Consider the following 130,713-nt stretch of genomic DNA (forward strand, 5'->3'; position numbering starts at 1 on the left):
GTGTGGGAAATTTTTATTTTATCACAAAGTTCCAGTGTTAGTAAATTAAAGGCTAGCATATAATTCACCTTTAGTGAACTTACATAAAAAATGACATTGGTCAAGATTTCTGTTCATGCACCATGTAATCATACACAGGCTAGAAAATCTATTCTTCCTTTTGGTGCTTTGCTCAAGATCCTCCACATAATCATATTATATCCCCCAAATGATTTGCTCTTCATTTTCTCCAAGTCCAACTTGACACTTGAGACTAAAGAAAAGCAGACCCATTTCTGTAACTTTTCAGAAAACAATGATATAAAGAAATGACTTACTTCCCAGAAACAATCATCTTTTCCATGGTATTCAACACTTCACTTTAGCCCGTTATCCTTCTGTTACTAACCCAACACCAGAGGGTGGTGAAATGGCTTCCCACAACCCACATTGGAACAAACTCCACGGCTGTCCTCTGGTGTGCCTAGGATAGTTTACAATGTAACAGAGTGACGTGGTGGGTGTGGGGGAGGACACCCACATTAAAAAAAGGGGGGGGGGGAAGCCCCCTCTTCCAGCAAATTCCAGTACTGCCCCGTAACTTATAAAGCACTGGCTAAGGGATGCAGACAGCTCAGCAGTTAAAGAGACACTCCTTTTGCAGGAGGACCTAAGTTCAGTCAGTTCTCAGGACCCACACCAGATGGGTTACAAGTGCCTGAAGCTCCAGCTCTAAGAATCAATCCTCTTTCAGCTTCAAAAGAAAGACTGCATGTGGATGCACCAGACACATAGATTAAAAAAATAATAACAAAAAAATTGTGCACCAGAAATTACACAGTGGTTCTCTCCCCTTTGCCACATTTTGCTTATTTTTAAATGGAAATGAAAAACAGAAGGTTTTAAGTAAACTCCAAGTCAATGTTGTATTGTTAGAATACATATAAGCAAACTGTCTTTAAGGTAATTACAATAGTCATGTATTGACACCTCAAGGAAAAGGTTTTAAACATAAAAGTAGCATCACTTAAATTTCTATATCAAAAAATAAAAACTACCACCAACAACAAAAAACACAAAAACAAACAAAAAGAAATCAGACAAATGAGTAATGTGTGTTTCAGTTTAATCATTTTGAGTACACATATTTGGAGCAAACATTAAATATACATATAAAGTTCCTAGACTGATTCAGGAATTTCTGTTCTCTTCTAATTGTCTTGGAGTACAGTTTGGCAACTCACCCTTACCACTACATGCATTTGAAGTTACATACTTACCAACTGTCAGTCTGCTTATCCATGCTAGGAAAGGACAGAGTTCCTTAGAAATTTATTTCACTTTAAATCTTAAAGACACAAATTCAGACTCAAGACTTTGTTGAGAGCTCATCTAGAATACATTACCATACACACCTACATCATGAATTCCAGATTTTAGAAAACTAATATTGTTTATACTAAAAGCAACAGGATCGACTTTATTGATTCACAAAGGTCATAGCAGAAACGGAATGTATATATAAATATACTGACATTATCTAGAATGTGGCCAAAAACAAGAGGGAAAGAAATCCTTCTGTCACAGGCTAATGACTAAACAAGACAGTAATAAATGGATTTGTGGGCTAATTTTCACAGGTAAACATATGCTAGAAATCAGTATTTGTACCCCAAGTTTTCCATGCAGGGTTAGAATGATTAAAACTGCTCAAGAACAGAACACAATTCTATTATTTCATTCACCTATGCAGTGAGAAACAAGATCACTGGGGAAAAAAAAAAGTACTGTGTTAAAAAAAAGGGAGTGGGATTTGTTTTTTTTTAAAAAGATGTATTTCTTAATTATGTGCATGTGTATGTGCTCATGAGCACGTATGTCCAAGATCCTCATGGAACTAAGTGGTTGTGAGTCACCTGATACGGATAATGGGAACTGAGCTTAGGTCCACTGCCAGCATGACATGTTTTTTCTTTTTCTTTTTTTAGAGAGAAGGTTTCTCTACACAGCCCTGGCTGTCCTTGAACTCCTGGAGATCCACTTGCCTCTCCCTTCTCAAGTGATAGGATTAAAGGTGTATACCACCACAAACTGGAGTTATGGCATGGCCTTAAACTGTTGAGCCATCTCTCCTGTCCCTAGATTTTAATCTATAATTTTAAGTAAAACAATCATTTCTCCTCAGCAAAGGAAATAATCTGTGTTCAACATTTTTGGGCATATGATCCTTTAGGAAAATGAGAGGGGTGGCTGAACCCAAATAGGGCACATAGGGAAATGTCAATGGTCTAAGGATCTGATCCAATTACTACCCAAGCTGTGAAAATTCTGACTGCTCTCTTCTTTGATCACTGTCATGTTTCAGTTAGGCTAAAAAAATAAAGCCATGATATGAAAATTATAAAGCAGTACTCACCAGAAAGGCGGCTCTAAAGAGATAAGGAAAACCATTTCCACTGTATCTACGCCATTCTTAGATTAAACTGTGAAAGGCAATCAAACTTAAGCCCTCAGGCATTTTACAATCAAATACAAAGTGGGAAAAAATTCACAATATATTTTTACTACTGGCTGTTTAAAATTTTAAACAAATCATATTGGTCCTGAATAAAATACTAATGATCCAACTGAAAAATGACTAATCACCATCCAACTTACTTTTACTTTCACTGGTTAAATCTTAAGTATATGGCTTCCTCATTAAACTCCAAGAATTACGTAAGAATTTGACTTTTATTTTAAGTCAGGGAATCATTACACAGCCCAGCCTGGCCTTAAAATCACGCCATTTCTACCTCAGCCTGCAGAGTTCTGGGATTAAAGCATACACAATTGTGCAGGGATCTGGGTGAGCAATGAGCTTCCATGTCAGTGATGAACCCACATGGTCCATTAATGTAATTTATAGCTTACAGAGACAAATTATTTATAAGTATTACTACATTTAAAACAGTATAAGTAAAACTCCCTAGCTTATAATTGTACACCATTTTTCCACTGCTATAGTTGAGGAAATCTGTCTTATGTTGATTCACACTGTAGAAAGTAAAGGTTGACTGAAAAACACCATGGAGTAGCTTAATCAAGGACCCTGGACATGAAGCCGTGGACTACATGGACTGTGTAAATAAAGTATTTCCCCTCTCCCTTCTGTCTAAAAGGCATCTACAAAGGTTCAAGAACCACCAGATAATAAAAGAGCAGCATTACACCTTTATTATAACTCGGGTCAGCAAGTCTAGAGCTACTCACTCCGGTCCAAGAACTGAGTGTTTGAGAATGTCCAATGGATCTATTATTTATACTCACATTTAAGAAACTGCACAGCAGTTTTTTTCCTCCTTATGTGCGTTAAATGAGTATGTTGGGGGTGGGGGTGGGGTAAAAAAAAAAAAAAGGAACATCAGGTACTTACAGATTAAACTAACCTGTACTGGCAGGGCTGTGGGATTTTTCTTCTCTACCAGTAAGTAGCAAATGCTGAAATTCTGCTGCTAGTTAACAAAAACACAAATTGTATTAAACTGAGGAGTTCAACCCATACTTTAAAAAGTCAATGTGCATTTAATTTCCTCAGAGCCTGATAGTACATTTTAAAAGTTTGCCTAAATCTAACAAAATTTACATTGGCTACTGAAATTGAGTGATAATGAACTAGAACACTGAAGTATCTCCTGGACATGCTTTAATGTCCAATCAATAATGTATTCTATGTGTGAAGTATGCTGGAAATTTTGGTTGCCCTAAAAGGGGGCATATATTTAAATGTGATAACCTTTAAATTTCAATTAGCATGTAGACAAATCTTACAGCAATTTCAGCTAACTTTTAATTTTCGTAAGACTTTTTTTTAAATCTCCAATTTTTAAAAAAGGGGACTATAAATTTTGTTACTTCTCCACGTGTATCAACCAGCTAGCAAATAAAGGGGAGTTCACTCTAAATAGATGCCTTGTTTCTGATTCAAATTGTAAGAACTGTAATCATTCTTCGCTCGGTCAACTTGGGCAATTAAACAACCCTAGAAAAGATAGTAGAAATGGTATTTTCCAACGGGATTAGCAGACTATCTTAATAAAGTGTCAATGATCTTCACCAAAATAAAAGGGTAAAATTTCAAAGTAACAAAAAGCAGCAGAAATAGTTATTGATAATACTATTTAAGGTTCTTAAATGTAAACCCACCATACAATGGTTTCTTTCCAACATAATCAGTATCAATTAATGAATATTATATTGGGGAAACAGGTCTTCATTCTTCTTTTTCATTTCTTTTTGGTGCTGGGGAATGAATCCAGGGCTTCATGCATGCTTAACACGCACTCTGCCACTGGGCTACCTCCAGCTTCATTCTTCATTTTTAGTCAAGTAGGGTAATCAACAAATTTCGTTACCAATCCCTCAAATTTAACAAATGGTGAAGACATAGATTTTTAAACATAATAAAAGTTCAAAAGATAACACACATTTACAAGTTCCCAGATACTGTAACAATGTCAGAGGACTTAGAAAATGCCACACAGTAAGTTACTAAAACTGCCCTATAATCTTAAAAATCATAGCAACATTAAAAATAATGGTTGGAGCCTAATTAATCCTTTAAGGCAGTGTACACACATTTATCCTCTCTGCAGTGACTCTATTCACAATGACAGCACACACAAAAACATATTGTCATATTCAGCCTCAAGAGCCTAATCAAAGTTAACACCCACGGAGTTTTACTTACACGGTATTCAATGTATCTAACTTACTTAAACAAAAATAGTTGAAATTGGCTTTAATGAAAACTAAATTTTAGGCTTTGTATCTTTATTCTGGTAGACTATATTTTTCTTACTAAAATATATTTTCCCCTGGAAATGAAAGTGAGCAGATTTTAGAGGAAATTAATTCATATCATTCAAACTAATTTCATTTTAAATCGTTGTCCAGAAGTGGAGGTCAAAGTATCTTTTGAATAGCAAATATTAAAGTGAGAATGAACAGCATTTAGGAGAAAAAATATTGCTTATTCAAAACAATTTTCTTAGCTTTACTGAAATAAAAAATTTTTAGGATACCATCTCATTATGTAGAACTGGATGGTCTGAAGTTACACACAGGCAGACCAGGCAGAAACTGAACTCAGACCCACCAGCTTCTACACTTCGTTTTAGAATAAAGGTGTGCAGTACCACACCCAGAGGAAAAAATTGTGACAGGGTCTTACTCTAACACTGGCTGGCCTCCAACTTGCAGAACTATCCCAGTCTCATCTCATCCCCCAAAATACCAAAATTATATATGTGCCACCACACCTGGCCTTTAAATAAAAATTTAAGAGTCTTTTATCTCCCAACAAAATTGTCAGGTAACATTAAAAGGAATAAACAAACAAAAAAACAAACAAAACCTTGAAAGTTCAACATAAGGAAACCACTCGGTAAGCGCTGGACTTCATTTTCTTGCCAGTTTAAATCCAACCTTTCTCTTTCCTATGACTTTACCTGAATAACACAACAGTGGTCTATTGAGAATGTCTAAGAGCTTAAGATACTGGTTTTGAAAATTCAGTATTATTCTAATTCAGACATCTACCATATGTGCCTCTATATACATTGTTAAAGCGCTCATTTATTTTACAAAGAATTACCACAGAGAAATGATAAGATACTATAAAAACAAGATTATTAAAATGACTTTATGACAAAAAAAACCAAAATATTAAGAAAGGTTAAAAAGAAACCCTCAATTTCATTCATGAAAAGCTAATATAGAGAACAGGGGAATATTTCCTCAATAAAGTTTTCTCATATATTCCAGTCACTTCACTCAATCTCCTTTGGGAGGAATTTCCCAAAAGTGACAAGAAAATTAGTTTCATTTTTTAATACACAATTTCAGTATTACATAGGTAAATATTACCTTTAAAAATGTCTATCTGATTTATTAAGGGTCCATACGTAGTAAATTCTAACCAATACAGATGTTGTACAAATCCCACATTCAGAAGCTTACTCAAACTGTATCTCACTAAAGTGAAGTCAGCATTATTCATCAAGTTTTACTAGTAGGCTCCATAGAGACCTAAAACTACTGGTTCTCTGGGTCACTAAACTACAAAGAGACACCAGAGGACATTATCAACCCCAATCCACCCTGACAGGGTCTACACTGTAGCCCAGGCTGACCTCACACTCACAGCAGTCTTCCTACCTCAAATTTCCAACTGTTAGGAATACAGGCCTAAACTACTATGCCAAGCTCAAAGAACATCTTTGATTAGGAATCTATTAAATCTCTCCACCAGTCCTATTATTGAAGTAAATAACATTTTAATTTTAACTTAGAACTGGGTCAGGTACTTTCAATTCAATATACTTGAGAGGGGTGGACACAAGATAAAACTATCTCCAATCACAGTTGTTAAATGGTGGTGGGAATGAAATCCAGGGCCTTTACCATATTAGATAAGCAAATACCCTATGATTAAATTATAGTGAAATCCCTATAATAAATCTGTCTGTAATTTACTAAAAGTTATAAAAGATTTCAGTGGAACATTGTCATGGAAAAACTAGTTCTTAAAAGTATTAAATCTAGCCAGGTGTGGTGGTGCAAGCAAGGACAGATCTGTGAGTTTGAAGCGAGCCTGGTAAACAGTGGAATTCTAGACAGCCAAGGCTACACAGAGAAACCCCATCCCCAAAACAACAATAACAGTAACAAACAAACAAAAAAAAACCCACAAAACAACAAAAAAGACTATAAAATCTGTTTCTAAGGGCTGGAGAGATAGCTCAGAGGTTAAGAGCACTGGCTGCTCATCCAGAGGTCCTGAGTTCAATTCCCATAAACCATATGGTGGCTCACAACCATCTATAAATGAGATCTGGTGTCCTCTTCTGGCATACAGACAGAACACTGTATATATAATAAGACATTTTAAAAAAAACTGTTTCTAGTCTAATGTAAGGAATAAACAAATTAGAAGTTACATTCTGCCATCCCCAACATACAATTTTTGAACACCATAATCAAAGCAAATTCTAATTGAAAACAAATTGGATATACTACTGGTGTGTGCATATTATACAAAGCACTGTTCAGTAAAAGCTGAAAATTATCTTCCAAAAAATCATTCCAAAACCAGTTCAATACTAAACATGACCCGATTTCAATTTGGCTGCCTGAAAATTAGTTATCTATCCATTGAGACATGAAATACCCAACCCCTTTTATAATACCACACCTGTAGTCTACACCCATACATACATACCACACAAACACAGACAAATCACCTTTCCACTCATTACAGGGCTCTACATTAACATTTGCTCTAGTGTGGTGAGATTTGAGAAAAGATCATAAGCATTTCTAGATGACCTAACCACCCTGATGTTCAATATAAGCTTGGGATTTAGAACAAACCAGTATCCTGTGGTATTTCAAATAATTAAGCTTATCCTTGAGGTTAAATTTAAGTTTGAGCAGAAAACAACCAGTATTATTTTCCTAGGGGTCAAAGTAAAAATTTGGAACATTTCATGCCTCCAAATCAAGAATGTAAAATGATCAATTTATTAAGGTTCATAAAGCTTTAGATATTAAATAACAAAACAATATTTATGTTGATTAACACCACAGTCAAACGTGAATATTAATATAGAGCCTTCTCTGCCAAAGGAATATAAAAATCCTAAGTTTAATTAAATTTAGGGGCCTTCACCAAACTTGCTGCAAGTTTGGGGACATAAATATCCAACAGCCATAAAGCTGTGAAAGCCCCTGTAAGTAATAAAATAAATCCCACTTGCCTCAGACTGAACAGGGCAACACTGAGACTCAGCCTCAGCCTGTCCTATGGCAGGGCTATAGGAAGAAGAAAATTTTAATTTTAGAAAAACATCACCCAATTAATTAAAAAGACATGCATCAAAATGTAGTCCCAATGATCAAGCAAGCAACAGAAAAAGCAGCTTTTTGTATACAATTGCATTCTGAGCCCAAAACTTATTTGAGATTTCTACAAGTAATTCATTAAACTGAGTTTAAATTCAATATGTAACCTGATCAGTAAAACAGGTATTCTCCCCCTAACAAATGGTATGAAATTACTACAATATTAAGGAGTCAAATTAAGTGGTAACTCCAGCAGACACTGAAAAGTGGGCCCTCATCTGTTGGTCTTTTCACTATCAGTGGCAAAATATAGAATAGAAACTAGTGCCAGACAGTTTTGTTTTAATTGATTCACAGTGGATGGAAGGCAGACCCAAAGCTGACAGGTGCTTCCTTAAATGTTCTTATCAGTGTTCACAGGAACATACCAAATAACTAAAAGCAGTCTTTTGTGAAGAGAGCTGAAATTCACTTTTAATGGCATTATTTAAAGGTAAATCATTTCAATTTGCTACACTTGTGGTTTAATGACACTATGGACCCCAGAAGCAATTAGGTAAAATGTATTTTTCTAGAAGCTTAATTATCCTTGATGCATGCGAAAATTACACTTTCAACAACATACTAAATGTATACCACTCCTGAGCCACATACAGCTAAAAACACAGGACAGATTATATGTAATTAAATGTTATGCATAACACAAAAATCTTCGTACGATTATTTTACTTAAGTTGTAGACTTCAGAGAACAATAAACCCTGATATATTGTTCTTCTTTGAATCAAATGCAAGTGTAAAAATTTGTATAAATTTTGTTGTTCTATCAATACTTCAGTTTTCTGATAATCCAATACATTAAATTCTTCCAAAGTATTTTGTTTTAGAAGAAAGTATTTTTTATTTAATCTAAATTTAACCTTGTCATCTTTTTTTAACCTTTAATATTCTCAATACAGTGTTTTCTCTGGCAGTATAAAATATATGCTGTCAAACCTAAGAAATATATAGAGGTTCCAAAACTTTAGACTCACGGGTATTCAGATGAAAGGACATATTATATAACTTAGCTGCTGACAGAATAATGCATCTCTGGTAATATATGGATTTTTTGTTACACACTGTAACTTTCTGCACCTCAACAGTAACTACAGGAAAGGCAGCAAAAAATGAATCAGTGCAGAAATATGAGACTGAAAATGGCATTTAACTTTCAAATAATTTGTAACATTTCGTTCCACAGAGTGACTTTTACCTGTTAACTTTCCTGTGTGATAAGTCAAATATTTTCAACATATTCCTACAAAATTATAACCATTTTTTGTCATCACATCTATATAATACCTTCACAGAAATTACTAATGACTATTAGCTTTTTCTCAGAAGTTTTAACAACATATTTAGAATAAATCAAATCAATTTGCATTCACTATATGGGTAATTACTCTGTGTAGATTCTTAAAACATTCCATAAACCCACCCAAGCACACACACACACCAAAAAGATGGGGGGAAAAGTCAACAAAATCAGTAAGAGCTACTATGAGACTCACAAGACAAAATCCCCAACAGCAGTCACCCCCTAAAATAAAATTACCTATATATAGGGACACAACAACATTCCAAATTTCCAAGGATCAGGCTCAATCACCTCGCTTTAGCAACAGAGGGCACCTCCCAAATCCCAAGTAACAAAACCTCCAAGGAGGATAATAAAAATTTGCTAAGCATTTGTTAACCATCCCAATACCATGATAGAGGCACATTTAAAGTTAACATATATCGATCCATTAACACAAGAAGCATGCACCTAAGCTTCTAGAAGTTTGGCCCTGGAAAGCTGCTGAGGTCCATAAAGTACTCAACTAAAGTCTTGTATCAATGAAAATGAATGGGTCTGGCACTAGGCTCTAAACAACCTTAGTGAGAAGTTTTGAAGTTTATATTTTAAATTTCAGGGACATCTGATACCAAAGGATGTGAAACAATGACACATAAAGACTTCATACCCATTATGTAATGATTCATGTGTCTTAAGAGTTTGTCAACGGAAACATTAACAAAAGCAATTCTATATATACTGTTAAAACATGCAGCTAAGATAAAAAATCTACAACTTAAAGAATCCAATCATGTATCAAAACCATATTGGTAATTGAATTTTATTATGTGGACATCTACTGTGGCATGCATCTGTACAAACCTTTCAGTCAGTGGTCCACAGCTGGGTTATGAATAAAAAGGCATAAATTTTTTCTTCATTTTATTACAATAAAGTTTAACAGTACAGAAAAGTCACATGACCTCAGTGGGCCAGATTTCTTAAACCCTGCAACAGAGGAACTCTCTAAATACATTAAATATTGTTACACATTCAGACTTCCAATGTACAAGTACTTGGAAACAGTTACAGCCCTCACCAAGCTAGGTTGGGGACATGAAGTCCAACAGCATTGAAAATGCTGTGAAGGCATAACTTTACAAATAGCAATGTAAGCTTACAGAACTTGCCTTTATTTAAGATGGTATGTTCATGTAATTCCAGCGCCTTCACAATTTAACGAATCAAATTTACTATACTTCACTTCTAAAAACCTAGATGAAACATGAAAAAGAAGCCATACAGTATAAATTGCAACTTCAGGAAAAGTTCCTGTTTTATTATTCCAAATAATTTCTCCCAAGTCAAATAATGTCCAATAGTTCCTGGTATGTGGGAAGATAATGTTTGTTAAAGTCACAATGAAGCCTTATAGACGGAAGCTTGTCTATATAAAGAGCACAAGTTGAGAAAAGGTTTAATCTCCAAACCTATTAGACTTGATGAAGTAAGATCAGTAACGGCCACCTTGCGACATAACAGGAGGTCTCATTCCCATTGGAGGACGAGGAGGCCCACCTTGGTAAGGGGGCACCATTGGTGGTCCCTGTCCATAAGGTGGCATAGCGCCAGGAAGGTAACCTGGCATGCCTTGATGATGACCACCATACTGACCTAAAAAACAACGAAAATATACATAAGGTTGGTCTGTGTATTGTACTTTTAAATCAGTAAGTACATTTTGCAGAAAGCTAACATTTTCATATGTATATCTAAAATTCACCCCCCGCCCCAAAAAAGAAAAGAAAAAGAAAAAGTACCATGAGGTGGCATTGGAGGTCTCATTCCTTGCTGCTGTGGGATACCTGGCTGTGGTGGCATCATGCCCCCAATTGGTCCAACTGGTGGATTACCAATTGGAGTCTGTCCTGGTCGAGGAAGATTACGTTGATATTTTGGTAACTGTGCCCTTCTTTCTTCCTGAGAATAAAAATAATGTAAAATGTAAGACTGCAGAAGGTTCCTCAAGTAAAAAGACAATTATCCAAAATCCTGGTAATTTTAAATGTACAGTTACTCCCGAATAATTACTTATGATCCAACAAATCAGTGTTACTACTTAAAATCTCCATGCCTTAAAAGCTTACCTATTTATTTTTATATTAAAGCATGGCTAGCTAAGATCACAAAATTACAAATCTAAATATTAACTTTCTGTCAAATAAAATTAATTTATATAGGCTTTAAAGAGTCCATAGACTCTGACAGGCAACTCTTGTCAATGAGTACAAGCAAATTTATGTCTAAAATATGAATTATCCTTCTTTCTTTTCTTACTATTTTATGGTTTCTTAAGACAAATAAATGAAAACCTTTTAAGTTTTAAAATCAGGTAAGTCCATCTAAGTACAAATTAAAACCTCTCCAATAGGTAGGTTGCTACAATGCTATTTGACCAAACAATATTAGTAAAAACCTATAAACAACTTACCAGTGATATATCCTCATCTGGATGGATCAACTTACTGGTTGCACTGGTGGTTGTAAGTGTAGCAGGCTTACTTGTAATTGAAGCTGCTGGTTTTGCTGCAGTACTGTTTGTTGTACTAGTGGTTGACGCTGTAGACTGTGTATAAGCAGGGAATGTAGGCTTTGGGGGTTCTGTAGTTGTTGCAGGAGTACTATTTAAGGGCTTGAAATCTGTACCAACAGGTCCTTGGACAGCTGCCTGAGCCTGTAAAATAATGATCCTTTATCAATAAATGTCAATACCCAAAGTTGAGTATAACAGAAAATTTACATAGGTGGGGGAAAGAATAACATCAAATAGAGAAAACTTCAAATGAAACCCAAAACAAGTTAATGTATGATAAATGTTCCACAAATTTCAATCTGTAAGACTATCAAAAGATACTGGGTTGAAATTACTATATATCTCAGATCTGTCTTATACCTCCTCTCCATAAACTTAATTTACAATTCTTTGTATTAATTCTAGTTTGCTATATAGAATCATGAAATAGTATTTAATGCAACTGTTTTTACTGTCCTAAACTCTTTAATTCATCTTTCAAACAGCTCAAAAAATTGAAACTACAGAATACAAGGGTTTAGATAATAAACCCATTAGTAAGCATAAAAATAAGGAAACAGTAATCAGTTGTGACTCATCAATGTTACCACCTCTGCAAGTATTCTATAGATAGCAACACACTACCCTCCAAATTAGTAATGGCTAGAATACACTATAGACAAAAGGGTTAATGGCGCAGGCTCTAAAGTTAATATGAACATACATTACTTTCATAATACAAATGTTTAAGATGTCTAGGTCAACTTTAGAACCAAATGCAGAGTGCGGATCTCCTAAAGATGTGATGCATTAAACAGCATAAATTAAAAATAGCTTAATCATGCATCAGGATAACCATTGGCCACTACAGTTCATTTACTGCTCACATGCTTTTAACCCTTTAGAACCACAGAAGTTCAGAGTATTTTGTTGAGCTCATTAGTATGAATTCAAATTTTCAAACACCATTTGAGTTTTAGTATTTGTTTTACTTCTAAAAAACTAAATATATTTGTAAGATTTAGCTTTTATAAAGGGTCCAAAGGGTTAAGTTGTAAAGCCATTTTTAAAAATTTTAAACTGCAACTTCCTGCGTACTTGTGCTGTGCTAGGAAACAGAGCTTTAGAAGATGCAGACAGACTTTCTGAATTGGATGAAGCTGTACTTGAGCTTGTTACAGGTGTCCCCATCTGTAGCATAAAAGAAAGGAAACAATGAACCGTCTCCGGAACAAATGGGTAAAAATATGCCATGTGGCACTTCTTAGTGTAGATTGCATTTTTTGTAAATACAGATTGTAATGCAATCAAATGTCACTTAAAGAGGCAGAGAGTTAATGCATTTTCAATAAACAGTAGAAGTACATGCCTCAAAAAAATGATCTCTATATCAATACAACTAGTTAAACATAAGCTTCTTTTCTAAACTTACTGTTTTACATTGCAGTATTCCAAGAATAACATAAAATGAAAATAATGATGCACTCAGTTCTCTATGCAGATGCTCTACACAATAAAAGGAGTCTATAGATTCTGATAAAAGTTCAACATCTAGATAAATAAAATCTCTATCCATCACAAAAATAAGTTAATATGCTTTAAAGGCACTTAGAATTTAGCACCCAGAAACAGTAAGAAATTGAGTAAACATCTTAGAGATGATCTTAAAAAACAAAACATCTTTCTTTTAAATATATCTACTTAATTCTAAACAAAATGCACAAAAAATGTGACTATTATGTATCTAGCCTACTCACCTTCTGGAAAACTTTTGATGGAAGCAAGGATACTAAGAAATATAACTAGATTAAAAAAGCCATTGAATGATACTCTTCTAACTCAAGAGCAGCACTGTGATTTACCATGGTTCTCTTAAAATGAGCAGACACACCCAACCAAAACAAAATGTTTTGTTTTGTTTTAATTTTTCAAGACTGTGTTCCTGTATTATAGTACTGACTCTCCTGGAACTTGTTCTATAAACCAGGCTAGCCTTGAATGTCTGCCTCTGCCTCCAGAGTGCTGGGATTAAAGGCGTGGAACTACCTACCACTGCCAGGCCTGCTCAAGTCTTTAAGAGATTTCATCATTGGCTCTGACCTAATTTTACTCCCTTCAACAAGGCAGAGGACCAGAAACATAGTCTACTTAAGTTCTTAGAAATTCAACTTTCATTTCTAGCTACAGCTAAGAATAAAGAATATACAACTATGAATAACATGATTCCTTTCTGCTGTGAATAGAGGAAATCAAACTATAAACATAGCACATGATAAGACTACATTTTAATGTTACATATTAAATGTTTTACTTAAGAAATTGATCTGTGACAATGTCAAAGATATCAATAAACAAGCCCACTTTATCTTTAAACATAAATGCACTCCTTTTCAAGAATTTGACCGTACCTGTCCAGCACTGGGGAAAAGAGGCTTAGTAACTGGAGGCTGTGGAGCAGGTACTGCTGCTGCTGGTGCAGGCGGTCTATTAAGAATACCTGGCGCTGACACAGCCTGTGCTTGAGTCATTGGAGGAATTCCAGGACGTGGAACAGGAGGGGGCATACCTACACAAAAAGTTTGCAAAGAACTCAATCAATGGAACAGTTCAAACAAAAATAACTATGATTATGGCCTTTGTTCCTCCCAACAACCACACCTCTCAAACTGTCTCTTCTTTTACAACTTTAAACCCCAACTATAAACTTACTGGTGTCACTGTTTTAGCCAACTAACTTTTTTTTTTTTTGAGCTTTTGAGACAGGGTTTCTCTGTGTAGTAGCCCAGGTAGTCCTGGAACTTTCTCTGTAGACCAAGCTGGCCTCTGCCTCCTGAATGCTGGGATTAAAGGTCTGTCTACCATCATCCCCTTACTCTACTCCACCCCCACTGAACTGGAGTTAACTATGTATAGGCTAGTCTGGAACTCTAGGAATCTATGTCTGCTGGAATTAAAGTGCCAGGGTTAAGGCTACATGTAACCACACCCACTCCACTTAGCAAACTTCTTTCAACATGTAAGAGAATTAGAAACTTATAGGAATAAATGCTACCAGACACATTACAAAGGAAACTGTTAACATTTCATACCTGGTGGCATACCAGGCATCAGAGGTGGTATTCCAGGTCCAGGTGGCATCATTCCACCCATTGGCATCATTCTATTAAAAAGCAAAATTTAAGAAAAAAGTGAAAACAAAAAACATTAACAGTATAAACTACAAAATGTATTTTGGCAATTAGAAAACACTAGATAAAAAACTTGAGTATCTCAAGAACTGAAATCAATCAAGCCACAAAGATCTACCATATACTACAATATTCCTATTATAATCAACATTCTAAAACCAGAAACTCTTCAGTTTACCCGTAAACGCGTTTTTAAAAACAAAAACAACAACAACAAAAAAAAAAAACCGAAAAAACAAAAAACACTGGCCAAACAAGGTCTCTGAGATCCAAAAGTATTCTAAGAACATATACAGGAGGCCCCATCTTAACAAATGTGCAACTGAACACTTTTGTTCCACCTGAAAAATATGCACACCAAATAAATAGAGATATTTCTATTTGAGTTGTCCAATGTGGAGTAAAAATTTCTGTCTGAGCCGGGCGGTGGTGGCACATGCCTTTAATCCCAGCACTGGGTGGCAGAGGCAAGCAGATCTCTGTGAGTTCGAGGCCAGCCTGGGCTACAAAGCAAGATCCAGGACAGGCACCCAAACTACAAAGAGCAACACTGTCTCGGGAAAAAGAAAAAAGAAAAAGAAAAAGAAAGAGAAAAAAAATATAAAAATCTGTCTGGGAGGGACAAAGAAAAATCATCACCAATATAAACATATAAGCTCAGATTACAAAGAATTTTCCTTCCTAACACTAAACCATGACTTAAAAACATAACCCATATTTGTAGTTTCCCCCCTTTAAAAAAACAAACCAAAACAAAGCTCACCTTCAAAGATCGGCCAGTGTCCAATTTACTTCAAAACATTATATTACAGGTATATGAACTTGACTTATGGTTTGGTTTTGGTGCTGGGGATAAACCCAAGTGCCTGGGGCATGTTACACATGCACTCTAACACTGAACTATATTAGTCCCGTACTTCTATAATGTAAGATTTTTTTATCAGAAATGTAACTTCTATATTTAACTCCTAATTAGATGAAAATCTGATTACCTTCTATAACAAAGCAGATGGCAGATAATAGATTTCTAAATAGTACCTCTTATCTTGGGTCTTACTACTTAATAATAGCTTGAGAAAGCACCTGCACTTTAGAAAACAATTCTTTCCCTTTTTTGAACAGAATCTATGTAGCCAAGGCTAACCACTATGTACCTGCCAGGGTGGCTTTATACTAAAAAAGGGATATGCCTGTTTCTGCCTCCCAAATTCTGAGATTAAAAGCGTGGGCTAACATGCCTGGGAAAAAAATTATTTTAATGTGTCTATTTGCTTCGAAATGTTTTAATTTTCTACTTTGAAGAGACGTGTCAATTAGCTGACAAACTTAAACAGTTTTAGTGAGGAAGATTAGAAATTTAAGTCAACTGAATAGATATCATTAAACACACACACAAATGACATTATGATTATATTATACCTCCTGAATTACATTATGAATGAGATGCTTACATGTTTTCACCGCAAAATGACTGGGTGTATTTTCTCTGATGATGCAATCTGTGAAAATGTATGACAAAATCAAAATCTAACTGTGATTTTCAGAATACAGCTGGAAAGTGTATTGTACACCTTTCACATCCAACTCTAAAAGTGATGGGCAACACACAACTCAACTTCATTTTAGTTTCTGATGCTTTGGTAAATCATTTACAGTTTCCTTTTCACCAACTACAGAGCATCCTTGATAGTTCCAAAACTAAGACACTCAAAATCAATAACCAACACTTTAATCACATCAAATGCAACTGAAGCAGAGGGTTGTCCTACATTCATCCTAAAACCCAAAAATCTACTTTCCTCAGAGGCAAATACATTACTCACCCCTAACTAGTAAAGGTTTAAGATTTATAGAGCCCATTATCTTTAAGAAGCAAAAAATAAAAAGTAACAATTCATAGCATCCAAGTCAAAAAAGGCCCAAGCCCACAAACCAACTGGAAGTTTGCTTACCCAGGTGGCATGCCTGGCATAACTGGAGGCATGCCTGGCATCAGGGGAGGAACACCTGGCATCAATGGAGGTATGCCTACAAAGTGTTTCAGTAACAAAATTAGTATTGAAAATTAAGCTAGAGGAAGTAACACTTACATCATTACAAAGTCCTCAAATGAATTTTTAAGGAATCCATTACCTGGAGGCATTCCTGGTGCCCCAGGGACTGGCGGCAGTCCTGGCTGGGCCATTGGTGGGATATAACCTTGCTGAGGTTGAACAGGCTGTGGCTGGAAGGAAGTTGAGGCTGCGGATTCATCATCATCATATTCATCAGAATCATCTTGTTGCTTCTTTTTTTGACTCTCTGCAAAGAAAAGGTTTTAATTCATTTCACACATAAAAGGGAAAAAAATAACCTAAACAACTCTTTTTTTTTTTGCTTTTTTTCGAGACAGTGTTTCTCTGTGTAGTTTTGGTGCCTGTCCTGGATCTTGCTCTGTAGACCAGTCTGGCCTCGAACTCACTGGCTCCCAAGTACTGGGATTAGAGGTGTGAGCCACCACTGCCCGGCTAACTCAAAAAAAAAAATTTAAAGTACTATTGCCCACAACTTTAAACCCAGCACACAAGGCAGCTCACAGCCACAGGTAACTCCAGTTTCTGGGGATCAGACACAATGGATCACAGATATATCTGCAAGCAAAGCACCCAAACACATATTTAAAAAATATTAGAATTAGAAGCGGAGTGCAGTGGTGTACAGTTGTTATCATATCTACTGAGAACAGTAAGATGACTCAGCAGGTATAAAGGTACAAGCCAGGCAGTGTTCAGACCCCAGAACAACCTGCACAGTTGCCCTCTTATCTTCCACAAATACCATGACACATACAATAATAAAATATAAATTTAAATTAATTGTTGAAAATAGCAATACTTTTGGGGCTGGAGAGATGGCTCAGAGGTTAAGAGCACTGACTGCTCCTCCAGAGGTCCTGAGTTCAATTCCCAGCAACCATAGGGTGGCTCACAACCATCTGTAATGAGATCTGGTGCCCTCTTCTGGCCTGCAGATATACATGCAGGCAGAACACTGTATACATAATAAATAAATCTTTAAAAAAAATTTAAAAAAGAAAAGAAAATAGCAATACTTTTGATGTGAAGCTGTATTCTAACACATTGCCAACTTTACCTTGAGTTTTCTGTTCAAGAAGTCGCCGTCTTTCATCCATATCTTTCTCTGGAATACCTTCCATGCCGTATATTTCCAACTCTATGTCTGTTCTCCCAGGTATTGCATTTGGTACAGCATCTATGGTTTCTTTATGCACCTAAAACAACAACAACAAAAAAAAAAAAACTGTTAGATAAAAGTAATTCATGAAGGTCTTTTTTGAACTACAAATTACTCAAGGAGGGTGAGTTGGGGTGGAAGGCACGGGGCCGGGAAGGAGGGAAGGAGGAAAGGGAGAATCTGTGATTGGTATGTAAACTGAATAGAAAAATTTCTTCGGGCGGTGGTGGCGCACGCCTTTAATCCCAGCAGAGGCAGGCGGATCTCTGTGAGTTCGAGGCAAGCCTGGGCTACAAAGTGAGTTCCAGGAAAGGCGCAAAGCTACACAGAGAAACCCTGTCTCGAAAAACAAACAAAAAAAGAAAAGAAAAAGAAACATTTCTTAATGAAATATATATAAAGAACAACAGGGGAAAAAAAGAAATTACTCAGCCGGGCGGTGGTGGCGCACCCTTTAATCCCAGCACTCGGGAGGCAGAGCCAGGTGGATCTCTGTGAGTTCGAGGCCAGCCTGGGCTACCAAGTGAGTTCCAGGAAAAGGTGCAAAGCTACACAGAGAAACCCTGTCTCGAAAAACCAAAAAAAAAAAAAAAAAAAAAAAAAAAAAAAAAGAAATTACTCAAAAGACTACTTAGTAAAATAACTGATCTACTTTAAGCTTTCTGTATTCAAGTCCTACTTTTACCACTGGTTTTAAACACCTGTCATTTGACCTCTAAGCCTGAATTTACCTCATCTGTATAACAAGTAACTTCTAGGGCTTAAAAAAAAAAAAAACACCTTGTGATCTTCCTTTTTATTATTTAGCTATCTTGGGGGGTTTGCAATGCCATGTCACGTATATGGAGGTCAGAGTACAACTTGTGTGAACAGATTCTCTCCTACCACATGAATTCCAGGGATCAAGCTCAGGTCTCAGTCCAGTTTTCAGGCTTGAATGCAAGCACCTTTACCCACTGAGCCATATCAGACTCCCTGATGTAAGTTTTCTTGCTGAGAATACCTTAAAATTTTTAACTCCTCACTTTTTCTCAGACTTCACATCAAATTACCAGCTAAGGCTGTTCTGAAAGCACAGCCTCTTTCCTTTAATCCTCTAAGTCTAACTGGTCTCACTGTACTCCAGTCTATTTTCATTTTTTTAAAATAATTTATTTAATTTTAAGTCCTTTGGTGTGAGGGTGTCACATTCCCTGGAGCAGGAGGTGCCATATGGATGCTGGTTATGGAACCTGGGTCCTCTTCAAGAGCAGTCAGTGCTCTTAACCACTGAACCAACTCTCCAGCCCCCTCCACAGTCTATTTTCAACCTTCCAGACAGAATGGTCCTTTCTTTTTTTTTTTTTTTTTTTAAATCTTTTTTTGTAAAGATTTATTTATTATGTATACAGTGTTCTGCCTACATGCCAGAAGAGGGCGCCAGATCTCATTACAGATGGCTGTGAGCCACCATGTGGTTGCTGGGAATTGAACTCAGGACCTCTGGAAGAACAGCCAGTGCTCTTAACCGCTGAGCCATCTCTCCAGCCCAGAATGGTCCTTTCTTAACAAGTATAAAATGGGCCAAAGCTGTTGCTTAGTAGTGGTAGAACATGCGAAAGGAAACCTAAGATGTTAAACGCTCAGGGTTAGACTGTCAGCACAGTGCTACAGGTACATATAAATATCAAAAGCATGCTTTCAGTATTTAAATCCCTTTCATTCAGAATTAACAAACAAGCCAGATATTGGTAGCACATGCCTTTAATTCCAGAGCCAGGCAGATCTGAGTTCGAGGCCAGCCTGGTCTACATAGTGAGTTCCACAACAGCCAGGATTATACAGTGAAACCCTATCTCTCAAAAAAATAAACAAAAACAACTACTGCCCTTTCATTCATATAATATAAACTGAACTCTATGAGGGCTGTGCACCCAAATTTTTTTTAAAAAGTGTATAATACAATGACCTTCATAGGAATTTTCTGTGATTAACGGGAAATGTTCTATCCCTCCCCATCAATAGTCATCGACACCACATGTAGCTACAGAGCACAGAAAAAACATATGTGGAAAACTATTCTTTAACTTAGTATTCATTAAACATCTACATGAAACTAGGAGCTATTATAGCATACAGCCATAGGTCTAAGGTTCTAAAAGCCTTTGTTTTGAGGCTTTGAAACAAAGTTTCACCGTAGCCCAGGTATCAAATTCAAGAGCCTATTTCCTTAAGATTCTAAAGCACTATAATTACAACATACTACTCAAGCAAAGCATTCTGAAATCTGAGTCCTAAACCAGGAGGTGATGGTGCAAGCCTTTAAATCTCAGCACTCGGGAGGCAGACACAGATGGATCTCTGAGTTCAAGGCCAGCCCGATCAAGAGTTCCTGGACAGCCAGAGCTATTACAGAGAAACGTGTCTCCAAAAAAAAAAGGGGGGGGGGGGAGATTCCTAGTTATCCCACAAACTCACACACAATAAATGAATGAGGCTTAAGATGGTTCAGTGGTTAAGGACATATACTGTTCTTGTAGAGGACCAGACTTTAGCTTGCAGTACCTACATCTGAAGGCTCACCACTATAACTCCAGGCCTAGGGGATGACACCCTCTTCTGGCCTCCAAGGCCAACTGTACTGACAGGCACATATCAGATACAAACACAATATTAAAAATTAGTATTTTTAAATAAATTAAATGTAAAGATAATAGGAAAAGGATCTTTTTGTAGCATCCAGAGCCTCAAGCATACTAGGCAAAAAAAAAAAAAACTACATTAAACTACAACTCCAATCTTTATGTAAACTTATGACATTAGGATGCAAAACTACCAATTCCAAAGCTTTCATGATTCCACTGTGAAAAAACTCGAGAGGCTGGAGAACTCAGAAGTTAACAGTGCTTGCTCACCCTCCAGAGGACCCAATTTCAAATTTTGACATCTAAATAGGAGCTCAAAGCTGCCTGAAAATCCAGCCTCTGCAAGAACCCACACCAAACAGCACAAATCCAGACTTAATTTAAAAAAAAAAAAAAAAATCCTCATGAAATCTGGACATTACACAAAACAGTGCTTCCAAGTAGAATATAATGGTACATTTTAGATCTCCCAAGAAACTGATGTCTAAAAGAAATAAAGTCTAATTATCTTAGTGGTCAGAGAACAGATGTGGATTCTAGGTAGGTAGTTCAATGACAGAGCTTTTGCTTAGCACATGATATCTATTATTACCACCACCACCCAAAAAAGACAGAGAACAAATTTGAATTTTTAAAGATTTGGCTATTTACATAGTGTGATAAACAATAAAGATACACTTCCCAAAGACAAATTAAAGATTCTTCGTTGTGCGATTACCGATCACAAGGTGACAAAAACTAAACAGAAGAGAAATCCTTACCTGCATGCAATGAATAGCTAATCCAGGTCCCGTGTACAATTTCTTATGGCATATATGACATTTAAAATGCTTTGCTTTTTGGTGCTGTATAAGAATCTTCTCATCATCAAAATCTCTGTTACAATACCTAGTAAATAAGCATTAAGGTACAAAATACTGCACAGAAATGACCCCGATGCCAACAAAAACATCTATCAAGCCTATCACAGTTGTGTGGATTCCACCAACTTGCAAGCTAAGGCAACAGGAAACTTGAGCCCAGGAGAGTGGAACAACCTATGGATATTCCATCTAATGAACTCCAAAACAAAACCAGAAAGCCAGAAATGGTGGTACTTGTCTTTAATACCAGCACTCAGGTAGACAGAGGCAGACAAACCTTTGAATTTGAGGCCATCCTGGTCCACAATAGTGAGTTTCCAGACCAGTCAAGGGATACATACGGAGATCCTGAGATCAAAATAAATGATAAAACAAAAAAGCCTTTCATATAACGTGAGAATAGGGGCAACTTTAAAATGAAGTAACGAAAGACAGGTGGTGGTGGCGCAAACCTTTAATCCAAGTGTTTGGGAGAGGCAGGTTGATTTCTGTGATTTCATGACCAGCCTACACAGAGGGACCGTCTTGAAAAACCAAAATAAATAAATAAATAATACAAAAAGAACCAAGATGTGGCTTAATCTCAGCACCCAAGAGGCAAAGGCAGGCTGATCTCTTTGAGTTTGAGGCCAGCCTGATCTACAAAGTGAGGACCAGGACAGCCAGAGCTGTTATATAAACTGTCTGGAAAAAGCAGTGAGTCTGAGGTTAGCCTGGTCTACAGAGTGAAAGTCCATCTCAAAACCAAAAACCAGGGGCTGCAGAAAGGGCTGAGGGGTTAAGAGTATTGCTGCTCTTTCAGAGTACCCAGGTTCTATCCCCAACACCCACAAGGCAGCTCACAACTGTAATTACAGTTACTGGGTAAACACTGTTCTGGCCTCCAACAGCACCAGGTGTACATGCGTGCATGCATACATGCATACACATACACACATACACACACACAAAGCTAATAATAAAGAAGGGGACTTAATATATATATATAATTTAGTTTTAGTACTTAGAGATTACATGTCATGTACTCCTGGTCTGAGACTATTAAAACTGAGTCAGGACAGGTGGCACAAATCTGTAGGCAGTCTGTGGCACGAATATATCCAAACCTGGCAAGCCTGGTATGCATACTGATTGAAACCTTATCGCAAAAATAAAAAAAAAAACTTTTAGCCTGGCAAACCCCACGCCTTTGATTTCAAGGCCCGAGATGCAAAAGCGGGCAGATCTCTATGTGGTTGGGTGCCAGGTCAGACAGTGAAACTGTGTAGAAAAAATTTGTCAATGGACAAAGCAATTTCAAACCGGGCAGTGCTGACCCACGCTTTTAATCACCAGCACTCAGGAGGCAGAGCCAGGAGGATCTCTGCAAGTTTCAGGACAGCCAGGGCTACACAGAGAAACCCTGTCTCGAAAACAAACAAACAAACAAAAAGCAATTTCAAATCGGGTTGTGGTGGCCCACACCTTTAATCTCAGCACTTGGGAGGCAGAGGCAGGCGGATCTACAGAGGCAGCCTGGTATCTATGGAGCAAGTTTCAGGACAGCCAGAGAAAACGCCGGCTCCCCACTGCAAAAACTGAAAGGGGGGTGAGGGTGGGGATTTCACGAGAATTCATCAGATACACATTAGAATCAAAATTGGGAATTCATCAATATTTATATTCTAAGATCAACTTCACGGCAAAGGGCACATTCAACTAAACAATCCATAAAATGCCTTCCACTCCATATTAATTTACTCCATCAGGGAATGTAAACTCACGTATGTTTAATCCATAATACTAGGAGTTCTGACCTCACAAGATTTTTTCCTATGAGCGTTATTACAAAATTTGTGACCGATTTTTACCTACTTGCCGACTATTTTAATACAAATTATTTACATGTAATAGATAAAAATCAAGCTGAATGTAAAATACACGTTAACGCTTCCAGAAAACATGAGAAAAATGGCTTCCTTTCCCAACAGCTTTTTTTCCCAGTCCTACAAAACTGGGTAACAGATACTAGAAACTCCACCCAGTTAAGCGAAAGCTTCCTGAAGATTAAGGCGCCAGAGAGGGACGCGGAAATCAGCCCTCTGCCATGGGACGGGGGGGGGGGGGGGGGGGGGGGGGGCCCGCTGGGAACATTCACAATCCAGTTCTCTAGGGAGTCAATTAGCATATAACCCCAAACTCAAGTCCCTCTGTGGGATCCTCAACGAAACAACGGAGTCCTTCGGGGCGACTGCACTTGAGGAGGGGCTCCAGGCCCATCACTCACACCCAACAAGCTCCCCCTGAGTCACCGAGTCTAGCTCCACCACACGCCGGAGCCTTCCCGCCGTGGGCACCCCAATTTACAAGAAACCAGCCCAAATCCTAGCCCAGCCACCAAAGCCCGCGGGCCCGGCCGTGCCCCGTCACAGGCCTAACGCAGGCCTCTCAGAGACCCGAGTCCTCAACAAGCGACACCCACGCTCGGCCTTCACGCCAAGCCCACAAAGGATACCAGCACCACGGCTTCAGCTGCTTCTTCTTCTTGCGACCCATAACCGCGACTCTACAGACCAGGCAGAAAGGAGGCGAAAAGCAGCGGGGAAAACCAGAAGAAAAATCGCCCACTTCTCTGAACCAACCGCCACCGCCGCGTCCCGCAGGAAACAGACACAAAATGGCCGACACCCTCGTTCTCTCTCCACCTCCCGTCAGCCACCGCGGCGAGAGCTGGGGCGGGACACGTGACGCGGGGCCCCGCCCTTATGTGGGTGGAGACGCGCTGCGGCCATCTTAGAGGGTAAAGTGGTGCGGGCTCTCCGACTGTGCACGCTTAACCCTTAGTGTTGATCTCCGTGTGTGGGTCCTTCCACACGTACTCAAATTGAAGGGACGAAAAGGTTACCAGATTGTAAAAGATTACCTTAATTATACAAAAGATTGTGTAATTAAGAATAAGTTACAGATAAATAAGGAATAATTGGGACATGACCAATTTGGGTTTTTTGGTTTGTATGTCTTTTCAAGACAGGGTTTCTCGGTGTAACCTTGGCTGCCCTGGAACTTGCTGTATAGACCAAGCTGACCTTGAACTCACAGAGCCCCGGCTTCCTCGGCCTCCCAAATGCTGGGATTAAACAATTTGCTTTGTTACTGTTGTTTGTATTTTTGAGGTAGGGTCTCTCTACATAGCCTTGCCTGTCAAGGAATTCACTATGTAGACCAGGCTGGCCTCTAACTCGCAGAGATGCTCCTGCTTCTGCCTCTGCCTCTGCCTCAGAGAGCTCGGATTAAAGGCGTGCACCCTCTTCTGATCCAACCAATTTGTAAATTTTGTTTCAGTTGCCAGTGGGGGTGGGGTGGTAGCGGGGCTTATATGGTCAAAGACGTCATCGTTTTAGTGACAGTCAAGGAGACAGAATGGGTCAGTTCGGCCATAAAGATGAGGGAAATGCAAAGTGCTGCAGAATCTCAGTGGCAAGCAATTCAGCTTTGAAGATCATAGGAATGTCTAGAAAAATCCAAGAAGGTTCAATGCGGACAAGAAAGGTGGTGACATATCATTAACTTGGGGCCTTGTGTCTGTTGTCCCAGCAGTGAGAAGGCTGAGATAGAGGACACTATGAGTCCAAGAGCTGGAGGCCATCCTGGGCAACAAAACCTTACCTTGTCTCTAGGGGTTTGTGTTTGTTTGTTTGTTTGTTTTTAAATGCAGTGAGCCAAGCATAGTGGTACACACTGTTAGTCCCAGCACTTGGGAGGCTGAGGCAGGCAGATCTCCGAGTTCCTGGCCTGCCTGGTCTACATAGCAAGTCCCAGGATGGACAGGGCTATGTAGAGAGAAAAATGCTGTGTTTGAGGCTTTGAACCTGAAAGTAATAGGACAGGAAAAGTGCTGGTAACAAAAGATAATCCTGGAAAGACTGGCTGGCGAAAGTAAGTGGTAGAGATAGCTAAGAAGAACATAAAAAGTAGAATGTCATGCTGAAGTCTTTGGAAAACACAGAAGAGTTCTAAGACAAAGAATGATGACGGGGCATGGCATATCTGGGAATTTCAGGAGACTGAGGCTGGAGGATGCAGAATTAGAGGCCAGCTTCAGTCTCATAGGGAGTTGGAGACAGCCTGGGCTACATGAAACTGTTCATTAGAAAGTAATAAAAGACTCCGGACGGTGGTGGCACATGCCTTTAATCCCAGCACTCAGGAGACAGAGCAGGTGGATCTCTGTGAGTTCAAGTTCAGCCTGGTCTACAAAGCCAGTTCCAGGACAGCCAGAGCTGTTACACAGAGAAAACCTGTCTCGAAAAACCAATAACAATAGTTTAAAAAATGAAAGAAAAGATTTGGTGTAGTGGCTCATGACTATAATCCCAGGATTTGTAGGCTAAGGCAGGAAAGCTGCCCTGAGCCATGGGCTAGGCCTGAGCTACAATAATGAATTCCAAGCCAGCTTGGGATATTATGATGTGAAGCCCTATTACAAACAAAAGAGAAAAGAGTAAAAAGTGGTTTAGAGTCCAGCACTTCTCTTTATACACTTTTTGCTTTGTTTTGTTCTGTTTTCCAAGTCAGAGTTTCTCGGGCCCTGGCTTTCTTGGGACTTCCTCTGTAGACCAGGTTCACCTTGAACTCAGAGATCTGCTTACCTCAGTCTCCTAAGTACTGAAAGTAAAAGTATGCACCACCACACCCGGCTATTTGTGTTTATATGCTAACTGTACATTGGCCTAATAATTATATATATTATTAATTATATGTGTGTGTATGTGGGGATGTGGTGGTTTGAAAGAAAATGTCTTCCAAGTAGAGTGGCACTATTAGGAAGTGTGGCTTTGTTGCAGTAGATATGGCCTTGTTGAAGGAAGTGTGTCACTGTGGGGGTGGGCTTTGGGGTTTTCAGTGCTCAGGATACCACTGCCCAGTATCTCAGTTCATTTCCTGTTGCCTGCAAGATGTAGGACTCTCAGCTACTTCTACAGCACCATGTCTCCCTGCACATCACCATGTCCCACCATTGTGGTGGTATTATGTTCCCCAAAATATTGTGCACCCTGATAAACTTATCTGGAGTCAGAGACAGAACAGCCACTAGATACAAAGGCTAGAAAATGGTGGTACTCACACCTTTAATCCTAGCATTCCAGAGGCAGAAATCCACGTGTTTAAGGATACAGCCAAGCATGGTGACTCACGCCTTTAATCTCAGAAAGCCAGCCTTTAATCTCAGGGAGTGGTGGTAGAAAGCAGAAAGGTATATAAGGTGTGAGGACCAGAAACTAGAAGCATTTGGCTGGTTAAACATTTGGCTGGTTAAGCTTTTAGGTTTTGAGCAGCACAGTTCAGCTGAGAGCCATTCGGATATGAGGACACAGAGGCTTCCAGTCTGAGGAAACAAGACCAGCTGAGAAGTTGGCCAGGTGAGGTTAGCTGTGGCTTGTTCTGTCTCTCTGATCTTCCAGTGTTCACCCCAATACCTGGCTCAGGTTTGATTTTATTAATAAGACTCTTTAAGATTCCTGCTACACACTATGATGAAAATGGACTGAACATCTGAAACTTTAAGTCACCCCAGTTAAATGTTTTCCTTTATAGGAGTTGCCATGGTCGTGGTGTCTCTTCACAGCAACAGAAACCTTAACTAAGGCAGAGGGTAAGTGTAGATGCTCAAGGAGGCCAGAGGCATCTGATCTCTAAGATGATAACAGGTAGAGCTAGAAATAACAGGTAGTTGTAGACTGTCTGACCTGGGTTTTAGGCACCAAACTTGGGTCTTTTGCAAGAGCAATACATGCTCTTAACTGCTGAGCATTCCATCCCTAAAAACAAATTTATTTTGAGACAGGATTGCTCTGTGTAGCCCTGGATGTCCTGGAACTCACTCTGTAGACCTGGTGGCCTCAAATTCAGAGATCTACCTGTCTCTGCCTCCCAAGAGCTGAGATTAAAGGTGTAGGCCACCACCATGCCCAGCACATAAAAATTCTTTTTATAACTATCCTTTGAAGAATATAAGAAACTACATAGGATGGGGGTCTGGATCTAAACATACCCACCGAAAGCCAGTGATAAAAATGCAAGCCAGCCTCAGCCCATGAGGACACAGCAAGAAGATGTTATTCCAAGAAGACAGAGGGTCCTTTCCTGACACTAAACCTGCCTGTGCCCTGATCTGTAACCTCCCATCTTCCATTCAATTTTTATTTGTTCTTGGGTTTGCTTGTTTGTTGAGATTATGTAGCCCTGGCTGGCCTGAAACTCACTGTGTAGACCAGGATGTCCTTGAACTCAGAGATCCGCCTTTTATTTCTGATTTCATAAATGATCCAGTTTGTGGTACTTTGTTATAAAAGCCCTGACAGACTGAGACAAATGTTTCTCGCTGTAGTTGCTTTCCCTATGGACCTCTTTGGCCTGACTCTTCATGAATGAGGATCTTCCAGATCCTGGGCTCTCATCACTCCACTTTCTCCTGCCTTCTTTCTCTGACTTACTCTATCAGTAAGAGCAGTTCCCAACAGTTGCTAGTCTCTCTGTTGCCTTTCTTCCATCTATCAGATTTGTTACAAGTCACTCATATTAAAATCCATCTAATAAACTGTCTTAGGTAAGCCGCACTCTGCAATCTTACTGTGAATGATAGGGTGTGCTAGAGCCGTTCATTTTCCCTTTCAAACAACAAGCACTATCTGTGGTTCAAAGGGGAGTGCACAGATTAGAATACTAATGATTCACTGTGTAGAACATGTCCTACAGGATTATTGAAACACAAGTGAGACACTGTCTGCAAACAAAGAATAAAACAAGGGTTGGGGGTGTAACTCAGTGGAGAAGGCTTGCCTAGTATACTCAAGGATCTGGGTTCAATCCACACTACAAGAAAAAAAAAAAAGAATAGATTAACATATCTAGGTATGCTGATGCAATGGATTTTATCTGGCCTTGAATGGAAACAAAGTGCCAGGCATGGTAGGACACATTTGTTTTGGTTTGGTCTGGGTTTTGGTTTTATGTGACAGGGTTTCTCTGTGTAACCTTGGCTGTCCTGTAACTCTCTCTGTGGATCAGGCTGGCCTGGAACTCAGAGATCCCCCTGCCTCTGCCTCTGCCTCCTGAGTGTGCTATGGGATGTCTTTCTATACGCTGTGAATATGTATTTCTCTGATTGGTTGATAAATAAAGCTGTATTGGCCTATGGCAGGGCAGGAATATATTAGGTGGTACGGTTAGACTGAAGAAGAGATGAAGAAGGGTAGAGTTGGAGGAGACACCAGCCTGCTGCCCAAGGAACAACAAGATGCCAGCAGACCAGTAATGTCACAACCATGTGGCAACATATAGATTAATAGAAATGGGTTGAGTTATGTTATAAGAGCTAGTGAGAAGCCTATGCCATTAGGCCATACAGTTTGTAAGTAATAGAAGCCTCTCTGTGTTTACTTGGGTCCAAGCAGCTGTGGGACTGGGTAGGACACATTTGTAACCTCAGCATTTGAGAGGTGGAAGCAGGAAGATGAAATGTTCAAGGTCATCCTCAGATAGCATAGACATTCAAGGCCAGCCTAGACTGTTCGAGTGAGACCCTGTCTCAAAATAAACAAAAAAAGTGGAGGGAGGGGAAAAAAGAAAATAAATGTTGCAGAATATTATTTTAAGATGTGTTACATTAGCATCTTAGATGCAAGCTTGTAAAACATCGATAGCGAACTTCTGCCCTCCAGTGTTCTCCCATTGTGCTGTAATCCTGTATTTAAGACTTCCTCCCAGCCGGGTGGTGGTGGCACACGCCTTTAATCCCAGCACTTGGGAGGCAGAGGCAGGTGGATCTCTGTGAGTTCGAGGCCAGCCTGGGCTACAGAGTGAGTTCCAGGAAAGGTGCAAAGCTACACAGCAAAACCCTGTCTCAAAATAAATAAATAAATAAATAAATAAATAAATAAATAAATAAATAGAAATTAAGAAAATAAATAAATAAATAAATAAATAATAAAGTAAAAAAAGATGTGTTACATTAATTTATGCTGTGAAATATTTGTTCAATGATGCAAAGATGTGTTGCACTCTAACCCCCCCACACACACACACCAGACAGGGTTTCTTAGTGTAGTTTTGGTGCCTGTCCTGGATCTTGCTCTGTAGACCAGGCTGGCCTCGAACTCACAGAGATCCGCCTGGCTCTGCCTCCTGAGTACTGGGATTAAAGGCGTGCGCCACCACCACCTGGCGTGTTGCATTCTTTTATGTCTCATTTGTTTAACTCTGTAAAGCTGTGTTAACTTGCCTGTAACTTTCCTTGCTCACGCCTTTAATCCCAGCACTCGGGAGACAGAGCCAGGTGGATCTTTGTGAGTTCGAGGCTCAACCTGGTCTACAGAATGAGATCCAGGAAAGGCGCAAAGCTACACAGAGAAACCCTGTCTCGGAAAAAAAACAAAAAAAAGAGTTGTTCTCTAACCTCCACATATATACCAGCCTGGTCTACATAGTATATCCCTAGTTAGCAGGGATACACAATGAGTCTTTGTCTCAAAAAATTTGTATATGCACACATACACACAAACATATATATATATATATATAATTACACATATATAATTAATATACATATAATTATATATATGCTATATATCAATTTTATATACATAACAAAAATAAACTAAAAATTTAACTGGGTGTATTTGGGAAAGACATTTGAGGAAGAAGGAATTGTTGTCAGTGGGGTATGATGGTACATGCCTTTAATCCCAGCACCCTGGAGGCACAGCCAGGTGGATTTCTGTGAGTTTAAGGGCACCTAGGCTACATACTGAGACCTTGACCCACAGCAAGAGAGGGGCCAGGGAGAGGGGGTTATGGCGAGCACACTGTCCTTTGGAGACCACACAGGTTTAAATAGAAATTCTCTACTCAAGGAGAACACACATCTCCAAACCTGAACTGTGGACATAATCACCTCAAATGGGGAAATCACCCAAATAATACAGTAAGGGACAGAGGGAAAAGTAACAACAATAAAGAAATGGACTTCCGCCAGGAGAACAAAGTCACTAAGGTATTGAGAACATGTATCCTTGACATTCCAGGAGGCTTGGTGGGTGCCAATTGTGGTCCTCCTCCCCCAAACTGACGACTGAAATCCACCCCCCTGAGATAAACAGCAGCCGTGATAGCGGGGCTGGATATGGTGGTGTACACTTGTAACCCCAGGACTCAGGATGCTGAGGCAAGAGGAAGAAAAAAAAAAATCAAACAATGGACGGGAATTCTACCAAACAGCTGATAGTACTTGTCAAGTCTGGCAAGGTTCTGAAAAGAAGTTTCAAGAGATGTGGCGGCAGGGAGATGTAACAGTATCTTTTTTTTTTTTGCTTTTTTGTGGAGTTGAGGACCAACCCAGGGCAAGCGTTCTACCACTGAGCTAAATGTCCAAGCCCAAATGTAACAGTATCTTAGGACACAAGTGATGCTACATGAAAAGTAAAGAAATGTGATTGAACTGTGGATTTTAGTAACAAAGTATCAATAGAGGTTCAGTGATTATAACAAATATATCTTGCTAGTGTGCCACACTACTAGGTAAGGCACTATATAGAAACCACATGGTATTCTTAATCCTCCTGTACATCTAAAATTGTTCTAAAAAGGCTGGAGAGATGGGTCAGTGGTTAAGAACACCTGCTGCTCTTCCAGAGGACCTGGGTTCGATTCTCAGCATTCACATGGTGGTTCACAACCATCTGTAACCTCAGTTCCGGGAAATCTAATGCCTTCTGACTTTCACAGACACCAGGAACTTATGTAGTACACATACATGCAGGCAAACAAAAACAAAAACAAAAACAAAAAAAACAAAAAAACTCCATACACATAAATAAATAAATATTTTTTAAAAGTCATTTATTTTTTGTAATTGCTACTTTTGTTTTTGTCTTTCAAATGAATATCATGTACCCTGGGTTGGCCCTTGGACTTGCTATGTAGCCTTTGATGACCTTGAACTCCTGATCATCCTGCTTCCACCTCCCAAGTACTGAGATTACAGGTATGAACCATACTCAGTGTTTGTGTGTGAGTATGTATGTGTGTGTGTGTGTATTTGTTGTTTAAGGAAGGGTCTCACTATGTAATCCTGACTGGCCATAGAAATCTGCCTGCTTCTGCCTCTCAAATGCTAGAGTTAAAGGAATGCCCTTCCACACTAGGCATGTCTATAATTTGTTTGTTTGTTTTGAGACAGGGTTTCTCTGTGTAGCCCTGGCTGCCCTGGAACTCACTCTGTAGACCAGCCTGGCCTTGAAATAAGAGATCCTCCTGCCTCTGCCTCTAGAAGTGCTGGGATCAAAGGTGTGTGCTACTATGTCCAACTGGCCTGTCTATACTTTTTAAGGAATATTCTTGCACTGGGTGGTGGTAGCATACCCTTTAATCCTAGCACTTGGGAGGCAGAGGCAGCAGATCTTAGTGAGTTGGAGGCCAGTCTTGTCTACAAAGTTAGTTCCAGGCCAGCCAGAGCTGAAACAAAGAGAAAGCCTGTCTCAAGAGGAAAAAAACAAACAAACAGAAATTTCTTTTCTTCCCATTCTGAAGATTTGAAGTTGAAATCAAGGTGTCAGTGGGGCCATACTTTCTTGATGGCCTGGGTAAGGATGTGTTTAAATGCCTTTCTTGCAAAGCTTCGGGCAATGACAACCATCTTTGGTGTGTAGATACATCACTCCAGTCTTCCCCCATGAATGTGGCAGATAGAGAAGCCAAAGTCATCTTGGTTTCTCTTTTAGGCCCTTGAGTAGCCATTACTGTTGACCTCTGTAAATGAGCTAGCATCTTGTGAATACCAGTAAAACTCTTGGAATGTAAATTTTTTGCAGCCCCAGGCTCCTCCCAATCTCAAAGCCAAGAATGATAATGTCGAAATATGTAAAACACGTCGTTGCCTGGTTAAAGAGGCCATCTTTGTCCTGTAGAAGAGCCTCCCTTACTTGATGATACTACCTGTTTTCTTTTGGGAGTATAAAAGTGTGTGCAATCTGCCTGGCAGTGGTGGTGCATGCCTTTAATCCCAGCCTGGTCTACAGAGTGAGATCTAGGACAGGCTCCAAAGCTACACAGAGAAACAGGGAAACCTTGTCTCAAAAAAACAAACAAACATAAAAACCAAAAAAAAATTTTGTGGAATAGTCTCCCTGCAAGCCACACGGGCGACCTACCCATTTAATTTTTATGTAAGCAGCTAAAAAAAAAAATGTTTCTATGTATGGCTTCTAAACGTTTTGTTGTGTTTAGAAAACATTCCTTAGATTCAATAATTTATTTGTTTGTTTGAGACAGGGTTTTGTCTGTGTAACAGCCCTGGCTGTCTTGGAACTAGCTCTGTAGACAAGGATGGCTTTGAACTCCACCTGCCTCTGCCTCCCTAGTGCTGGGATTAAAGGCATAAGCCACCACGCCCAGCTTAATTCAAGAATTTAAAACTCTCTCTCACACTCCATTTTAAATTAATGTCTTATTAGTATTAAATTAATGTATTATTATTATTATTATTATTAGTTTTTTGAGACAGGGTTTTTTCTGGCTGTTCTGTGACTTGCTCTGTAGATAAGGTTGGCCTCGATTTCAGAGATCTGCCAGCTTGTGCCTTCAGGGTGCTCAGTTTAAAGGAGTGCACCACCATCTTCTGGCATCTTGTCTTTATTTTATTTTATTTTTGAGGCAGGGTCTCACTGTGTAGCTCTGACTGGCCTAGAACGCGGTTTGTAAACCAGGGAGGCCTCGAGCTCACAGAAATCCTCCTGCCTCTGTCTCTAGAGTGCTAAGGATTAAAGGGGCGCTCCTCCAGGTCTGGCTAAATTCGTGTCTTTCATCAAACTGTTATATGCACGTCTTTTTTGCACACGGAAAGAAGGCAGTGGAGCAGCTGTATCATCTTCAGCACATACTGTCTCCTTGATACGTCAATTGGTGGAGGAAAGTCGGTTAAAAAGAAATAGTAAGGGGTTCTCAGAGAGCCCCCTCAGAGAAGTGCCGGTCTCTCCAAATGGGCTTTCTTGCCCGGGACTCAGAAAGCCAACGGAACTCAGATGTGCGAGGCCGGGGAGGAGGTCGAGCCAGCGCACAGAGGGCCGCCCAGCTGCGGGGGAATGGTTTGACTGGGACACAGGGCCGCGAGGAGGCTGCCGCGATGCTCCCGTCTTTGCAGGAATCGCTGGATGGGGATGAAAAGGAGCTGGAGAGCAGCGAGGAGGGTGGCTCTGCGGAGGAGCGGAGACTCGAGCCGCCACCCAGCAGACACTATTGCCTGTACAGCTACTGCGGAAGCAGGTGCCCGCATCCTGCCCGCTGCGCCCGCGGCCCCGCCGCCCCGCCGCCCAGCCTTGCGCCCCGAAGCCCCCACTCGCCATCTCCTCTCCCAGCCAAGGTCTCTGGCCCAATGGGCCCTCCTGGCCTCAGTCGGTTCTTCAAGGCTCGTCTGGGCTTTTATGCCCTGCACTCCCAAGCCTTCTGCCCTCTTTTAGCCTGTCACCGCAGCCCCTGACATTTATTCAGCGCATTCCTTCAGTGTCTGTCCTCTGCCCTCAGTGGCTGTTCCCAATTGCGTTCATTTCTACTACACACTTTCATCCCTGCCCTCTAGTTTTCTCCTTTCTTGCTGCCTTTCTCTCCCCTGCCCACCCACTGCTGACTTTCCAGGAGCCCTTGTGGCCCTGGAATTTTTAAGGTGTGTTTTATATTTTTAATTATGTGTCTCTGTGTCTGTGTGTGGGTATTCGCACATGCATGCAGGTGCCTACTGAGGCCAGAGGCATCAGATACACCTAGAACTTGAACTTGAGTTATAATTGATTGTAAGGTGCCCTAAGTGGGTAGTGGGAACTAAATTTGAATCCTTCCCCAAGAGTAGTTAGCGCTCTTAACCGCTGAAATATCTCGCCAGGCCTTTTTTTTTTTTTAAATTAACTAATTTTTCTTAATTAAAAAAACTATGTGCATTTGTATTTTGCCTGCATGTATGTCTGTGTGAGAGTGGTTGAGCCCCTGGAACGGGTTACAGACAACTGTGAGCTGCCATATGGGTGCTAGGAATTGAACTCAGGTCCTCTGGAAGAGCAGCCAGTGCTCTTAACGGCTGAGCCATCATCTCTCCAGCCCTTAATTGATTTTTTTTTGTTTGTTTTTGTTTTTCAAGACAGGGTTTCTCTGTAGCTTTGGAGCCTGTCCTGCACTAGCTCTGTAGACCACCTGCCTCTGCCTCCCGAGTGCTGGGATTACAGGCGTGCGCCACCACCGCCCGGCTCCTTAATTGATTTTTAAAGGGGAATTTCTTCAAACTTTCCAGACACTAGGTCTTTTCTCCACTTATTAAGTATGCTGGAGAGAAAGGGGGCTCTTGTCAGCACTCTTTCATGGGGCTTCTTTGTCTTGTAGCATTGTAGTTGATCCCTTGCTTTTGCCCAGCTTACAAGGGCTGGATACTCTGATTGACAGCACTGTTTGTTGTGTTGCATCTTGCAGACTGACACAGCATCGAGGGGATAGCGATGATGGACGTTCAAGTGGCCTAAATGCAGAAACTCCCTCTGGTGATGATTTCAGGTAAAAACAGCTAAGCATGATTCACTCATGGGCTTTCATGATCTGCGCTTATCTGTAGATATCCCTGGGTATCCTGTGGCTACGGAGCTTTCTCTGAGTCAATCATCAGCTCCTCCTATCCCCTAGGAACCTCTTCTGATTCCCTCCTCCTTGGCTCTTTCACTCAAGGCAGGGCAGATGCAAATACTGATAACGCCCCTGCAATTAGCCAGATAGAATTCTTTTGAATTTCTTGATTGGAACTCCAGTAAAAACTCAACGTAATATTTTTATCAAGATTTATATTTAAAAATAAAGTGGAGGGGGTAGGGGTAGGCCAGGAGCACATGCCTTGATCCCAGCACTCAGGAGGCAGAGGTAGATGGATCTCTGAGTTTGAGGATAGTCTGGTCTACAGAGCGAGTTCAAGAATAGTAAGGACTATACAGAGAAACTCTGTGTCAACAAAACAATTAAATAAAAACAACAGCCAAACGTGGTGGCATTCACCTGTAATTCTAGCACTTGGGAGGTGGAATGCAGGAAGATTAGGAGTTCGGTGTCAGGCTGGCGCGATCAGTGTCAGGCTTAGTCTATAAAGTGTATGAAGACCTAATTTCAATTCCCAGAATCCAGGTAAAAGCTGAATAGAGTGGTGTACTTGGAGTCCCAGCCCAGGGTAGACAGAGAGAGGAGGATCCCTGGATCTTCTTAGCTGGCCAGTCCAGTCTAAATCCACAAGCCCCAGATCCCAGTGAGAGACCCTGCCTCAAAAAAGGTAGACAGTGCTGGGCGGTGGTGGCGCATGCCTTTAATCCCAGCACTCGGGAGGCAGAGCCAGGCGGATCTCTGTGAGTTCGAGGCCAGCCTGGGCTACCAAGTGAGTTCAAGGAGAGGCGCAAAGCTACACAGAGAAACCCTGTCTCGAAAAACCAAAAAAACAAAAACAAAAAAAGGTAGACAGCATCTGAGGAACAGGTTGACTTCTAGCCCCTATAAGTATGCGCACATGCGTACACAAATGTCCCTGCACACACATGAATATGCATATCCATGTATACACACACACACACACACACACACACACACACACACACACACGAAAATAGTTGAAGGTCATCCTCAGTTACACTGTGAGTTTGAAACAGACTGAGCTACATGACACTCTTATCTTTAAAAAAAAAATGGGGTTGGAGAACTGGCTCAGTGGTTAAGGGAACTGGCTGCTCTTCCAAATGCAATGTGCAGCACCTACATGGTGGCTCACAATCTTATGTGATGCCCTCCTCTGGCCTCCACAGACACCAAGTACACATTTGGTGCACAAATGTGCAGACAAAACAGCCCTACACATAAAATAATAAAACTGGAAAAAAAAAAAAGAGAAAGAGGCAAGAGACGTGGCTCAGTGGTAAGAACACATACTACTTCAGAGGACGCAAGTTCAGTTCCCAGCACCCAGGTCAGGTGTCACGACCACCTCTAACTCCAGATCCAGATTATCTGACACTCTCTTTTGGACTCTGAGGACACCCAACCCCGTGTGGCATACACTCATACAGATACACAGACATACACACACATATACTTAAATAGAAATAGCAATAAATCTTTTTTTTTTTTTTTTTTTTTTTTTTTTGGTTTTTTGAGACAGGGTTTCTCTTCATAACTTTGCGCCTTTCCTGGATCTCGCTTTGTAGACCAGGCTAGCCTCAGACTCACAGAGATCCGCCTGGCTCTGCCTCCCGAGTGCTGGGATTAAAGGCGTTCGCCACCACCGCCCGGCTAGCAATCAATCTTTTAAAAAATTCTAAAACATCAATAATAAGCAAACAAAAACCCACCAAAATAGGTCCAGTGAAATGTCGCAGCAGGCGAAGGCACTTGCTGTCAGGCCTGATGAGTTGAATTTGATATGCCGAATTCATAAAGTGGAAGGAGATAACTCACATGGATCTGTCTGCCTCTGCCTCCCAGTTGCTGGGACTAAAGACTTATGCTGCTACACCTGGGGAGGTAATTATCTTTAAGGAAAATTTGGCTGAGTTTCAGAAGTTTCAGTCCGTGGTTTCTTGACCCTATTGCCTGTGAGCCTGTGGCAACACAGGAGTTCATGGCAGGAGCGTGTGGCAGAAGAGCTTGTGAACCCCATGGCAGCTAGGAAGAAAGGGAAAATGGGTGAGAGGCAGGCAAGCTTTCAGCCAGTTGGCCAACCAGTTAGGATTCTGATATGTTATTAAGGTCATACTTCAGTGACTTAGTGTCCTCCTAAAGGTTCGAATACTTCCAATACCAATATGGTCTGTGAGCCTTTTGGGGGACATTCCAAATCTAAACAATAACATTCACCAGCAGGGGTCCTCAAGTAGACAGCATTCCTAAGAGAGACCCTAAAATTGGTATGGCAATACACAGCTGTGATCCCAGCACTTAAGAGAGTGGAGCAAGTTTGAGGTTAACCTAGGCTATGGAACTAGTTCAAGACCAGCCTGGGCTACATAGGGACGCTGTTGAGGGAGAGCCTGAGGCCCTGGCTTTGGTGCGTTATGTGTGATTTATGGGTGTGTGTGTCCTACTGGTAAGGAACGTGTGTCTTTCATTTGTCAAGCCTCTCCTTGGTGGATACTAATCTACCATCGGAAGTGGAGCCAGAGCTGCGCGGTTTCATTGCTAAGCGTCTTTCCAAGGGAGCGTTCTTTGAAGGGCTGGGTAATGTTGCATCTGTAGAGCTGAGGTAAGTATAAAATGTGCTGTCTCCTGTGTTTTTGATTTCTGAGCTAAACATGAGAAGTGTGGAGAAACTCGGAAAGATCTAGACCTGCAGAAAACATCCTTGTTTTCTGTTTTCCAGCACCTCCTCCCCTTCTACTCCCAGCCAGAGTGATGAATCTCACACATCAACCTTGTGAAATTAGACTGAGTGAGATTCTGGCACGTGGATGTACTGTAGTCTGTTTTATACTTAGACAAAAGATTCCAGGGCTGGAGATGGAGCCCTGATGTAGAGCACTTACCTAGTGTGTGCAGAGCTCTCTGTCCCATACATAGCATCATTAAAAAAGTTAATTACTGCCGGGCAGTGGTGGTGCACTCCTTTAATCCCAGCACTTGGGAGGCAGAGGCAGGCGGATCTCTGTGAGTTCGAGGCCAGCCTGGTCTACAAAGTGAGTTCCAGGACAGGTTCCAAAAGCTACACAGAGAAACCCTGTTTGGGAAAAAAAAAAAAAGTTAATTACCAAAGTGGAAATTATATGCCTACAGTTTGTAATGTGCTTTTACAATTGCTGATGTAGTTCTTCTTACAAAGGGCAGTTATCTTACTTTCCAGTGAGGAAGGAAACAGAGAATTGGAAGCCCAAGGTCACAGGGAGGTCAGGTCACAGGTACCCTCAGCCTGATCCCAACTGTCTCGCTGTTACACTCCTTCAGACCACACATTTGTTCAAATATAGTTTCCCTTACAAGTATGCACCTGTGGCCCAAGGATAAAGCTACTGGATGTGCCTGGCACATCAGCATATAACAGCCATGACATGTGAAGGTTTAAAGGACGGGGAACATGCTTATTTTTATGAACGATTATTCTGTGAACAAAGCTGAACTTTGTGTGGATTTTTCTTTAAACAAGTTTTAAATTTTTTATTTTATGTGTATGGTTGGTTGTTTTGCTTGCATGAATGTCTGTGCACAAGGTGTGTGCCTGGTGCCTGCAGGGCCCAGAAGAAGGTGTCGGATCTCCTGGAACTGAAGGCACAGATGTTTGTGAGCCACCATGTGCTGGGAATCGAACCTGGGCCTTTTAGAAGAGTAGCCATTGCTTTCTTAACTGCCTAGCCATCCTCCAACTCCTAGATTTCTCACATGAGACAGCAGAATTCACTGACCCTCTGTTAGAGGCTGGTTTGTGTGTTGAGACAAGGTCTCACCATGGAACCTGACTGGTCTGGAACTCACCATGTAGACCAGGTTGTTCTCGAACACACAGAGATCTGCCTGCCTCTGCCTCCCAGTGCAGGGATTGGTGTGTTTAATTAAACCTCACCTGGGGTGAACAGTCATGCTTCTCCGCTAAGATGAGTAAGAGGAGGCTGGGAATCTCTGCATGAGTGGGAGATCCGAAAGTGTTACCAGGCCAAGACCAGGGTTCAGAGCCATCTACACAGCGAGGAGCGTGAGTACCAGGATATGCCACTTTCCTTTCTCTTTCTTTTCTAGAATTCCAGGTTACCGCGTTGGTTGTTATTACTGCCTTTTCCAACAGGAAAAACTGCTTCCTGAAATAGCAGCAGTGGAGCCTGAATATAACCCTTCCGAGTATGTGGTCTGCTTCTTAGGAGGGTCTGAGAAAGGACTGGAGCTATATCCTTTCTTTGGTATTTGAGGGTATCAGGAGGGAAAACATCGGGGGAAGGCACTGGTAGCTATCACCCTGCCCCCACCTTCTCCACCCTTAAGGGTGTGTCTGAACGTCGATTGCGGCCATTTGCCTAGGCTTGTTTCGATCCAGTTTGTAGTATTTGAGACACTTTGTCTTTCTCTCTCTCTTTTGTTTTCCCCCCCAGAAAGGATCTACTTTGTAGTCCTGACTAGCACGGAGCTCACTATGTAGACCAGGCTGGCTTTAAACTTAAAGAGATCCACCTGCCTCTGACACTGAGTGCTGGAATTAAAGGTGTATGCCACCGTGTCCAGCTGAGACCTTGTATTTTTTTTCCTTTTTTTTTTTTTTTTTTTTTTCTGAGCCAAGTTTCTCTATGTAGTCTGAAACTGGCTGTGCTGGCTGTCCTGAAACTCTCTCTGTAGACCAGGTTGGCCTTGATCTGCCTGCCTCTGACGCCCAAGTACTGGGATTAAAGGCCTGTGCCACTACCACCAGCTGGCAACCTTGTATTTCTTGCTGAGAGGTGAAATACTGATTGGTCATTCTATATCTCTTCCTTAAGAACATACTTTCAGGCTTGAGTTGGACAAGTATATCCAAGGGCTGAAAAACCCCATGGATTGTGAGGTAAGATGACCGACGTGGGTTTTCTAAGACACAGTGATGAGCACACCAGGACTGCTGTACTTGTCGGTCCCTCGGCAGCCACCCGACACTTCAGTTCTAAGTTCCTCCCCTTGTGGGCGTGGATGAGCGCTGTGGGATGCAAGCAGGGGTGCAGCTGTGTTATAGGTGCCGAAGGTTTCGTGGTTCTGCTTTTGATGTGTTGTGTTGATGAAAACTTCAGTGTTCAGTCGGATTGTGGAAATCCACCCCTGTCATCCCAGCATGTGGGAGGCAGAGCATGAGGCTGGCTTAGCTTACACAGTGAGTTCCGAGCCAGCCAGAGCTACATAGCGGACCCTGTCTCAAAAGGAAAACAAGGAACTAGAGGGATGGCTCAGTGGTTAAGAACACTGGCTACTCTTCCAGAGGACCCAGGTTCAATTCCCAGCACCTACATGGTGGCTCACAACTGTCTGTAGCTCTAGTTCCAGGGGATCTGACACCATCCTCTGGCCTCTGCAGTCACCATATACATGTGATACACAAACATACATGCAGGCAAAACCCCTGTACGTATAAAATAAAATAAATCAAAAACCAAGCACAGCTGGTGAGAAGGCTCAAAGGTAGATGTGCCTGCCACCAAGTGTGATACCCAGGACTTACAGTATGGACAGAGAACTGACTTACATGGCTTGTTCTCTGACCTCCACGTTTGTGTGGCACATGCATGAACACACACAAAAATAAATGTAAACCTATTTCTATGCACACAAGATCTATATTTTGGTTAGCCCTAGTGGTCCATGCAGCCTATGGGATCAGAGATATGCTATGTCGTAGTCTAAGATACCAAGTTTTAAAAACATCCCATTTTTATTACTCTTTTATGAATTAGACATGTCCATATTGACTAATTTATCCAAACCTGTCAAAACTGTGCTTTGAGGGAGTTTAGTGCCAGCCACAGCAACAGAGGGTTAGACAACCACCAGATTTCTGTGAGAGCCTGTCTGAAAAGACTACACCTTTAGCTTGCAGTAGCTGTTAGTCAAGATGTTCATATCACGTGTAGTGATAGTTCTTGTACTTACAAGCTACTGCAAGAGCAGAGGAAAGGACAGCAGAGCTGTGAGCCAACAATTTGAGGCTGGGGTTCTGGACTCCCAGACTGGAGCTCTTCCTGTGTGACAGTTGTCTAGAGAGCCAGACATACTCATGGGGTCATGTCTGATAACTCGTGGGCTTCCGTACTTTAATCAGTTCCTTGTATACCTTCTTTTTTTTTTTGTGTGTGTGTGTGTGTGTGTGTGTGTGTGTGTGTGTGTGTGTGTGTGTGTGTGTTTGAGAGAGGATTTCTCTGTGTAGCCTTGGTGCTGTCCTGGATCTCACTCTTAGACCAGGCTGGCCTCGAACTCACAGAGATCTGCCTGTCTCTGCTTCCGGAGTGCTGGGATTAAAGGCCTGCGCAATCATGGCCCTCATATCCCTTCTAATTCCCATTCTGAGTATGAACATGCTGACTACACTCTGTTTGTTCAAAGTCAAGGTGGAAAATGAGAGTATGTAGAGCAGTGGTTCTCTACCTGTGGATTGTGACCGCCCCCCCCCCCCCAACAAACCTCTATCTTCAAAAATACTTACTTTACAATTCATAACAGTAGCAAAATTACAGTTATGAAGTAACAACAAAAATGATTTCATGTCGGGGGTCACCACAATATGAGGAACTGGTTTAACGAGTCACAGCATTAGGAAGGTTGAGAACCACTGTCTTAAAGAATCTCTCCAATGAGGGTGAAGTACAGTGAACATTTACAAAGAACCTTGTTCCTTCAGTCATAATTCCTTTTTTTGAGACGGTATTGTTCTGTAGTCTGTCTCACAAACTCACTTTGTAGTCCAGGGTAGCCTTGAACTTGAGATACTCCTGTCTCAGTCTTCCAAGTGTTGAAGCTACAGGTCTGCACCAAGATGCATGGCTCATAACTCATTTTATTAAGTTTATTGTGAAAAAAAAAATGGCCAGGCAGTGGTGGCACACACCATTGATCCCATCACTCGGGAGGCAGAGACAGAAGAATCTCTTGAGTTCTAGGTCAGCTAGGGCTACACTGGTTTTTGTCTTGGAAAACCAAAAAAAAAAAAAAGGTGGTGGGGGAAGACAAAGAAAGGATGGCGGGCAGTATGTGGGAGGTTTAGGATTGCAAGTTCAAGTCTGGCCTGCACTACATGGCTAAACCATGTCTCAAAAACAAACAGAAAAGGTACCTGTCCTAGTTTTTGTTTTCCAGCTATCAGGAGTATATTGAAGCGGGGTCGGGGGTGGAGAGACGGCTCGCCAGTTAAGAGCACTTGCTACTCTTTCAGAAGGCCAGAGTACAGTTCTCAGCACCAAAGTCCAATTGTTCATCACCACCTATAACTCCACTTCCAGAAGATTCAACACCCTCTCCTGGACTCCGGGAGGCTTCCAATAGAACATACACACATATAAACAAAAAATAACAATTTAAAAATTGTACTGAAGAAGGGGCTAAGAAGATGGCTTTGAGGACCTGAGTTTGGACCCCCAGTGTCCACATCTAGAAATTCTGGGTGTGGTGACATGCACCTGAAATCCCAGTGCTGAAGTGGTGGACAGGCAGATCCCTGTACCTCATTAGCTAGCCATCCCAGCCAAATCAGTGAGCTCCAAATTCAGTGAAAGACCCTGTCTCAAGAAAATAAGAGGGCTGGAGAGATGGCTCAGCTCTTCCAGAGGTCCTGAGTTCAATTCCCAGCCTGGTGGCTCACAATAATGAGATCTGGCACCCTCTTCTGTCTTGCAGGCCATACATGCAGGCAGAATACAGTATACATAATAAATAAATATTTTTTAAAAAGAAAGAAAATAAGATGGGGAAGTTGGAGAGATGGTACCTGCCACCAAGACTGATGACTTGAGTTCATCTCCAGCACCCACATGGTTGAAGGTCAGAATTGACTTCTACAAGTTGTCCCCTGATCTAAACATAGACACCATGGTGCACACGTGTCCTCCACCACCACCTACCTCCAAAAATCTCATTTACAAAATGAAGGTGGAGAGCAGTTGAAGAAGACACCTGATGTCAACCCTGAGCTTACACATACACACAAATACATACACCACGCATACAGAGAAAGAGTATATTGAGAAAAAAGTCCACTAAGGTAGAGGCTTTTATGATATTAAAGCAAATGACATTCTCTCTCGATCTAGGAAAAGAGCCTGGGGAATGATGTAAAATCCTATCTGAACAGCTGGTATGAGGATGTGGTGTGTCCGATCCAAAGGGTAGTTCTTCTCTTTCAGGAGAAACTGACCTTTCTGCTACATGCCGTAAGTATTGCGCACCAAAGAGCATCCCCAATTAGAATCTCCTCAGCAGACCGTGAATCACTTAAAACATACTCATTTTCGCTAAACGTAACTTTGTCCTTCCTGAATATTCCTTCAGACTATGCTTGCTATTTAGACCACATCTTTTTTGTTTGTTTGTTTTCAAGACAGGGTTTCTCTGTAGCTTTGGAGCCTGTCCTGGAACTCACTCTATAGCCCAGGCTGGCCTCAAACTCACAGACATCCCCTGGCTCTGCCTTCCGAGTGCTGGGATTAAAGGCGTGCTCCACCCACACCTTATTGACTCCTATCTAGAAAGTTTTAATACTAAGGTGGGGTTGAATGTCAGCTGGATCTTTCCATTAGAAAGATGCTTCCCATCAGGTGTGCTGGTGCATGTCTATACTCACAGCACTGGGAAAACAGAAGCAGGAGGATAAGGTAAGGCTAGCCTCAGCTACAGAGAGAGTTTGACACCCACCTGATTTATGTGAGACCCTGTCCCATTAAAGATGCCAGCTGGGTCTTCACAGTAAAAAAAGTAGCCGGGCAGTGGTGGCGCACACCTTTAATCCCAGCACTCGGGAGGCAGAGCCAGGAGGATCTCTGTGAGTTCGAGGCCAGCCTGGTCTATAGAGCGAGATCCAGGACAGGCACCAAAACTACACCGAGAAACCCTGTCTCGAAAAACCAAAACAAAAAAACAAACACACACAAAAAAGTAATAATCTTTTCTTTCTAGCCACTTTTTAAAGACAGGACCTCCCTGGGCGGTGGTGGTTCACGCCTTTGATCCCAGCACTCAGGAGGCAGAGGCAAGCAGAGCTCTGAGTTTGAGGCCAGCCTGCTCTACACAGCAAGTTCCAGGACAGCCAAGGTTACACAGGGAAACTCTGTGTCAGGGAAAAAAAAAAAAATTAATAAAAAATAAAGAGAAGGCCTCACTGTTCAGCATAGCATGGCTTAACTTTTTTTTTTTTTTTTTAAGAAAAGATGTAAATTATTTAGTGTGTGTGTGTAGAGAACAGAGGACAGCTTTTGTGAGTTCTCTTCTTCCACCTTGTTTCTGTGTGGCGTACTAACAGGCTGGCTGGCCCTCGAGCTTTCTGCTGATTGTGTCTCTGCCTCCCATATCACCGTGAGTGCTGGGCTGGTGCATGCCCCAGATCTGGCTTTTTATGTGGATTCTGGGGATAGCACTCAGGCTGGCTGGCTGGAACAGCTAGCACTTTTACTCAACTGAGTCATTTCCAGCTGACTCCAAACTTTCAATCTTACCTGCCTCAGCTCCTCGAGATTACAGACCTGCCCAACCACACCTCCCTGAAATAATGACTGTTTGAAATGCTGGGAATCAGGCCATTTCCAGAATATCTGAAAAGAAAAGCAAAATGCAAAGTAATTTTAACTGTGTGACAGCGTTTGGTCCCCGCACAAGCCTGATGACTGAGACCAATCCCCAGATCCCACAAGGTGGCAGGAGAGAACTGTGCTGACTTCCACTTGTACTCCTTGACACTTTCATTCACACACACACACACACACACACACACACACACACACACACACACACACACGCGCGCAAGATAGATTTGGGGGGTGGTGTCATAGACCAGGGCACTTGCTGCCAAGCCTGAGAACCTGAGTTCCATCCCTGGATCCTTCAGGCTGGAAGGAGAGCACTGATTCCTGCAAGTTGACCTTTGACCTATAGAGTGAGTTCCAGGACAGCTCTAAAGCTGCACAGAGAAACCCTGTCTCTCAAAACCAATAAAATAAGTAAATAAACAAGGCATCACCGAGCAGGGCTTTAGCTTGTGTAGGGTGTAGGAGGTCCTGGTTTAATCTGCAGCAATGGGAAAATCAAGTTGGCCTTCAAATGTTGCAGGCAGCCACTGAGCAAAAGGTGTGATGGGCCGTGTTCATTAGTAACCATGTGTGATCACACGGTGGACCATGCATTGGGAGGGGAGTGGTGGGTCAGTGAGGAACAGAGGAGGCATGTATCAAACTGGTGCCCTCTCCCCCTCTCTCATAGGCTCTAAGCTATACTCCTGTTGAGCTTAAAGAATCCGATGAAAAAACAAAGACAGACATTAACAGGTAAAGAAAGCTCTTCCCCGGCGAGCCCAACAGCCCCGTTTGAAGCTCCCACCCCTAGGATAGAATGCGTTTGTTTTCTCCCGTTCTGCAATGCTGTTGGTGGAAGAGGACTGGTATGTGTGACAGGTTTCTGAGTGTGGCCAGTCTCCAGGGACTGATTCACGAAGGCACCATGACGTCTTTGTGCATGGCCATGACAGAGGAGCAGCATAAGTCTGTGATCATCGACTGTAGTGGCCCCCAGCCTCAGTTCCACAATGCAGGTGAGTCGGAAACAGAGGCAGTGTTGGTGGGACCCCTGCACTGAAAACACGTGACACAGACATGTCCTTCTCATGCTGAACTAAGCTTGCTGAAACCTTGATTCAAGAAACACGGGACTCGAGTCATGCCTCGTAGTCTACTTTGTGCATAAGAAAACTCACATGTGTGTACACAGGAATAAATACAAACATGCTCATAAAGGCATTTAAAATTTTTTTTATTTTAAGACAGGTTCTCACTGTATAGTCTAGGTTGGCCTTGAGCTGACAATATCCCTGCCTAGCTCTCCTAGGATTACAAGTGTGCTTCATATAAAGGCTTTTTTTGTTTGTTTGATTGTTTTTGAGAAAGGGTCTCATGTAGACTATATACTGGCCCTGAAATTCTAACCCTTCTACCTCTACCTCTCAAGTGCTGAGATTATAGACACTCAATCACTATGTCTGGTTTACAGGCATTTTCTCTTTGGGGGATTTTTTTGTTATTTTGTTTTTCCAGATTGTGTAGCCCTGACTGTCCTGGGGCTCACTCTGTAGACCAGGCTGGCCTCGAACTCAGAGATCTGCCTTGCTCTGCCTCCTAAGTGCTGAGATTAAAGGCATGTGCCACCACCGCCCAGCTTTTTTTGGTTTCTCTGTGTAACAGCCCTGGCTGTCCTGAAACTGACTTCGTAGACCATGCTGGCCTTGAACTCACAGAGATCCGTCTGCCTCTGCCTTCCAAGTGCTGGGATCAAAGGCATGCGCCACCATTGCCCAGTTAAAAAAATTTTTTTTTTGGCATTTTCTTTTTGTTGTTGTTGTTTTGTTGTTGTTGTTTTTGTTTTTGTTTTTTTGTTTTTCAAGACAGAGTTTCTCTGTGTAGCTTTGGAGCCTGTCCTGGAACTCACTCTGTAGACCAGGCTGACCTCCCAAATGCTGGGATTAAAGACATGTGCCACCACTGCCCAGCTTGGCATTTTCTTAAGAAAATCTTTTTTGTTTTGTTTTTTGGTTTTTGATTTTTTTGGTTGTTGTTGTTTTTCAAGACAGAGTTTCTCTATGTAACAGCCCTGGTTGTCCTGGAACTCACTTGTAGACCAGGCTGGTCCCAACTCAGAGATCCACCTGCCTCTGCCTCCCAAGTGCTGGGATTAAAGACGTGCACCATCACACCTGGCCAAGAAAATCTTTTGAGTGTGTGTCTGTGTGAGTGATTGCAGGTACATGTGTACCCTAGCACACATGTGGGGACTCACAGGACAACATTGGGGGTCAGTCCTCACCAAACAAGATAGTTTTTATTGGCTGCTCTATATGTCAGTCTAGCTGGCCCTCAAAGCTCTAGGGATTTTCCTCTCTATGCCTTTCATCTCAACATAGGAACAGCGGGATTTCATATTCACACTTCTGCATCTGGCTGTATGTGTGTGCTGGAGACCTGATCTCAGGACCTCATGCTGTCATGGAAAGTACTTTATCCACTGAGCCACCGTCCCAGCCCTAAAGGCATTTTTAAACATGTATTTATGTTGGTTTTTTTTCCAAGAGAGAGTCGTCGTCGTCCCCCCCCCCCAAGACAGGGTTTCTCTGTAGTTTTGCGCCTTTCCTGGAACTCACTTTGCTGGAACTCACTTTGTAGACCAGGCTGGCCGAGAGTTTTACTGTGTAGCCCCAGCAGCCCTGGAACTTGCTCTGTAGACTAGGCTGGCCTCAAATTCAGAGATCCACTTGCCTCTGTCTCCTGAGTGCTGGGATTAAAGGCGTGTACCAACACATCCTGCTTCTAAAGGCATTTTTTTGATATAACAAATTGGAAACAACTTAAATGTTTAACAACAAGAAATCAATAAACTGGACTGGAGAGATGGCTCAGGAGTTAAGAGCACTGGCAGTTCTTCCAGAGGACCTAGGTTCAGTTCCCAGCAACCACATGATGACTCACAACCATCTGTAATGAGATCTGGTGCCCTCTTCTGGCTTGCAGGCATACATGCAGGCAGAACACTGTATATGTAATAAATAAGTAAATCTTTAAAGAAAAGATTAAAAAAAATCAACAAATTGCTAATTCACACAATGGAATATCGAGCGGCTAAAATCAAGCTAGAATACATGTTAAAATGTCTCTGAAACATACTGTTTAGTGAAACAGCCACTAAGAAAAACACTCAAAGCCTTACCATATACAAAACATTCATCTATAAGGTAAAGGTAGCTAGCCAAAGCTTAAAGCATATACAGGAATGATGGTCCTTTCTGCTGGGATAGAGGGACAGGTGATGATGGGGCTTCAACTGCTTGGGCGTTTCTTACCATGTGGTAAGCTTAACTTATTTTTGAAGTCGCAAGGGAAGTTTTAAATAATTAATTATAAATGTTTTTATAAAGAAATTTATGGGGCTGGTGGCGGTGGCGCACGCCTTTAATCCCAGCACTCAGGAGGCAGAGGCAGGTAGATCATTATGAGTTCAAGGCCAGCTTGTTCTACAGAGTGAGTTCCAGGACAGTCAAGGCTTACATAGAGAAACCCTGTCTCAGAAAAGAAAAATTCATGTGCTACGACTGGATAGATGGTTCTGTGGTTAATAGCATGTGCTGTTCTTTCAGAGAAAGAGTTCAGCCAGGCAATGGTGGTACAAGCCTTTAATCCCAGCACTCAGGAGTCTGAGCCAGGCGGATCTCTGTGAGTTCAAGGCCAGCCTGTTCTACAGAGATCCAGGACAGGCACCAAAACTACATGGAAAAACTCTGTCTGGAACCACCCTGCCCCCCCTCCCCCCAAAAAAAAAGAAAGAAAGAAAGAAAGAAAAAGAGTTCAGTTCCCAGCACCCATGTTGAGGGATCTAACACTTCAGGCCTCCTAGGGCACCTGTACACACACACACACACACACACACACACACACACACACACACTCATAATTGAAAATCATAAAAGTAAAATCTTTTAAACTGACATACATGTGCTTTGTGGTACTTAATTTTGTTTATTTACTTTTGCTTAGGAAGCAACCGTTTCTGTGAAGACTGGATGCAGGCTTTCTTACATGGTGCTGAAGCGGGTAACCCTTTTCTTTTCAGACAAGTCCTGGAGAACTTTAAACTAAAGGTAAGCCATATACAGTGTATCTGTTCTGAATCTGATTACTGCAAGTGGTAGCATCAGTGATTGGCTTTTACAGTCACAGTGTTCTTTAAATGGAGCCCACAGCACTGGAGTCACAGAAGGCACCTGCCTGCCGTCCAGCAGCATTGCATGCATGCAATTTCATTTGCAATACTTGGTGGTGAATTGCTTGTTTATATTTAGGGGATACGAAGCTGATAATTTGTGATGCATATCAGTTACAATACACAAATGATTTCAAAGTCTGGTAGGTGAGTACTGTCACCTTAGGAGATTTTTAATTTAAAAATATTTTTTTTTTGATATTTCAAGATAGGGTTTCTCTGTGTAACAGCCTTGGCTATCCTAAAACTCGATTTATAGACCAGGTTGGCCTTGAACTCAGAGATCTACCTGCCTCTGCCTCCCAAGTGCTGGCATTAAAGGTGTGTGCCACCAAGGCTTGGTAGGAGACTTTGAAAATTCTTTTTAAATGTGAGATTCTGTTACACCAAAGGCAAAGCATACTAGCAATAGGAATAAAAAAACAGGGTGTTTTTAAAAAGCCCAACATTCGCCGGGTGTGTGGTTGCACACTTTTAATCCCAGCAATGGGAGGCAGAGACAGGCAAACCCTCTGTGAGTTTGAGGCCAGGGGCTACACAGTGAGACCCTATCTCACAACAAAATAAAACAAAAGCCAACCTTGTCAACATACCCTGAGTGTCAGCTTAAGGGGGCATTCTTCAAGCCTCGTCATTATCTCACTAAACAGATTAACTGGGTAATCTTTTCCTAGGCCATCCAAGACACAAACAATTTGAAGAGATTTATCCGACAGGCAGAGATGAATCATTATGCTTTGTTTAAATGTTACATGTTCCTTAAGAACTGTGGCAGTGGAGATATTCTTTTGAAGATTGTTAAAGTGGAACATGAAGAAATGCCCGAAGCCAAAAGTGTGGTGGCGGTCCTTGAAGAGTTCATGAGAGAAGCCCTGGACTGAGGTTTGGGTCATGACGTACTGAGGCTGCGTGTGTGTGTGGAACTAGCTGTCATCATTTGTAGGGTTGTGCTGCTCCTAAGATGGCTGGAAACACCCGGGTTCCTTCTTCCTTTTGTACTTTTTTGTTTAACGTAATTAAACACAAAAATCCACAGATTATCTTCAGAGTCCTAGGCAGATAGTATGTATTACAATTGTGGAGTTTTGCTACATTGCTAGTCTCATAAATTTTAAGCTTCAAACATGTGCTGCCTAAAAAGCTCTGGAGGTGATTTTTGGCTTCTCAGGACCTTCCTGGAATATTTAGCAGGTTTTTCTCTTCCAAAAAAAAAAAAAAAAAAAAGGACCTCTTTCTCAATAGACTGTAGAATTTTTTGAACTATATGATCCCAGTAAAATGTGATGACACATGCCTGTAATCCCAGCTACTTAGGAGATTGAGGCAAGAAGTTTCTGCAGCTAGAGTTTTCCTGGTCCTGCCTGGCCTAGGGCCAGGACAAATCTCTCTCACCCGCCAGTCCTGCAGCCGCTCAGACCCAACCAAGTAAACACACACACACAGAGACTTATATTGCTTACAAACTGTATGGCTGTGGCAGGCTTCTTGTTAACTAGTTCTTCTATCTTAAATTAACCCATTTCTATTAATCTATAAGTTGCCATGTGGCTCATGGCTTACCGGTATCTTAACATGTTGCTTCTCATCACGGCGGCTGGCAGCGTCTCTCTGCCTCAGCCTTCCACTTCCCAGAATTCTCCTCTCTCCTTGTCCCACCTATACTTCCTGCCTGGCTACTGGCCAATCAGTGTTTTATTTATTAACCAATCAGAGCAACACATTTAATACACAGAATATCCCACAGCAGGTTTCAAGTTCCAGGCCAGCCTGAGCTACAAAGTGAGTTTGTGTCCAGCTTGGACTACATAGCAGTCATTATCATATTGGTCTTACTAGCACTCCCATGCTGTGTCAAAGACAGATCTGTTTGTCCTGTGGGTGCCTGATACAGACTGATCGTTGGCATGAATGATGAAACCACTTTTTTAAAGCCAACATGAAAATAAATCATGAGTGTATAAGAGTTTAAAAATGAGCCGGGCGGTGATGGCACATGCCTTTTATCACAGCACTCAGGAGGCAGAGGCAGGTGGATCTCTGTAGCATCAGGCACACATGTAATTTACAGACCTACATGCAGGTAAAACACACACATAAAATTATCTAAAGACCAAAAAAATAAAAGAAAAATGGATGTACTAGCTTCAATATGAAAGTCTCTCGGATGAAAAGCTATTGCAGAAGTGGCCACATCTTTTACAGGTAGTTATTTGTCAGGAACCTGTATTTTCTTCCTTTTTTATTTATTTATTTTTTTAAAGATGAAAATGCTGGGGTTCTTAAACAGTATTAAGGAAAAACAAAACAAAACAAAACAGTAAACACAATAAATATCCTTTACAAGCAAATATAAGAATATAAACTGGCTGGGCGGTGGTGGCGCATGCCTTTAATCCCAGCACTTGGGAGGCAGAGCTAGGAGGATCTCTGTGAGTTTGAGGCTAGACTGGACCACAGAGTGAGTTCCAGGACAGGCACCAAAACTACACAGAGAAACCTGTCTCAAAAAACCAAAAAAAAAAAAAAAAAAAAAAGAATGAAAGAAAGTAACCTGGAAGCCAGAGGAGGTCGGAGCTCTGTGAGTTCAGGGCCAGCCTGATTTCCTGATTTAATAGCAAGTTTCAGGTCAGTCAGGGCTACATATTGAAACCCTGTCTCAATAAATAAGTAATATTTTAAAAATTTTAAAAATGCAAACAAATTCTTCCTATCACAATTGCTCATTGATTTTAGTTTGGACCTGTGTAACAAGCCTTGGATTGTTTTACCCTGAATCAATTGTAAGTGCCCTTGGGTGGCCCTTTCTAATTCCCATGGATGCCAGCTGCATCCACACCCATGGTTGTTCTGCATAGCTCTTTAATAAATCCATTTGATAATGACTTTGGTTTAGAAAATCAGAAGCCTTGTGTTCTCACTGCCTTCAGGATGCTCAGAGGAGCAGAAGCCTGTAAAACTGAGGAACTCTTAACTGCCAAGAGCTGAGTTCTAACTTTCAGAGTGACTGAGAGTGGCCTTCTGCCTTCTCTCCCTAAGTCAGTCCAGGAACATGACTCACCACGCCCTTTCTTTTCCTTTAATGAGAAATACAATTTAGGATCTTCATAAATGCTTTCATATGCTTTAAAGTTTAATAACTTGAATTATAGGCAGTATAGAAAAGAATCGAAGTAGCATTTTGATAGCCTCTGAGGATAGTCAGCAGCTCTGCAGCACTTTTCTGGAATCTTCCTAATGCACTTGGCCATGTTGACATCATTTTGTAATGAGCAACATTAGGACATCAACGTCTTGAATCTGTAAAACAAAAATTTCATTTTCAAATTCACAATCAAGAGTCTGTGGCAAATGGCCTTTAGAAAATAAATGTAGTGGCCAGGGCACTGTCTCAGCGTAAAGAACTTGCGATGCCAACATGAGGACCTGAGTTTGATCTTGAGAACCTCCATAGAACGTCCAGTGTGGTAGCATGTGCTTGTAACCCTAGCGCTGATGTGGCAGGGCAGTCCTGCCGGCCAGCCTAGCTGACTTGTGAGCTTCAGGCCACTTAGAGACCTTATTGGAAAACAAACAAAAAATGAGCTGGAGGGATAACTCAGTGGATAAAGGCCCTTGCCGCCAAGGCTCATGGCCTGAGAGCTATCTCCAGAATCCATGCACCGGTGGAAGGAGAGAACCCACTCCTGCAAACTGCTCTGATCTCTACACATGAATCCCTCAGAATGAACCAATTAACAAACAGGAAAACAAAAGGGTAGATAACTCCTGAGGATTGATGTCCCAGGATTGACCTCTGACCTCCATCAAAAACAATGAAAATAGAAGTGAATGTTTCACCCAAAATAATAATAAAAATAAAAGCAAAATGCATTAAATCACTTGTCGATATAGGCAAAGTATAACTCTGTTTATTTGTAGGTACTTTCTTTGCAATGTATATAGTAGTCTTATGTTTAAAAAGAAGTCTGTGATCAATTCTGTACCGCTATTAAAGACAAGGAGAAAGATGTCATGGAATTGATTATCTTGTTGGTCCTGAGAAGAAACAGCTCATGACCCGAAACCTGTACTGTATTCAAATTTTAATAAGTGAGTGTATTAAATTTTAAAGGTTTAAAAGTGATGTTCAGACATGTAATAAACTTGTGCTTGTGTGCAACACACAGGAAATATATGCTTGCCTTGTACCAAAAGTGTAACTATATTTGTTATAATAATAAAGCACAGCTTCTAATCAAGGCAGATATTTTTTATCCAATTGAGTTCAGTTCACACCTTCAGTAATTTCCAGTAAGTTTATGGGGAAATTATACCTTTTATATACACCCACACCACACCCACACACATATACGTAGACCTACACTGAGGCATGTGTGGAAAAATTCTAGTCACCTGTTGGAATGCACAAGGAAGGAGTAAACAATTTTTATCATGTTTTATTTGTGGTCTAAAACAGTTTCACCTGGGACTGGAGCGATGGCTCAGAGGTTAAGAGCACTGGCTGCTCTTCCAGAGGTCCTGAGTTCAATTCCCAGCAACCACATGATGACTCACAACCATCTGTAATGAGATCTGGTGCCCTCTTCTGGCCTGCTGGCATACACACAGACATTATACTGTATCCATAGTAAATAAATAAATCTTAAAAGAACAAAACCGTTTCACCTGTAGGACACAGGTCCTTTCCTCTCTCACACACATTAAGAGTGACAGAACTATGCTGGACTTGGGGGTGACAGGGAGGTGTGTGTGTGTGTGTGTGTGTGTGTGTGTGTGTGTGTGTGTGTGTGTGTTTGCATGTGTATGTGGAGACCAGAGGACCTTGGAGATGGCTTGTCAAGTAGGCTTGGCTGGCAGGCCAGCGAGTCCCAGGGATTTGCCTCCTCAGCACTGGGATGACAAGTGTGCACTACATCTGGATTTTCCATGGGTACCTGGGATTGAACTCAAATCCTTGAACTCACAGAGATCTACCTGCACAAACCATTACAGCCAGCCAGAAACTGCCTCTTAACATATGTATGAGATTAATTCCCTTTACATCCCATGCAAATATCCAGGGACCAAGAATACAAATTTTGGCCAGGCGGTGGTGGCGCATGCCTTTACTCCTGGCACTCAGGAGGCAGAGGCAGGTGGATCTCTGAGAGTTCATTCAAGGCCAGCCTGGGCTACAGAGTGAGTTCCAGAACAGCCAGGGATTCACAGAGAAACCCTGTTTCAAAAACACCAAACCACTACATACATACATATATATATATATATATATATATATATATAAACTTTGGAACCAGATGGCCTAAGTGTGGCTACAGCTGTACTATTTCCTATCAGCAAGTAACTAAAAAGTCTTCCATTGTTGTACAAATACGAGATTGTTTTGTTTATAAGCATTTCACATAAAGCAGCTATGAAAACGGCCACGTGCGGTGGCACACTCCTTTAATCCAAGCACTCAGAAGGCAGGAGCAGGTGAATCTGTGTGTTTAAAACCAGCCAGGCGCCGGGCGGTGGTGGCGCACGCCTTTAATCCCAGCACTCGGGAGGCAGAGCCAGGCGGATCTCTGTGAGTTCGAGGCCAGCCTGGGCTACCAAGTGAGTTCCAGGAAAGGCGCAAAGCTACACAGAGAAACCCTGTCTCGAAAAACCAAAAAAAAAAAAAAAACCAGCCAGGCAAGCCAGGGCTACACAGTGAGACCCTGTCTCAAAAGCAAAACAAGTGGGATGGTTGTGGCACACTCCTTTAATCTCAGCACTCAGGAGGTGGAGGCAGGTGGATCTCTGTGGGTTCAAGGCCAGACTGATCTACAGTGAGTTCCAGGGCAGCCAGGGCTACACAGAGAAACCCTGTCTTGAAAAAAAAAAAAAAAAACCAACACAAAACATTAGCTATGAAAAGGTCTACCTCACTGTTAGCATAAGTAGGGACTTAGTAAACTGTCCCTTCCCCCGGACAGGGTTTCTCTGTACAGCCCTGGCTGCCCTGGGGCTCAGGTCTGTTCTGTGTCTCTCGAATTGAAGATGTATGCCTGGCTAGTTTTCTTTCCTCCGTCCCTCCCTCCCTCCCTCCCTCCCTCCCTCCCTCCCTTCCTTCCTTGTTTTTTTCTAGACAGGATTTCTCAAGATTTTTTTGTGTAGCTCTAGCTGTTCTGGATCTCGCTCTGTAGACCAGGCTGGCCCTGAACTCACAGAGATCCACCTGTCTCTGCCTCCTGGGTGCTGGGATTAAAGTCGTATGCCACTACTGCCCGTTGTTTTTATTTTTTATTTTATTTTTTTATGTGTAGCCCAGGCTGGCCTCAAACTCGTGATCCTCCTGCCTCTGCCTCCTTCAGCAAATCCTACCAGTGTGCACCACCACAACCAGCTGTTTTCATTTTTTAAATTATCATTGGTAAGCATTTTAGTAAGTTACTTGATGAATGAGAATCTGACAGGAAGAAACAGAAAAGGGGAAATGGGAGGAGGCCAAAGGCAAACTTAATTAGTTTTGGGATGGCTCCCACATTGTTTGGGAACATTTTTCAGTAATACACAGGAAATTGATGTGAAGGGAAACGACCCCCATTCTACACTTTACAGGGCAATTTAACCTTCAAGCATTTGGTACATGTTAACTCGGACACAGTTGGCTCTTTCAGGCCTCATCCACGCAAAGCCAGCTCAGCTGTTAAACTTCCGAAGTCCCAGGCTTTGCCCTGAGCATAGATGCTACTTTCATGTCCCCTTCAGGCTATGAACTTGACCATGCCCTGTTCTTCAAGATTAAGTTGTTGATGACCCTAGGACCTAAAGACTAGGCTTACTGGGGTAGAGAAAGAGGTCTCCAAGGCATTTCAAAGACTTCTCTAATAATAGCAATCATATATTAATCATACACATGATTATATATATGTAGTGAGTGAAGTCCTGAGTGAATGTGTGTTGTTGACATGGGCAAGGCCATGTCAAGGACCCCAATGTGTCAGCCCCAAGGGAGTGGCAAAGCCTTCTCTGGGTGAGGCCCAGAGGGATGGCAAAGGTTTGCTCTGTGTGTGAATGTAGACAGTGTGTGCCGACAATGTCCACCACAGCTTTTGCTCCCCCCCCATGTCTATGGCCTGAAGACTGCACCCCTACTGAGACCATGCCTATCTGAGATTAGGTACCCCTGCCTCCTTGTTCAGCTGGATGCCATAACCTGGCTTCCCTGTTCAATGGTATATAGTAAGCACTCCGAGCTTGCGGGGCAAGGTTGCGGCTTCTCCATCCGGGACCATCCGATCTCAGCTTCTCTGTCCTGGAGTTCATGTGTTTGCTCTTTCTTCATTCCCTTGCCAACTGTCAATCCCTAGAGCAGTGCAGAGTGAGGCACTTATGAGAGCTGGAGGAGTGGAAGGGAAGCCAGGCCTGAGGGGACACCGGCACCGAGCTTGTCACTCGAGCTAAGTCCCCTAACTATTGGCATCCACCTCCAAAACTGTCCGGGAAGCTCCCTTCATGGGTGTAGTATGGGCAGAACAACTCACTCAGGGGAGTTTTCACCAACCACTTAGGGAAGACTAAGGAAGACAGTGCCAATCACCGGCACCAAAACCCATCAACCCACCATTACCAGTTTTCTCCACTCACCCACCATGAGCCAGGCCCAGACAAAACACTTCCATGGCAGCCCTTGTGGTCACTTCCTGAATAACCGATAGCTTAAAAAAAAAAAAATCTTTAATGGAATCTGTGCTCAAATAATATGTTACAACAAAAATATACAGAATGTACACAATACAAAAATATTTAGAAACCAACATTGCGGCCAGTGTTCTGTTTTTCACTTACTTAGTCCTTGGAGGGGCAGCTCACCGTCGGGCACTGTTTTTAAGGCAGAGGAGAGTCAACGCTTTGCAGCCAGCCCTGGGAAGCACCCAGCACTGGGCAATCCTCATTATCTGCAAACTGAATTGGACACTGGAGGAAGATCTGGGTTCGGTGAGCCATGCCTCCGCTAATGCTCTAGGCAAGAATGGCTCACATGGAAATTGAGAGTCAAAAGAGCCCCAGTAGGGAGCTTTTCCTAATTAAAAAAACGAGTGATGAATGGTGTCATTAAAGCGAAATCACTCTTTTTGGAGGGCCTGGTCTCCCTTCCCCGGTTTCCACGACTCCTCTCCCCTTTAAAAGCAAGCGAGCTTACATAGCTGCTGTTTGGGGATTCCCCAGGCCAACCTACAGCCACCAGCAGGAAGAGTGCTACTGCCCCCTGAATCCCAGCCCTGACTGGCCATACTGGAGAAGAAGGGGTGAGGGACTCAGGAGAGTGGAGACCAGGTGGGAACTGTTGCTGGAATGGGAGGGGACCCAGGAGCCAGGAGCAGCGCCCACCCTCCTGCTCTTGCTCCTGTGTGCTCGGCCCCTCACTTCCCAGGCCGTCGTTCCTCATGCTGGACCCTCAGGGGCTGGGAGTCCCAACGCCAATATAAAGGTCATTGGCCTCCCAGCCTCCGCTTAGGGGATCCCAGCATCTGCTAGTGCCAGCCTGAGTAGACTGTCTTGGAGGGGGACAGGCACTGGGTGCCTTGCCAAACTCCTGCTCTTGCAGCTCAGGCTGCCCGGAATGGGCAACACAAGGCCATTCTCTCAACCACACTTCCAACCCCCTTCCAGATCTAACCATCTCAGTCTACAGCTGCTCTCACACTGGACACTCACCCAAGCTCTTCTCTGGGGCAAAGCTTTTCACCAAAATATCTTTTACTACATACAGCTTCCTTGGAGAGATGGCCATAGCATCACTGTCCTGGGCTTTCTTTCATCCCAAAGACTCTCTTCTACAGGAGGCAGAACAGACACGAAGGCTACCCCAGAGGGAACCAGAATACAGCTGGGCAGTCCCAAAGGCCCTGGTGGGGCTCTGGTCTTCCCTCTAGCACGGACAATTTTTCTGCTGGTCGATGATGCTCAGGAAGTGTTTGGGAGGGCCAGATGGGAAAGAGGGGGTCAGTTATGCTAAAAGCAAGGCCACTGAGCAAGCACGCTGCAGTACACTGAGGATATCCATCATTCCAGCAATCCCTTACAGACACCCTCATGTGTACACTGTCCCCACTTCCTCCCTCTGCAGGTTCTGACTTGCCTGACAGTACACACACACTCGTACATGTACACACACACACACACACACACACACACACACACACACCCCAAAACCCTGTCTCCACACCCAAAAGAGAGGCACAAAGTAGGGTCAGGGCAGTAGAGAGGAAAGAAAAGACCCCAAAGTCCAGGTAGGGCATGGATGTAGGAGTGATGGTATGAGATGCCAGCATTCACAACTCCAGGCAGGAAGAGGGAAGATTGGTCCCGGGCCTTTCCCAAGGGGAACGTGGGATGAAGTTCTTTGCCTCAGGCATGGGGCCCTCTCACAGATCCCCCAGGGCAAGAATATAGCATCTTCCTGCCCTACCCAGTCCTCGGGGCCATGCTACTGCACCCATTGACAGGATGTGAGCCTGGGGTGCTCTGGGCTCCCCCAGATCAAAGCCAGCATGTCTACTGCCAGAGCACCAGACCTTGAGCTGCAGAGAGAACATGATCTAGCCTACAGTCACCTCTGGGCTGGGGAAGGCCTGCCTGGCTGTGGCTGCCCTCAGAACTTCTCTGTATGCCAGCGTCTCTCCAGGCGGAAGACCAGGAAGAAGGCTGCTTGCTCACTCTGCAGCAGTAAGAGGGGAGCACATGGGACAGCTACCCTCCCCAGATCCAACCCCTGACCCCCGCATCATCAGATCAGCCTCGGAAAATGACAGCAGCTGCATCCATCCCCTCCCCCATCCTTGTAAACTGAACACATATACCCCGGTCCAGAGTCTCCTGCTCCCCCTGGTCTTGCTGAATTGGCGATGAGAAACAGATGCAGGTGCTTCCTCAGGATGCTTCTGCTTCTTCCCCTCCCCGCCTTGGTCCTCCAGTCCCTTAGGGGGGCGGTGGCAGCTTCAAGTCCAGTAGAGTGTAGGCAAAGATGTTCCAGAAGACAGCGAACAGCACGAAGATGGTGTACATGGTCACAAAGATCCACCACAGCGACTGGTCCTGCAGTCTCTGCTCATAGTTCCTTAGAACCACAACCCCCAGGGTGATGCCCACGGCCACGCCGCCCAAGTGCGCCACAAAGCTTGGGTGGGGGCACGGGGGATAAGCCGATGGATGAAAGCGGAGCCACACAGCCCTACCGAACTCCATACTCACTGCAAAGGGAGGAGACAGAGAGACATCACGGCAGAGGCCTGGGTAGGGGCTGGGGAGAGGCCGGGCACACCGGCCCCCCAGTCACCCATTCACTCACTCATTCACTGTCATGAGACCAAATGCAGTAATCACGGAGACAAAACTATCTCAAGAGCCCACAGGGTTTGGCGATAAATCAACAATCAATTACGTTCACAAGACAATTTCATTAAGAGCTACAGACACGAGGCAAAAAGACAATATAAAACTCATGCTGGGCACAAGGCAGGGCATTCTTTGGGGAGTCAGACAGGGCCTCTCAAGAGGAAATTTTTTTGTTTGTTTGTTTTTGTTTTTCGAGACAGGGTTTTTCTGTGTAGCATTGCGCCTTCCCTGGAACTCACTCTGTAAACCAGGCTGGCCTCGAACTCACAGAGATCCACCTGCCTCTGCCTCCCAGTGCTGGGATTAAAGGCATGCACCACCACCACCCAGCTTAAGAGGAAATATTTGAACTGTCATCTGAATGTTGAGAGGGGCTTTAGTAGAAGACCCTAAGGAAGGCACAGCTCTGTCCAAAGGCCCTGGCATCTCTGTGGCCATGCTACATCCTGGGGCCATTTCTTCATCTGTCCATTGCCATGTGGGTCCTGGGAATTGAACCAGGTCCTCTGGAGGAGTGGCCAGTGCTCTTAACCACTGAGTCCTCTCTCCAGCCACTCCCCCTTTTTTAAATTTTAATTTTTCATTACAGGTGTGTGTGTGTGTGTGTGTGTGTGTGTGTGTGTGTGTGTGTGTGTGTGATGAATGTGAAGGTGTTGCCCAGTCCAGAAGAGTGCATCGGATGTCTTGGAGTTGGAGCTGGAGTTACAGGTCATTGCTGCCAGATGTGTGTTCTGGGAACTGAACTTGGGTCCTCTGGAAGAGCAAGCAGCAAGCACTCTTAACCACTGAGCCATCTCTTCAGTCCCTGAGAGAGTAAGTATTCTTAGCCTTATTTTCCAGACCCAGAGGGTCACCAAGGTAAATCTGACAGATTCAAAGACAGCCCGGATTTCATCAGTGTGCCTCTCCACCTTTATTTAACCACTCGTCCCAGGAACCTCCTTCCCTTTAGGGACTAGATGTCTTCAGAGGGCCCTGCAACTCCATGAACAGCCAGCAGAGGTCGCAAAAGGAGCAGTGGGGCCGTGCTCTGGCACTATGCCAACCTGGTGGAGCTTTCCTGCAGCTGCTGCTTAGATGGTCCTGGGGCCAATAAAGGAAAAGTGTGTACAAGATGATGGTTCCTCTCCCACCTCTCCATCAGCGTTCTAGCTTTTATGATTTTTTTTTTTTTGAGCTTAGGATCGAACCCAGGGCCTTGTGCTTGCTAGGCAAGCGCTCTACCACTGAGCTAAATCTCCAACCCTTTTTATGATTTTTTTAAAGCTTTATTTATGTATTTTATGTAATCGGTACTTGGTCTGCATATACATCTGCACACCAGAAGAGAGCATCAGACAGTCGTGAGCTGCCATGTGGGTGCTGGGAATTGAACTCAGGACCCCTGGGAAAACTCTTAACGACTGAGCCATCTCTCCAGCCCCAGCTTTTATGTTTACAGTGGTTTTTATTAAAAAAAAAAAAAAAAAAAAAAAGACACCACCAAGAAGGCTCCTGGTGGGTCAGGGACAGACTTGACTTTCCAAAGGCCTAAAGTAAGAGATAAGGATTGTGGAGGTGAAATTGAGGAGCACCTTCACAGGCTGACTCCAGCAGGGTTTGCTCTGGCTGTGTCTTTCTCCTACCATACAGCAGGTGGCTAGCCCAGGCTTAGAAACCCTTGGTGATCCCTGCCCAGCTTGGTTAAACTGTGGAGCATTAGTATTGACATATTTCAATATTCATTGAAGGTATTCCTTTGAGCTGGGTGATCTTAGAACTCTCAAAAGCTCAAGTTTACACTTACGAATTAAACCTAATCATATGCTCCGCATACACGTTTTAGAAAGTAAAGGAGAATGGATTCTCTCCTTCCTCTCACTCTTTACATTTCAGGATGAGCCCTGAGGTTTCGGGTCTCATTCCCCTTTCAGTGTGGTGTGTGTGTGTGTGTGTGTGTGTGTGTGTGTGTGTGTGTGTGTGTGCACCTATGCATGCACACATATGAAGGACAGAAGACATTACATGTCCTCCTCTGTTGTTCTCCACCTTACTGTTAAACACTTGTGCATGAGTGTTTTGTCTACATGCATGTACTGTGTGCATGCCTGGTACCTGTGGATGCCACAGGAGGGTTCATAGCCCCTGGAAATAGAGTTACAGTTGTGAGCTGTTGTGTGGGTGCTTGGAACTGAACCCAGGTCCTCTGCAAGAGTAGTAAGTGCTCTTAATTCTTGAGCCATCTCTCCAGCCCCTCTACCCTGTTTTTTGTTTTTTGTTTTTTCAAGACTGGGTTTTTCTGTGTAGCTTTGGAGCCTGTCCTGGATCTCACTCTGAAGACTATGCTGGCCTTGAACTCACAGAGATCAGCCTGCCTCTGCCTCCCGAGTACTGGGGTTAAAGGCGTGCGCCACCACCGCCCGGCGATCTCTACCCTGTTTTTTAAAGATGGGGTCTCTAATTGAATCTGAAGCTTGCAGCTCACTGTTGAGGAGTAGCTGGCCAGCCAGTGAGCTCCTGGGAGCTTCCTCTATCCAGCCCCCAGTGCCAGGATTACAGACCTGTGTGCCGTGCTTGCCTTTTTTATGTGGATGGTAGGGTGAACTCAGATCTATCTGCTTTTAAAGCAAGTGCTCTTAACCCCCAAGCCATCTCTCCAACCCCTCAGTCCATTTTTCTATCATGATGCAGCTCATTTCCTATCTGTCCCATCCTTCACGATCTCTCCTGGTGTAAGCCTGCAGTGGCCTTCCTATGTATGTAGGATGAGGTATGGTTCTGCCTGTGCCTTGAAGGCCACCATCATCTAGCTCTTATGATTTCATTGACTTTATTTCCTGTCACAACTATACACAGTCCCAAGCCCCAGTTTTCCCTGCCAACATCTTCTGTCTAACAAGTCCTTTATTTCTATGGCATCTCTGCCAGACATACCACTCCCCACTTTTGGGGACAGTCTCACTGTATATATTTGGCCTGGAATTGGCCATGTGGACCAGGCTGGTCTTGAACTCACAGAGTTCCTCTTGTTTCTGCTTACCAAATGCTGGGGTTAAAAGTGTGCACCATCAAGCTTAAGACATGCCCTCCAAGTCGGGCGGTGGTGGCGCACGCCTTTAACCCCAGCACTTGGGAGGCAGAGGCAGGCGGATCTCTGTGAGTTCGAGACCAGCCTGGACTACAGAGTGAGTTCCAGGACAGGTGCCAAAGCTACACAGAGAAACCCTGTGTCAAACAAACAAAACAACAACAACAACAACAAACCCCAAACCAACCAACCAAACAAAAGACATCCCCTCCTATATTTGGTCAGTTGCTGAGCCCTGCTTGTCTTTATGTCCAGACATCTCAGTCAGTAGAACTGACTTGTCCTAACTAAGGTCCCAGCACAAGCTGAGCATGAGAGTCACTACAGTTTGTGACTTTACTAAAAGTACAAGGCTTTTTTTTTTATATGTGTGGGGGTGGGGGCAGCCTGAGACAACATTTTACTATGTAGGTTGGCTTCAAAATTCAATTCTCTTGGGGCTGGAGAGACAGCTTAGCAGTTAAGAGCACCAAATGCTCTTCACAGGGCCCGGGTCTGATTCCCAGCACCCACATGGCGGCTCACAATTGTCTGTAACTTGTTCCAGGAGATCTGATGCCCTCTTCTGGCCTCCCTGGGCACCGCATACATACGGGACACAGACAAACATACAGGCAAAACACCCATGCACCTGAACATGAATAAACAAAGATGTAAAAAATCCAACCCTCTTGCCCCAGTTTCCCAAAGTGGTAGGATTATAGACATGTGTCAGACCACTGGGCAAGACTGCACATTTTTTAAAAAAGAAATTTGTTGTTATTTTAAGTGTACAGGTGTTTTGCCTACTTGTATGTTTGTGCACCAGGCATGTGAGATGTCCACAGGGACAAAAAGAGGGCTTTGGATTCCCTGGATCTGGAGTTACAACCAGTTATGAACTGCTGGGTTGGTGCTGGGAACCAAACCCAGGTACTCTGTAATGGCAGTAAGTGTTCTTAACCTCTGAGCCATCTCCTCAGCCTGAAAAACCTGCAAACTGAAATGTGCATGCACACACAAGTGCACATACAATATACACATATTCTAAAAGGTCAAGTCCACAACTCAAGAAGTCATCCAGCTATTTCTCTTGACTCCACTGGTCACTGGGTACTTTTCTGTTTGCATACTTTTTAAAAAGTTGAAGAAGTGGGGCTGGAGAAATGAGATGGCTCAGTGGTTAAGAGTACTTATTGTGCCGGGTGGTGGTGGCATGCGCCTTTAATCCCAGCACTCGGGAGGCTGAGCCATGTGAATCTCTGTAAATTCGAGGCCAGCCTGGTCTGCAGAGTGAGTTCCAGGAAAGGCGCAAAGCTACACAGAGAAACCCTGTCTGGAAAAACAACAAAACAAACAAAAAGTACTTGTTGCTATTGCAGAAGATGTCGGTTCAATTCCCAGCACCCACATGGTGGCTCATAACTGTCTATAACTAAGTTCTAGGGGATCTGATGCCTTCTTCTGACCTCCTTAGGCACCAGGCATGCATGTGGTACACAGACATACATGCAGAAAAAACACCCATATACATAAAATAAAAGTAAATAATTTTTTAAAGTTTAAGAAGAAAGGAGCTGGGCATGGTGGAACACACATACATTTATTTATTTATTTATTTATTTATTTATTTATTTATTTATTTATTTATTTATTTATTTATTTATAAGATTTGTTTATTTATTATGTATACAGTGTTCTGCCTGCATGTATACCTGCATGACAGAAGAGGGCACCAGATCTCATTACAGATGGTTGTGAGCCACCATGTGGTTACTGGGAATTGAACTCAGGACCTCTGGAAGAACAGCCAGTGCTCTTAACCTGTGAGCCATCCCTCCAGCCCCCAGAGTACACCTCTAATCCCAGCATTTGGTGTACAGAGTGAGCTTCCAGACAACCAGGGCTACTTAGGGAAACTCTATCTAGAAAAACAAAATAAAAAAAAAGGGCGGCGGGGGGGGGGGGGGGGTGGGGGGGGGGGGGGGGGGGGGGGGGGCAGTCTGGGTGATGTGGTTCAGTGGGTAGCGTGCTTGCCTAGCAGGCCCAAAGCCCAGCTCCACGTACAAATCAGTGTTGTGACACAAGAAAAAAGTTCAAGGTCATCCTTGGCTCTTTAGTGAGTTCAAGGCCAACATGGGATACACAAGATCCTGTCTCAAAAAACAAATCAACAAAGATCAGGAAGGCTCAAGCCGGGTGAAGAGAAAGGCTTCCTTGGGGTGTCCCTGCTTTGGACACATTACTGACACACCTCACCTTTTCTCTTTTACCACAAGTTCTTGGGAAGGATGGGCTGAGCCATCTCTGTATTCTGGTCCCGCACCACCGCCCCCAACCCCGCTCCGTGAATGTCCATCAGTACTTACTACAGATCAAGGCCACAGCCATCCGAAGCAGCTTAAACTGGCACTTCATGCCTGACCAGTTCTAAAGGAAAGGGAGAGAGTTCTGTGAGTTTGGGACGCGGCCTCTCCTCTGCAGGTACACAAGAAGCCACTTCCAAGAAGTACTGAGTGAGGGCTGGGGCGTAGCTGTAGAACCTTCCAGCATGGCTTTGGGATTTCGGACAAGGGTAAGTTTATCCCTGTCATAAAAGGTCTTGAGCCACACAGGGCAGAGCGTGTAGATCGAGGGAGAGAGCGTCTCTGTCTCCCACCTCGGACAGTGAACTCCTTGAGCGTGTGATTCTTTGCTGTGGCCCATGGGTGACAAGAAATGTGGAACGGGACCCCCTGCAAAGTCAAAGTGGAAGCATCAGGGTAAGGAATCGTGCCCAGGAAGAATGAATGAGGATCCTACACCATCAAACTCTGGGGTCAAGTGCACGGTTGTCGGTATCAAGTGAGCCCTTCCGTTCAGGCTCTCTCTTCGGCTCGCTCTCCCTCACCAGCGTGCAATCACTGTTCTTGTTCAAGACAAGTTTCCCTCTCCTTATACGAACGAAATGTAATGGATGACCTGTCGTGGGGGTCATGAGTTTCCTGTCACCGAGGAGATTCCTAATGGGGCTTCAGCACCTGAGGAGCAAGCATCAGAAGGGGAGTGGGCCAGATGGCCTTCAAACAAGTCTCTCTCTCCCCCGAGAGAGTCTCCGAAAACTCTGAGCCTCCAGAGTCGATAAACAGAATACAATTATTCATCTTACAAAAGGATTTCTCACTTTACAAAAGACTCCTCCGCGGGGTTCCTTTGAGGGGCACGGCTGCAGGGCATTCAAAGCATAATTCCCACTTACACAGATGCATGCACACACACAGAGATGAGCCTGAGCTCTTCCCGGGAGCACACTGGCCCTGGCTAAGGAGGCAACCGGGCACAGCCAGGGACTTCTGTACCCTCCCATCTACTCCATCTGTCCTGTCCGCCTGTCCAGGCCCTGCTCCCTGCTCTCCTGCTCCTCTGAGGTTGTAGTAACACGGATTCAACCTCCCAGGGGCCCCAAATAGTGGTGACAGTGGAGGAAACAGGACTTGGGGAAGCTGCGGAGAAAACATCATGTTTCCTTACAGACAAAAGGATTTGCTTGAAGTATTCTAATGTCTTAACATTGTGAACAAGCTTTAACTTGTAGGAGTTTCATTTTTTTTTAAGATAAAGAAAAGGGCTCCTAACCACACACACACACACACACACACACACACACACACACACACACACACACACAGGTATGTGTCTGTGGTGGAGCACTCTTTTTTTTTTTTTTTTTTTTTTTTTTTTTGGTTTTTCGAGACAGGGTTTCTCTGTGTAGCTTTGCGCCTTTCCTGGGACTCACTTGGTAGCCCAGGCTGGCCTCGAACTCACAGAGATCCACCTGGCTCTGCCTCCCGAGTGCTGGGATTAAAGGCGTGCGCCACCACCGCCCGGCGGAGCACTCCTTTAATCCCAGCATTTGGGAGGCAGAAGCAGGCAGAGCTCTGTGAGTTCGAGGCCAGCCTGGGCTACAGAGTGAGTTCTAGGTCCTCTAGTTCTACACAGAGAAACCCTGTCTCAAAAAAACAAAAGGAAGAGAAAAGCTCCCGTCACGCAGACACTGTTCTGTGTTTTCTACAGCTGATGACTGTGTGTACATCCGCACTGTGGTGATGTCATGTAAACTTGGAAAAAACAAATGTACAATTATAGATTTTTTTAAAAAACTTACTTGTCAGCTGGCTAGATGGATTGCCGCCAAGTATGGGCTGCAGGACCTACATAGTGGAAGGGAACAGACTCCTGCAAATGGTCCTCTGACCTCTCCACATGCACCAGGGCACATGTGCTCGCCAGCGCCATACACACATCAGTGAATAAAATAAAAAGTTAAATAAGGAGTATTTTAAAATGTACTGCTTACACAATACCCCTTTGGTAAATCCTTTTGCTAATTGCTTCGTAAATCACAAGTGCTTTGTATTCAATAAACTTAAATTCTTTCCAATTAAAAGAGGAGGAGGATCAGCTAGTACTTGGAAGGCTGGCGGATGGCAAGTCCCAGGCCAGCATGGGAAATACATCGAGACCCTGTCCACAACAAGTCCTTCTTCATTAGTGAGGTGGGCCGCACACGGCCCCTCTTGAACCAGAATGTCTAACATCTGCTTGATGAATGTTCTACTTAGAAGCAGATGGCAGAGCAGCACTGGGATTACTAATGTCTGTCACAGTGCCTTACCAAAGAGACAGGGAGCTGAACAGGGGTCAGTGAGTCCCATGGAGCCAGCAGTCCCTGAAGTGAGCCTCCTGCCTGCCGCAGCGGGAAGGTAGTGGGTTACATGGCCTTAAGAAGAAAGAAAAAGTTTGGTAGATAGCATGATGCTGGCCGCTGCCCAGGAGTGTGAGTGCACTTGACGCCACTGGCCTGCACATGGAATGGTTTATTATATTATTATTACGATGGGGTGGGAAGGAGGCAGGATGGCAGGAGAGCTTCCCTTAGCAAGTATGAGATCCTGGGTTCTACTCCCAGGAGAAAGAAGAAAGAGGGAAGCAGGGAAGGAAGAAGAAAAAGGAAGAAAGGAAAAGTTATAAAGAAGTAAGTTCTGGCCAGGCGGTGTGGCGCACGCCTTTAATCTCAGCACTCAGGAGGCAAAGGCAGGTGGATCTCTGTGAGTTTGAGGCCAGCCTGGTCTACAGAGTGAGTTCCAGGACAGCAGGGATGCACAGAGAAACCCTATCTCAAAACAAACAAACAAATAAATAAATAAATTTAGAGTCCAAATGACCCTGGACAGAGTGGAAGCTCTGCTTTACCAAAGCACTATTGAGGTCAGAATCACGGGTTTGTTTCTTTCTTCTTTTTTTTTTGGTCTTGACACAGGGTCCAGGTATCCCATGCTGGTCTCAAATTCCCTCTGTAGCCACAAGATGCCCTCAACTCCATAGTTTCCTGGTATTACAGGTGTGGCTTCCAGCCTATTAGCTTCCTGAGTATGCAAACCTGCCTGGCCCCAGCTGTGAACAAGCGCTGAAGACTGCCAGGGTGATCCAGTCCAACCCTGCGCATGCACTTTAGGGAAGAAGGTGAGGATGGACCCAGGATGGCCACTTCAAGATCCCTGGAGGTTAACAAGCAGATGGTCTTCCCAGTCCACAGCTCTGTCAACCACCCTCTAAGAGACAGTGAGACGTTTTGTCTGCCTTTGTTGTCTACCCAGCTGCTCCCGGAGCTGAGGGAATCCCAGTGAATTGTACTCTCCCAGCAGCGAAGGGGTTAAACTAGAAAGTCTTCCCAGGCCATTTCACGACCCATTATTCCCTCCAATAACAGGAGTGCAGTGAAGCACCAGGAGAGAAAAAGGAGTCTCACTCAGCAGGCACCACCGCTGCTATAAATGTGGAAGAGCCCAGCCCCTAGGGAGCCAGACCTTTCCAAGGCCCTTTAATTTCCTTCTCTCCCACAGCCTCACAGAGTGAGGCGGTGGTTCGGCCACTGAGAACAAGAAGGTAACCAGTCGCCTTGATAACTTGTTCACCCAACTAATGAAGAGCACTTTCCTAGCATGAGTGAGGCCTTGGGTTCAATGCTCAGTACAAACACACACACACACACACACACACACACACACACACACACACACACACACACACACACACACACACACCACAAAAGCAGGGCATACAAATCACTCCTGATGTATCTGTCCTACAAGAGGCTATTCCTTTAATCACATAAACCTTATAGCAGAGGTTTTTCTTTGTTTTTAGCAGTTATCTTTCCTGAGCTTAAACAATGAAATTCAATTTGCAAAGATTTGGCTCTCAAATATTTTATGAAACCATCCAACACGACACGGCAGAAGTGTAAGTAAATATCTTGCTATTTAAAAATGGAACTCTGGCTTATGGCCCCAGCAGCAGGCAATTAATAAATTATTCAATCAGGTGGATCTTTCTATTTCCAGTGTTTAAAATAAGAAATCTTGATTGAAAGCCTTTTTGTGAGCCACATCTTTGGTTGAAATATTTTCTGACTTTAATTCTTTGGTGTAAACTAGAAATTACACACACACACACACACACACACACACACACACACACACACACACACTTTCAGGGTATATTAAATCTGTGTGTGTATGTGTGTGTATGTCTACATGTCTGTGAGTGAAGGTACATGTGTGCCAGGTACACACGTGGAGGTCAAGGACAACCTCTTGCTCCCACTTTGTTTAGACAGGGTCTCTTACTGTTTCCTGCTTGGTTTTCCAGTCTGGCCGGCCCATGAGCTTCTGGAGAGCCTCCTGTCCCACCTCCCGTTTCACTGGAGGAGCACTGAGATCACAGGCCTGTGCTACCACATCCAGCTCTACAAGGTCCTGGGGATCTGAACTCAGGTCCTATGTGTTTGCCGCCAACCCTTTACCCACTGAGCCAGCTCCCCGGCCCCTTGTTTTGTTTTTGAGACATGATCTTGCTATGTAGCCCAGGCTGGCCTTGAACTTCCAAAGGACCTGGTTGCTCTTCCAAAGTCCCAGCACCCACATGGCGGCTCACAACTGTCTGCAATTCTAGTTCCAGGGGAATCTGATGCCCTCACAAAGACAAGCATGTGGGCAAAACACCAACTCACATAAAAAACAGAAAAAGAAAAAATTTTTTCTGATTGCTCTGTAGATAGGAAACATAATTCATACATTAAAAAATCACACAGAAGGCAGCCAGGATGACTCAGCAGGTAAAGGCATCAGCACCCAAACCTTAGTTCAAACCTAGGGAACCATAGGACGGAAGGGACTCTCAAAAGTTGTCCTTTGACGTCCACGATTGCACTGTGGCACACATGCCCCCCCCATTTCACACACCCCCCACAACATAAAACACAAATATAATAAGTTCCATACACGAATGTGCATGCATATGTACACACAGGCCCTCACTGCTGAGTGGTGGTTTGCCATGTGGAAAGCATTTTCTGGTCTGTTCACATCTTTGTAACAACCACCTTATGAGAGCAATTGGAGTTCCAAAGGTTCATAGTGACAGACTCAGCCATCAGATGTCTCTCAAATCTAGACTTCCTGACTGTCAAATCCATAGTTTTTCTGCCTTTTACTTTGATGAGATGCTGTCTAATGAATAAACACTCCACTCTCATTTTGGAAGTAAATCAATAAATAATCTATATTAGGTTGGAGAATATAAAATTGCTAACATTTAAACACTCCCCAACCACAGTAATGGTATTTTCTTTTCTTTTTTGAAACAGGATCTCTCTATGTAGCTCTCACTGTCATGGAACTCGATCTGTAGACCACATTAGCCTTGAACTCACAGAGATCGAACTGCCTCTGCCTCCCAAGTGCTGGGATTAAAGGTGTGTACTATTTCAAATGGGTTGACCCGATACATCTCAGCACTGACCTAATTTGGGCAAAGACAGACCCTTGATGAGGGGAAACTAACCTTAATCATGAGAATAAGCCTTCTTCAGTGTCAACAGGCACAACACAACTCTCTAGAGTGTGGCCCATTACAGCCAACTCCAAGGACTGGCAGCTCCCAGGAGGCAGGCAGGGAGCTGCTTTCTTCCGGGAAGGCCTAGGGTTTTAAAAGGGACCGCTCATCTCCATGGCCATGGGTTGCTCTCCAGACAGAAGTGTAAACTGAACAAAGCTGTTTCACAGGTCCCTGGGCGCCTGCGGCCGGCCCTTCAGTGTTGACTGGACTCTTCTCCCCATGGGAACTTCTGGGGTAGCACAGCTGCACCTCATGGGGTGGGGAGTGGGCAGCTCTTCATAAAGCCCTGCCTTTTTCTTCTTTCCTGTGTTCTCATTCCACTGGGCCTGCTCATCCCCCCACCATCCCCGTCCCCATCCCTATCTTGCAGGAATGGGAGGGAGGAGGTCAGTACTTTCTCCTCCAAGGGAGAGGAATTGGGGCAGGGGGAGGGTGGAGGAGGCAGAATTCAGAGGAATAGCTGTGTGTGAGGAAAGACAGCATTGACAGAGAATGACCCATTTAAAAGGGCCCTGTGAGGCAGCCCTGTGCACACAGACCCTCAGCGGCTGTCTGGGTAAACAGGAACACACCCGAACCCTTACACTCAGACACCCTTTCCCACACCCACCTGCAGTCTCTCTACTAGCACACACTGGAAGTTGCCAGGATTTAGCTCAGTAGCAAATGTAGTACCTCGGCCTCCCCCACTCACAACTCACCAAGGGGGCGGGAGTGAAGAGAAAAGGGTAGTAGTGTTCAGAGTGAGGTAGTAAGAATGGGACTGACTGATCTAGAAAGCGGGATTCCAGTCAGGTAGGAGGGCAGGTGGATTGCCCCAAGTTTGAGGTCAGCCTGGACTACACAGGGAGTTCCAGGCCAACTTGGGATAGCCCTACCCCCAACCTCGACCCCCAAAAAAGAGGAAGAGAGGAAGAGAGGGACGGAGGGAGGGAGGGAAGAGAAGACAGATTCCCCACTAGGAAGACTGAGGTAGGACTGAGTTCCAGGACATCCTAGGCTACATGGCAATGACCTGCTTATAGCCCAAAAACAAAAACCCAGATATAACCACGGGAGAATGTAGAGACTCCAAAAGACTTCTGCCACCAAGCATCACAGTTGCCATGTGGGAGGGAAAAGGTGACAAGCGGCAGGAGCAGGAGGGGCTCATCGAGAAGCTGTAACCTTTCTGGATCCTTCCACCAAATTTTATAGGCAGCATGAGTATGTCAGGCACAGAGGAACAGATGTGGAACACAGAGAGGCTCCTGGGCCAATGTGGGTGTGAGGCAGGCCAGGCCCATTGGAGGGGCCTCTATCTGCCCCTAAACTAGACAAGCTTCCTACCACGGGGGCTTCAACACACCGATTTGGAGGCCCTATTTAGTCGAGTCTACCTGGGTCCTTTTGTAAGGAATAAGGAACTAAGTTAATATTTGTTTTAAGTGTTGATTTTATTTTATTTTTTCTCAATTATTGCAAAGCACATGACCTGGCTGGCCTGGGTCACCTTTTAGGAGTGGGCAGCGAGGATTTGGACCTAGGTTGCCTATCTCCTTGGGTCATGCTCATGTCCTTACCATTGTATTGCAAAGAGGATGAGGGGAAAGAGAACGGGACCCTGACAGCATGAGAGCTGGAGCAGGGACAACTCCCGGATGACTGTCAGGAGGTGTGGAGTCGGGGCTTGACTTTGGGCAGATCACTTACTCCCACAGGTCTCTTTTCTACTCGAGAAGTTGGATGACATTAAGGCTCTCTTCCTTAGGGGTGTGTGTGTGTGTGTGTGTGTGTGTGTGTGTGTGTGTGTGTGTGTGTGTGTGTGTGTGTGGTGTGTGCGGAGGCGTCAAACCTGGAGCCCACTGACTTGTCTGGGATGGCTTGCAGAGGCAAACTGTGGGTGTCGGCCTCCCCAGCACTGGGGTTACAGGTGTGCATCATCACCATGCCCAGCTTTTAAGGTGGCTGCTAGGTTTCTAAACTTGGGTCCTCACGCTTGTGTGAAAAGCACTTTATGGACCGGGTTATCTCCTCAGCCCCAAAGTCCTCTTACTTTGCACAGTCTATGACAAAGAATTCTAAAGACCACGTGTTCTAGCTGTGCTGGATAATTCTGTATCGACTTGACACAAGCTACCGCCATCTGAGAGGAGGGAACCTCAATTAAGAAAATGCCTCCCTAAGATTGGGTGTATGTTAGTTAGCCAGTGGTGGTGGCACACAGCTTTTAATTCCAACTATCAGGAAGCAGAAGCCAGTGGATCTCTGTGAGTTCAAGGCCAGCCTGGTCCACAGAGAGGGTTCCAGGACAGCCAAGGCTACCCAGAGAAACTTGTCTTGAACGACCCCTCCGGCAAAAAAAAAAATGGATGTAAGCAAGACTGTGGGGCATTTTTTAAATTAGTGATTGATGGGGGAGGGTCCAGCCCACTGTGGGTGGTGCCATCCCTGGGCTGGTAGTTCTGGGTTCTATAAGAAAGCAGGCTGAGCAAATCATAACGAGCAAGCCAGGAAGCAGCACTCCTCCAACAGCTTCCGCATCCTCTCCTGCCTCCAGGTTTCTGCCCTACTTGGGTTCCTGTGCTAGCTTCCTTCACTGAGGAACAGTGATGTGGAAGTGTAAGCCAAACAAACTCTTCTTCTCCCCAGGTTGCTTTCGGTCATGGGGTAGGGAAACAGGCACACGTGCAGGCCAAGCACGGCTGGAGAAAATATGAGCTCAACTGGGAAGGATCCCGCTGAAGTGGGTCTGCAGAGAAAGATGCAGGTATGAACCATGCTCCAGCCAGGCTGGCCTGGCACTCGACAGGCACAGACCGAGAGAACTATGGGGAATTAATGTCCGAGCCCAGTGATGACAGAGGAGAGACAGGGCAGATCCACGGGGAACAGGGGCTGCTCACCATGACAATGTTGGCCAGGTGGGCAGAGACGAGCGCATACACCCCTCCGGAAGAGCCCACAACAGGTGCAGTCATGTCAGCCACAGACACAGCCAAGGAGCCTGGCAGAGAGAGCGGAAACCATCAAGAAGGTGGGAGCCACTGTGCAGCCCAGCCCTGGCCCTTGCTGTCCGCCACCAGGGCAGAGCTACTCCACAGCAAGAGGCTCCATCCTTCCCGTTTGATGCCACGCTGCCTCGTGGCTTCCTCTGGACTGTCCAGAAGATCTGTGTATGGAGGAATGGCCCCCAGGGTTCAGCTTTCTCATTTTACTGACGGGGAACCAAGATTCAAAGGAAAAGTCTGACTGGCCCCAAGTGGGACCAATTCCAAGCCAGGTCATCTGCCGTCAGCATCACCTGGTGGTGACAAGAAGCCGCCACAGGGGACAGAAGGTGTTCCACTCGGGGTAGGCAGTGTACAAACATTTCTCCCTCCTATCCTCCAGGCTCATTTCCACCCTGAAGGCCAAGCTTGGAGGCCGGTGCTAACACACTCACCACAGACACAAGGGAAGGTTCTCATCCCAGCACCAGAACCAGGATTTGAATCCTGCTCTGCCCTCCTCCCCCCCCCCCCCCCCAGGGCCTTACAGAAGCTAGCCATCACTCTGTCACAGAGCAGTTCCCCAGCCTGAAAACCGCGCTGATCAAAACCCGTGCTCTTGGCCTCAGTGGCAGCCACTTCCCACGTTAGTTCCGAGGTGGCCTCTGCCTCCTTCCACTTCTGTTTCCTCAGCTGAATCTATAAACCTGCTCAGCATCACCTCCCACCTCCTGCCAGCCAACCGAAAGCACAAAAGGCCCACGGGATCTCCCAAGTGGGGCCTCTCTGGAGGGAGGATGTCCTTGAAAAGTCCAGAAAGTGATGACATCACACTCCGGGGAGAGAGAGGGCAGTTCTGTGGCTGTTGGTGTGTGGGATGACAAACTTTGGTCCTAGGAGGGAAGCTGGGCAGAGAGGAGATGGGAAATTTATTGTTCTGGTCGCATTTAAGTGTGATCAATGCTTTGGCTTCCAGGGAAGGACACAGGAAACTAAAAATAACCAGGAGGTAGAGCCCAGGGCACAGAGGGTGAGGAGCGGCTGGCCTGGGTGAGCAAGCAGAAACCTCGGTTGGAAAACGCCTGCGGGCTCAGGAGTCAATTAGCTGCTCGAGAGAGGAGGCTGGGGAGAGGAGGAAGAGGCTGAGAGCCCAAATCTGCAAGTTCTACAAAGGTGGGGGCCCACAACTTAGGAGGGAGTTCCTGAACCAGGATGAGGCCATCTGGATGGGGACAGAGAGAGAGGTCCCCGTGGGAGCACCGTTGACCACCTGCCTCTTGGCATTCCCTCTCCAGGTCCCTATGACCCATTGTTGCCATGTGATGTCTCAGAAAAACTTAAACCGACGAAACCCCAAGCTATCATGACCCCAGGACTCACAAGTCCTTCTCCCAGTCCATGGCAACTGGAAATCTTCCTTTACCTCCGTCAAGTCTTTTTTTTCAGCTTTAATTGGTGTCTAACTACCGTCAGATAACTTTCTCCCTTTATTGGCCTGCCCACAGGGTTCGGCCATAAATGTCCCAAAGCAGTGGGTGGGGGTGGGGGACCCCAGGGTAGCAAACAGGCAGCAGGATCTGCATGACAAAAGATTCCCACGCTCTCCTAGCCGCCGTGTAGGGGCTGCATTGCAGGAGAGTGCCGCAGGGCCAGCTGCCCCAGCCAGCTCCTCATTAATTACTGTTTGCAGCCAGCGAGGCCCGGCCTCACCCAGCTGGTCCCTTTCCTCTCTCCAACAGACCTATGCAATTTGGCCCCTTCTCTGGGCTCCAGAGCACTCCACCAGCACCAGAGATGCATCATGGCAGCCTCCGGGGGACAGAAGGGCCTCACTCTCCCTGTATTTAGAGTCTTGACCCTCGGGCCAGGGGCCAGCTAGGAACCCTGGCAGGAGTGTGGAAGGGGGGATGTGACAGATCGGTTGTACGACCTTAGGCATTGCCCCTAAACTCTTTTGGCTTCAGTATTCACATATATGAGACAAGGAAGTCTAAAGCTTCCAACATTCTGAGCAGAGAAACCCCTTTTCCTTGGGCTCCCTAATTCACTAAGCGGAGTGGGGAACCCCTTAGCCATATGGGGTGGAGCCTGGGGAGCAAATCTGTCTCCCACAGGAGGGGGCTCCACAGTTCCTCCCAGACCAGGAATTCAATGACCCCAGGTTTGGCTGAGATAGGGGACTGAGGCTTCGATTATTGGACTGAAATATAAGTATCTTTTAAAGACAGGTCTTTTTAATTTTTTTTTTTTTGGTTTTTCGAGACAGGGTTTCTCTGTGTAGCTTTGCGCCTTTCCTGGATCTCGCTCTGTAGACCAGGCTGGCCTACAGAGATCCGCCTGGCTCTGCCTCCCGAGTGCTGGGATTAAAGGCGTGCGCCACCACCGCCCGGCTAATTTTTTTTTTAATTTTATGAGCATTGATATTTGCCTACAGGTAGGTCTGTGTGAGGGTGTCAGATCCCCTGGAACCTGAGTTACAGATAGTTGTGAACTGCCATGTGGGTGCTGGGAATTAAACCCGGGTCCTTTGGGAAAGCAGCCAGTGCTCTTAACCTCTGAGCCATCTCTCCAGCCCCGTAAAGACAGGTCTTATGTAAACCAGGTTAACCTCAAACTTGCTGAGATTCTCCCACTCTGCCTCCTGTGTGCTGGGATAACAAGCATGCACCTCATTTTATAACCTTATTACCTTCTAAGACTTTCCTAAGGTCCACGCATCAGCTGGGGCCTGGAGAGACTGGCTGGGACCAAAGGACATAGGATCTATGCATACAGAGTAGTAAAAGCCATCAAGGGAGACTGTAGACCAGGCAAGATTCCTTCATAACCTGTTACAAAACTCATGACTGACAGGTCCATAAAGTCAGGACGGACAGAAGCCAGGAAGACAATGGCAAGCTGGGAGGCCACACCTCTGCATGGCACAGACCAAGGGGGGGTTGGTTCTCAAAACATATTCTGGGTCCATGCCATTGTGCAGGTGAAGTGGTGGCCTCGCCACTAAGGCGCAGCTGTGGTGGTTTTAGCCTGAAAATTTTGAAGGCAGGTGTTCTCCAACATCTCCCTTGGCCATTATGAAAAACTCAAATTAACACTGGCAGAACATTTCCCTCTAAGCAATGTTTCTTTATTTATTCATGTAGTCTTTCATCTACCCTACAAATATTTATTACCTAACAGATGCTGAGCTCTAGGGATGCATACCGGCTTCTACAGACTCTGTAATAAAACGTTGCTGATACACTTAGGTGCTGTGTTTGTTTGTTGGTATTTGATATAGTATTTCACGTAGCTCAGGGGGGTCTCACAGTCACTATATAGCCAAGGATGACCTTGAACTCCCGGTCCTCCTGCCTCTACCTCCCAAGTGTTGAGATTACAGACCTGTGATCACACGTCCTGCTAAGACAGTGGCTTTAAAAGATTGCTAGTGACGTCACTGTTCATATTCAGTGTTGGTCCCAGGAGCTGGTTCAGTGCACAGGGCTCTACTCTAATGTGATTACTTAGAAGAGTTGATTTCATCTTTCTGAATGGTCTGTACAATGGGAGTGACAGTGGATACCTTACGGACCTTATAAAATTATGACATGTATCGGTGATGACACACAAGGCCGCTACTCCAAGCCTGAACTCTATATACGTGCTCTGGTAGTTAGCCATAACTATCACTCGATAAAACAGGATGGCCTTGGGTTTGGAATACCTTTGCTGGGCAGGGATTAAAGCAGGGCCAGATACTGATCAAGGCCTCCCTTGGTTTCTGACACATTTTTCTGCAAAGGCCTGCCTTTTGATTCTCGTGTGTTTCCCGGGCAATCTTTTGGGTCACAGAACCTGTGTGGGACCCCCTCTCTTACAAGCTGAATCTTCTTGGGCAAATCACTTGTTCCTCTAAACCCTGGCTTCTGGTTCTTGTTTTATTGTTGCTCTCTCACAGTGTAGCCCAAGCTGGCCTGGGACTTCTGTTCCTCTCCGAAGCACTGACATTACGGGAGTGTGAGCCTCAGGCTCTGTATCCACACCGGGTAGAGAAGTGTAGCTTGGTGGCGAGGACGCCATACACGCTGGTCATGGCTAAGGACTAGCTCTCTAGCCAAGGTCTAACTGTCTGTAAGGGATCCCCTCTGGGGATCCAGAGGGACAGCCGTGTAGGGAGATCAACCCACTCAATTGTGGAGGTCAATGACATGATTTGTAGTGACCAGAAAGCCCTCCGGCCTGACTCGATGGCTCAGGCAGAGCGCCGTGTGCCCTTGGCTCCGCGTGGCAGCCTCATATGTTGGTGACGTGCCTGGCTTCTGTCTGCACCCTCCCACTCTGCACTGACATCACTGGGGAGGGAGGCTCGCGTCGTCTCTCCACTGTGTCATCCGTTCTGGGTGAGGGCTGAGTCATTTGGAATCTCACTGCTCACTGCTGTCTTCCGAGTTATTGCTCCCCCCGACTCCCCGCCCCCCAGGTCTAATTGACTAACTGCAAGTGTTACAAGTGCCTTCCCGTTCCTTGTCACTTAATATCTGGGACTCTGGGGAATCTAGGTGGGGAACGTACATCCATAAATCCCCAGGTGACACATGACTGGAAGGTGTGTGGGTGGCTGAGAGAGTCTGGAACCTGGAGGTGCTCGCTAGACCTCTGTTAAGGAGACAGTTGGTGCTGGATTCAGGGAAAGGCTGGTAAGGGTCTAAGCGGCAAGGATCTGGGCGCACAGAGACATGCCAGAGACAATGCTGGGAAGGAGGGTCTCCCCAGCACCAGGGTCTGCACACTAGTAGGTGAGCCCGCTGGAGGTAGAGTGGGATTCTTCCTGCTCTGGTTACTTCCATCGATGCCTGCCTGTTGTTTACAAGGTCAAGGTTGCCCAGCTCTCTTGATGACAACTTTAATGCCATTCAGAAAGGATTAAGATCTTAAACACACACACACACACAGACACACACACACACACACACACACACACACACACACACACACACACAGCTCCCTTGGGCCCCCGCTGTCAAGCTGAGGAGCGCAGCAGGAAAGTCGGAGGCATCATGAGGGAGGTCTGACTCTCAGAGGCTGGGCTGCAGTTACCTTCCCTGGAGAAACCGCCCTGCTGCTCAACTCATGTGTTCCACCTTCCCACCAGGCACACAGACTTCTCCCGACAGGAGGATCCACTACCTCCTAGGCCAGACTGTCCTGTCCTCATAGGGTCAATCAAGGGATCCATGGCTGCTCTGGGTAGAAGAAAAAGCTCCCTATGGGTGCCGATAGGCCTTGGCCAAAGAGCTGCCTGGCTTCATGCTTCATCCTTGCACAGTAGAAGGAACCTGTTGTCACATGTGTGGCCTCCACACGACAACGGGCAGCTCTCAGTAGCTCTGTCTACAAGCTTGAGGGGACCAAAAGGACCAAGGAATTTCCCCAGGCTTCCACAGCTAGAGCATGGCAGCTCTGCAACAGGAATTCTGTCAAAAGAGTCCTGTTTCAAATCATGTGCTCTGCCCCGCTACCAGAACACACCTCCCTGTCTGGGTGTCTGCGGGAAATTTGACTGGAGGACAATCCGGAGTCAGGAACCTTGGAGATGCCCAGGAAGCCTGAGCTCATACCACCCCCGGGATTGCCTCTGACCTGCCCTGGGGAGGAGCACCGCGGGGGCCCACCAGCCTACCTGCCACAACGCCGGCCACGTAGACAAGCCCAATTCGGGTGGCTCCATGCACCATCTCCAGGGGCACCCCTACCAGCAGCTGCAGCACCACGTTGAGTCCTAGGTGTTCGACCCTGTGACAGACACACTCATTAACTCACCTGACAAATGCTGTGTGCCAAGAGACTGGGGAGCCAGGAGGGTGCAAGGCGGCACTGGCTTTGCCTTTGAGCAGCTCCTGGGCTGGGGAGGGGATGATTGCCATGGAAAACGATTCCTTCCAGCTGGGACAGAATACACATAAGGGACCTGGTGGTAACAGGTACAGCCTGCATCTGCAGCAGTGACAGGGACTAGCCATGCCCAGGACCTAACAGCCTCAGGAGCTAACATGGACGATGCCAAGGTTCAGAGAGTGGCAGTGAGTGGCTTAAAGTCGCAGCCCAGGTGTCTGATCAGCTTGACCTGCACCGTTCACCAGTTCTGGGATCACTCTGGTCTTTCACCATACCCACAAGCACTATGGAGCCGGAAATCAAAGATAGTCTCAAAACATCTTGAAACGTTGTAACTTGGCAATGCAACATTTTCTCTTAAAGTCTTACAGAGAAAAAGTTCTCCTGCCTGGTGTGAGAAGGGGTCCACCGGATCTACTCACTCCAAACTTCTCAGGGCTGGGAGAGGGACCCCAGGCTTTCTTGCCCTGGAACAGACTGTGATGGGAAATAAGTAGTTGCAATAATTCAGTTCTTTACTTGACTTGTGGGAGCAACCACACACACAAAATTGTTCAACTCTGGTGGCAGGTTGGTCACATGACCCTTTCTGCTTTCTTTGGCCACTGGGAAACAGAACATTTCAACCTACCTCTGGGAAATGCATAGAACCATACTGTTAAATGTGTGGGTCAACGCCATTGCTGGCTCTCAGCATCCTACCCTCTCTGTTTCTCCTTCCCACAAACTGTAAAACAGCAGTGTGTTTGGTATGGGTTGAGTTTCAAGAAGCTATCTCTGATCTGCATCCAAGTCAATAAAAATAAACTGAAAACTTAATTCCAGAGTTTGGGGCTCAGTTTTAGGGCACTTGCCTATCCAGAGACCCTAAGTCCAATCCTCAACACTGTAAAAAAAAAATTAGTTTTAAAATATGCATATGTAAATGTATATATAAAATGTTCAGCCGGGCAGTGGTGGCGCACGCCTGTAATCCCAGCACTTGGGAGGCAGAGGCAGGTGGATCTCTGTGGGTTTGAGGCCAGCCTGGTCTATAGAGCTAGTCCAGGACAGGCTCCAAAACTACAGAGAAATCCTGTCTCGAAACCCCCCCCCCAAAATGTTCATATATATATAAAATATGTAATAATTTCACCCCAGGTAGGCAGGCCGCTCACTCACTCTCCTGCAGGGACCGTGGAGAGACAAACTCACCCTGCATGCATGAAGATGTATGTCACGTAGCGCCAAGCCTGTGCACGGAGTTGCGGGTGGTAAACCAGAGAGTTCTTCAGGTACCGAGGGTGCGTCACCTGCAGCACAAACTGATCCAGGAGGACCCCGTTGTACAGGAACAGGGCAACCTAGACGAAGCAGAGTGGAGAGGCCAGTTACTAAGCACAAGACGGCCCAGGATGGTATTCCTGATGGGCACTGGGGACATGACAGGAGACTGCCATCCCACCTGAATGACAGGTGCCCATAGCCAGCACCCACTTATCAGAAAACATCCCTCACTCCACATCTGTCTGATACTTGCGTGTAATGGGGTCATTTGATCTATTTGTCTATGCCTCCTTGATGGGCATAATTTTAAACCCTTATTCTACTAAAACCTCACTCTCCCATTTCATATAGGTTGATTTCTTTAAAAAAAAAAAAAAAAAGGAAAACATTGTGGTAGAACAGACGTAAAATTTAGCACCTGTAAATTTTTTTTTTTTTTTTTTTAAAGATTTATTTATTTATTATGTATACAGAAGAGGGCGCCAGATCTCATTACAGATGGTTGTGAGCCACCATGTGGTTGCTGGGACTTGAACTCAGGACCTCTGGAGGAGCAGTCGGTGCTCTTAACCTCTGAGCCATCTCTCCAGCCCCTAGCACCTGTAAATTTTTAATGTTGTTGTTGTTTTTGGTTTCTTGAGACAGGGTTTCTTTATGTAGCTCTGGCTATCCTGGAACTCACTCTGTAGACCAGGCTGGCCTCTGCCTCCCGTGTGCTGGGATTAAAGGCAGTGTAAGAGTGTGTGTGTGTGTGTGTGTGTGTGTGTGTGTGTGTGTGTGTGTGTGTGTGTGGTGTATGTCCACACACGTGTGCCACAGCACATCTGTAGACATCAGAGAACAACTTGCAGGATTTGATGTTTTCTTCTACCAGGTGCGTTTCGGGGACGGAACTCAGAGAGCGCCAGGACCGGCAGCGAGTGCCTTCACAGCTGCGCCATCTTGCCAGCCTACATTGAGCATCTCGGGCAGGTTTCAGCACGCAGGCAAATGGCACCAAATACGTTCTTGCGCTACCCTCTCTCTTGCCTCTCCACCAAAGTCCTCTCATTGTGCAAAACTGAAACCCTGTACCCACAAACAAGAGCTGCCCTTCCCTGCAGTTGCTGCCCCTCCCTACAGTCCCCCCCCAACCACCACCTCTAGGGCCCGCCTCCAGCATGCCTGTCTATCCCGGGGCTTCATGCAGCTGAGACCGCAGAGTACTCCTCCTTCCGTGACTGGCTTATTTTATCTATTTATTTATTTAGTTTTTCGAGACAGGGTTTCTCTGTGTAGCTTTGCGCCTTTCCTGGAACATCACTTGGTAGCCCAGGCTGGCCTCGAACTCACAGAGATCCACCTGCCTCTGCCTCCCGAGTGCTGGGATTAAAGGCGTGCACCATCACTGCCTGGCTGACTGGCTTTTCTTTTCTTTTTCCCTGACTGGCTTAAAGTGTACCTTCTCAAGGAAGACCTGCATTATGTCACATGTCAGTTTCCTTTTCTTTTTATGATACAAGGCCTTGCTAGGTAGCCCAGGTTAGCCTAGAATCACTATACAGCCCAAACAGCTTGCTAACTCACAATCCTCCTGCCTCAGCATCCCAAGGGCTAGAATCACAGGCACTAGGCAGTTCCATTGAATGCATCTGCCTCTCTGACACCGCACTCTTCTGTCCGGGGGAACTTGGATGGCTGCCATCTTTTTGCTATTGTGAATATCTCTATGAACAAGGTGGACAAGTAGCTCCTACTTTTAACTTCAAAGTGGAATTGCCACAGTATACGGTAATCTTAAGGTGAAAAATTTTAAAGTTATCATTATTTGAAGTCGGACGAGGTGGTGCGCGCCTTTAGTCCCAGCACTCGGGAGGCAGAGGCAGACAGATCTCTGTGAGTTCCAAGCCAACCTGGTCTACAGAGTGAGTTTTAGGACAGCCAGGGCTACACAGAGAACCCATCTCAAAACAAAACAAGCTATTATTCTATGTGCATTTTTATTTTGTCTGCAATCATATCTGTGCACCACATGTGTGCCTAGCTCCCAAGGAGGCCAGAAGAGGGCGTCAGGTACTTAGACCTGGAGTTACAGATGGTTGTGAGCCACCATGTAGTAGGAGCTGGGAATCCAAGGAAGAGCAGCCAGTGCTCTTCACCACTGAGCTGACTCTCCAGCCCTATGCTTCATTTTCTGAAGACTGGCCAGATGGTTTTCCTAGTGGCTGCACCATTTTATACTTCCATCAACAGCACCCAAAGTCTCTGGTTTCTCCTTATCTTCAACTAGGTACCACGGATGTTCATTCTTTTCAGATGACTAAGTATATTTGTTCAGGCCCTAGAAGTATGTTTACTTTGGTGGTTTCTCGGGAACTCACTATAAAATGCACTGCTGTGTTCCTGTGTTTATAATCAGAGCATTCGCAAAACCATTTAAGAATGTCTGGGGACGCCGGGCAGTGGTGGCGCACGCCTTTAATCCCAGCACCAGGGAGGCAGAGCCAGGCGGATCTCTGTGAGTTCGAGGCCAGCCTGGTCTCCAAAGCGAGTTCCAGGAAAGGCGCAAAGCTACACAGAGAAACCCTGTCTCGAAAAACCAAAAAAAAAAAAAAAAGAATGTCTGGGGGACAGGAGGTAGTAGCGCACGCCTTTATTCCCAACACTCAGGAGGCAGAGGCAGGTGGATCCCTTTGAGTTCGAAGCCAACCTGGTTTACAAAGCAAGTTCCAGGACAGGACAGCTAGGACTGTTACACAGAAGAACCCTGCCTCAAAAAAAAAAAAAGAAAGAAGAAGGAAGTTTTGGGTACCAGGCTGGGCTACCACAGTGCAGAAACCCAGGAGGGTGGGGTTTTCCCTTCCAAACACAACGGCCTGAATTTGCTCTTTGTTTCTTCTCTTGCTGCCAGCTGTGGTTTCTGTAAGTGTTGCTGGCATTGGACTTGGCTGGCAGCTCCACGTTCCTCCATCTTCTATCCTTTATGAATCAAAGACCCCGATTACTAGAGCTCTATGGAAAACAGAAGCCTCGGACTCCAAGAGAGTTAAATCAGCTGTATCTTCTTTGTTTTTCTATATTGATGGCTCAAATTCATACAGCTGCAGAGTTTTGAAATCTGAGCCAATCTGTACACAAACACTGGCTCCTTTGGACCAACTTAGGCAAATTATTCGAATTATCTGGTTCTCAGTCTCCCAATCTGAAAATGGGTACCAATAATTAGACAGCACAGTGGTCAAAGGTTGAAAAGTGATACTGCAGCTTAGAGTGGCGGCATTCAGCTATGTTCCTAGCATTCCAGAGGCAGAGACAGGAGGATTTGTAAGTCTGAGGTTAGCTGGAGTAAAGAGTGAGACCCTTTCTTTTTTCTTTTCTCTCTCTCTCTCTCTCTCTCTCTCTCTCTCTCTCTCTCTCTCTCTCTCTCCCTCCCTCCCTCTCCTTCTTTCTCTCCCTCCTTCCCTCTCTCCCTCCCTCCCTTCCTTTCTTTATTTCTTATTTATTTGTTTTGGTTTTTCAAGACAAGGTTTTTTGTGTAGTCCTGGCTATCCTAGAACTCACTCAGGCTGGCCTCGAACTCAGAGATCTGCCTGCCTCTGCCATAAGTGCAGGGACACAAGGCATATACCACTATGCCCAACAAGAAAGTGACCCTTTCTTAAAAGAATAACATGGGCTGCAAGCACATATATACACTCAGATACACACACACTCACAAAAAATAAAATAAATAAATTAAACAAAGCCAGGAGCTGCAGAGATGCCTCTGCAGTTGACAGTCCTTCTTGCTCTTACCAGGGACTCGGGTTCAGTCCCTCACCCCCACGTGGCAACTTACACCCATCTGTAACTCCAGCTCCTGCAGCTCTAACACCCTCTTCTGACCTCTGTGGACATTGCATGCATGTGGTGCACAGACATTACTCATTCACATAAAGCAAGTACATCTAATAAAAATTTTTAAAAATTCAGTCAGGTGGTGGCGCACGCCTTTAATTTCAGCCCTTGGGAGGCAGAGGCAGGGAGATCTCTGTGAGTTTGAGGCCAGCCTGATGTACAGAGCGAGGTCCAGGACAGCAAGGGCTTCCCAGAGAAACCCTGTCTCGAACAGGGAACAGAGGGTCCAGTGGGTAAAGGCACTTGCCAGCACGTCTGAGAACCTAAGCTCAGTGCTAGAATCTAGATGGTTGAAGGAGAGAACAGGTTCCTGCAAGCTGTCCTCTTACCTACACACGGGCACCATGCAGGCTCTCTCCTCACACACAAAGTAAGGAAACAAATAAACAAACCTAATTTCAAATTTTCAATTGACAAAATGACAATAAGAGCAAACGGTCAAGTTTAACACAAAGGGGCAGCTCAAGGCCCGGCATGCAATCAGGGAAGGAAGCTACAATTAAGGTCGGGCTGGGCTTTATGGACCATGCCTGGACACAGATCACATTACCAAAGGCTACATGCCCCGCTGTTCTCCAGGAAGCTGCTCGGGCAGCTGGGAATAGAGGCCAGCGGTGGAGTGCTTGTCTAGCATGTATGAAGGCCAGGTTTCTCTCTCTCTCTCTCTCTCTCTCTCTCTCTCTCTCTCTCTCTCTCTCTCTCTCTCACACACACACACACACACACACACACACACACACACACACACACACGGCTGTCGCCATGCAGCTGTCCTGGTAACAAGCAGAGCTTCCGAAGATTCTCATTATTGTTGGTCCCCAAATAGACATCAATAAATAGTCCCACCCAGTAAGCACTGGGAGAACACATCTAAGGAAATCTCAGAAAAACACCACGGCAACATGTGCTCAGGTAAAAGCATAATTACAAACAGATCTCTATGTGCAGAACAGAAAAGGGTAGATTTTTGTTTCTGTTTTTGTTTTGTTTTGTTTTTTAGAGTTTCTTACAAATATTTTTTTGCGGGGTGGGGTGGGGTGAGGGTTGAGATAGGGTTTCTTTGTGTAACCCTGGCTGTCCTGGAACTTGATCTATAGACCAGGCTGGCCTCAAACTCACAGAGATCCAGCTGCTTCTGCCTCCAGAATGCTGGAATTAAAGGTGTGCACCACCACTGCTCGACCCGGGGTGGGGAGTGGGGGGGGGCGAGGGAGGTGAGGTGCTGTTCTTTCAGAGGACCCCAGTTTAATCCCCAGTGTCCACATCTGCCTACCAGCTCCAGGGGATCTCAGGCTTTTTTCTCACTCACAAGCTCACACACACACACACATGCACATACACACAAATAAATAATAAAGTGGAAAAAAATAAAGAAATGGTTCTTGGTTGAAATGATTTGTTTTTTTTTTTTTTTTTTTTTTTTTGGTTTTTCGAGACAGGGTTTCTCTGTGTAGCTTGAAATGATTTGTTTTTGAGACGCACTAGCCTGTATGGCCAATTCCTTAAAGAGAGAATGTTCTTTAAAAACTTCATTCTCTTGTTCACAAACACTCCCTCGCAGAGGTAAGCGCATGCTTCTGTATTCAGGAAGCACCCCAGTCATTCTCTCACTGTGTGGAGGTGTCCTTCCAGTGACAGCATGGGACTCCTCTGGCGACTCCTGCATTACAGTCTGGAAATGAAGTCCCAAGGGGCTAACAGCTGCTGTTCTAGCCTTCCAGGGAGGAATTTACATAAATTGGCTCTGTTGAGTTTGTCTGGCTAAATCCCCAACCCATGAGTTTGTCACATTGTTCTGCTAGGGGTTTTATTTAATCTAATTTATTTATTTATTTTGTTTGTTTGTTTTTTTTTTTTCGAGACAGGGTTTCTCTGTGTAGCTTTGGAGCCTGTCCTGGAACTCACTTGGTAGCCCAGGCTGACCTCGAACTCACAGAGATCCGCCTGCCTCTGCCTCCCTGGTGCTGGGATTAAAGGCATGCGCCACCACCGCCCGGTGTGTTCTGCTGTTTTAAAGGGTGAAGAAACATGGGGAGTTGGCTGCGGAAAAAAAAATTGCCTCAAGTATTCTTCGCCTGGGGGTGCTCATTCATAGCACTTAAGACTAGGCAGCTGGTGCAGCCCAGCCTGGGAACTGAAGGCCAAGCCTAAGGGAGCAAGAGTTGGAGGCCAGCCTGGGCTACATATGAGATCCAGCCAGCCTGGGAATAGAGTAAGACACTGTCTCAAAAAACCAGAAAGTAAAACAAGAGGCTGGACAGATGGTTCAGCAGTTAAGGGAGCTTGCCGCTCTCCCAGAGAACAGGAGCTGTGATGCCAGCATCCACACTAGGTAACAGCCTGTAATTCCACATCCAAGAGATCTGACACGCTCTTCGGGCCTCAGTGGGCACCCCCACATGTACGTACACACACACACACACACACACACACACACACACACACACACACACACAAATAAAAAAAAAAGCAAAACAAAACCCCCAAATTTTGGACTCTTTGCAGCCCAGGGTATAATAACCCCTGGGTTTCCTAACAAGGCTCTGACTTACAGGGCAACAGCTATTGGATCTGCTGGTCCGCCACCCCCACCCCTCAGAACCTCTGACATCCTCTCCCAGCCTCCAGCCTGGTCCTTGCCTCCAGCAGGGTGACTGTGATCATGAACCAGGGCGGAGGGCAGCAGGTGTAGCTGTCGTAATACCACTTGCGGTCAATCTCCCGGGGCAGGGTCTCGTAGGCCACGTGGCGGATGAGCCGCTGGGAGAGGCTCAGCCCCTTCTCCTCCAGCAGGGCCTTGCTGCTCAGCCTGCGGTTGCCCTGAAGGATGGCCTGGCGGAAGCTGTTGGAACGCTTGTTGCTCATCTGCACAGGAAATGGGGTGGGGAGAGGGTCAGAGCCGGGGCCTCAGGGGAGCACCTCACCCACACCTCAGCCTGCAATGTCCCTAGAGCCATCCTAAACCCTCTTCTGTGAGCTCTGAGCAGCAGTCCCTGAACGCCACTGTGTTGACTTCTGACCTCACAGCTCACCTCCACTAGAAAAGAACTCTGAATACTCCTTCTGCCTAATCGGAAACTGAGATCCAGAGAGTACCTAAGAAGACGCAGGTTCAAACCCAGGCCTGTACTTAAACATTCCTCCTACCCACTCATTCCTTATCCTTCCATCCCTCATGTTAAGGCCATCACCAGACATGGGAGATGGTGGTGGTCAGGACAGGGAGGAAACCAGCTGTTCAGAGTGACGGCAGCTGTGGGAACGCACAGGATCCAGGCCAATGTGTCTCAGCAAGGGCTTTCCCGAAGGAGATGATGGTCAGGCGAGGGCCAGGGGTGAGTAGAAGTGAGCATCCTCAGACACACCAGCTTGGGACGGTGCAAGCAGGTCTTGGTCACCCAGCATTTAGGAGCTGCCAGAATCTGAACCCAATGTCACGGAAGCCATGACACCTGAATGCTCTCCTTGGTGAGCCAGGGTCTCACCTAAGACCAGGTCCTGCCCTCCGTAGTCTGGGCCTGGTCCCCATCCAACTACATGCTTCATCCAGCAGTTAGATGGACTTCCAGCCTCTGGAAGCTTCTGCCATCCTTGACTTCCTCTCCAGGATCATACTGTAAACTATTCCCAGGGGGAGAAGCCCAAAAGACCCAGATCTCCTGGCCTAAGGGCCCAGCTGCTTCACAGCTACTGGCATGTAGTGACCACTTCTCAGACCACAGACCACAGGCCCAGCAGGTAGTAATCCAGGTAATAATCCAGTCAGACCCAGAGACAAGAACCAGTCAGGACTAGCAAGGTGAATGGAGCCAGAGCAGGGCACAGGAATCTGAGGCTCTTTCTGGAAGGATCCAGGTTCAGATGAGGTGGTGGAGTGGGAGTCTCTCTTGCAGAGTCTTCTCACTCCGGAGTCCTGCTTCTCACTGTTCCCCGTGTGGCTTTGAGTCAGCCCCCGCTGGCTGGCCGGCCGGCCTCGGTGAAACCCTTCTAGCCATTCCCACCCTCCAGATGAGGGGGGTTTGTTCTGCGTGGGTTTGGTAAAGGAAGGGCCACAGCAATCATGCAGGGAGGTTTCCCGGCAGGAGAACATTAAGAGACAGCAGAAGCTTGCAAATGCGGTCCTTTATCATATTTGGTCCTTGAGAAAACCCTGTCTGAACCGTGAGATTCATTTTACAAATGGGAAAAGAGAGGGATGGAGTAGACAGCCAAGGCAGGGAGAGAGAGAGCCAAGGCTCTGGGGTGGCCCTCTTTACATGAGTGCAGCCTGTGACTGGCTGCTGCAGCTCAGAGTCTGAACAGAATAATGTGACAATATCATGTCACTTCTCATCATGAGCTCACACAGAGGGCACCACTGGAATGGAGCCAGACAGGAGGGAAACACTTGCCTGGGCCTTGAGATTGGGCAGGCACCTGGGGCATAGGGGCCGGGCCGGGCACCAGCCTGAGCCAGGCTCATGGTCTGCGTCTTGGTGAGGCTGATGACACTCGTGTGGTCCAGTCTGTGAACCGCTGTCTCGGCTCGGCGTGGGCCCAGGCTTCCGGGTCTACTCCCTGGGTCTACTAGAACAGTGGAATACGATGCTACCCCTGAATGTCTGTAGCAGTTCCTTGCAAACCCACAAGTCCACAGACTGTGGCAACCTGCAGCTGAGAGGCCACAGACACTGCTATTGCCTGGGCAGCCACGTCACAGAGAGCTAAGATGGGACGAGTGACCGCAGGCTTCCCTGGCCCTACCTGAGGCCTTTGGTGTCTAAGAATACAGAGGACTTCACAGAGTTCTTTCTCCTCCATGGGGTGCATGAAGAGATCAGAGACGGCCTCATGGACAGGGGAACAAGCAAAGACATCCCGCCTTGTGTTCACCTCGCTAGCCCATGTAGCTTCGACTGATGTCCCGTCCATGGGGTGGGGAAATGCAGCTTGTCTAAGCCACCCGAAGTCCAGCATAACTACCCACAGCAACCTCTGAGAGAACAGCATCAATCCCCCCCGGGGGGGGGGGGGGCGTCTCCACCAAAGATAACAGACAACGGGCAGGACTCACGAGCTATGGCCCCTCCCACGAATAGGGACAATCATCAGCCGTTCTCAGAGCTCTGGCCTTGTTACACTATGACTAACAGATGAAAACCTTTTGGAATTTTTTATTTTATTTTGTTTGTTTTCATTTTTGTTTTGAGATAGGGTCTCACTGTGTATCTCTGGCTGACCTGGAACTCACTATGTAGACCGGGCTGGCCTCACACTCACAGAGATCTGTCTGCCTCTGTCTCTGCTGGAATTAAAGTCATGTGTCACCACACCTAGCCCTTTTGGAATTTATTAACTTAGCAGACCACTAGCTTCCATCAATCCAAAGGCTAAGAATGTCATCAGACAGCATCTGAATTGTGTGTGTGTGTGTGTGTGTGAGCACCTGAAGCTTATAGGAAAGTCTCCCATCTTGTTCAACCCATCTCTCTGAAGTTTTTGCTTAGTGTGTTTCTAAAATGTCTTGATTTATAACTCTCTTTGTTCTATTTCTATAAAAACCTCCATGAAACTGCGTCCTTGGAACATGAGATTTGCGGAGACCTAACACATGCTTCAGGCCGTTGTCACTCACACTGGCCCCAGAACAGACCATGCCTTACTCCACCGGGGTGAGAGCTGCTTCCCTCCATGACGGCGGCATCTTCTCACCTGCTGCAGCCCTGGCTGTTCAACCGCGGTCAGTTCAGAAACCCTCTGCCTAAAACGCCCTCCCGTGCCTAAGCTCCTCCCCTTCCGGAATGCTCACCAGGTTGACAAAGTCCTGGTAGCAGATCTGCCCATCGGCGTGGCTGTCAACGAGAGCTAGCAGCACCTCCTTTTTGTGGGGGTCCAGCTTAGAGCTGTGGCTCTCCAGCAGGCTCCGGAACTTTCCCGTGCTGATGTAGCCAGTGCTCCCGGGGTCAAACTGGGGGTGAAGCACAGAGAGCAGAGGAGTCAGTGGGGTACCACCCTCCCAGGGCTGGTGTGGGGGTCCAGACCTCCCTCCCTCCCACCCGACCCTCTCTCTCCCCACCGGGGCCCAGGGGGACATTTCTAAAGACACAGTCAGCATCATCCTATCCAACCACCTCCTGAGGAGAAGCTCACTGAGTCAGAGAGGAGGAAAGCCCCTCTCCTTTACGTTCTTGTTTATCTTTGGTTTCTTTGAGTCAGTTCAGCCTCGGCTGGAGCTAAAAGTACCCTTCCTGTGAGGCCCACGCCCCACTGATGGTGACGATTTTAGTTGAGTTTAGATGATGATTATTTTTCGAGGCAGGGTTTCTCTGTGTAGCCTTGGCTGTCCTGGAACTCACTCTGTAGCCCAGGGTGGCCTTGAACTCACAGAGATCCGCCTGCCCCTGTCTCCCGAGTGCTGGGATTAAAGGCATGCGCCACCACCAGCTGGTTTTCTTTCAGTGGCACTGGTGCTCTCCACCCAGCTACAGCTCTCCCCCAGGCCTCTCCCTCCACTTACTCCTCACTGTGGAAAGGAAAGCAGGAACAGAGTTCAGTAAGTGGCAGAGACAAAGGACTTCTGGGACAGGGAAAGGACCTGAGCCTCCCCTGTGCAGGAGGTACACCCAGCTTCCCCATGGCCGGTCCTAGGGTCCTACGCACACCCCATACATGGGTAGCCGACTCACCAAAGACATACTGTCTGTTGTTTTGTCTTGGGGGTGGGAGGTGTGTGCTTCTGCATTTGTGTGGGCACATGTACATTTTACACCGTTCTCTTTAACCTCCGGAAACTCCCCTGCACCCTGGACAGCAGCCAGGCTTCCCACCTAATCTGTCTCTAGCTACTTCTGCTTCATGCCAGGGCCGCCACTCCTCCAAGGCCAGTGCCTCCTGTCACGGCGTCTGTCCTACGGTCATTCAACGGAGATTTGTTGGATGAATAAATGGGATGTTCAGATGAACAGACAGGTACTAATTTTCCATGAGAAACCTCTTCGGTTCAGTGAGAAGAGGCCTTAACCCTTTTTTGCTCCTTCCCCACAGGGCTCACCCAGAGCTTGCCCTCTGTACTCTGTCAGGAAATGACACCCCATCTCTTGTGGTACCAAATGCACTCCTGCCCCGGCACTCCAGCGTGCACCTGGAAATGCTGCAGTGGGCTGCTGAGGTAGAAGGCAGGGAAGGCAGGGGATACAGCTAGCAGCAGAATGCCTGCCGAGTACCGAAGAGTCCCCGCATCTGATACCCAGTCAGGAACGGGGACCACTAAATCGCAATGGGCCTTGGGGATGTACAGGGGTGAGGCTGGAAGACCAAACCCACGTGGCCCCTTACTCTGGACAAGGTTGGCAAAGGCTGTTCAGTGAAAGCAGGCTCTGTATACAGTATTTCTAGACAATCTGAGACGGACAGTCAGGGACCACTTCAGCTCTCCGCAGAACTCTTTAGGAGAAAACTCTAAGGAGATCCATGTTCAGATGACACCCTCCACCCCAGCACCATGTGTACACGACATCTATTCGCTTATCACCATCAAGTACTTCAGGAAACCCAAAAGGATCTTCAAAGCCGACGGAATGGCTCAATGGATAACAGTCCTTGCTAAGCAAGCCCGAGCCCTGAAGGGAGGAGCGAACCGACTCCCAAAAGCTATCCTTTTGATCTCCCCACATAAGCCCCCCACTCCCCCACACAGAATAATAATACTAGTAGTAATAATAACAACAGATTTTTATTTGTTTTTTGAGACAGGGTTTCTCTGTGTAGCCCTGGCTGTCCTGGAACTCACTCTGTAGGCCAGGCTGGTACGAAGCTCATCAAGCTCTGCCTATGTCTGCCTCCCAAGTGCTGGGACTTAAGGCATGTGACACCACACTTAGCTGAGGGCCAAGGAGCTGGCTCAGCAGGTAAAGGCACTCTCAGTTAAGCCTGATGACCTGAGTTCAACGCCCAGCACCCACAGCGCAGAAAAGAGAGAACTGACTCCCACACATTGCTCTCTAATCTTCCCTCTTATGCTGTGGCACACAGACAGATGGACAGACAGACAGAGGTACACTATACCCACACCTGCACTCCAAATGTAATTTTAAAAAAAAGAGTAATCATACCTAATATTTGCCATGTTTTCATGAGCCAAACACTGTTTAATGTACTTTATGTAGAGAATTCCTTCTTTTTTGAAGGTTTATTTATTTTTGATTTTATATGTATCAATTTTTGCCTGCATGTATCCGTGTGTACCACATGTGTGCCTGGTGACTATGGAGGCCGGAAGAGGGGGCTGGATCCTCTGAAACTGGAGTTACAGACAGCTGTGAGATACCACGTGGGTGCTGGGAATTGAACCCAGGTCCCCTGGAAGAGCAACAAGTGCTCTTAACCAGGGAGAGGCGGGGCTCTGCTCCAGGAACCCACGGTTCCCCCTTAAACACTTTTTTTTTCTTTTTAATTTTTCAGTAGGAAAGGGGCCCAAACAGAGCTAGCCTGGCCTCCTTGCTGCTCAGATGTGGACACTGAGCAGAGAGAGGGGAGCGGAGGGAGAGAGGAAGGGGACAGAGAGAGGGAAGGTTGACAATGCTAACAGTTGGGGCTTGGGTGCAGGAGACCACTGTCCTAATCCACAAGGACCAACCCTGACTCTACGTGGGGACCCTTTAGCCTGGCCCCGACTGTGCCCAAGCCATGCTGACCTCAGGACTGGGTTGTAGGTCCTGGGAAGATGTCTGTTGGGTCCTTCAGGGGTCAAGGGTCCCCCGCATATCAGGGGACCTCTTCTGCCTCACTAGGGGAGGAAAGCCCAATGGTTTTGCACATGCTGGGAGCACAGCCCTCGATCCCTTCCCAGGGGCCTCCTCAGGGCTCCCGGCAGAGGAAGATGAAGGAGGGGGCTGGGATCAGGCACCAGACAAAGAGCCACCTGCTCTCCTCCCCCCTCCCCCTGGGGAGGGGGCCTCCCTGCCGTTGTCCTAGTGACAGGGGCTGCCCTGTGGCTCCCCAGGCCTCCTAGCCCCAAACACATTACAGGCTCTATCTCCACTGGAGAGAACGCGCTGGAATCAGGCCGAGTCTCCATTCTCTGCCAAAACTCTACCTTTCCGTGCCAGGGCCAGATAGGCCAGACAATGGGGGGGGGGTCACCGCTACCCTAGTAATGAGGCCTCAGGGACTCAGGATGACTGGGGGTGGGGGAGAGCCGGAGACAGGCTGGTTGCTGGGGTTCTAACGCCTCAGACAATGAGGCAAGGGCAGAGCTGGCAGCGGGCAGCGGGCACCCAGTGGGGTGTAGGTCAAAAGAGACAGGAGGAGACAAAAGGAGCCAGGGACAGGGTGGCAGGGAGATATCGAGCTCAGAAGTCAGAAGAGAAAGGTCCCACCATTCAGAAGGAAGCTGAGGACTTCTGACTGAGACTGTGTCCCTCAAGCAAGCTGGCAGGGAGCAAGGCAAAAATCACACTCCTGTCTTCTGCCTTGACTGGCCCATCTGTTCAATGGGCTGATGTCAACCTGGGGCAGCCGCTAGCCAGGGGCTATTCTCATCACTTTATTCATATGGGGGTCTGTCTCCTTGGTCTGTCTCCCTGCCAGCTGCCCTCAGGCCTATAGGGAGTGAGGTCACACTAACAGTCTGGTGCTACTTTGGTGGGAAGTGGATGGGGGAGGGACAGAACAAATCCTCTAAACACAACTTCCTTTTTTTATTATTATTATTTTTTTATTCTTTTATTTTTTGGTTTTTTGAGACAGGGTTTCTCTGTGTAGTTTTGGTGCCTGTCCTGGAGCTCGCTCTGTAGCTGGTCTTGAACTCACAGAGATCCGCCTGCCTCTGCCTCCCGAGTGCTGGGATTAAAGGCGTGCACCGCCATTGCCCAGCTCACAACTTCCTTATATGCTAGAGCCCCTGGAGCTGCCCCTCTAAGGTCCTGACCCTGGAATCACTCTTTGGGGCAGCAGGCTGCTGGCAGAATGAGCCGGGGGGTGGCATGAGCTGAAGGCAGCCTGTCAGGGCTGATCTGGAATGGTCAGTCAGTGCAGCCGGAGGAATGAATTTATCAGCGAGTGAGGCAGAAGCCTGGCAAGAAGGCAGAAGTCACAGTGGGTCCTGACCTGCAGGAGAGGGTCCAGTGCTGGACAGGGGTGCACTGTGTGGGGGGACCTGCATTCAACCCAAGCACAGGAGGCTGACCACAGAGGCCAGACAGCCCTCCCACAATCCTGCCCTCCCTCCTCAGCCGTGAAAAGAGCTTCTGGAGGCTCCAAGGGGACTTTTAATCCCACCAGTGCCCTGCTCATAAACTGCTAATTCCATAGGTGGCTGCTCTTTCCAGTCTAAGGACACACACACACACACACACACACACACACACACACACACACACACACACACACAGAGACTCCCATCTCTCATCTCCCAGCCTGTGCTGGTGTCTGGACCACTTAGCTCACTTAATCTGGGAAAATGATCCACCAAATTCTCCCTGTGTTTAGGTAGGAGCTCACCCCCAGTGCTGTCCTAGGGGGCGCAGTTCATCAACTACAATGCCTCAGTTTCCCCATCAAAGAATTGGTAGGAGGAGCTTTGCCTTCTTGTGGGGATGGAAGGGCCATATCCATCCCTGGATATAGAGGCAAGGATAGGGTAGAGAAAGTCATAGTCCATTAAGCCTTTGGGGGCAGCTGACCTTCTATTCTGAGTCCCAGGACCATTGAAGAAGAGTAAATGGGCAGTGAGGTGGTACTGGACCCATTTAGCAAGTTAGGTTAGGGACTCATAAATCTGGGTCCAAATAGCTGGAAGGGAAGCCAGGCATAATGGTGAAGACCTCTAATAGTGGCACTTGAAAGATAGGCAGAAAGATCAGGAGTTCAATGTCACCCTCTGCTATATATCAAATTGAAGCCAGCTTGGGCTACAGGAGACGACTGCCTCAGAAAAACAAACAAACAAACAAACAAACAAAAAAACCCTCAAAACAAGAACAAAATCCCCAAGTTTCTGGAAGGACCCTTAGTGGCTTGCAAAGGGCAGTGCAGAACGCCAGGGGCTTTGAGGGCTGTGAGCCAGAGGCACACGGAGTAGACTTCTAAGGCCCCGTCCTTGTGCCAAGCAGCTCTACTCTGGGCCTGTGTACGTCCTAGCCTCCTGTCTCCTTCCCAGATGAACAACATCATACAAGGAGCTGATGCAGGTGGGATGTCTGCTAAGCATCGGGTACTAACTTCACTGAACCCTCAGCTCACCATCCACACTGGTTTTCTCTGAGGCCATACTGGTACACACCTGTTCTCCAAATGTGACTGACTGTGCCTCCTTTGCTCCAAGGTGTCCCAACGCGGCTGAAAAATCACATGGCCTTCCCTCCTTCTAGTTATACCTTACAAGAATCTACACGGTATTTACTATTGTGAAAGCTACTTCTCAGGGGTCGGGGTAGGGTGGGAAGGCAAGGCACCAAGGGCTGAGCTGCTCAAGTCTGAACAGATGGTAATTCGTTTAGATAAACTCATTCTCAGGCAGAACAGAGAGCCTGGGCTCCCTCCAACCACTGGGATACTACGGCTAAAGAGTTCCAAACACTGGCCCGTCCTCCTAGCCACCCATCCACCCATCCATCTCACATGGTTGCTAAGGATCACTGTGGCCCAGGCATCACCCTCATTATAGGGATGGTTAGGAAAGCAGGGACTAAAAATAGCAAGAGAGAATATCTCAAGGTTAAAGAGCGAGCAAGTGGCCAAGAGGGAAATAATTGGAGGTTCCTCCATGGGGCTATCTGGGCCTGGCCTTGCCCTCCCTTGCTTTCCTCAGCCCCGTTCAGTTGTGCAAAATATAACCCCTGGCACAGGATCTTCCCAGTGTGTGTTTCTGAGACCCTGGACCCAAGGTGGTCCATGAGAGTACAGTGAGTTCTGAGAATAGGAACATCAGTCCCTTCTCGGGGACAGGGGGCTGTGGGAGGTGATGATGATGGGGGTGGAGGGGGACACAGGCGGAAATTAAACAAAACCCTATTTTCTCTCCCACAGTCAGAAAGCCCTCCCAGAAGAGCACGATGCAATCACCCACGGGAGGGCTATGCCCGCCCCAGCAGTGGAAAAGCCTGTTCGGTTTGCTTCAGCCCCACATTTTCCTAACTCGACCTTACTTGACCACAGCATTTATTTTCTGGCAATTACACTGTGTGGAACCTTTAGGAACAACCACAAGTCTACAGTACAATCATGTTTCCCTTCATGAAACCCAGGCAGCCCCTCTGCCTCCGGTTCTTGAGCGTCACGGTCTCTCAGGCAGCCGATACTAGAAGTCTGTGGGATCCGGTCCCAGCTAGAAGGTTGACTAGGGATACCAGGTCCCAAGAGAGGCTGAAAAATCAGCGATTGGCCTCATGGGGCCACAGAGCTGAGCTCTCAGGGACAAACCCTGCCAGAGCAAGGGGTTTGCCTGCTCAGCACCCAGGACAGCAGCCCAGCTCTCCCTGTGGGCCAGAAAGTTGCCCCAGGCTTCTCAAATGTCCCTGGCATTCTCAAATCAGGAGAGACGGGGACAAGTCTAGTTCCTATCTATTATGCATTTGCGACTTGCACAGACTACATTTCTGGGACAATCACAAGTCTGGCTCCTGGGAAGACCCTCTCCTCTGACATGTATAGGGGCTCATGAACAGAAGTCCTCAACATGATCCCAAAGGCAACATCTGGAGCCGACAAGCTAGCTGCCATCCTGGGAACACCATGGTCTGGAACATGGGAACCTGGGATCTGGGTAAGTCCCCATCTTCATCCCCAATGTCTCCTGTCTGCCCACAAGGAAATGGCCACAGGGCATGTGTCCTGGGACAGGGTAAGATGCAGACAGCTGCCCTCCAGGGTGGGGGTGGGGTATCCCCCATCTGTCAGCTCCTTGTTTCATTCCCAGGCCTCGAAGCAGAGGAAATTAATGAGGCTATTGGGGAGTTTCTGGCTCAACAGAGCTGTCCCCACCCGGCATGCCACAGCCTACCAGGGAACTCTGGCCCATTCATAGACATTTACAGCCCCATAAATTAAAAAGTCCAGGCTGCAGCTGGCAAGGTCAGGAGGCCGGGGATGGGAGAGTGAGGGCTTTCTCTTCCATGTTTTCCTTGCAAATGAGGATGCTAATCCAGCCAGAGAGAGAGAGAGAGAGAGAGAGAGAGAGAGAGAGAGAGAGAGAGAGAGAGAGAACCCACCCCTTGTCCTTCCCATGACCTTCTCCCTCTAATTCTTCAAAACACTGACTCTCAGAACACAATTAAGTGTGACTAGTCCCATTTAACAGACAGAGAAACTGAAGCCCTCAGAAATGTCACACCTGACCTGCTCCAGGGTGAGCAAGGGATGCTTCTTCCCAGACTCCAAGCCTCCGTCAGAGTGGAAGGGAACTGGTCCTAAGATCAGGTTCTGACCCTCCTGCCCTTCAGCCTGCCCACATGGAGCCATGAGGAACCCAGCCCTCTCCTCTCTTTCTGTTACCCCTGCAGGTAGCTAGGCCTCATCAGGCACCAATCCAGACGCCAGACTCCTCAACACCCTTCCTCTCACTTCATAGGGTCGCAGAGCCAAATCCCCGTGGCTGAGGCTAGCAGGCTGGTCAGGGAGGCAGAACAGGCTTCCCCAAGCAGAGAACCCCGGCTGAATTCAGGCTGAGTAGCTGGACAAACAGCATTTCCAGAAAACCATTTACCCTGCCAACAGCTGGAGGAGGGAACAGACGGGCCTGTCCCAGAATGTGGGCAAGTGTGACCGGAGAGCACCAACGGTGAGAGCCGTCACCTTCTACCAGACTCTGGCCCTCTCCACCTGTCAGCCTGCCCCAGGAGACCCCACTTCCTCAGCACCACCCCAAAGCTGCCTGGCGCAGGGACAGCTCTCCCTCCTCTTGCTTGGTTGGCCATGTCACAGGCTCTGAGGGGACAAGTGGGTGCTGTGACTCAGAGGCAATATCCCAGGGGGTCGGGAATATATGGACTGACTCATCTGGCCCAGCTTGTCAGGGCTATCCAGGGACCAAAGCTGAGTCATAGCCATATATCCAGAAGCCTCCAGGGAGCAGCAGATAGGAGCGGCAGCAGGAGGTGAGATCAGGAGAGGTTCTGACATCTGCCCTGCCCTTTCTCTTCTGCCCAAATCTTGCTCCCTGCTCCCTTCCCTAGAAACCCCCAGAATCCATCTAGTCCCCTGAACAGTCCAGGAGCAGGAGGGAGGTGGGAGGCAGAACAGGAGCAGGCAGACGGCATGAAGAGCCTTGAACAGCCCCTTTACCTCCTGTCCGGTTGCAGAAGCCACCCAGAAGCCTTGCGGACAGACACACCCACTGCAGAGGCTCCCAATTTGTTCCATAGCTCTGGGGAAGCCCTGTCCCCTCCACCCGGAGTTTCCTCCCCCATAAAGAGGACCCAGAGTCAGGCGTGGTGGCATACACCTTCAATCCCAGCACTTGGGAGGAAGAAGCAGAGGCAGGTGGATCATTGTTAGTTCGAAGCCAGCCTGGTCTATACAGAGTTCCAGGCCAGCCAAGGCTACAAAGTAAGACACTGTCTCGAAACAAATACCAAGAAAGAACACAACAACAGCCTTACCTCTCAGTTTGCTGAGAAATTAAAGTGAGAGGAGATAACAGACCTGTGCACACACAATAGACACTTAAGTTCATTCTCTCAAAGGAATTTTACCAACATAGACCTACGCTTGCTTCGGAAAAGTCAGGAGGTGGGGAGGGGTCTGGCACATTCCTGTAATCCCGCACTCAGGAGACTGAAGCATATTAAGTGTGAGGCTAGCAGGACCTATATAGCAAGACCTTATCTCAAAAGGGGAGAGGGTGAGCCACGTAGAGACTAATTTTCAAACAAAAATCTCTGAAAGAGGTTTGGGATTATGTCTGTTTACAGCTCTAGACACATTGACTCCATTCCTATAACAAGACAGTACCCTGGGCCCAATGTCACTACGACACCAATGGAAGGGCCAGTAAGAACTGCCAGATAGGAAGAGAGGAGGCTTGGCCCAGCCCACATGCGGGCTAGACACCTTGTCCTGACCCTTCACCTTTCGCCCTGTAGCACACAGACAAGCCAGATGAGCAGACAGTGCTTGGGCATCAACATATACCAGACAGCCTTGTCCTAAGACTCTTTCCGGGAAGTTCAGCAGTGGCGTGGTGTTCAGCTTCTGTCCTAGGAAGGCAGCCTAGCCTAGCTGGACTAGGAATCTGGACACTTTGATCCAAGCCCTGTACTACATGTCCATACCCCTCTGAGAAACAGGACTCACTTCATTACATGCCACCAGCAAACAATATTTACCTGGTGCTTCCTACCGGCTACGCCAAGATCTGTACACACTCCACCCATCCTCCCAGCAACGCTCGCTCAGCTACTGTTCTACAGTTTCCAGGAGAAGTCTGTGGCCTGGCTTGCCCACTGTTGAGAGGCTAGTGGGGTGTCATCTCCCCACCTGTCTCCATCACCTTGCAGGGTACCACTAAGCAAAGACAGTGGCAGTACCTAGTGGCAAGCACACAGGAGCTCAGACACCATCACACCAAGGGACCTTCTTTCCTCACTTGCAAAATGAACAGATGATACAAGACACTTCCATCGACTGTCTAATAACCTATGGCCACTGACGGGGCAGGAAAGGGTGGGACATGATCAGGTGCTGCTCGTGGAGAGGATACCTTATCCCCAAATAATACACACACAGCTAGAGTTTCACTTTGTTTTTCTAAAGAACTGTAACAACTGAGCCATCTTTCTAACCCCCGGGGCTGTGGTTTGACCTGCCATTCATTCAGACGTCTGTGGGTCTATCACACACTAGACAGTACATAAGTTAGGCTCTCTTGGCTCTACTGCTCAACTGCTGAATGCATTGTTGTGAATGGTCAGGGATCAAAGAGTTAATAGATACATGACCTACCAGGTCACTGGAGTTGGAGCAGGGTAGTGATGTGGTGCTGGAGGCTACATCTCATCTCCTTAGAGTTGAGATGCAGAGGCCAAGGGTGGGCTCCAGTTAAACCATAGCTTTCTTGTTCTCTGAGATCCCTGCTCTGCTGGTTAATCGTGTGTTCCAGGGCCATGGCCAACGTGACTGACTGTCTCTGGGGAAGGCATTTTTCTCTGTGGCTCTTCCATAATCCACTCAGCAGTTTCGTCTCATCTGAGCTTCCTTTCAGCTACCAAAGCACCATGACCACCCCCACACCTGCAGCCAGCTAGCAGGAAAACTACAAATGAGGTCAGAGTCTGGGTCCAGCCAAGAGAAGACCCGAAGGTTCCCGGGACACTGGGAGAAAAAAGCTGAAAATTCCTTTTGGCTCAGAAGTGGTTTGGGGAGGACCTAGGAAGTAGTTCACTCAGTTGTTAAGAGCACGTGCTGCCAAGCCTGACAAGCTGAGTCCAATCCCCAGAACCCAGTGAATGGAGAACCAACTCCTACAAGATGTCCTCTGACCTCCACAAGTACACTGTGGCATGTGCATGCTCCCCACATATATATATATATATATATATATATATATATATATATATATATATATATATATATATGTATGTATGTATGTATGTATGTATGTATGTATGTATGTATGTATGTAAACTTTTAAATTCAACTTCTAAAAGTAAAGTGACTTTTAGGACTGGAGAGAGCTAACTCAACAGTTAAAAGCACTCACTCTCCTTGTAGAGGACCCAAGTTTGATTCTCAGTATCATGGTGTCTCTCAAGCACCTATCTGTAACTCTAGTAGAATACATTAGAGTAGATTGATTAAGAAACTTGGGGAGGACAGAAACTGTCTCAGATCTGAAACCATCGAAGAAATTGTGAAAGAAATGTCCAAATGCTTTAGCAATTAAAAAATACGGTATTTTTGCCATGATATTGCATTATAACAACACATAGCTCTTACAGTTGTTATTATTACTATTATTTTGTTTGCAACACAAGGGATTTGAACCCAAGGCTTCACACATGTTATGCTACATTCTGCCTCTCAGTTACACAGCTAGCCCTATGCTAACTTTGTCACACATATTCTTTGTGGACAGGCGTGAGACAGAGTGCACACATGGAGGTCGGAGGACAATTTTTGAGAATCAGTTCCTCCCTTTTACCACGTGGGTCCCGAGAACTGAATTCAGGTCGTTAGTCTTGGACACAAGTGACTTTACCTGCTGAGCCATCTCCTTGGCCCAGTAACTTAAAAAACCTGTTTAAAGAGTTAGGAAAAACCCATCAAGATTCCCCTACCCCACCCCACCACCACCAATGAAAGGACAGTTCCCTTATGGAGAGTTTCAAGTAGGAAGTGAACACACAGGACATGAGGTAGACAAGCTGATGGCCTCCAGTTTCCTCCCTGTGGTAGCTTTTATAGGAGAAGGAGTAGCAGGGACAAGACCTGTTGTATCTCCATGACCATGGAACAGAAAAGCTTCCAAAAGACTAGGGTCACCTGATCTCCTCACCACCAATCCCCAGAAGGCATCTTGGCCATTTACTTGAAAGGTAGCCACAGAAGGCTAACATGCTGGCTTTTCACCCTTAGGGTGCAGTCAGCTTCATTCTGGGCAAGGCTTCCCTGCATATTAAATGTGGCATTGAAGAGTTGAGTCAATTCCACCTCCAATACCTGGAAACAGATGACCACTGGTGTCCCCCTGACCCAGGAAGGGGAAAGAAGACACGCCCTGCTCCAGAGGTTCCAGACTCCAATACCTCTGACTTTTGTAACTATTCCATCAGGAATGAAGCTATTCTAAAGAGAACTTTGTACCTCTTCCTTTGGATATCTACTGAAACAATGTTTCCTACGCTGGCTAGTTTCATGTCAACCTGACACCAGCTAAAGTCATCAGAGGAGGGAACCTCAACTGAAAAAGAAAAAAAAAATGCCTCCAAAAGATTGGGCTCTGGGCAAATCTGTAGGGCATTTTCTTAATTAATGACTCAAGGGGGAGGGCCTAGCACATTGTGGGTGGGGCCACCCATGAGACAGTGGTCCTGAATTCTATAAAAATAAATAAATAAATAAATAATAAAAATAAAAAAATTTAAAAAACAGGTTGAGCAAGCCACGGGGAACAAGCCAGTAAGCAGCATTCCTCCATGGCCTCTGCATCATCTCCTGCCTCCAGCTTTCTGCTCTGCTTGAGCTCCTGTCCTGACTTCCATCAATGATGAACAGTGATGTAGAAGGGTAAGCCAAATAAACCCTTTCCTCCCCAGGTTGTTTTTAGTCATGGTGTTTCATCACAGCAATATTAACCCTAACTAGGTCAGTTCCCAATAAGTTAGAACTTCTCCACGAGTCGCATTCTGGGAGAAGGAGAAGGCTGAAGCCTGGTGCCAGTGAGAGAAGGAACTTATGAAGCAATCTGTGGTGGTTTGAATAAGAATGGCCCCCAGAGGCTCATATATTTGAATGTTTTGTAGTGGGTAGCCATTCCAGCTTTGATCTGGAAGTTCCGAGGCTTCGGTAACTGTCACGACTACAAGGTGGGGCCGAGAGAGGACCCTGAAGACCCGAGATCCGGATGTGCTGGCTCTCTTGGTTCCTGGACCCTGGACGCTGGAGGTAGACTGAGCAGAGTTCTCCAGAGAACACCGCCAGACTGCATCACACCTTTTCCAGACCCTGTAAACTATCCCTTCACTTGTAAGTTACCCCACAAAATAAACCTCCCTTTTAACTACGTGGAGTGGCCTTAATAATTTCACCAATAATGTTTGGTCACCAGGGAGTGTTACTATTAGGAGGTGTGGCCTTGTTGGAGGAAGTATATCACTGGGGGTGGGCTTTGAGGTTTCAAATTCTCAAGCCAGGCCCAGTGTCTCTCTTTCTCTCTTCCTGTTGCCTGCAGATCCAGATGTAGAACTTTCAGCTACCTCTCCAGCACCATGCCTGCCTGAGTGCTGCCATGCTTCTCACCATGATGATAAAGGACTAAACCTCTGAAACTGTAAGCCAGCCCCAATTAAATGCTTTCTTTTTATAAGAGTTGCCGTGGTCACCGTGTCTCTTCACAGCAATAGAAACCCTAGTTAAGACACAGTTCTTACAACTAGCCACACCACTTTGCAGGAGAGAATGGAGTAAGATAAAGATGGCTCGGTGAAGGGTGGGACCACACCTTGACCATGATGGTTTAGTTATGCATATTTCTTGCTGCTATGGATACTGAAACACAAATGTCATGTCTATGCACAGAAGATGGACTCTGAGGATCACTAGATCTCTTTATTCCTCTTCCCAAGGTGGCCACATTGAATAAATCTTCCTTCTCTGCTTCTTTTTTTTTTTTTTTTTTTTTTTTTTTTTTTTTTTTTTTTTTGGTTTTTCGAGACAGGGTTTCTCTGTGTAGCTTTGCGCCTTTCCTGGGACTCACTTGGTAGCCCAGGCTGGCCTCGAACTCACAGAGATCCGCCTGCCTCTGCCTCCCGAGTGCTGGGATTAAAGGCGTGCGCCACCACCGCCCGGCTCCTTCTCTGCTTCTTATTGTAAGTATGTCTGTTTACGTGACCTATGGAGGGTGAGAGGTCAAGTCCGACTCGTTAGGGTTGTCAAGGCCCAGGCTCTGTCCCTAACAACTCCACTAACAATCTCCAGGAGGTGAATTCATGGATTACATGGGCTTGAAGGCACTGACAGGTGCCATGTTTCACTAACTCACCAACTCACTAACTAGTTAGCCTAAGGCTATCTACCTCTGTAGGAAATGCTGGGGAGCCTCCCTGCCATCTCCAGCCAAACTTTCTTTCTAGTAGTCACCAAGTTAACCAATGGTCAAATCCTACTTCTAGTCAGACTCATGTCTACTGGGAATGTCTGCTCTTCTCCTGCCCTGTTGGGAAAGGGCAAGATAAGTGGACTAAACATGGAACAGAGCCCAAAGCCATGCTCTGAAGCAGTGATGCTAAGACATAAAAGAGCCCCAGGCAGGATGAGGCTTTGGATGTCTTATGAGGGATGGACAGGAGGAATCTAGCTTGAGAGATGGCTCAGCGGTTAAGAGCACTGCCTGCTCTTATAGAGGACCCAGGTTCAATTCCCAGCACCCACATGGCAGCACACGACTGTCTGCAACTCCAGTTCCAGTGGATCCACCGCCCTCTTCTGGACTCTATGGGCACTGCACACACATGGTGCACAGACACATATGTCGGCAAAACAACCAAGTGTATAAAATAAAATAAATCTTAAGAAAAAAGAAAAGTGGTCTACAAAGTGAGATCCAGGACAGGCAGAGCTGCTACAAAGAAACTGTCTCAAAAAAAAAAAAATTAAAAAGAAAGAAAAGAAAAGAAAAAGAAATCAGAACTTACTGTAAAAGAAAAATGGCTCTGAGTAAGACCTGTCGGCTGCTTTCCTAGAATTCATTTTGTCTGCCAGAATGACTGATTGGTTTTCCTTTTATTTATTTCTTTGTTTACTTATTTTTCTTTCTGCAATGCTGAGAATTTAGCCCACGGCCTTGGGCATGCTAGGCAAGCACTCTCCCATTGAGCTACATCCCCAGCCTAGGAGGATTTCTGAGTGGAACTCTCCAGAAGCAGGGGGATGCACTACAAGCTACCCAGGACTTGCCTCCAGTGGGATTTTACAGACTGATGGCTGATACCGAGTGCCTGCCACACGCCCTCTGCTTGGAACTGTTCTCCAGCTGCACACACTTCCCTCTGGAAGTTCTCTTCCATTCACCCAAATGGTTTGTTTGAAAATGTAAACACACACATAGAAACTGGCAAAGGAAATTAGTCAAATGTGAAAGACACAGAGGGAAAAAAAACACGATACACTGTGTTCTAGGTTCTCATTCTAAATCTGGCAGGAGGTGTGAAGGGCTGGCAGCCGAGAAGGAAGAGTAACAGTGGCAGCGCCATGGTTCCCTCCTGCCTCGAGATGTCAGGGCAGCAGCTGGGATATTCCTAGGGACCAGAGGGAGAGTAGGTGGCCCTCATGTTGGGAGCCAGGCATCAAGGATTATATCCCCCAAGATCCTCACCCAGGCTCTTTCCCCCATAAGCCTACATGTTCAGTCCCATGGGGTAATTGCATTTGGCTAGGTCCCCACATTAAACTTGGCTGTCACTAAAGCTGTTGGTTTTTGCCAACCTGAACCCCCATCTTTTTCCTTTCCCTTTAAGCTCAGAATCTCAGTTGAGGATGTGGTTCCCCTCAGCTACTCAAGTCTATTAATATCTTCCTATTCTCCTATCACCATATCTTTTCTTTCCAACCTCATTGTCACCTTCAAAGTGACATGAGTTAAAGGTTTGATCTCTAGCTTGGAGCTATTGGGTCTAGTAAGGAGCCTTTAGGTGACTGGGGATGTCAGGAAGCGGGGTGTGGGATTCAGTCTCTCCCTTTTCTTTGTCCCACAGTCATAAGGCCAGTGGCTTTCACCCCACTACATACTTCTGCTTGGGTCTGCTTCTTTGCAGGGGCCATCCAATCATGGGTAAGAGTATCCAAAATCACCCAGGCAGTGGTGCACACCTTTAGTCCCAGCACTCAGGAGGCAGAGGCAGGCGGATCTCTGAGTTCAAGGCCAGCCTGGTCTACAGATTAAGTTCTAGGACAGCCAGGGCTAAACAGAGAAATCTTGTCTCCTGTCACAAAAAAATAAACACCTCCTGCCCACCCACCCCCAAAAAATAGAATATTCAAAACCATAAGACAAATATATCTCTTCTCTTTATATACTGACAATGGAAAACTAGCTAACACGAGCTGCTTGTCTGTGTTCACTTCAGCAGCAACTAAGTAGTTCCCTCATCCCTGTATCCCACATCACCTCTCCCACAGTTACAGCATCTAGGTATCACCTGGATCCTACAACAGCCTTGCTTTAAAGGAGAGGAGGGCACAGTAGGTGGCTGCTCTTCCAGAGAACCCAGGTTCAGTTTCCAGCACCCCCATGGCAGCTCACAAGCGGATCCCATGCTCTCTTCTGGCCTCGGAAGGCACTGTGCATACGCGGTGCACATGCAATCCATACACGTTCAGAAACAAACAAACGCTTTTGAAAACTTTCTCACCTACAACAAAGGTCTGGATCAAGATGCCTTTTCATACCTCCCTCCCCACTCACTAACCCAGGTTAGCCTCAAAGTAGCTCTAGAGCCAAGGATGACCTTGAACTCCTGACTGTCCAGCCTCTACCTCCCAAATGAAGACTTCACAGGTGTGTGCCACCACACCTGGCTTACACAAGCAGATCTCTTAAAAGTCGCACAAACCTCATGGCACAGTTACTCTCGGCTGTGACTGAAGTGTTCAGTACCCACCCACACTGGAACACCTGCCTATCTTTTCTTCGGCACTATGGTACAAGCACGGAAAGGAAATACCCGATAGTACCCAAGTACGAAGTAAAAAAGAACTATTTCCCCAGTGAAGGCCAAATGTCCATCTCCAGATTCAAACCCAACCCTTGGTACTTCCAACTCTACTCCTCACCCCTATACAGCAAATAATCACATACTGGTTTTCATTTGTAAACCGTCCAGCATCCCCACTGCAGAATGGGACACAAGATCGGCCTTCAAAAGAGCCCATTTTATGAACAAATTCTCCTCCCCAAGGATGACAGATTTTATGTTATGGGGGCCAAGTATTTTTCATAACAGGAGCAGAAAGGGAGCCGGAAGGTTCGCTTAAGCCCCTCCCCCACCTCCCCAGCCTCCTGCTGCAACACACTTGCACATAGAAAACTTTAATACATATTGTTCAATTCCCAAGTGGTGTAAGCCCAGCCATGGTGCAAGGAGAATTTGGAGGGAGAAAAAGGATTCTCTCTAGGGAGCCTACAGCTGTCTCTGATACCCAGAGCACAGTGTGGCTCCGCCCTAGACATACTAAGCCACGCCTCCACAGCACGTCACCATCTTAGGAGCACCGAGCTAGGGAAGCCCACGCAAGCAGGCAGGGAGACTGAGACCGGTTTCAGGCAGGACTGGGAGGAAGCGAGGGATTTAACTGCTCACATACCTTTTCAAACAGGACTTTCCAGTGCTGGTAGAGAGGGAGGCCATGCAGGAGAGGAAGAAGAGAAAGAAAGGCACTTATCACCAAGGTTTCTGCAGACCCCTGAGGTTTCCGACATCACCTCCCAGCTGGTGCCCAGCAGTCAGAACCAGGCTCAGAGGCCCACCTGAAGAACCCCGAAAATTCCCCAGATGAGCAAAGGCAGAAACGCACAGTACGGGGTGGGAACGGGGTGTTTCTGGGGTGGGACAGCCAGATACAGGAATGAGAACAAGGACGATTCCCAACTATGTCTCAGGGTTTCTGATAACTTCTGCTACCTAAAGGTCACGTCCACATCCACGCCCAGAGTCCAAGTGTACTCAGACCCTGTCCGCTGGAGACTTGCCCTTGCTTCAGCACTAGTCTTGCCTGCTTGATTTGGGGAGGGGTTTTGGGTGGGTGGGTACTCCCCAATATGCTTCCAAGACTGAGTGTGAGTACTGAGTACGTAAGACTCTCTCGGGAGTTAGGGCCAGGAGAAAGTGACTGGCTTGACCACGCAAGCGAGAGAGATGTTAGACTCCCGGTCCATTCAGATTTGCTGGCTGTGGTTTCGTAGGTTGGGGTTCCTGGCTTAATTTTAACCCGAGGGAAGGACAGGTCAGAAGCAGGGTGCTGGGAGGGAGTAGTTTTAACAACTCAAGTGCCCAGGGCTTCCTAGTGTCAGACCCTACCTCGCCTCCCAGGACAGCCGGACAAGAGATTTGAGCGGCAGATGGCAGGGAAGCCCTCTGGGGTAGCCCCTCCCTAGCCCGCCCTGGGGACCATTCCTGGCACCGACGAGGTCTAGGACTCCTGAGCCCCCTGCTGGGAGCGTTTCGTCCCAGCGTTCTGGCTCTCTTAGCTCTCGCAGGGTTCAGGGACTAAGGCCAGTTTGAATTTCAATCAGTGTCGCGACAAGGCAGATGCCGGGCGGGAGCTAATCTGAGAGCCGAGAAGGGGTCTCCAGATTGGTCTGCGCTGTCCAGAGCCTGGGGCGCCGGTTCCTCCCCCCACCCCCCCGGCTTGCAGAGTCCGCAGGTCGCCGAGGGGAGGGGAGGGGGAGTCTCTACAGTGACGCGGCCGCCTCTGCAGGAAAACGCCGTGTCCCGGGCACTGCACCAGCAGCTGGGAGGGGGCTCCGCGGCCGACAGGTTCCTGGCGGCGCAGCGGCCAGAGCTGTGTCCCGCAGGGAAGCCGCGGGAACCCGAGCGGGGGTGGGATGCGCGCCGGTTCATTTGGGGAGACCCATCCCTCCCACGCGCGGGGGCCCCTAGCTCATCCCGGACGCTCCAGTGACATAACCTTGAAGCCTCCAAGTTGCCCCCGGGTAGGGAGCTGAAGCCGCGGCGGCTCCCGGCGTGGCGCCCCCCAGAAAGTTTGAGGGGCACAGGAGGGGGCACTCACGTCTTCTGGCGCGGCGGGCAGCCGCTCCTCGGCCTCGGGCTCCAGCTCCTCGATGCGCTCCGCCTCGGCGCAAGCGGCCACTGCGGGGCCGGGGCTGGGGTGCTCACCCATGGCCCAGGCTGCGGCGCTCGTCCCGGGGCGCCGGGCTAACTTTGCGCCGCCGCGGCCGCGTCGCTCCAGAAGCTCGCTGCGCGCCTCGCCACCTCCGCGCTCGCCCCCATGGCCCTGCTCTCCGCGCCGCCCTCGCCGCGGACCACCCCCCCCCCCGCCGCGACCCCGGGGCGCCGGGCCCCGAGCCGCCAAACTTCTCCGCCTCCGCCGCGGGCCCGAGGCGAGGGCGCCCTTGGGCCGGCCGGGCCCTACCGCTCCCCGCGCTCCTTCCCGCTCCGCGCGGCCCCCGCTCTGCGCGCCAGCCTCCTCCTCTCCACCGACTCCTCCGGGGCGGCGCGCGGCGGGGGCGGGGCTGCTCGCGGGGCCCCCGCCCCCCCAGGCCGCCCGCGGGGAGGGAGGGAGGGAGGGAGGGGGGAGGAGGGAGGGCGGGCTGCGGCGGGGCGGGCAGCGAGCGGCTGCTCCTCCAGCCCAGGGATAGGGACTGCGTTGTTGCCCTCAGCCTGCTCAGCTCGGCCACGCGTTAACCGTCACTTGGAGGCGGCAGAATGTGTGACGGAATCAGAAGCGAGGTTCCCACGAAGTTGGCCACGTCGGGGTTAACCAGGACTGAACGGAGAGTGAGATGTGAGGACTGGATCCCACCAGTCACCCTTAGGTCCCTTATTCACTGCCGTCTCGGATTCTGGGAGGTCCGGGAAAGCCTAGGGATGCGAGGAACGTCAGGGGGTCTGGAACCCCAAACCCTAACCTTTGCCCTCCCTCCATCCAGAGCTGTAAATCCTGCTCGCGCTTCTTGATCTGTTAAACCCCAGGAAAGCGCCCCGCCAGAGAGAGGGGCTGGGGAGGAAAGACAAAAAAAAAACCCTAAAACTAAAAAGCAGGAATGAAGTTAGTAAAGCAATAGAGGATCCTTAAAGAGAAGAAGGCAGTTTACCTGCGGGAAAAGCCGTCGGGGAAGACGGTCCTCCCGAATGACTATAATTTGTGCCAGTGCCCAGGCTGGGGTAGGCGCTCCCCAAGGAAGGCTCAGGGACTCATTCCTGGTGCAGTCCCCCAGGCAGCCCACAGACAGAACCAAGGCTATACCCTTTAGCCTCTTCCCATCAGCTTCGCTCTTCTCGCCATCCTGTCAGAAGGAAGCATCTGTTTTATTAGCAGAAGTTGCAATTAACGTCTTCATTTTCATAAGACAAATGTAACTGCATTTCGCAGCCCCAGGATCCAACCTGTGACCATCTCGCCCAGCGCTGACTACTCCCCTTAAACACAGAGGGAAATTAGTTCCATCCTAATTAGGTGAGTTCGCAACAGACACCAATTTTCATCTCGGTTTCAGAAAGTGTGATCATTTCAACTATTTTTGTTTCTTGCCACCCTCCCCCATCCCCTACTCTACTAACAAGTCAAGATCCTGCCAAGATTTCCTTGTAAATAAAACTGTCTGCATGGGGGTGTGATTTTGAAAACAGCCTTCAGGGGACAGAAGAGAGGCTGGATTCCTTGTGGAAAGAAGCTCAGAAGGATAAGCCATTGCAGGAGGCCCTGAGGCTGGGGTCCCTGCCTCTCCTAGCCCTGCTACCATTGACTTGACAAAACATGCATGGTGCTGGCTCTGTTACACGCAGACTTACAGCAGAGATAGCTCAGAAAGCCTGGTTACAGGGGAATTGGAAAGAGAGACAGGTGCATGGAAAAGATGGCCACCCTGCAGAGATGTCCAGCAGCCCAGCACCCACTGACCCCAGCTGTTCCTCGCATACTTTCTCTTGTGGGGGGGGGGACGGGTCAGGACATATGGGGGTGCACGGACAGCTCTTAGCAACACATTGAGTTCAGTCACCCCCTCCTGGGGAAGGTACCTTTGCAGGCTCAGTGAAATCTGAACAATTATTGAGTTCTTATTAAACACTAGGGGAGATGTGTACTGACTCGTGTAAGACACAAACTCTGCCCTCCATAAATGGTTTGATTGGGCGAGCACGTGGAGGTGGGGCTGAGTGGGGCACAGCCATGTTCAACAAGTCTTCGATTCCACAGAAGCCCAGGGGGTCATACAGGCTGAAAGGAAGAGCAGGGTCCTCGTGGATCCAGGAGGTCTTCCCAAAGGAAGTGCTTCTGTAACTAGGCCATGTGGAAGGTGACACAGCAATCCAGGCAGAGGGGACAGCATGCAGCCTGGGAGGAAAACGGCAAGGGATTTGGCATGGTTGGAATTAGAGTAAGGCATCAAAAGAAGAGGCCAGTCTAGGCGGAGTGATATGAGGGCTGCTAGGCGGAGGGATATGAGTGCGCGTAGTTTCCTGAGAATGGAGTTTGGAAACCATCCTAAGGGCAGCATGGAAGACCAGTGAGCCAGACAATAACACTTAAAAAAAAAAAAAAAAAAAAAAAACCTAATTGGATGTAGTGGCAGGAGCCTTCAGACTCAGGTTGAGGCTGGAGATTATTTGAGCCTATAGGATGCTGTATATTAGGCCAGGGCAATACAGCCTTCTCTCTCTTTCTCTCCCTCCCTCTTTCCCTTCCTCTCTTCACTTTTATTTTGAGACTGGGTCTCATTAAGTTGCTAAAGTTGACCTTAAAATGTGACTCTTCCGGGCTGGAGAGATGGCTCAGTGGTTAACTCAGAGGTCCTGAGTTCAATTCCCAGCAACCACATGGTGGCTCACAACCATCTGTAATTAGATCTGGTGCCATCTTCTGGCCTGCAGGGACACATGCCGGCAGAACACTGTATATATAATTAAAAGCTTCAGCCCCCCAGGTAGCTGGGATTATAGATCTGCACATCAGGCCTGCCTGTAAGACCTCATCTCATTCATAAATAAATATAGAGGCTAGAGAGAGATGGCTCAGCAGTTAAGAACACTGGCTCCGCTTTAGGGGTCTCAGGTTTGATTCCCAGCAGCCACCTAGTGGCTCACAACTGTAACTCCAGTCCCAGATGATCTGACCCCCCTCTTTGGGCCTCCATGGGCTCTGCACACATATGCAGACAAAACACCGAGACGCATACAATATTAAATAAATAAATCCTTCTAACTGTAGTTCAAAGGGAATTTGGCTTGAGGACAGGAACAGGGGAGGTACTGTCTTTAGAAGAGGTCACATGAGTGTCAGCAGTTAAGACAAAGGGGAGAAGGACCTGAGGATACCATCTGCTGCCCCTAGGAACAGGTGTTTAACCTTGCTAGTGTTCCCCAAACCTCTTAGGAAAGAACCCTGAGTCTCCCCAGGAATCACCCCAGCAGGAGTCCTCTGCTGGAAGGAGAGTGGCTATTTGGACTTGGAAACTATTAACACCATCCGTGACATCCAATCTCTGCAAACCCGAGTCCACTCTTTTGTCCTCAGAAATGCCCAGCTTCCCCAGACAACCTGATCCATCTCTTAACTCCAGGGGGAATCTGCAGCTAGGTACCATGTACCCCCCAGCAGGCAATGGGACCTGGAGCCTTCAAGGAATAGAATAACCTGACTATCTGGTAGCTTTTGTCCCATTCCAACATAAGGCACCCAGAGCACTGGAACATTCTGATAAAGACAGAGAAAGGAATGGCCACCTTCACTCAACAGCATGCCATAGGTAGTAGGGGCGACTGCATATGAGTTGCCTTGAGCCCATGCGTAGAGTCTAGTGAGAGATGGCAGCAAACCAAGCTGATTGGCCTTTATACGTGTGTGTGTGTGTGTGTGTGTGTGTGTGTGTGTGTGTGTGTGTGTGTGTGTGTTACTGTAGTCAAACCCCGGACTTCATACATGCTAGGCAAGTCCTTTACTGCTAAGCGGTACCCATAGCTCCATGACCTCTTTTGAAGTTCCCAACAAAACAGACTAAGCAATTGAGAATGAGGTAAAATCCTGAGTATGCTAGCCTACTTTCTGTCAGTGTAACAAAATACCTGACACAAACACTTTATAAAGAAAAAAGGTTTAGCCGGTGTGGTGGTGCACACCTTTAACCCCAGCACTTGGGAGGCAGAGGTAAGGAGGTAGATCTCTATGAGTTCGAGGCCAGCCTGGTCTTCACAGTAAATTCCAGGCCAGCCAAGGCTACACCTTGTGAGATTCTGTCTTCAAAAATGGAGAGGTGAGGGAAGATGCATTCTGGCTCACACTTTTGGAGGTCCGTGATTGATTGGGCTTGTTGCTTTGGGGCTGTGGTGAGGCAGCATGTTGCAGGGTTTGTGGAGTAAAACTGCACACCTAATGGCCAGGAAGAACAAGAACAGAAGAAGGAGAGACTGGGGACCCACAACCAAAGAATGAGCCCCAAGGACATAACAAACTGCCCCAGGGCCCCATGCCTAAAAGTTCCCAAGAGTTCCAAGCTGAGACCAAGCCTTTAATCCACGGACCTTCAGGGAATTTTTGTTATCGAAGTCATAGCACTGGGGGAAGAGATGTTGAAACCTGGCGGTGGGTGGGGGGAAGGGGGGGGATTGCTGAGATGAGCTGTGAGAATGGGGCAGGCAGCCTTGGGATAGGGTGTCTAAGGGTTCCTGCATGGAGGGAATGGTGTGGTAAAGGCAGGTCAGACTATGGCAGACCTTGACGGGGAACAGCTAAGTGGATGGACACAAAAAAGGCTGGTAAAGCCAGTGAGGAGGACCACGTCCTTACTGTGGTCAGAGGAGGCTGGCCCTTGCCCAGCAGGCGATGGAGAAGCGGTCAGCTTCTAACCCAAGCAGCGTTTTAGGAGGATTAAGCTGGCAGCTGTTCAATAGCAACTTCCAACTAACATGTGAGTGTCCATTATTTGCCAGCCCCTGGCCAAGGTGCTGAGACTTCGGACTGTCAGCAAAGAGCCAAGCCTGATGTCCTGGAAGAAAATTAGACAACCCAGTGGCATAATATGGCAGGGAGAATGTCAGGGGGCTGTTTCTCAAACATACCCTCTAAGGGAAGAAAAGCTGGACCTCAGAGCTAGAACAGTCTGGCTGTCATTGAGAAGCCAGAAGGGACTCAGAGTGTGGGTCATTGGCGGAGTACTGGCCTAGCATGCATACGACCCTGGGCTCCAACCCCTGTACTGAAGGGGAAGGGGAAACCAGGAGGAACTCCTGGGGGAAGAAGAGGCATGGAAGCAAGCTGTTTGTGTGTGGATACCTATAGCTAATGAGAAGCCAGGGAAGGAACATGAAGGGCTGTAATTAACACTCAAAGCAAATGGCAGGCAGGATAAAAAGGGCAGCTTTTATCATAACCTCTTACATGTGGGTTTCTTATCATCTGCAGCCAGGGCCATACCCCTTCAGGGCTCCTTCTCTCTCCATAGCAAATCTAAACTGACCCTCTCAGCACACCTGTAGCCCCAGTCTTCTGAGGAGCCGGCAAGCCAGGCCTGGGCTGCCGCCGCCGCCGCCGCCGCCGCCTTTACCTGCCTGAAATGAAGACATGAGTTATTTTTGACTGAGATCCAAGGCTCGGCCCTGAATTCTTTTGTCTTCCAGGAATCCCCAAGTCATGTTTGAAGTCTGCAAGTCCAAACAGCAGACCTAGCTCCAGGAGGAGGCCGTCGCTTGGAATCCAACCACCCTCCATCCCCAACTCCAGCATTCTTCCGTTATTGCCCGCTGTCTGGGAGATCAAACAGAAGAAGGCCGCCAAGCGGAGTTTTTTCCCTTTCCTTTCGTCTCTTCACTCCAGGGCCCTCACTTTTTTGAGTGACTTGAATCATTATTGAAAGATGTCTAGGTTCACAGACACCAAACCCTTTCAAAGGGAAGTGTGGACACCCGGTGGCTGGCCTCAAAAAGGCACAGGGGAGGCTTTGCCAGTCCCAAGACTGATCTAACCACGCACTCGGATCCCCTGCCAGCTGCTTTCCTCATCTCACCTTCCTTCCCTGCCATCTCCTTGGGGCTTGGCTGGTCCCCAGGGCCCCATTTCTGGGCCTGGAGTTCTTCTGTGTGACAACTGGTTATACAATGGTTGGATCTTGTCTGTTGGATGAAGGTCCTACCATGTTGCCTGACTCTCTGGTGAAAACCCTGCGGCCCACCCAGCCTTTCTTCCATCTTTCCACCAAGGCAGGCCCTTCCTCCCTCCCTCTGAAGCACTTCCTTCCTTTGACCTTGCATAGCATTAATCTAAGTTTTAGCTTCCTGATTCCGGCGTGTGCATTCTTTGAAGAAGATTATGGCTTATTCAATTTTCACATCCATCACAATGCACAAGGCTACACACGGTAGAAGCCAAACAAATGTCTGTTTAATGAAAAACAGAGCATGCCTCTCTTGGTGCGACACAAAGTCTAATTACATAGTTATTACTCTCAACCTCCAACAAAAGACAAGTTTTATGTTATGGAGAAAAGACGGTGCTGCATAATAATAATGATACACTCGTGTGCGCGAGCCTTTATTTCCACACACTTCCTCATTTGTCATTTCATTTTATCCTCAGAAAGGCCCACAGAACAGACACAGAAGGGACATTAGGACCCTTGGAACTGGAGGAGGTTTGAAGACTCATTCCTCTCACCACATTGTTTGCTGTAACAGTTAAAGCGCAGGGCTCAGTGGCAGAGCTCGGACCCGACCTACAGTTCAAGGCCTAGTCCTGCAACAAAAAGAAACAAAGAAGCCAGTCAATAAACAACAGTACAGTCTCCTGTCCACGATGGTATAAATGCCCTTGGCCTAAACCTGCAACAGGGCTCTCCCAGAGCAACCGAGTGAGGCTCAGAATGCCCAAATAGAGCTGGTCTAGGTGCAGGTTTGCAGGGGTCAGGAACTTAGGGTGTGTCCAAGACCATGGAGCAATTACCAGTCTGCTTGTCTGTTTCTTGAAGGAGAAAGGAAGGAAGAAAACGGGTGTGGCATCTCACTATGTATACGTGTAGCTTCAAACGCCACATCATCCTGCTTCAGCCCATCCTAATGGCTGGGACCATCAGTGCACACCACTGTACCTATCATGCTCAAAATCTCCCTGTGTAGCCTAGGCTAGCCTTGAACTCATGCTCTTCTCGTCTCAGCCTCTGTCTTGTTTCTCTTAGATGATGTGTGTGGAACGGCAGGGGTAGTTCCCCTTGATTTATGAACAGAGCCAGGTGCCAGTTGCCCAGCAGACTCTAGAGGGAAAGAACTGATGAGGATCTAGGAGATCCAACGGCAGTTAGCAGCATGGTCAAACTTCACAGGAGAGTGGACTGTTCCTAAAGGCAAAGACGTGGGACTGTTTGCAGTGTCTTCATAGGTTCCTGGCACATAGAAAGTCCAAAAAAAGGCTGGATGTGGTGGCACACACCTGTAACCCCAGCAATCAGGAGGGAGAGGCAGAATGATTCCAACTTCAGTGCTAGCCTGGGCTACAGCGTGAGTTCAAAGCCAGCCTGAGTTTTCGTGATACCCTGAATTGGAGACATAGCTCAGTGGTAGTATGCTTACCCAGCATGCACAAGGTCTTGAGTTCAATAGCCAACAACACGTGTGTGAACACGAACACTACACACACACACACACACACACACACACACACACACACACACACTCACGCCCCTCTGTACAGTATGTGCTCAATGAATGAGTCCGTTTTCCACTCCACCAGGCCTTGGGACAGCATCTCAGAGTCAGTGTGGCCTAACAGGACTTCACTAGGCTCCTTTTAGGGAGAATGTCAGCGCAGGTTTCTGTGAAGAATGGCTTGGGGTGCACAAGAAGGACAAGGAAGCAGCAATGGCAACTGAGGAAAAGCCCCCCGAACCTTCATGTTTAGTACCCTAAGAGGCAGCTAGCACCTGGGAGGTGCTGCAGACAGTAATGCAGCTACAGCGGCAGCAGCAGCGGCAGCTTCCCGACAGTAGGAGGAGTGAGGTAGTGGGCATTGATTCTGCTTCTTCCATGTCTCATCTACACAGCCCGATCAAGGCTCTGGGGGAACTCCTCAGTGTGCATTGTAAATACCATCTGTCACATTGCCTGCCCAGACGTGGCCTTCCTCCCTGGAAGGAGAATGTTCATTATTATTTATGCAGAGCACACCCTACTTAAGCATGGTGCCACCAAGAGAGGGGAGAAAAGCCTAGAAGAGCCAAGGACTTCAGGGACCTGCCCCTTGGAGAGCAGCTGGTTGGGAGGGCTAGGCTGTCCACCTTTCTGGGATGGAAGGTTAACTCTCAGCTCTCCAGAGTGTAGTAGCTGGGCAAAAGCACAGCCCCGGAGACCAGGAGGCATGCATCTTCAGCTCAGTTCCATTACCAGCATGCCATGTGACCTTGGGAAATCTCTTCACCCGCACCAGCCTCCATTTTCTCATCTGCAAATGCAGAGGTTGGACTAGATGAGCCATGACCTCCCTCCTAGCTCTGAGATTCACTCGCTGTCTCTCTATAACCCTCTCCTCTCTTGTGCTAGCACAGAAGCCTGATTATTACCCATTATTACCAGACAGGACAGAAAATGCAGCTCAGGATATGATTCCTTAGTGCCTGGTAGCAGGAAAACAGGTCAGTAGAGCTGTGCTCCTGTTCCAGCTCTGTCATTATTTAGCCCTAGGACTCCAGGGAAGGCACAGTTCCTAATCTCATCTTTTGTGGAACAAGGGAGGACCTGGAGTTTTTTGCAGAGGACTATATCTATATAAATAAAAACCAAGTGAAAACACATATGCTTTAACCCCAGCACTTGGGAGGCAGTCTGTGTGCATATTTTTAATTTAAATTTAATTATATCATGTATATTCATGTTTTGTCTGAATGTGTGTATGTGTACTACATGCATGCAGTGCCTTTGGAGGCCAACGGAGGGCATCGGATCCCCTGGAACTGCAGTTATAGATGGCTGCCAGGCACCATATGGGATGCTAGAAATTGAACCCAGGTCCTCTGGAAGAGCAGCCAGAACTCTCTAATGAACTATTATCCCAGCCCTTTAATCAATCAATCAATCAATCAATCAATCAATCTATTTATATTTTTGGTTGTGAGCCTAGCCTTTAACGGCTGAGCTATCCCTCCAGCCCTTAATTAATCTATTTATTTGTTTGTTTGTTTTTATTTATTTATTTATTTTTTTGGTTTTTCGAGACAGGGTTTCTCTGTGTAGCTTTGCGCCTTTCCTGGGACTCACTTGGTAGTCCAGGCTGGCCTCGAACTCACAAAGATCCGCCTGCCTCTGCCTCCCAAGTGCTGGGATTAAAGGCGTGCGCCACCACCGCCCAGCTGTTTTTATTTATTTTGAGACATGGTCTCACCATGTAATTCTAGCTAGCCTGGAACCTGCTCTGTAGACCAGGCTGGCCTTGAACTCACAGCCTGTCTTTGCCTTTCAAGTGTTGGTATTAAAAGTGTGTCACCTCACCTCGCACTAATATTTTTTAAAGGTGTGTTTTTATTTACATGTTTGTGTCTGTGTGAATATATGCCACCTTTACGTTGGCACCCACAGGAGCTGAAGAAAACACTGAATCCCTGGAGCTGTGGTTACAGGCGGTTGTGAGCTGTCCATCACAGGTGCCAGGAACTAATCTCAGGGTCTCTGGAAAGAGCAGCAACTGTTCTTAGCCACTGAGCCATCTCTGTAGTTCCTGAAGGCTGTATCCCTAAATCCTGTTACCTGCAAATGTCTTTCTCCACCTCAACTTACCTCCAGGCTCTCAGGTAGCCCAGGTCTCAGCCCCTATTTCACTATGTAGTTGAGAATGACCTTGAACTTCTGACCCTCCTGGGATTGCCGGCATGTGTTGCCCCCAGGGATTGCCGGCATGTGTTGCCCCCAGTGGTTTATGTGGTGCTGGGGCTGGAACCCTGGGCATCACATATATTAGATAGCCATTCTAGCAACTGAACAGCATCCCTATCTCTGGCTTCCCCTTCCCAAAGCACTGCTGATAAACATCTTTCCTGACTGGGTATCCATGTGGCTTTGCCTTAGAGAGGACAGTGTCAGGTGGGAAAGACACTGTCAAAACCTGAAGGTACTGAGATGAACGCAAACTAAGTATGTGGTGGCAAAGGGGGAGGGGAGTCCACGTAGGTGATTAAAGCTAAATCCTAAAGGATCGACAAGTGGATGGGGCTTGAGGTATTCATGGCGGAAGGAACGGTGTGTACTAAGATCCAGTGTGAATCTGCATAGGAGCTGCTTGCTGTTGTTAGGGTGACTGTGACGCTATGTGAGTCTAGGCATTGACTGCTTCATCTCTCATCCCCTTTAGGATAATCCAGTGATCACATGGTTGTGAATGATACATGTGAAGGCTACAGTTGATAATTCAGTGTGGCCATCCTGTCTGTGAAAGAATAAATCTTGTCTTTCATCTCTGTTCTCTGAATGCAATCAGTGAAGCAGGCTGGAAGCAGGAGGCTTGCTCAAATGGTCCCAACATGACCCTCAACTTTCCAGCCTTGTATACCATGAAGCTAGGCCAGGGGAGCAAACTGCTTTTGTGTAAAACAGGACCCAGAGGTTGCAGTGGGCAGTTTCTGTTTCCTAGGCATTCACCCCTGTGCAGCAGGAGCATAGAATATGTGATTTGCCCTACAGCGGTGGCAGCCTGCTGTGGCTCCTCAGGGAGCTGGCCAAGTCTTCCACAGAGCTGGAGTTAACCTGTCCCTCCTCCAGGAAGGACATCCTACCTCAAGAATGCATGAGCTTCGCCCAGATTCTCCATCTGGTTGCTGTAGCTGTTTTGCAGCTCCTGTGCCTGGCTCTGCACACTCCAAAACACACAAGAGCAGTAGAGAAGGGAGATGCATGCTTCCGAGAGCTCATTAGCTGTGAGAAGCTCCATAGGCAGTGAGCTATGTGGTTAACCAGGCTAGGAAAAGCCTGGGAAGCTTCAGTAAACATTCAACTGGCTTGGCTTGCTGCAGCAATTTATATCCAAGAAGGGGGAATTACCTGGAACACTGAAGGAACGAAGGAAGAAGCACATTTGCCAGATGGTTCCCGGTGCACAATGGCATCTGCAGAGGGACAGTCTGCAGGGGGAGGGCCTTTCACCAGAGAGCAAAGACTCCTGCTGAAGGAAGGCTCATTCATTATCCCAGGGTTGTTAGGAAGAGTTTGGTGGCTTGGAACACACCCACGCTTGTCCTTGTTTCCCAGAACCTCACTGCTGTGACTGCCTAATGCTGAATTTTCAAGACTGGGCTTCTCCATACGCCTCCTGGCTCCGTTGCTTTTGCCACTTGCCACCTGTATCTGCTTTCCTAACTTAAACCAGTAAATCCACCCTCCCCACTGCCATTCGCTCCTTAACCAGCACGGCTTGAGCTCTGATGCTGGGGTTTAGGTGTATTAATGCCAGGGCAGGGGATGGGAGTGTGTAAGTGGGTTTACAAATGAGTAGCTAGAAAGCATTTAAATGCATGCACCGTGTTAACACAGAACAGTCAAGAGTTGGGTTTTGCTCAGATCACACATGTGTCTTCCTTCATTAAACTACAGGATTTGAATAGAGACTTAGTGGGGCTTGGCTTTGCTACCTGCTCAGGTGGAGGGGGGGGTGGGGGGGCACTGTGCCAATACACCCCAAAGCCTTAGTCCTGGAGGAGAGATGATGAGTGGACATCAGCACAAAGGTATCTCCAAGGGCAGCGCCCCAGTGATGATGTCATGTTTCTTTTTTTTTTTTTTTTTTTCGAGACAGGGTTTCCTCTGTGTAGTTTTGGTGCCTGTCCTGGATTTTGCTCTGTAGACCAGGCTGGCCTCGAACTCACAGAGATCCGCCTGGCTCTGCCTCCCGAGTGCTGGGATTAAAGGCGCCACCACTGCCCGGCTGATGTCATGCTTCTAATGATAGGTGGCTTCCCTCTGCAGAAGTCAGCATCATAGCCATGGAGAGGGTTTATGGAGACCAGTACATGTACTGTCATGACGAGAACACTCATTAGGATCTCATAATCAGGTATCTGTTTATTGTCACTTCTGTGTTGTGGTGTTATTGCAAGACCTCCTAAATACCAAGGTGTCTTTACAAAGCCCAATGTTTTCTACATCCTAGTACCACAGCAGTGTGTCCTCTCAGGTTTGGTGAGAAAAAAAAAATTATTCATCCAAATGTCCACCTGTATCTGGTAAGTGGTCAGTTAGCCTCAATCAATCTGCTTCCTTGGGTTTATGCTTATTTTGTTTGGTGCTTATTTTGATACGAGGTTTCTTCCTATGGCTCTGGCTGGCCTGGACCTCACTACCGAGACCAGGCTGGCCCTAAACTTGCAGTGATCTTCCTGCCTCTGCCCTCCAACTAATGGGATCACAAGTGTGAGCTTACACCTGACAGACTTCTTTCTTTTTAGTTTTCAGTGTTTGATTTTTGTGGTGCTAGAGACCAAATGCAAGGCCCCACAAAAAGCTGGCAGGAACTCTGAGCTACTCCCCCAGCCTCATGTTTCTTCTGGACTTTTGTTTTTCAGGACACAGTTTTTCTGTGTAGCCCTGGCTATCCTGGAACTCACTTGGTAGATGAGGCTAGCCATGAACTCAGAGATCCGCCTGCCTCTGCCTCCTAGTGCTGGGATTAAAGGCGTGCGCCACCACCGCCTGGTTTTCTTCTTTGGCATTTAAATAAGGCTATTACCATCCATCTTGCTAGGATGCAGATAAAAAGGAGAAAAGGAGCCGGGCGGTGGTGGCGCACGCCTTTAATCCTAGCACTCGGGAGGCAGAGCCAGGTGGATCTCTGTGAGTTCGAGGCCAGCCTGGGCTACCAAGTGAGTTCCAGGAAAGGCGCAAAGCTACACAGAGAAACCCTGTCTCGAAAAACCAAAAAAAAAAAAAAAAAAAAAAAAAAAGAGAGAGAAAAGGGACAGGGTATGGCTCAGGCAGCTCTCAGTAAGCATCAGTCTCCCCAACAGACTTGACACATGGTATCAAAATCAGGAATGAATTATTTCAAAGATGAGCATATCTTGGCATCTTGCTTGGATACACTCACATTCTAAAAAGACCATATATGGCAGTTGGAAAAATCTAACCAGGTAACCGAATTTGCAGTCTATAGCAGGAAGCAGCACCCTGTGGAGAGCTAAAATAGTTTCCACCAGATGACATAGCTGATGTTTTAAAAGGGAATACAAAGAAACCATTTCCCAATACAGTGTCACAGGACTTTGTGTCTGACCTCTTCTATCTCCATCCTTGACACAGGAAGCACCCAGTTGGTGCCTAATAATAAATATGCACTAAATACTGCCTCCTAAGAGGCACTGGTGTAGCAAAGCTGGCTATGAGCCACATGAAGTCCTGGAGCCACAGTGCCCTCTAGTGGAAAGAACAGCCATAGCACCTCACGGGGCCAACAAGACACCAGGGAGCCAGCCTGGGCAGACTCCTTAACATCTACACAGTGCAGGCACCAAGGCAGACTTCAGAAAGTAGCAATCAACGCACTTTGCAAGAAGTGCTTTCCTAGAGACAGATATTTCAGTCACATTTGTTCTTTCAAATTCATTAGGAATTGCTGGGCAGTGGTGGCTCACACTTTTAGTCCCAGCACTCCGGAGTCAGAGGCAGGTGAATTTCTGAGTTTGAGGACAGCCTGGTCTACTGAGCAAGTTCTAGAATATCCAGGGCTATACAGAGAAACCTGTCTTGAAAAAACAAACAAACAAAAAATCCCTCCCTATTTCAGAGGTACACACTGAAACATTTTCAGTTGAAATAATGTGTTGTCTGGAGCATGTTCCAAATAATTCCAGAGTGTGTGGGAGAACAGATGAAATAAGACTGCCATGTTGATTATTGCTGGAGCTTGGTGATGGACACAGGAGGCCTCGTTATACTGCTTGCTCTTGAGTTTTGTTTTTGATTTAGATGTAACTAAAATCAATCTCTGCTAAAAGACGTTCTATCTTGGCTCTCCATGAAAGGGCACACAGCTCCAGTGAAAGCCAGCTGCTGCTGCTGCCGCTGCTGCTGCCGCTGCTTGCAGGACAAGGTAAATGCTGGGTATCGGCAGCTTTCTGCAGGATGGGATGGATGTTCTATAGATCGCCTTTATCTGGCACACCTGAGAGGTGTGGTCAAATGCACTGAACGGCTCTGCTTAACAACTGTACCATTGGGGAGCGCTTCTGTTCTCTTATTTACCCTGGATAACAGCGTGGGAAGAACCAGACACTGGCGGACAGAACTTTCAAGGGGCAGCTTTAACGTCTACTCAGACCTGGGGAGCCAGCTGTTCCTATGTTCTCTGCGCACTCCAAATCACCCTCTCTCTCCAGCAACTACTCCTGACCTATGACCCGACAGAATGTGCTGGCTGACAGAGCCTCGGCAAGCAGAGGTGTGAAAAGCTCCTGCTTCTCCTTAACTTCGGACTCCCTTCCGCCACCGGCTTACATAAGCACAGCTGTATCAGCAGCCTGCCAGCTGCCAGCCCTCCTGGAAGATATTCGGCACTTTCCCTATCCTGGCTAAAAATAAGCACAGGGCTCTCCTGGGCATTTGCAGGTGGTATGCTCACTCTGCCATGCTGGGCTTTTCTCGGGGTACTGTAATTCAGAAATGTTGGGCTGCTTATACCACATCCATGGCGGGAGGCTCTGCATGTTCCCTAGGGAAAGGCTCACAAGAAAAGTCAACTTTGAGAAGAGCTTTTCTGCCTATCTCTAAAGGTCAAGGTGGCATCTGTAAGTACAGGACAAGGGTTAAGCCTAGTCCTGTTTGCAAGGCTGGGTCTACAGTGGGCTAATCAAACTCCTTTAGCCTCAGACCCATTGTATTTATAATGGGGGTGGTGGTAATAATTATGATTCTTGGTTACTATAATTAAATGACTTGTGAGAACTCTAGAAATCACTTTTTATAAAATGTGCTAATTTTTCAGGTTTTTTTAATCTTTTTTTTTTTTTTAAGACAGGGTCTCCTGTAACTGTAGATGGGAGCTTGCTATGTAGGCCAAGTGATCCTCCTGCCCCTGGCTTCTGAGTGTTTGAATTATAGGTGTATACTACCATGCTTGGCTATTTTTTACATTTTTATTACACTCCCAACCCCTCAAATCAATGGTTCTCAACCTTCTTAATGCTTCAATCCTTTAACACCTCATGTTGTGGGGACCCTCAACCATAAAATTTCATTGCTACCTCATCACTACAATTTTGCTACTGTTATGAATTGTAATGTAAATATCTGTTTTGTGGTGGTTTTAAGCGACCCCGCCCAGAGGTCTTGACCCACAGGTTGAGAACCACTGCCTTAAGTTGAGTCTCTCACTTATTCAATAAATACCTAAGTATCTGCTATTCCTGGTACCATTCTAGAAGCAGTGACCAAAAAGCCCCCACAAAATCGTGGCCTGAGGGAGTTCACAGCATCTGGAGATTAACAAGTAACAAAACCGACTGATTATATAGAAGAGTATAGCTAGGCATGGTGGTGCACGCCTTTAATCCCAGCAATCGGGAAGCAGAGGCAGGTGGATCTCTGTGAGTTCAGGGCCAGCCTGGTCTACAGAGTGAGTTCTAGGACAGGGTCCAAAGCTACACAGAGAAACTCTGTCTCAAAAAGCCAAAAAAAAAGTGCTCACCATCAGCCAGGTGTGGTGGTTCATGCTGTTGAACCCAGCACTTGGGAGGCAGAGGCATTTGGATCTCTGTGAGTTCAAGGCCAGCTTAGTCTACAGAGTGAGTTCCAGGGCAATCTCGAAAATCAAAAACAAACAAACAAGTATAATACTTATTATTTTAAGCTATTAGATTTGGGGGTAATTTGTGACGGATAAGCACATATGCAGTAGATAACTAATACATGTTTAAGAAAGACACGTCTCATCTCCTCCATCATTCAATTTCACTGGATTTCCCTGTGCACGTCCACCAGTTCTTGGAATGAGTGTCAGAGATGTGTAATATTGAATGTTTGAAATGTCTTTATTCTGTCCGAGCTAGCTAAGAGACCAGTCTGGCTCTCCGGGATTTTCTGTTCCTGGTTTGAGCAGGTCTTACTGCAGCATGAGATGGACCAGTTAGCTGTACTCTGAGAAGACTGGGGTGGGGATGGGGGTGGGGGTGCGAAGCTCATCTTTTCCCTGGAGGAGGGCAGCTGAGAGCATTCAGAGATTTTGAGATGAAGCTGTTACCATGGGAATGTTTCCCTATCTTTTCCCTTAATGATGGGTAGAAATAATGAACAGTACAGCTCTCAGAATTCTAGAAATAGGGAGAATAAGAAAAGGAAAAGGAAAGCTGGAAGAACAAATCCCTAAAAAGGGATTGCTTGGTTCAATCAAAACTCTGCACTGGCTGCATTCTAGGAGAATGTGAGGCGTTCACAGGCCAGCAATTTCCCCTAAGGTCAAGTTTTCCATGAGGCTACAGTTGTCCAGTCCTGAAAGGGTGAGGAGACTCTGAGGCACTTTTAGTAAAGAGCAGAGTTGGTCTATCCTTTCAGGCTTTGCAGAGGGTTGAGGTGGGAACTGGGGACAGAAGACTGGAAACCTAATAAATTCAGATGCTTCTAAATCCTCTCCATCTAGCCTTGCACAGGAGCCAAGTTTATGGTCTCTCCATGGCCAGGACCCACCAGGCCAGGCTGGTGCACACTCCTGTCTTGCAAACTTGGAGCATCCTAAGTTGAATCTTCCAACAAAGGCCCTCAGCCACGGGTCCGGCCCCACCCACTGCAAACTGTCAGCCGAACTCTTTTTCTCTAGAACACACGACTGCAAATAACCCACCTGCAAAACTAACCGTCTCTTTTAGTTGATAGGTTACCTGTCTGCCATAATCCTATACCCTCTTTCTCTCTCTCTTTTTTTTTTTAGATTTATTTATTTATCATGTATACACTGTTCTGCCTGCATGCCAGAAGAGGGCACCAGATCTCATTACAGATGGTTGTGAGCCTTCATGTGGTTGCTGGGAATTGAACTCAGGACCTTTGGAAGAGCAGACAGAATTCATAACTGCTGAGCCATCTCTCCAGCCCCATATCCTCTTTCAAAGGACTTGTTGCCTTTGTTTCTTTTCATATTCTTTGTTCTTATGAGACAGGGTCTCATTATGTAGCCCTGGCTGGTCTGGAATATGTAGATCAGGCTGGCTTTGAGCTCATAGAGATCCACCTGCCTCTGAAAGGTTCTCTGGCTGTGAGATGTTCTGTATGGCAAATGTGTTGCTAATTAGTCAATAAATAAAACACTGATTGGCCATTGGCTAGGCAGGAAGTGTAGGCAGGACAAGGAGGAGAATAAAGCTGGGAAGTGGAAGGCTGAGTCAGAGAGACACTGCCAGCCGCCACGATGACAAACAGCATGTGAAGATGCCGGTAAGTCACGAGCCATGTGGCAAGGTATAGATTAATGGAAATGGATTAATTTAAGCTGTAAGAACAGTTAGCAAGAAGCCTGCCACGGCCATACAGTTTGTAAGCAATATAAGTCTCTGTGTTTACTTGGTCGGGTCTGAGTGGCTGTGGGACTGGTGGGTGATAGAGATTTGTCCTGACTGTGGGCCAGGCAGAAAAACTCTAGCTACAGTCTCTTTATGACCCTTTTTAATATATAAACATGTATTTCGAGGCAGGGTCTTATCACGTAGCTCTGGTTGGCTAGCCTGGAACTTGTGTAAGGCAGCTATCTCTTAATTCTCTCTCACTGATTGCTAGCCAAGCAGAGCTTCTTGTTGGGCCTGGACATAGTCACTCTCCCCTTCCAAATGTGAATCCTAAATGGCTGCACCCTGACGGCAATGCAAGGTGATGCTCTGTCTACACTGGCTGGCAACAGAGCTGTCCTCCGGTGTATGTCAGTTGCCACTTACAGCTCACAGTGGGGCACTGCTCTCACGCTGTTTGAGATGAACACCCATCCTGTTCCAAGCACGTAAGTATGCAGTTATTACTTTCCAAATTCAGCTGCTGCTTTGACAGATTTTACAGAAGTAGCAATTTCAATTCTTACCCAAGCCAAGCTGGGGGCAGTTCTTTCACCTCAGTGAGACAGACTTTTTTTTTTTTTTTTGAGTCAGGGTTTCTGTGTGTAACAGCCTTAGCTGTCCTGGAACTCTCTTTGTAAACCACACTGGCCTCTGCCTCTCAAGTGATGAGATTAAAGGTGTGTGCCACCATCTCCTAGATGACAGACAACTCTTGAAGTGTGAATTATTTCAGGTCTAAGTTGAACACCACCTTCTGCAGAACTTTCTGGGAACTCAACTGGAGAAAAAAATCTCTGGTGATTGAGCTTAGCTACCACTGCTCTTATTACTTCTCTACTTATGATATTTACTATGACCTCTCCCTATGGGAGCATAAGACCAGACACCACCATTCCAAACTATTTCACACACACCCCAACACCGGGCCCAGAACCTATAAAAAGGAGGCTCCAAATACACAGACATCTCCTCCACCTCCAATCTTTGTTTCCATACAAACGTGACCACAGTGTTTTTACATTCTTCTCAGCATTGTGCATTTCCAGTTCTAAGATAATCAGGTGATTAAGTGACTAACAACTGTTGCTTGATTAAATCAGTTTCTGTACATCTAAGAATGAACTCTAGATGTTTAATGGCCAAGTAAACCCAAGGGAGCCAGGTTGTGGTGGCTCATAACTGTAATCCTAGCACTTGGGAGGCAGAAGCAGGTGGATCTCTGTCAATTTGAGACCAGCCTGGTCTAATACTAAGTTTCAGGCTAGCCAGGGCTATACAGTGAGACACTGTCTCAAAAAAACAAAACAAACAAGAATATGCAAGGGGCTGGGGAGATGACTCGGTAGTTAAAGTGCTGTCCCCTGTAACCATGAGGACTATGGTCCAGATCCTAGGACCATGTAAATGCCCTCTGGACACAGAGGTCTGCATGTAATTCAGGTAGTTTTTTTTTTTTTTTGAGACACGGTTTTTCTGTGTAGCTTTGGAGCCTGCCCTGGAACTCATTCTGTAGATTAGGCTGGCCTCCCTTGAACTCACGGAGATCCACCTGGCTCTGCCTGAGTGCTGGGATTAAAGGCATGTGCCACCACCGCCTGGCTAATTCACGTTCTTAGAAAATAGAGATGGGATCCCCTGAAAAAGCTGGCTAGTTAGACTAACAAAATTTGCCTGTTCTGGGTTCAAATGAGAGGCCCTGATTCAGTAATAAAGTGAAAAGCAATTAAAGAAGACACATGAAGTCAACCTTAGGCCTTCTTATACATGCATACACTGATGTACACACACACACACACACACACACACACACACACACACACACACACACGTACTCAAATTACAGATGCGAAAAAACAAAAACAAAAAACTGATCACCAAAGAAAAGTCCAGAAAGACTCTTGTATGGCATGTGAGTTGTGTGAAATTCTAATTTCAGTATACATGAAGTCTTACTGGAATGCAGTCATAACTATTTCCTACAAGGTTCTTCATTCTACATAGGGTTCTGTAGTGGAAGCCTGATGTTTGCTGTTTGTACCTTTTAGAGAAAGAGCTTGCAACCTATAAGTTAAACTACTACATGCACGTTTATATCACTCTGATAACAAGTTCTGGGTTATTCAATTATAAAGCACAAATGTAAACTATAAATAGGAAAATGTTCAAAGAGAAAAATCTGTTGTTGCAGAATTTGGATTTTTCAATGTATAATTTGTACAATGCTGCTTTGTTTATATACAGCTGACATTCACCTTTCAAACCCAGGGGGAAGCACCTCAGGGCTGGACCACTACAACTGTATGCTAAAGGAAAGGGAGAAAACACTACAGTGCACACACTCCCCTAGAAAGCATGGCCATCCCAGAGTGGCTCTGTGAAGTCAGATAGTAGTCCTGACGGCGGCCCACTCTCTGCATCCAGCGCACTGGCTAAAGTTTATAAGCCCTGGGAGGATAAGAGACTGAGGAGTCTGAGTGTGTCACGGGGCAGGAGACTGGTTTCTGAAATCTGAATACCCTAGAACAATCTCAGACACACCACTGTGACATCCACAAATCAGATGGAGACTTCATATCTGAGGCAATCTCAGACACACCACTGTGACATCCACAAATCAGATGGAGACTTCATATCTGAGGGCCAAACAGGTTAAGAGACATTTATTCTTTCTGAAAGGGTATTTTAACAGATTTAAAAACACAAGAAAGGGCCGGGGATGGGCGGGGGGTGGGTGGCACACTCCTTTAATCCCAGCACTCGGGAGGTAGAGGCAGGTGAATCTCTCTGAGTTCAAGGCCAGCCTGGTCTACAAAAGTTGAGTTCCAGGACAGGCTCAAAAGCTACACAGAGAAACTCTGTCTCAAACAAACAAACAAACACAACAAAAAACAAAACACAAAAAAGAAGCCAGGCAGTGGTGGCATATGCCTTTAATCCCAGCACTTGGGAGGTAGAGGCAGGTGAATTTCTGTGAGTTCAAGGCTAGCCTGGTCTACAAATGTTGAGTTCCAGGACAGGCAAGCTACACAGAGAAACGTGTCTCAAACTGCACACCTCAAATTAAAATGTTATAAATAAGCATAATAATAAGACTAGGCTATCCATTGGTCTGTCTGTACTGGAGACTGAGCTCAGGGACTACAGATGCTGAGCACAATCTCTACCACTGACATATATGTTTTTAAGGATTGCATAATCACCTCTGCGAGTTCTCTCTTTGCAGATTTGACCAAGCCTGTATTAAAACTGTTTTTTCAGAAAGTTGAAAAAAAAAGTATAACTTGAATTTGTGACCTGCCAAGTATTCCAGTGAATTCACGAGGATAATGTGTAGGCATATCCTGATGTACCTCCAACCCTTCACAGACCTGTACTGTTGAACATTCACTTCAGCAGCTTACTTACATCTCATTCATTTGCTATCTAGTTTGTTTAGTATGGCTGCATTTGTTCCAAATACATACAGATGTTTTTCCTTGTCATAACTCCCTAAGCAATATAATAACTATTTACATGGCCTTTATACTGTAAAATATATTGTAAACACTAGTTACATATTATAAGTAATCTAGAGATGAATTAAAGTATATAGGAGGATGTGCATGGGTTATATACAAACGTTGTATATACTATTTAAATATATTATCTACACACACTCGAGCATCTGAAGAGGAGTATTCATGCAAGGTCTTGGAAGCAACCCTCCAAAGATACAGACAAATAGCTGGGGGGTGGCGGCGGCAGCGGCGGCGGAGGTGCATGCCTTTAATCCCAGTACTCAGGAGGCAGAGCCAGGCAGATCTCTGTGAGTTCGAGGCCAGCCTGGTCTACAGAGTGAGTTCCAGGACAGCTGGGGTTACACAGAGAAACCTGTTAGGGTTAGGGTTAGACCCTGACTTGAAAAAAGGCAAAACAAAAAAGATACAGATAAACAACTGTCCATTTTAAAGAGAGTTTTATACGGACTTACACTAATACAATTCAGACAAAAGGGAGCACCAAAGCTAACCTTACTTGCGCTCTAAGGACCTGTTCAGGAAAATTTCATGCTCTGCCATAGAGATTAGGCACTTACCTCTGTTTCTCCACTGCTGCTCATTATTTCACCATCATCCTGCAGGTCAGGGTGGTTACCATTCCTTTCAGGATTAGCTCAGCAGCCTACTTTCCTTTGGTGTCTTCCAGTCGGATGATGTGCAAACATGCACAAAAAGGATGTCCAGAGTCCTTTACTTTCATTTTGTAGGTCACATTAGAATGGTTATGTGCTCCCCAAATGTCTATCATCATAGCCCACTCTTATTCTGGTATTTATTACTACCTACAACATGGGAAACATTTCTGTCCAAATGTGCACAAGAGCACAAAGCAGAGACCC

General features: G+C 46.1%; 3 protein-coding genes and 1 long non-coding RNA gene across 16 annotated transcripts; 1 reads left to right on the plus strand and 3 right to left on the minus strand.

Annotated features, from left to right (window-relative positions):
- Window positions 1-1,088: 1,088 nt before the first annotated feature.
- Window positions 1,089-24,347, minus strand: Znf207 (zinc finger protein 207). Of its 10 annotated transcripts, none has more exons than XR_008222155.1 (14): window positions 24,159-24,346; window positions 21,563-21,689; window positions 18,076-18,214; window positions 17,077-17,244; window positions 16,896-16,971; window positions 16,395-16,442; window positions 14,845-14,915; window positions 14,164-14,321; window positions 12,854-12,946; window positions 11,675-11,917; window positions 11,004-11,163; window positions 10,674-10,857; window positions 7,779-7,833; window positions 1,089-3,470 (listed from the first exon to the last, which is right to left on the minus strand). XR_008222155.1 is itself a non-coding variant. In XM_052755987.1 (13 exons), the coding sequence occupies exons 1-12, from the start codon at window positions 24,197-24,199 to the stop codon at window positions 10,697-10,699; spliced, it is 1,485 nt and encodes a 494-aa protein (XP_052611947.1). In that variant the 5' UTR covers window positions 24,200-24,346; the 3' UTR covers window positions 1,089-7,833; window positions 10,674-10,696. The 10 variants fall into 10 exon arrangements, 6 of the variants coding, with proteins under 6 accessions (XP_052611947.1, XP_052611948.1, XP_052611946.1 ...); XR_008222154.1 differs by having other exon boundaries at window positions 1,089-3,473; XR_008222157.1 differs by having other exon boundaries at window positions 1,089-2,462; window positions 3,408-7,833.
- Window positions 24,348-33,779: 9,432 nt separating this feature from the next.
- On the plus strand, window positions 33,780-53,379 carry CUNH17orf75 (chromosome unknown C17orf75 homolog). Of its 2 annotated transcripts, none has more exons than XM_052759926.1 (10): window positions 33,780-34,058; window positions 35,153-35,233; window positions 37,821-37,946; window positions 39,428-39,571; window positions 40,163-40,220; window positions 43,444-43,563; window positions 45,602-45,666; window positions 45,793-45,929; window positions 48,916-49,019; window positions 49,816-53,379. In XM_052759926.1, the coding sequence occupies exons 1-10, from the start codon at window positions 33,850-33,852 to the stop codon at window positions 50,020-50,022; spliced, it is 1,251 nt and encodes a 416-aa protein (XP_052615886.1). In that variant the 5' UTR covers window positions 33,780-33,849; the 3' UTR covers window positions 50,023-53,379. The 2 variants fall into 2 exon arrangements, with proteins under 2 accessions (XP_052615886.1, XP_052615885.1); XM_052759925.1 differs by having other exon boundaries at window positions 33,781-33,961.
- On the minus strand, window positions 50,345-54,806 carry LOC128123481 (uncharacterized). Its single transcript, XR_008222673.1, has 2 exons — window positions 53,604-54,806; window positions 50,345-52,438 (listed from the first exon to the last, which is right to left on the minus strand). It is a non-coding gene; the product is annotated as an uncharacterized LOC128123481 (long non-coding RNA).
- A 2,022-nt stretch (window positions 54,807-56,828) lies between these two features.
- Window positions 56,829-109,118, minus strand: Rhbdl3 (rhomboid like 3). 3 transcript variants are annotated; one of them, XM_052759927.1, is made up of 9 exons: window positions 108,896-109,118; window positions 107,471-107,494; window positions 90,264-90,422; window positions 87,116-87,340; window positions 80,528-80,676; window positions 79,119-79,231; window positions 73,373-73,473; window positions 64,919-64,979; window positions 56,829-59,358 (listed from the first exon to the last, which is right to left on the minus strand). In XM_052759927.1, the coding sequence occupies exons 1-9, from the start codon at window positions 109,004-109,006 to the stop codon at window positions 59,087-59,089; spliced, it is 1,215 nt and encodes a 404-aa protein (XP_052615887.1). In that variant the 5' UTR covers window positions 109,007-109,118; the 3' UTR covers window positions 56,829-59,086. The 3 variants fall into 3 exon arrangements, with proteins under 3 accessions (XP_052615887.1, XP_052615889.1, XP_052615888.1); XM_052759929.1 differs by lacking the exon at window positions 56,829-59,358 and adding an exon at window positions 59,382-60,586; XM_052759928.1 differs by lacking the exon at window positions 56,829-59,358 and adding an exon at window positions 64,253-64,474.
- Window positions 109,119-130,713: the final 21,595 nt, after the last annotated feature.

Source organism: Peromyscus californicus, unplaced genomic scaffold, assembly GCF_007827085.1.
Source record: "Peromyscus californicus insignis strain IS unplaced genomic scaffold, ASM782708v3 Scaffold_3__1_contigs__length_106647218, whole genome shotgun sequence".
NCBI lineage: Eukaryota > Metazoa > Chordata > Mammalia > Rodentia > Cricetidae > Peromyscus > Peromyscus californicus.

Bases quoted from the DNA above. Each gene is read 5' to 3' on its own strand.
- Znf207 (XM_052755987.1), bottom strand. From the start codon at position 24,199: ATGGGTCGCAAGAAGAAGAAGCAGCTGAAGCCGTGGTGCTG. The intron at 17,245-18,075 runs GTAAAGTTGGCA...TTTTCTTTGCAG, and splicing joins TCTTGAACAGAAAACTCAAG to AGAGTCAAAAAAAGAAGCAA. The intron at 11,918-12,853 runs GTACGCAGGAAG...ATTATTTTACAG, and splicing joins TGTTTCCTAGCACAGCACAA to GCTCAGGCAGCTGTCCAAGG.
- CUNH17orf75 (XM_052759926.1), top strand. From the start codon at position 33,850: ATGGGGATGAAAAGGAGCTGGAGAGCAGCGAGGAGGGTGGCTCTGCGG. The intron at 39,572-40,162 runs ATATCCTTTCTT...TTAAGAACATAC, and splicing joins TCTGAGAAAGGACTGGAGCT to TTTCAGGCTTGAGTTGGACA. The intron at 40,221-43,443 runs GTAAGATGACCG...CTCTCGATCTAG, and splicing joins AAAACCCCATGGATTGTGAG to GAAAAGAGCCTGGGGAATGA.
- Rhbdl3 (XM_052759927.1), bottom strand. From the start codon at position 109,006: ATGGGTGAGCACCCCAGCCCCGGCCCCGCAGTGGCCGCTTGCGCCGAG. The intron at 107,495-108,895 runs GTGAGTGCCCCC...CCTCTCTACCAG, and splicing joins TGCCCGCCGCGCCAGAAGAC to CACTGGAAAGTCCTGTTTGA. The intron at 80,677-87,115 runs GCAAGGACCAGG...TGCTTCGTCTAG, and splicing joins TCACAGTCACCCTGCTGGAG to GTTGCCCTGTTCCTGTACAA.